Source organism: Eumetopias jubatus, unplaced genomic scaffold (genome assembly GCF_037043125.1).
Source record: "Eumetopias jubatus isolate StellerSeaLion01/CBP00866 unplaced genomic scaffold, mEumJub1_p1.0 scaffold_5, whole genome shotgun sequence".
Classification (NCBI taxonomy): Eukaryota; Metazoa; Chordata; class Mammalia; order Carnivora; family Otariidae; genus Eumetopias; species Eumetopias jubatus.
Genome location: NW_028274811.1, coordinates 111,499,946 through 111,627,335, shown reverse-complemented (window position 1 = coordinate 111,627,335; position 127,390 = coordinate 111,499,946). Strand labels below are relative to the sequence as shown.

Below are 127,390 nucleotides of genomic sequence, written 5' to 3'. Positions count from 1 at the left end.
CTCGTGGCACTGCCCGCGCCGGAAGCCCCAGAGTCCGGGATGAGGCCGGAATTTCAGAGCGGAGACGAGCCGCAGGACACCGCATCCCTTACTTGCTGCTAGGGGCTCGTGGACCAGAGCGGGGAGGGGACTTGCCAAAAGGCACGTAAGCATCTGGAGCTGAGCCAGAGCTAGAGCTCAGGGCCCCAGAGTTGGGTATAGGGCGATCCCGAACAACTTCGCAGAGTTCCCAGAAATTCAAGCTGAAAGGACCCCCTAAAGAACTTTTCTTTCTGTTCTTTTCTTTCTTTCTTTCTTTTCTTTCTTTTTTTTTTTTTTTTGGCATACTTACTGCCCCAGACATTGTAAGCATTTTACATGCATTACTTTATTTTTTCCCCAGGGCCACCCTTGTTTACGGTAAATAAATTAACATAACAGGCACCGAGAGGTTAGTTGACAATAAGTGGCTGAACCAAGATTCAAACCCCAGTGGGCAAATCTAGAGTCCGCCTCCCACCTTGTCTGCGTATTTGTGGGACAGATCGTCCAAACAGCTGTGGGATTTCCCAGACCCTTAAGGAGCAGCTTGTTTTAACGGTGGGAACACTTTCTTTGGTTTCTCTTTAAGCCCATCATTTTATTTAAGAGAGTTTTAATTTCAGAAAAGGACCTAAACTGGGAATAAAGGACGGCTCTTTAAATGGGGGTAAATATAGCTTTATGAAAAACCTATTGCAAAAGACTCATTTCCCCGGAACTGATGAAAACTTAGTCATTGACAGGCCCTGGTCCTCAGAAAGGACTTGGCAAGCTATTTCATACAGGCCCTCGTTTTACAGAAGGAGAGATCTGTCAATCAATTGCGACTGTGAACAGACACACACACGCACCCCTATCCAAGTAGAAACCTAATTGGAGGATTCTCCTCTCAGGCCTTGTGACTTCAATTAATTCAAAGGTGTCTTCAAATTCTGGGATGCCTGAATTACTTCAAAAGTGTTATCACATTTTCAAAACAGTATTAAATTTTGTTCATTTTAACTAGACTCTGATTTTAAAGAGGGTGGGGAGAGGGGGATGCAAAGGCCAAGCAAAGCACCTTTGAGTGTCACCAACAGGGGAGGGTACAGAAGGATTAGAATCTGGGGCTGGTTCACAGGAATCACCCCTACCCATTAGGCTTCCCCAAACCGGCTTTCTTCCTGCTCTTTGTCTGCAGTTCCCAATTTGCCTCCTTCTGGAATGCTTTCTTCCTAATCTCAACCCAAGTCTTCTCATGAACACTGAAATTTACTTTAAAAAATGAAGAGTCTCCACCTATTTGCATTTTGCTTCCAAACTATTTCAGCTGTTTTTGTAAAATGTCTGACCTTCGAGAGTTAGGCAAATAGCTTCATCCCTTAAAGTGCCTGATGACCCCTAAGTGGACTTGCTGGACAGTACTCTGGTATGACATAAAAAGGTCACGTGGTCTTTTTTTTTTTTTTTTTGGACTGATTCCCTATTTTGGCATAATTTTTCTTAACACAATGTTTGAGAAAATCCTCTTCAAAGTCATGACCACACCCACCCCTTCCCTCCTTTTAAGTCTTAAATTGAATTTAGAATTTAAATTCAGAACTTCCCACCATGTTAGAAGCCATGGAGACCATTGTTCACTATCCCCTATTTGACAGATAGGAAAACTGAGGCCTCAGTATAGTAAAAGACTTGTTCAGGGCCGCAGCCATTGAGTGATGCCTGTTGGAAGCCAGGACCTTGGTTTTCCAGTTACATGTGCTCTTTCCACAGCACCATGTTGTCTTTCCAGTGTCATGATATTTCCTACAGAAACTCAACACTCATTAGGAACACAGGCTATGAATTTAACTAACTGGGTTCTAACCCCTACTCAACCACTTGCTACCTGGGTGGTCTCCCTAAGCCTCAGTTCCTCTCTGAAAAATGGAGGAAATTGTATCTTACCCCTCAGGTGATCATGAGGATAAATGAGTTAATGCGAGGAAAGCTTGGCACAGAGTAGGCATTCGAGAAACGATAGTGATGTAGAGACACAGATTGCAGACATGACAGAACTTCACTGTTAAACCCAGGAATACACCCTCCCCAAGTTCCATGTCACCATCCACATCCTCAGTGGTCCCCGAGAACCCCTGGCAGGGTGGAAATAGGGCCCCTAGCCTGGCACCCCTCTGCCACCCCCAGATCTGGAAGGAGATGTCCGAGCCAAGAGCTGAGTGACTCAGGCAGCTGGAAACTTCTTGCTCTTCCAGAGTGACAACAAGCACCTGCACAAAGCCTCACCTGGGAAGAGAATCAAAGGCCTGTGTTTTGTTTTATTTTGTTTTTGTTTTAAAGCATGCAACTTCCCAGTCTCCTTTCCACCACTCCCTCCCTCTGCACCCCCTCCACGAAGGATGCTCCAAAGAAAGACCGAAGTCCACATTTGAGGGAATTAAAACACATACCAAGAAACTCACCCATAACTGACTTAGCTTTAAATCAAATGCCTAAAAAGGAGTGGCAGTGGCGTATTAAAAACATTAAGAGGTAACATTTACAGAGTATTTGCCGTGGGTCTGCAGTTTGACATAACAGGGTATCTCCCAGCCGCCCTGAGGTCATTACCCCTGCCATCCCCATTTCACAGATGAAACTGGGGCTTTGAGGTGTTAGATGACTTTCCCAAGGTCTTATACAGCAACAAGTCCTAAATTCTTTCCACTCTTAAGCATTAGGCGATGGAGTCTTGCCAGCCAGTAAGACAGAGCTCAAAATGCCAGTCCTTAAAGGCTCGTTTAGAAAGGATCAGACCCAGGCTTTCTCTCACAAGGATAAAGCCACCAAAGGGCCTGAGAAGGGTAGGGACTTGCTAGAGGTCTCACAGCAAGTTTGTGATTAGTACTGACGGCTAGAACCCAAGGCACCTTCTCCCAGAGCAGTGCTATTTCCCACACACCCCACAGCTGGGAAGATGAGCTTCTAAAGCCAAGCAGCTCAGCCTTACTCTAGTAGGTGAATTTGTGAGTTGGGGGTCTTGGCTACAGGGGAATGAAACTCAAGCTGAGCGGCTAATGAACTAGGAAGAGAGGGATCCTGGGTCTGGGTCCCTTCCTTCCACCCAGTCTCCCGGCTCTATAGCCGGAGGCAATCTGGGGAATATAAAACCCATGGTGGATTCTAGGTGCTTTTTGGTATTGGGTGTGGGCACATGAGAGAGAGATTTGAGTGATAGTTAAATGAGAAATGCATGTCAAGCCCATGATGTTGACTGAAATTGTAGTAGGTAATCATATTTTTTCGGTAAGAAATAAAGAAGTGAGCACAACCTATGGTCCCTGTTTCCCACCCTCGGCCTCAGAAGCATTTTTAATTCTATCTTCCTCCCAAATCACCGCATGAGGGGTGGACAGACGGCTCTGAGAGATCCCCAAGTTTTCACGTTCATTAGGCACCTGAAGGTGAATCAAACCCTAGCATACTCACTATTTGCCCCTCCTCCAAGAGCATGTGGGTCATGCAAGGGTTAGGGTATGAGCTCTGGAGTCAGACAGATCTGGGTTTAGGTCGCAGCCCTGCCCGCCCTTACACCTGTGGTTGCTCTCTGCCTCTTTCTTCACCAGGAACACAAAGGGCAGAGTCCAGTGCATAGGGTAGAGAAAGAATGAGGTGCCACAGGGCCTGGCATGAGTTAAAGGCAGCAAAGCCCAGGGCCCAGAGCTGCGGAGGAACTTGCCCTAGACCTCACAAAGTGCTCTCAGAAGCACCGGGCCTAGAAGGCGTGTCTCCCCAACTTTTTCTCCAAGGTCTTTCCTGTTTTCCTCCTTCTCCCTCCCAGCTGTTTCCACTGCGGCCCTGGGCCTGCCATTTACGCTCGGGTTTCTAGGATGCCACTGGTGGACGGAGAAGAAAGAGCCAAGTGACTTTGGGGGGAAATTCCCGGCCTCGGAGCATATGTGGCCAGGCCCCTCCCACAGTTCCCAGGAGCCCCAGGCTTCCCCTAGTCCACCTCCTCTCCCTCTGGCCCTCCCTGCCTTCAGGTCACGGTGTCAAGCCAGATTTGAGTTTGGATCCAAGCTTGCTTTTTGTCATCCTCCTGGAAGTGGGGAGAGGTCAGCCCAGCCCAGCCCAGCCCCTGAGGGAGGCAGCCCCGTGGGAACCAGACATTTCCTAACCCTGGGAAGCCCTGACAGGGCCCAGAGAGCGATCCTCCTACAGCCTCACCCCATGTCCTTTCTCATACTCCCCCTGCCAGTGTCCCCCCACCCCACTGCTCCCTCCATTCTTCTCTAGCCCAGAAGCCGCTGTGACAGTGACTTGGTCTCTACACCTTGCCCCTCCTAGCCAGGGACTTCCCTGGGCTGGGCCTCGGACCAGCTCTGGAAAATCTGGACTGTTCGTGATTAAAGAGGAGGCCACATCACCACTGTCTGCCAGCTATCACCCCCTCCCAGTGCCTCAGACCCTGTGTTGAAGGTTCAGCCACCGAAGGGCCCGGCCAGCCCTAGGAGGAAAGCAGGTGGGAGAGCCCTCCAGAGATCCATTTGCTCCAGCACTGAGGAGGGTCCCAGGCCTCCATCGTGTTCCCAAGGGAGGCAGGGCGACGCTCCCACCTGGTCTCTTCCTACCTAGCTATATAGGCCACTAAGGTGCCCAATATACAGGTGCACCCCCACCCTCCAAAACACATTCACACAGAGACACACACACATTCACGTAATGACCCAGACACTCCCAGACACACATGCAAAGATAGACATGCTTGTGAACCTGCGCTCACACGTGTACCTCAACAGATCTGACACGTACTCACAACAGAGACAGACACACATTCTCACACCAACACAAATCCACGTTCACACCTGTGAACCCCATGCCTTTCCTTCAGGGAAGGATAAGACAAAAATAGACTTTTCTCTTTTCCTTCCCTTGGGAAAAACTAGCAGCGATGAGAAAGAAACACAGTGGCTGAGGAGGGGGCAAGACGAGGAGGGTAGGAAGAGGGAATAAGAAATGGAGGTAGAGAGGCCCAGAGCCAAGCCCCGGCGCGGGGAAGAGGGAGCTGGCCGGGGGAGCAGCCGACCCCAGCTGGCAGGAAAGTAGGAGGTCCGGTGGCTCTTGGCGCAGAGCTGGGGGCTGGTCTGGCAGCCCCGGCACCCTCCCTCGTGCAGTGAGCCCTAGCCCTGTCCTGGCCCGCTGCCCCTGGGCTGGGTCAACTTACCTGGGGCAGGAGAAGACGAGGGCGGGTGCAGTGGGGGCTGCCACCCTGTGAAGGCTCCTCGGCTCACTGTGCTTCTGCAGGAAGGAGGGCTGGGCTGGGCTGACTTTTAGGCAGGAGGGGAATTCCCCGAGATGGAGGAGCCAGCCGCCAGGCAGCCCCACAAGGCCCAGCTGAGGCCCCATCCTGCCCCCCTGGCAGAGCACAGGGCCCTTCTTTGTCAGTGCCCCACCTGTCACTTCCCAGACTGGCTATCACTTGCCAAGCATTCCGGGAGGGGAGGGAGTTCTGGGGAGTCGCTGGAAGCCCGACGGTTCTGCGGCTGGACCAGGAACTGGCGCAGGGGCAGCCTTGGTCTGCCCACCCAACCCCACCCCCCACCCCCCCACCCCCGCTTCTCCCGAAGACTGCTAATTCCTCCTTTGCCTGAGGTGGGGGATTCCAGCACCCAGGGCCTTCAGGAAATGGCCCGATGCCTGGCCCACATCCTCCCCCCCCATCCCTATTCCATCTGTTTCCATTTAGGGTCTGTGGATTCTCCACAGGGAAGGAAAAGCCCACTCCTTCCCTCTGTGCTGGGTCTCATTCCCACGTCCGGTGGGCCTTAGCGACCTACCTACCAAGGAGCAACCCAGCTCTACACTAACCGGGTGATTCTCCTGCACCTCACTTCCCCATCCCGAGGGAGCCTCAGTGATCCCCTGCTGTAAAATGGAGATAATGATTCCTTCTGGGCCTGCCTCCTGTGAGGGTGATTAAAATAGAATGATTCGCAGACATCCTTTCTAAAGGATTGAGTACTTTACAAACATAAGATCTTAGCTCATTATCCACCGAAAAGATGCTTGGGGAGGCCATGGGTTGGCTGTGGATGAGTTGGCCTTTCTTGATCATTTCAGGTTCCGGAATTGGTTTGTTCTTTTTTTTTTTTTTTTTTTAAGATTTTATTTATTTGACAGAGAGAGAAACAGTGAGAGAGGGAACACAAGCAGCGGGGGAGTGGGAGAGGGAGAAGCAGACTTCCCAAGGAGCAGGGAGCCCGATGCGGGGCTCAATCCCAGGACCCTGCGGCCATGACCAGAGCCAAAGGCAGACGCTTAAGGACTGAGCCACCCAGGCGCCCCCGGAATTTCTTTGTTCTTAACAGCAACATTACAGACCACTGAGGATACAGGAATGGACAAATCAGACCCACTTCCTGCCCACTCAGAGGTCACAGACTCTGGGGCTGCCCTGCCCAGTACGGTAGCCACAAGCCACCCGTGGCTATTTAAATAGAAATTAGTGAAAATTAAATGAGTTAATAACTTAGTTCCTCAGTAGAGCTCGCCATAATTCAAATGCTCAGTAGCCACATGTGGCTATCCCATAGGCTGCACATGTATAGAACATTTGCATCATCACAGCGAGCTCTATTGGATAGCATTGCTCTGGGGGCTGTAGACTAATAGGTAATTATAATAAAGGGTGGTAGAGATATGTTATGACAGGAGAAATACAGGGAGCTACAGGAGCCTCTAGTCAGGATTTTGGGATCTGGGAAGTCTTCCTGGAGGAAGTGACACATCAGCTGAGACCCGAAAGCTGCCAAGCAAGAGCACAAGGAAGAGTGTTCTTAGCAAAGGGAATAGAATATGCAAAGAGAGAATACATTCAGGGAACTGAAAATTGTTCACTCTTGAGTGGAACATGGAGTGTGAAGCAAGGAGGAAGTTAAGAGGTGAGCCTGGAGAGATAAGCAAGGCCAAGTCACAGGGGCCACGCTCAGCCTGAGCAGGGGGTTGGGAGGTGGAGGATAGGAGGTGAGTGCACTGAATCCAATCCTCTGCTGCTTCTGTGTTCTCCAGACTGGGATTCCATGGGGAATGCTGCAAAGAACTCCTGGCCCAACAGATGAGGAAGTGAGGGCCAGACAGGGGAAGTGACTTCCCAGGTGAGTAAATGAAGGGACTTCCTGACTCCTAGTCCAGTGCTCTTTCCCACACTGCACTCAGTCCCTTGGTCGCACTGGCCACTTTTTCAATGTTCAATAGCCCCATGGGCAAGTGCCTGCCACACCGGACTGTGCAGGTATTTCCATCAACACAGAAAGTTCTACAGGACTAGCAGCACCAATCCTTGTGCTAGATCAGGTGCAAAGGATGATACCCTGCCCTGCACATAGACCCTTTTCTCTGCAGGGAGTAAATTACACTGCACACTGACAGTATCAGATGCTCCCCTCTCTGTCCTGATACCAGCTTGCAGGGCCTTCCTCACCCATATCCCCAACTGGGCAGGAATAGGATGGTGACATGACCCGGCATCAGGGAGAGTGCTCTTGTCCCTGGCTCCCTCTGGGAAGCCTCCCGGTGGCCTGTGACCAGCCATCTGGGTCAGCCAGGGCCTTCTGTGAAATTGAGAAATGTCCCTTCCTTGAGGAAAATGGGTTTCAGATTCCTCATCAGTATAGTGTGTAATTCAGCCCTGACGTTCCTGAATTGCAATGTTTCCTCTAAACATGACATTTTCTCTCCACAGGCCACGGTAATCATAGATCCTCGGTGAATTCACAAGGCCTTGCTTGGACTGGTTCCTGCTCACGGCATCTTAGATGGTGGAATGACCTTGAAGGGCTAAGGAGGCTCAAGGAGCTGGCCCCACACGAACTAGAATCCCTAGGCAGGAACACTTGGCTTGCACGTCCTGGGGGATGATTGTGTCTGGGCTCTCCGTGCTGAAATGCTGAGCACAATTAGCTTCTCCCACCTTCTCTCACACCTCTTCTTCTTTCAGCCATCGATTCCCTGAAGTTGCCTTCCTTGTTCAGGCCGTGGGATGGACATCAAGGAGGAAGGGGCCCTTGGACTGCACATCAGAGGAGCTGAGTTTGAGTCCTGGCTCTGCTGTATGGCCTGGGCAAGTCCCTTCCCCTCTCTGGTCCTCAGCTTCCCCTTCTATAATGTGAAGGTATCAGACTAGATAATCACTAAGGGACCTTCCATTTTGACACTGTAAGGAAGTCCAAAAGTTGAAAAAAAAGGAGAAATCAGGGCAGGTCGAGATGGTTAGGAAATAATAACGCTAATAGCTAATTTTTTAAAAAAAGATTTATTTGAGAGAGAAAGAGAGGGAGAGGGAGAGCAGGGGGAGGGGCAGAGGAAGCGGGGAAGCAGACTCCTCGCTGAGAAGCGAGCCATGCTGGACTCGATCCCAGCATCCTGGGATCATGACCTGAGCCGAAGGCAGACACTTAACCAATTGAGCCACCCAGGTGCCCACTAATAGCTAATATTTAAGATTAACGTGTACTAGGCATGATACTAAGGGCTCTTAAACTGTTTCATGCTTTTCTCATCAGAACTCTATGACATAGGTACCCCTGCTTTATGGATGATGTGGCTTAAGTCACATCTAGTACATAGCACAGCTGGAGTTCAAACTCAGGTCATGTCTGCAGAACTCACCTGGTGGGAGACATGATCCATGCTGGACCTCAAAAGATGGCTGAAATTTGGATACACACAGGGAACCTCTCATAGGCTCACTCCTTTGATACCTAATTGCCCAGCCCCCCCCTCCCATCCTGACATCTCTGATCCTGCTGATGTTGTGAGAACAGAACTGGGCCAGTCTCATCATAGTCAATCAATATTTATTTATCAAATGAATGGATTTGATTCTGTGGGTGTTCTGATTCCCCATCTGCTGAATGCTTCCCAAGGATGGGAATTCCTTATGCCACAGGGACCTAGTCCAGGACTCTGGGCAGATTTCTGGATCTCACCATAGACCTAAGAAATCATACTATCTGGGGAGTAGGGCCCCAGAGGCAGCATTTTTAGCAAGCTCCCAGGGGTTATCTTAGTACTTAGTAGTTGGAGAGGCCCAAGCTCCCTTACTGGGTCTTCCAGCTCCAAAGTCAGCATTATCTGCTCATATAAAGGCAGCCAAGAACTCACTGTCATGGACCAGTGGGAGATACTTAGCGTGCTGGTACTTCTCTGGGTCACCCACGCATCAAATCCATGACTTTTGCAAAAATGCTTAGAGTCTACAAGTTTCCACTAGGGGCCAGGCCCACTACTGTTACTAACCCTCTGTGTGACATGAGCAGCAATTCCTCTCTCCGTCCCTCACCTTCCTCATCTGTGAAAGGGGGTCGCGATTCTCTTTGCCCATCTGTAATCCTGGGAATACCTGTGTGCCTAGAAGTGCCCGTTGAGATCATTTCATAAAGAATATCATAGGTCAGGTGGTCATCAATGTGAGCGTCTGCCAGAATAATCTGACCCATTTAGTCTGGGGTGGGGCCTGAGATCAGAGGTTCTCAATCCTGACTGCATGTTAGAATCACCCGAGGAGCTTTGTAAAAATACAGATGCTCAGGCCCCACCCCAAATGAATTATATCAGGATCGGGGGGGGGGGGTATGTGGCCTGGGATTGACATTTAAAACCTCCCCAGGTGATTCAAAGTTGTGACTCCTGCTCTCAAAGCTGCCTTTCTAACAGTTGTTTTTGATACAGGTGGTCCCAGGACCTCACTGTTCCCCTTTTTGTTCCAGGGAAAGTGCCTTCTCAGTACCAGCATCAGAGACTAAGAGGACAACAGATCTTAGAATCTGGAGAGAAGAGAGCTCTATTCCATGTTTTGTGGGCCACAGGACAGTATACATAGTGGATTTGAAAGGAAATATTCAACCTCAAACCAAGTCACTATGAGGAGAGGAGGTACATGTAATTCTGGCAGCATCTGAAAAAAATGGGATTCAGGAATGCATTTTGCAAAATTGTGCTTTCCAAGGAGAGGAAAGGAAATGGATTCAAGGCAGTATGTTGCAAGGTTCTTGTCAAAGGAAGAAGATCCAAGGACAAATGTTGCAATATTGTGCTGCTAAAGGAAGTGGCTTTTTAGCTCATTCGATCTAGAACAAAACGTAGAGATTATCTTGACCACTCCCTTAGCTGGACAGAAAGGGAAACTAAGGCCTGGGGAGGGGAAGGCATGTGCCTAAGGTCAGGCAGGGCGCTGCTGAAAGAGCTAGTATTACTAGGCTTCTCAACGGCCTCCTGCCTACAGTCTTTCCTCTAGTCCTCCAGCATCTATCATTTCTGACTTTGCTCTGGCCCCCAGCCCAGCCTCTACACTCACATTCTCTCGGACAGCACCCCCAGGTCACATGGCGGGACTAAATCTGTGAACCTGGATCTCCACCTGCCAGATAATAGGGGCCAAAGGCAGCGGGAGGCTGGGGCAAGCTGGAAAGGAAGGCGCTGCGTCTGATGATGTGGCCTGACCTCAGAAAGGAAGCCTGGTCACCAAGGGGAATTTCCCCGGGGGTGAGGTCTCATGTCTATGCAAATAATGCACTCCAATTAACCTGGACCCCAGGATGGGAGAGGGGCCTGGGGAGAGAGGCCCGGGAGACAGGGAAATGGGGAAGGCAAGTGATAGAGCCTGACGGCAGAGCCCTATGCCAGGCTCCTCGTATGCTGCATCTCATTTTGTTCCCGCAACAGCCTCCCAGCCCAGGAGAGCTGGGAGCCTGAGGCCAGGTGAGGGGAAGGTACATTTGCCTAAGAGAACACAGTACCACCCCGAAGGGAGAGCTGGCCTGGGAGAGCCGTGAGGAGGGTGGATTTGGAGCTGCCGCTGCTGCTGCTGACCAGAGTGACAGTGACAAGGCCAGAGTCAGAGAACTGCAGCAAAGTTTCATTTTGGGTTTCCATCTCACTCACCTGGGGAGTTTTATCCTGCGGACAGCTTAAAGGCAGATGGGGAGATAGTGACCCTGACCTCCCTTGGGCAAATCCCTGCACTCAGGTTTTCCAAAGCCCACGGGTAGGGTGTGTGGCCTGGGCACTGTTAACCCTTTCACTGCCAGCTTCTAGAACATTCCTAGAAAAGGGAACAGAATGGGATGGGGGCTTTTGAGGGAAAAACCTCTCCCTCCTGTCTCTTGCCATCTCACTCATGTTGAGCCTCACTACTCCGGGAAGACCTCCCCAGGGATTTTGTTCCTTCCGAAGGCTGACCCCACTTGCAGCCTGGTTCTCCGAGGAGCTGCTCCTGCCTCCTCTGAGCAGGGCTGCAAGTAGGAGCAGGGCTCAAGTCAGAGCAGTTGGGTGCAAAGTCTGCCCTCCATAGATTCCGGTGGTTGGCTCTCCTGTGGAAGAACGTACATGAGAGCAGGCAGGTCACTGATTTCTGGAGTCGTGTACTACACACTAAGGCTGTGTGCCAAGCAAAGTATGAGTGCATACACGCCCTAAGTGAGTGCGTGTGAAAGGCAAGTCTAGGTAGCTGTGTGAAGAGAGTCCCGTGTGGCCCGTGGTACATGTATGGACGACAATATCTGTGCTTCTGAGCAGTGTGTTTGTGGGCGCAATCATTGTATTTTTCCCCACGTGGTCTGCAATGTGTTTCTGTGTGTTAGCAGCAGTGTGCTCCTTTCTGATTCTGGATACACACGGTGTGTCCCTGTGGGTATGACTGGCAGTGATTTGGAATTCTGCGTGTGTGATAGATAGTATTTATGGGCTTTGAGTGGATACCAGCTGTGTGGGAGAACGGAAAATACTGGCCCGGCACAGGCGTGGGACCTCTAGGTCCATTCCCCACCCTCCCGGCTCTGCCTGTCAGGCCATCCTGTCCACACCCATGGCTATCTCCAGGTCAAGGTCCACGGTGATGGTAATGGGGTGGCTGCTAGGTGGTTCTGACTGCAGCTGGCAGCACAATAGGCAGATGGTGGTAGCTGGGAAGGGTGAGACCATCCCACAGAAGGAAATGAATGTTCTGGAAACTGCTACAACAGCTGGGCTCAGGGGGAAGGGCTCATTCCCAGATGGCTCTGGTGTAGGACTTCTTCAGTCCTTACCTGAGAAGCAGGCACTGGCGGCCTCTGGCATCACATCCTGCTTTTAAAAGCACTTCCTGCCTCTGGGTTCCCAGGTGATGACATCTGGCTTTGTGTATCTGCTTCCCTCTCTAATTCCCCACAGCAGATAGGGCAGCTTCCTTGGTTTCTCACAACGCCACGTCTTCTCTTTTCTCCATATCTGCTTCTTCCATCCTGGCTCATGTCCCCATCTCTCCATTTCTGAGACACACTGCAAGCCTGTCCACTGGTCTCCTGGCTGGTTTCCTTCTCCAGGCTGGCCCCGGAGACCTCTTTCTAAAGGACAGCTCTACTCACGCTACCCCTGTCCCTGGCACCTTCGGGGCTGGCCGGGGCCTGGAGGGTAAGGTCCACACTCTAGCCTGGACTCTCTGTGACCCTCCCAGACCGTGTCCTCACGCCCTGGATGTGGGGTCCAAGGCCCCCAGGGGCACTTCCCATGGCCTCCACTTCCCACCTCTGGGCCTTTGCTCCCACTGTGGCCTCTGCCTGGAACTCCCTTTCTCCTTCGATATCCTTTCCTGTTGAAGGCATCTCTTCGCACCTTTTGAGGTGCCTCTCACATGCCCCTTTTCCAAGGATCCTGTGTCAGTCCTTCTGTGGTTATCTGTGGCCTCTGCACGAGGTACCCCTTGCCGTGTGTCTTGGTTGTATTTTTCTCTTCTTTCCCCACTTAGCTCTCGAGGGGTTAAGGGGCACAGTGTAGGGACTCAGTGGTCATCAGAGGTTGTTGCTAGAGACTCCCCCTCCGAGTCCTTCTCCAGGACATGGAATCCAGCCTATGTATTAATACCAAAGACCCAATATGGGTGCCGCCTTATTATGTCCCAGAGAGTGTGCTCAGAGGTATCCATGCGTCACGAGATCTTGTGAAATAGAAACTTTTGTGATTCCCATTCTACAGACGAGAAAATCAAGGCATATAGAGGCCAAGTGACTTAGCTACTTCTAAATGGTTGGCTGGGTTTCCAATCCAGCCGGCCTGCCTGCCTCCATAGATTAACTGCTGAGTAGAGGGCTCAGTTAGGAACTAGAATTTCCTGCTTGCCTAACTCAGCTGTAAAGTGGGGAAGTCGGCCTGGGGAAATCTGAGGTCTCAGAGGCCTGCTAGAAACACCGATCTGCTGCTTTGGGGTTCTGAAATTCGGGTTGGGCAACTTGACACTTCTCCCTCCCATCCTCAGCGCGGTCTGGCTTCCGTTAACCAAGAGGAGGAGGAGGGGGACATATCAGTAGTGAGCCCAGCAGGAAATCAGGAGACCCGGGTGCTGACCCCAGATCCAGGCTTTAGCAATACCATGGTCACGGGGCCTTGATTTTCAAACTCGTGAAACAAGAGCGTTGGTTTGGATGAGCTCTCGGCCCATTTCCGGCTCCATCCATGATGTGTTTGCCTGTACCTTCTGGCAGTTTGCTTCACTGCTTGGTCCCTTGGATTCCTCATTAGGAGAATAAGGGGATCACCCTGGCACTACCGCAACTGAAGTCTCGGCTGTGGAGGAGAAGGTCCTCCCGCGGGATTACGGGATTACTGGTCACTCAGCAAAACCGGAGCACCGGACAGTCAGAGGGTTTCGGACAGCCAGCTGTTCCCACGCTGCTCTCCGACGGCTGGAAATGTGGCCACGGCGGTTCCCGGCAACCCCCTCCCAGCTGGTCACTTGGGACATTTCCTTGTGGCCCCAAAGACCGAAGTCGGAGCACCCCGGTCTAGAGCTTCTGAGAATTGCTCCCTCGTTAGGGAAAATGCAGGAGTGGAGGCAGGAGTGGAGGCAGCGGGTGGAGAGAGGAGCTAGAGGCGGGGCGGGGTGCCACTGCGGGAGGGAGAAGCCGGGGTCCAGGGCAAGAGGGAAGGCAGTGGGAGGTCGGGCCGGGCAAGACTGCAGGGCTCCAGCTCATTCTTCCGCTGAAACGCCAAGTGCCCCAGGGCCAGTCGCTTCCTCTGTGGAAGTGACAGTTGTCTGTAGGTGCGAGAGGGAGGTGAGACTTTCCGAGGGCCCCTTCCACACTGAGATCACCACCACCATCCTCCTTTTCTCCCTCTTTGAGACAGCAGCGGTCTGGGCTTCTGCTTTCTCTTTCCTTTTAGTTTTAATTTAGTCCCTGCCACTTGTCTCCGTTGAACTTTGGCCACAGAAACCATCTCTGGTGTCACTCAACACCGCGTTCTGGAGAAGGCTGGGTGGGAGGGACGCTCGTGTGTCAGCTCTTGGGGATCAGGACACAACAGTCTCTGGTGTTACAGCTTTAGCAACAGGCGGGGCATTCGGTCAGTATAAGCTGTCTGCATGAATGACCAAAGGAGGTGCCCGGGATTCAGAATAGCGGCCGCTCCGCCCTCTGCCACAACTCCAAGGGGGAAAATGTGGCTTGTTCTGCAGGCACCTGGGTCTTACCCCAAGTGGGATTGTTAACAACAGCCTCCCAACTGGCCAGCCCTCCTTCACACGTTTTTCTCAAGTGGGTGGCTAGCCACATACTTTTCCTCTCAAGAACCTCCGAAGGCCCCCTCTGCGTTCTAAGAGAAAATCCTGACGGCCTCTGTAATTGGAGGGAGCAAACTCCCATTTCCAATCTCATCTGCCTCGCCCCACAAACCCCGAGGGTCTCCCTCCTACCAGAGACCGATCCCAGACTACAGCCCACCTTAACTGAAAAGTAAGTGAAAACTGCACAGTGAGGAATTAGAGCGGTCTTGTACATTGCAAGCGCTCAGTGTGAGCTCTCATTCCTGGTTTCTGGGCATTCTACAAACTCCTGCTCTGCTTGTGTTCCCCTTGGCCTCAGGGGGCCTCCGCTTCTATTCCCTCAGATTCCATTGCTCTTTCCTTTCGACTCTAGAGCTATTTTCTCCTTGGCACAAAATTTTAAGGCACTTTCGTGTTTGTCTTTGGAAGTCTCTGTGATGTGCAGCTGACTTCTGGACAAGAGAGCTCAGAAATCATCTCGGGATCCACTTACCAGCTCCTACAATGGGGCCTGCCCCCGGGCTGGTGGTGCTGACAGCCGAGTCCAGGCAGGGTAGTCCCCCGCTGAGTGCTTGCAGGCGTCACCTCATTCCCTCCTCAAAGGCTAGGGGACGGGTGGAACTGGAGACTCAGAAATGCCATGCTCACGGCCAGTTGGCTGTGGCAAAGGTCTGACTCCGCAGCTCTTAACCGCTTTGTTAATTTATCTTTTGGTAACAGCTGCGTGAAGTCGGGCAAATCCCCCCAAAAAGCTTTCAGCGGACCCTCCTGGTGTTCGGGCTCACAGCCTGGTGGAGGGAAGAACAAGGTAACCTTCTTGCTTTCAGCCTCATTATGGCAGAGATGAAGATGGGGCTCTTTAAAACTGGTGGGCCCAACCCCCGCTGTCCAGATGCCCAGGGAGGTCAGCGGCTGGCCCAAACCCCGTGTTCCCCGGGCAGCTACTACCGTAGACACGCTCTGAGTTGCCAGCAGAGGTGAGGCCAGTCAGGCCAGGGAGAAGGGCCCTCCAGCCAGCCCGCACCCTCACGGCACTCGGGGGACAGCTTCACACCCAAGTGTCAGAGCAGAAACACAGCTCACGGAAGGGACACCGAGAAGCTGCAGTTGAGCCTGCTGTTTATCAGTGATCTTCACAAAGGGGAAACTTTCCACAGGCCTCCCCAGATCACGATCGCATCTGATGCCCCTGAAGAGCTCAAAAGAGGAAGTTTGGGTTGGGTTGTAATGGATGAAGAATGCAGAGAAACATCCCGGCAGCAGAGGGATGCCAGGGAAGCGGAGCCCTGGAGGGGGCTGGGCCAGCCTTCGCTCGGGCTCTCTCTTGGGATTCTCAGGTGACAGGAGGGGGCGAGGACTTACTCCTGGGTGGGTGAATACCTCGGGCTGCAGGTCTAAGTCAAAAACACAGATCCCCCCTGGAAATGTGTTCGTGTGTCTGTAGGTCTGTTTTTATTTCAAGAGGGAGGTGGAAAGGGGATGATTTGGGGGCACATCCTACAATGTCAATGTTAGAAGAGAAAGTCAACATCCTTTTGTCCAACTCTCTCATTCTGTAGATAAGAAAAATATAGACTCAGGGAGGGAAGGAGATTGGCCAGAAGCTGGAAAGCACGTGCGTGCGGATGCAAATCTGAACCTAGGTATCCAGACTCCTGGTTCCATCTCTCGCGCAAAAACCTGGATGGGGGTGGGCAGTAAAACGGTGGGAGGCCTGGCAATTGGCAGGAAGACACTGACCGTCCCTCCCCTCCCCTCGAACACTCAGCTGGTACCGGCCACCACACACCACCCATTCAAAGCACACACTCCACTCGTTTCACAGACAGAGGCTCAGTATTTCTGGATTTGACAAAGCCCAAACCAGGGCAGTGGCTGCAGCGAGGGACGGAAGCCGAGAAGGGCTGAGGAGGAAGCCGGGGAGTGGAGATGGACGGCATTTGTGGCTACGGTTCTTCAGCTGCTCACACGGGAGCAGGGGTGACCGTGCTGGGCCTTCGGTGGCCTGTGGGAGTGGAAGCCTTCCCTAAACCCCAAATGAAGACAAGAGCCCACCCCCTCCCCCCTCCCCCCTCCCTTCCTTAGTCTCTAGAGCTGGAGCAGTCAGGCTTGGTCATGGCGGCTGGTGCTGATGACCATTTCTCGGCAGAGGTGCTGGCCAACGCCGGTGGCCCTAGTCCTCGCCTCCACAGACAGCCAGCAGGGCCTTGAGGAAGTCTCCAGAGGTGTCACCCTGGCAGGAGCAGAGGGAGAGCAGTGAGTGAAAACAATCCTGATGGCCTCGATGCCCCTTCCTCCCACCGCTGTCAGTGTAATGTCTCCCAAACCCATAAATGTGACTGCGTCCTTCTGTGGCTCCCCACTACCCTCAGGAAAATGGCCAAGCTCTCAGCTTGGCTTCAAGGCCTTTTGGGGTCTGGCTTCACCTCCCCCCTCCCTTCTGGGAGCATCCTGCTTCATCTTCCTATTTTAATACCTACCACGCCTCTGACCAGCACGCCCTCTGCACCACCCCCAAATCCTGCCTGCCCTCTGATGCCCCCTCCACTGCGAAGTGTTCCTGCCTTCGATTCTTGTCTTCCTCCTCCCACGGCCATTAACACATGCGTGAACCAGACTCATCTGAACAAGCACTACGGGACGCTTACCGAGTACCGGGCCCTTGCAGGATTTTATGGGAACCTCACTGTCTTTATGGCACATCATAACGTCTGGCCTACAGTAGAGCGATGGGAGGCCAGACTCTCCCTCCTCTACAGTGGCTCCTGTCATTTTTATGATATATGCTGTTTTTCTTTTATAATTTTTGTTATTTGATTTAAAAAATCATTATTATGAACAATGTAAGTCAAAGGAAAGATTATACAATAAAAATCTCCCATCCCTGACCCCCTTTCCCCCAAATCAAGAGAGAGGCACGGCGACCATTTTCTTGTCTGGGTTTCCAACAACAGTCTGTGCATATACTAACAAGTACAGGTGTAGAATGTCCCTTTTCTACACACATGGACACATAGCATTCATACTATTCTGGGACATACATTTTTGACTTAGAGAAGATCCCAACTCAGCAGATAGAGCCTCCGCATGCTTTTTCGTGGTAGTATTGTATCCTAGCCTATGGATGTACCACACTTTCTCTAACCAGTTCTGTATGGAGGCTTCTAGTCTTTTGCTCCTGTAAACAATGCTGGCATAAATATTCTCCTCCACATCTTTGGGAACATGTGTAGCTATGTCTGTAGGATCAATTCCCACATGCAGAATCACCAAGTTCAAAGTGTATGCGTTTAAATTTCTGAAAACTGCCAAACTACCCTTCAAAGATGTGCTACCACTGTACATCCCCACCAAGTCTGGGTGAAGCCGCTGTGAGATTTCCCACAGGGTGTCAACCAAGCACAGTATCAAACCTCAAGAACTTGGCCAACCTCTAAGACAAAAAAAAAAAATGGGCTCTGTAAGTGAGAGAACTCAGACACAAAAGATCACAGATCACTTGACTCTATTTCTATGAAATACCCAGAAAAGGCAAACCTATAGAGATAGAAAGTCACCTAATGGATGCCTACCAGCAGGGGTGGAAGTAAGTAAGCAGGTACAAGGGATCTTAGTGCAGCGATGGAAATGTTTTAAAACTGCATTGTGGCGATGATGCATGACTCCTTAAACTTACTAAAAAATATTAAATGCACCTTAAAATAAGTGCACTTTATGGTATATAAATTGTGCTTCAATAAAGTTGTCTTTAAAAAGCCCCCCAAAACGGGCTATTTTATTTAGAAGTCCTTCATTATAAACCTTTGAGCCATCTGGAATTTATTTTACACAGTGAAGTAGGTCTTTCATTTATCAGCATCTCTGTTGTCAGAGAGAACTCGAAGAGAAAAAGACTGGAAATAGAAAGGACTTGTAATCCCATGGTCAGGGATGTGACACTCACACCCTTCCCCACTGATCTCTAGCCCTTCCCCCTTACTTCAATGGCTTGGTGGAGAGACTTGTCGTATTTCTCAATGAACTCCCGCCGGATGTTGAGCAGGTCGATCTCACTCCGGGAGACCATGATCCTGGTGAGGGTCTTCTCGTCTGTGCCAGCACCCTGGTGGAGCCAGGGGAGAGGGAGACACAGGGCAGGAGGGGAAATAGGGTCAGGTCAGGCAAGAACTCGTGGGTGTCCATCTGTTTGTCTTCCTTTTCCCTCCCAAACCAGGAGAGATATTCTGCCTCAACTAGTCTTCCACAAATAGTCATCCAGATTCCCCTGTGCCTAGGACTGGCCAGACACAAGAGTTGTAAGCGTTGAATGGTGTGCCCCCAAAATTCTGTCTACCTGGAACCTTACAACGTGACCTCATTTGCAAATAGGCTCTTTGCATATGTAACGAATTGAGGGCACACTTGATTAGGGTGGGCCCCAAATCCAACAACTGGTGTCCTTATAAGAGGACACATGGTTATACACACAGAGAAGGCCATGTGAAAATAAAGGCAGAGCCTGAGGCACACATCCACAAGCCAGGAAACACCAGGATTCCCGGCAACCACCAGGAGCTAGGAGAGACGCACGGGAGAGTGCTCCCCTCAGAGCCTCCAGAAGGAACCTAACACCTTCATTTTGGACGTCTGGCCTCTTGAACCACGAGAAAGTAAAATTTCCATCATCACTCAGTCTGTGGTAATTTGTTAAAGCAGCCCTGGGAGACAAATAGGGGGCCCAAGGAGCAGGCACAGGACATGGAATGTGTGGGCCCTTCTGCTCCAAGGGAGCTCAACAACACCAGCTTAGGAGTCAAAGCTGGCAAAGGCGAGTGCTCAATAAATGGCCGTTATGTCTGGGGACTGTAGGCGGAGAGGGGTCTCAGGCTCGCTCCCACCAAACAGCCTGCCCAGGCTCTGTCAGCAGCTGAGTCTCCACTCGCTGGGCTGAGAGGGTGGCCAGAGCGACCTGGGTTTTCAGGAAGCCAGGGCTAGTCCCACTGTCCAGCACTGGCTATCTTTGTGATCATTTGTCACAGGAGACACTGTGTCACCTGCTCAACTGTGAGCTCCAAGAGGGCAGAGACTGAGTCCTACTCAGCCCTGTGTCCCCGGAGCAAGTTTCTCAACCTTGGCCTCCGGGGCCATGTCATTCTTTGTTTTGGGGATCCGTCCTGTGCACTGTAGGATTTAACAGCACCCCTGCCCTCGTCCTATCGGAAGCCAGCAGCAACACTCCCCAAGTAGCGGAGACCGAAATGCGTCTGAACATGGCCAAATGTTCGCCAGGGGACAAAATCACTATCCTAGAGCCAGACACGGGGCAGACGCTGATAAACATCAAGGGGGTAGAAACAGTGGCCACCAGTCCTGACCGAGGGGACTGCACACATCTGTGTTTGTGGGTGGGCAGAAGGGCTGGAAGGGAAAAGAACAGTTTGTTTACCTTCATGGACTTGTAAAGTTTGTCGGCAAAAAAGAGAGGCTTGTTCTTGACACTTTGAACTGGGAGGAAGAGAGAGATGCAGGAAACGTGGTCAGAGGCGGTGTGCCCAGACGATGGGCTGGGCTGTCTTCTCCCAACCTCCTCTCCCTCCAGCCTGGGCTGTAGGTCATGGCCAATCCCAGGGTCATACTCAGCGCCTGAGACCTTCACTCCTCCTTCCCGATGCCACCTCCTCTGGCTCGTCCCTCGACTTGGCTCTCACTGGGTTGCAACTCACTTCCTGCCCAGGGGCTCGCAGCTAACCAAGGTCAGTTGAGGACTCAAAGGGAAGAAACTCCTCATTAACCCCAGGCACAGGGCCTCAAACTTCGAAGGGCCTCAGAATCACCGGGAGAAATTGATTAAAACTTGGGTTTCAGGTGCCACCCCACAGACTCAGATCCAAGAAATATTTTGCGAAGTGGTTCGCAAAGCATGGTTCCTGGACGGCTCTAGCAGCAGCACCTGGGAACTTGGAGAAATGCAAATTCTCATGGCCCATCCCAGATGTGCTCAGACTGCAACTCTGAAAGGAGGTGACCAACTTGTCCCACTCCGCCAGGGACATTCCTGGTTCTAGTACAAACCAGAATTGTTGGTCTCCCTACTCTGGTGCAGCCTCATGGTGGAGAGTGACTGATGTAGCGCAAGAGTAAGCCGGAGAATGACTGTCTGTAGGTGTGATTTAAGGCACTGTGCCCATGCCTGGGGCTGAGTGTTGCCCCGGAGCCTGCCCACTCTAGCTGCATTGCCAGCCCCGGCTCCCCACGTACCCCCACCACACATAATGCTGCCTGGCTCTACCAGTCCCAGCCCCTTCTCAAGGCCTGGGGGGCTCCTTTGGCAGCTGCTGGATTTCAAGGCTCCAGGGCCCATACAGGGGGATGTCTCAGGCAGCTTAAGGATCAGGAATCACAGACACCTGTATCAGAAATCCAGAATGACTCTGGATATAAAAGTACCTCTGTGAGGAGAGCAGGGGCAAGAGGCTGGGGTTGCACACTCCAAAGGCACAGTCACTCGGGCTATGCGTCATGCACCGGCTCAGGAACCCACAGGAAAGCTCACATCGAAAACCAACCTTTCCAGCTCCTCATGTATAGTATGCGTGTGTGTGTGTGTGTGTGTGTGTGTGTGTGTGTGTTCGCACGCGCATGCACACCCTAGTCCTGCAGAACACTGGGCCCCTCCCTGCCTTGCCACTGCCTTCCCTGTGACCTCTCCTGGGGAGAGCTGTTCCCTCATCCTGCCCCGCAGCCCGGAACAAGTCTTTATGCTAACCCCTCGCCCCCAACCACACGCTGGCAGGACCCCCCCCCCCCAGTGCTGGGGTTTATTCTCTAATACTAGGAGCTCAGGAAGCTGCCAAGGCCACACTTGTCCAGTGAATCTGGCCACGTTCCCAGTGCCCCCAGCCCTTTCCCAGGACATCCATTCTCTCCTTCCCTTGGTCCCATCAGTTACCAATGGCCACAAACACGTCCCTGACGTCCCCGGACATCTCCTTCTTGATGGTGTGCTCCACGTCATAGTTGGTCATCTTGACAAACTCCTGGAAGACTGGCCCCGAGAGAAGCCCCACAGGTGGGGGGTGAACTTCAATTCAGAGGGAGGGGAGAGATCACCCTTTCCCTGCCCACCCAGCTCCCCTCCCAGGCTGTGCCCCAGGGAAGGGGAAAAGGTCAGCAGGTATGCTCACAGCCCAGGCCTGAGGCAGGATCGTGGTGGGAGGGAAATTCTGACCTCAAGGCTGCCTGGGTCTCAGAGCCAAATCTGTGTCAAGTCAGATGCTGCCCCAGAGCCTTAGACGCATTCTAGGAACCTCAGCTGGGGTAGCAAAAGGAGCTTGGGTCCCGGTAAAGGCTCTGCCCTGAGCTCACTGAATGACCTTGAGAGAACCCCTTCTCCCTTCTGGGCCTCCCCTTCCTCCTGTGTCAAGTTGGGATAGAGATTAATGTAAGTAATCATGACGAGGACACTGAGGAAGTTACCATGTGCCAGGCATTATGCTAAGTGCTTTTCATGCATTATATTTTTCGTATCTTTAGAACAATCACTTGAGGTGGAACTAAAATCCCAATTCACTGACTTGCCCAAGGTCACACAGCTGATAAGTGGGAGATTCAAATCAAGGCAATCTGGCTCCTAAGTCCATTCTTCCGGCCACTATGCTAGCACCTTAAGTATTTTACTGAACAATGCCAGGCAAATCCGTGTCAAAATATCAACGTCCTAGTGGCCAGGCCACTTCATGAGCACCTAATGTCAGGTGCGCCCTGTTCATGTGGCTGCCTGGGGCTGCGAGACGTGTAGGTGGTCCTGGTGCCCTCAGCACGCCTCATTGCCTTGTTCCTGGCAGACATAACCACCAAAGGGCCATGACACTGAACCTTTGAATCCTCAGTGCAGCATTGGAGGCAGCCACCACCAATCTACTGGAGTGGCCTTGGAGGTGACACCCACCGGCCATTCTGTACCCCAGGCATCCCACCTGCTTCCCTAAGGAGGTGAAGGGAGCTGGCCCCAGGCTGAGTGTTAGAGCCAGGACCAGACTCCCCACCGGCCACAATCTTCCGTTGCTGGGGTAAGGAATGGGTGGGTGGACACCTGGTTTCTCTTGTCATAGAGAGCTGAGAGGCTCCCATGAGATTTGGGGACCTTCCTGCCGCATCGGAAAAGGGAGGGATTGAGACCTCACCTCTCCGGAGGTGCGGGTAGCTACGTGTGCACAGGATCGTCGTGAAACGGGTCTCCAGGGAAGTTTTGTCTCCACTGGGTGTGTCTGCTATTTCCTGCGGATCCCAGGTGAGGGCAAGGATTTGGGAGGGAAAACACCAGGAAGCCTTGGTTATTATGCACTTTCATGTCTTTGACTAGGCTGAGGGTGGTCAGAAGCTGGGTCAGCCCACCTAAGGAGGCTGACATTGGCCCCTTCCTTCCTCAGCCTCCGCATCCCCTCCTCCAGTTTCCAGGAACCCTCTGGACTGACACAGCGGGTGCTCAGCACAGGGCACTTCCACTCTGGCCTCAGGACCTCAAGACTGGGGCCCAAGGGAGGGCAAGCAGGCACTGGGCACGGGGACTCGGAATTCTCCTGTTCCCACGCCCTTCTGAAAGGCCCTCTGGGGACGCGGGTCTGTCGTTGCAAGGAAAACGGCTGAGCCAAGTGTTTCCCCCAGTGTGACAGACGGGCAAACATACTGTTAACACACCACAAATATGTCTCCACAAGCATCTTCCAGCCAGCTACTAGCTCCATTTATATCGACACTAAATTTCCCTTCAGAAGAATTCATTTTGGATTAAAAAGGATCCATTTAAAGAAAAATACCCACAGCTGGCGGTATGTAGCACAAATCATGGGGGAGGTTAAGTGGCTGAAATTTGGGAAACACTTGCCTGGCCCATTTTTTACCCAGTGGGATCCTAAAAAGTCATGAAAGGGAGAGAGAGAACCTATGGGCAAGCCCCCCAACCACTGCCTGCCTGGCCGCTAGTCCCGCCCAGAGGCACAGCCACTCAGCCCTCACTCAGAGATGCCATGGAAATCCCCCTGAAGAACAGGACACTCACCAAGATCTCAGCAGCCACCTGAGAGCAGGGAGGAGAGAGAGGAGGGAGAGAGGGAAGGCTTGAGTCAGAGGAGGCCGAGGAGGCAGGGACAAGGGGCAGGGACAGGGGCAGGGACAGGGGCCTGGCTTCGGGGCGGGGCGGGGGGCGGCGGTGGGCAGGAAGGAGGGAAAACACCTTTCCCTGATCTTTGGGCTGGAACCCCAAATGGGGATAGGCCTGGGAATTAATTTTAAAGTGTTCGCCTGAGGGGTCGGGGAGGACACAGAACGGGGCACTCTACCTGTCACTCCCGGCCACCTAGGGCGACTCCACCCTCAGCCTGCTGGTCTCCACAGAGCCACCCAGAAGTGAGAACAAGAGAAGTGCTGAATCCCCCCACACCCTTTACCGCAAGGGGTCTGAGACCTGCCATTTTACCCCTTTATGTTATGGGCAGGAGAGACAGGGAAGCTGAGGCTGGAAGGGGAGGGGACTTGTGGGGGGGCACACAGCCAAAATCAGGTGGGAAAATGCCAGCTCTCCAGTCATTTTACAAGGGGGACTTGATCACTGCATTATGCTGAGTCCTTAGGACGTGATTCTGTTAGGCAAGCAGCAGTGCCTTGGAGTGCCTGGGAACAAAATCTAGGCAGTCCCGTGTGCTCCCGACTGGGTTTTGCCCTTGCCTGTCTCCCTAAAACTCTTACCGACCGCTTGATTCTATTGGGCAGACCCAACCCATCCTCCTTATAAACTTCACAATAGCCTTATGCTTTAGAAAGCTCTTTTCATTATATACATTGGCAATGTCTTTCAAAATTTTAAATGCACGTGACATTTGATCAAGCAATTACATTGCTAGGAATGTGCCTTTACTGATACACTGGCCAAAGCCTTTCAAGATACCATGCAAGGGTGCTCACTGCAGCATTCTTCGTAATAGAGAAAAACCAGAAACTACCAATAGATGATCTGTTAAACAGACTATGGTTATTCAATAACGGAAATCCACGCAGCTATTAAAAAGAATGAGTCTACAGTGCCGATAAGGAGTGTTTCCCTTAAATTAAGCAAAAAAGTAAAGCATAGCATACTGTTTACAACAGTGTTCCTTTTATCTAGATAAGAAAAGATAAATGCACACTCACTCTTACATATTTGATGGGAAGTCATGCTAAAGGCATGGTCAAGATACCACGGGCATCTGTGGTGTTACCTTTGAGGAGAAGGACTGGGAGAGCTTTTGCATTTGATTTTTCCTGAAATGTTTACATTTTCTCAACATGCAAGTATGTTCTTTTGATGTTTTATTTTAATGTCAAATAGGAGTTATCAGGGCCACTGGGATCATGGGATACCTCTGGTTTTTATTCATCCCTTTCTGTATTAAAAACCTAGTTGAAATTTGAGGACATTATGGTAAGTGAAAATAAGCCAGTTATAAACGCGTAGATACTGTAGGACTGTAATTACACACAGTCCCTAGGGTAGTCAGATTCGGAGACAGAAGGTAGAATTGGTGGTTGCCAGGGGCTGGGGGAGGGGGAGGGGCAGTTACTGTTTAATGAGAACAACACAGTTTCAGTTTTACAAGATAAAGAGAGTTCTGGAGATGAATAATGGTGATGGTTGCACAACAATGTGGATGTACTTGATTGATGTCACTAAACTTTACACTCAAAAATGGTTGAGATAGCAAATTTTACTGTGTGTCATGCTTTATTCTCTGTTATGTGCATTTTACCACAATTTTTAAAAAATGATGCTAAAAAATACCTGTGTGTTTTTTTGTTTTTTTTTTTTTAGAGAGGGAGCAATTTTAAAAATCAAACAAAAGGGGCACCTGGGTGGCTGATTCCGTTGTGTCTGACTCTTGATTTCGGCTCACGTCGTGAGATCGAGTCCTACGTAGGGCTCCACACTGGGCGTGGAGCCTGCTTAAGAGTCTCTCTCTCCCTCTGCCTCTGCCCCTCCCCTCCCTTTTCTCCTCTCTCTTTCCCCCTCTCTAAAAAAAAAAAAAAAAAAAATCAAACAAAAAAGAACCTAACGTGCCATTCTTCATTTATTTGGGTCAGAGAACCCAGACATGTTTGTTTTGTCAGAGCATCTTTAAGACAATAATACGTGTAATATGATAAATGCAGTAGGCTACTAAAACAAATATCCAAATACTCAACATAAAGGCTTTTCCTTATTAGCCTAGCTACTTCACGCAGAAATTAGCCTGGGAAGTTCCTCCAAAACCTAAACATAAGAGTTATCCTATGATGTGGCAATTCCACTCCGATCTACCTGAGAGACATGAAAATATACGTACACACAAAACATGTATGCACATTTATAGCAAGCCGCATTATTCTTGAGAAGTACCCCAAATGTCAAGTAGCTGCTGAATGCGTAACAAAAGGTGATACGGCCATGCAATGAAATATTATTTGGCAGCGGAAAGGAATGAAGTGGCGATACAGCCTAAATACAAATGTTGGAAATAATTAAGTGAAAGAGACCAGTTACAAAGGGCCACATACTGTATGACACCATTTATATGAAATAGGTGAGCCTATAGAGACAGAAAGTAGATTAGCGGTTTCGCAGGGCTGGAGGGCAGGAAGGAAATGAGGAACGTGTGCAGGATTTCTTTGGGGGTGATGAGACGTTCTAAAATTGACTGTGGTGATGGTTGCACATGTCTGTGAGGACGCTACAAGCCACTAAAGTGTTTGCTTTCAATGGGCTGATAGCATGGTGTCTGGGATTAATTTCAACAAAACTGTTCTATTAAAAAACAGCCTGGGGATTGAATCATCCTGAACTGGCCACAGGTCTTCACTTCCCTCTGGATTAGACAGCCTATGGTATTTGTTGCTCAAACTGGAACACGGAGAAAGGGAAGTGGTCAGTGATCCCTGTGGGACAACGGGTGAACATTGCACACTCGTATGCACTGTGGTCGCAGACCTGGACCTCCAAGAGCTCGGAGGGTAGGGTGTGGGAAGGCAGAGGCGTGACACAGACTGTGCCAAGTCCCCCTGCACATCATTGTCCTAAGAGGAACCTGGCCCTGCAGATCGAATGCCTTCTGTTTCTGTGCACATCCTCCTTTGGCGTTCACATTTCGCCTCCAGAAAACCTATCTAAGGAAAACACTCCTGCATATGAGGGAAGAGTTGGTGACCAGGAAGAGGGCTGTTCAAATAAGGCTTGGTAGTAGCTTCTTAAGTGGAATAGGACATGGCCATTAAGTGACGTCAGTTTTTTAAAAATGATATGAACCGCGTTCACGGCATACTACTTTCTAACTGTTCTAAATCAGGGATCCACTTATATATACGCATAAAAAGACAACTAGAATGATATATTCCAAAATGTTAACAATGGCTGTCACTAGTAGGTTATGGATTGATTGATTGATTGGTCTGTTTATTTATTTAGGCTTATCTCTATTTTCTAGAGTTTCTACAGAAGGATAGGTCTTACTTTAGAAACCGAATATTCTGGCTCTAAGAAAATGAGTCCCCACTAAGACTAATCAGGTTCTAGCGTCTGTGAATCTGGACAGGCAGCTGAGTCGGGCAGGGCTCCCTTGTTTCTGCGCCCCCAGGTTCTCTCTCACCCCTTCCCGCCTGCAAAGTGTTTGCCAATGCAGCCCACCACTGCCCCCTGCTGGCAACAACTGGAAGCACACACCCCCAGCACAGCACCCAGGTGGAAGCATTCCCTAGAGGGTGAGTTTCAGGGTAGAGGATGGATTTGGGGTGAGCTCTAGGGAGGAAGCCAGGATCAAAGACCCTCAAGGGCGCAATGAGACTACTACAAAGTGTATTTTTAGTAGTACTTAATACATATATGTTGAATAAGTGAATGAAATGTGGCCTCAACAGACCACCCTAGGAGCTGGGTTCCCAAGCGAGCCCTCATAAACACACCCACATGCAGCTGGAAAACCACATTTAAATGCAGCCCTGCAGCTTCAGACAGCTGCATTCCAAACCGGGGGCTGCATAACTGGAAAGTAGCAGCTACCTGGTTCGGAGGCTGTAGGGAAATTGCTGTACTGGGTCCTGGAGGATATCAAATAGTAGTAACATAGGCTTTGGAGTCAGGTGGGCCTGGGTTCAAATCATACCACAGCCACTTAGAAACCATACCCTTGGAGAGGAGTTTCATTTTCCTCCAGTAAAAAAGGGGGCATAATAAAGTATAAAATAGTCTTAGCATCATGCTCAGTACTTAATACACATTTTATAGTTTTGTAACTGTTGGATTTATAGCTAAAGATTCTTCCAGCTCAGATGCTGCCATAACACTCCACACTTTTCTATGTAAGTGGAGCAGGGCACAGAGCTGGTGCCTCCACTCCCAATCCAACAGGGCTCTTTCCAACCCAGCAACTGTAAAGGGAGGGGGCCAGATCTGCAGTCGGTGGTGTCTGTGCCCAACACCTGGACCTGGGCCAGGCTAGAGGGTGCAGGGAGCAAGGCACAGGCGAGTGGGGACAGTGCACGTGGCCTTAAGAGGGACTGCCCAACCATAAGGACCCTTAGGGGACTTGGGGTTGTCCAGCCTCCATAAGAAACCATCTCCAGACCTCAAGCTCCTCAGCCTAGGGGGCATGGAAGAAACAGACCAGCCAAGTGACCCAAAAGAACCCCTGACTCCCCATAACAAATATTTACTGAGTTCTGACCATGTGACCACCTGGGATGCATCAGTGGGCAAAACAAAGATCCCAGCCTTTGATGAACTCACTTTTAGGCTCTCTCAGAACACTTCCTTCAACCTTGGTCCCATTTCATAGATAATAAACTGAGACCCTTAGCACCTAGGCCCCCTTCCTAGCAGGCTCCTAGACCTGCTCTCTCTGGCTCAATTCTACCTGGGCCACTGATTTGCTGTGTGACTTTCAGAAGTTATTCCTCCCTCTCTGGGCCTCCATTTTCCCACTGAAACATAAGGAGTTTGACCTGGCTGGTCTGTAAGTCCCTTCCAGCTCTGAAGGTCTGGGGGCTCTCAGCCTACTTTCCACATAGGAAATGCCGGTAAGACCAGCACTGTACTCATGAGAATCTTTCTGAAAGTTGTGAAAATACTCAAAGTCTCGCTTCTAAGGGTAGAGAGGTGCAGGGGGTCCACGAGTCTAAGGATTCACCAATGAAATCAGCCATGTCCCTGCCAGGAACCTTCCCCACTCCTGGACAGCCAGGGCCTGGCATGGACAGACATGAGCTGGAGCCACTTGGAGGGGGCGGTTCTCACCTGGGCATCTTCCCGGGCCTGGTCCCGGTCCTCTCCTGCCTCCTCACGGTTCCCCTGTAACAGGACCAGCGAGAAAGGTCAGTCCCCAAACATCCACCCTCTTTGTCCCTCAGCAGCCACAGGACCTTGGCTCAGCCACTCTGCCTCTACGAACCCTCTTCCTGAGCTATAACATGGGGACAATGATCCTGCCCTCATAGGGGAGCTTCTGGTGAACATTACATTGGAAGGCACTTAGCCCAAGGAGACTCAGACACAAGGAGCTTCAATACTGTGCGTCAGGGCCTAGTGTCTGGGCTGCAGGAATATAAGTGATGGCGAAGGAAACCTGCAGGTAACATGCGGGTCACCCACATGGCCTTGTTCTGTCAGCTGGGGGCCCAAAAACCCAGGCTGAGGGCCATCAGGGAGGGCTGCCCGGAGAAGTGGCCAGCTTTGAAAAGCATACAGAGGAAGAAGGCCTTACACGAGCCAGTCACGGTCTCAGCGGTGGGACCGAGAAGGCAAGTGGGGAGGACACCCTTTCTTCATTAGGACTGGGCTCCCAGCTCCCTGCCCCTCTCCCAGCCAGGCAGGTGTTGGGGCCACGAACTCACCGTGGCCAGAGAGATAAGGATCCTCTTGAAGTGGCCGGAAGTGTCTGAGCTCAGAGCATCCTCTAGGGACTTGTGATAATCTGAAACAGAGAAAGGGGTTTTGGGTAGCTGCTGGCTAAGGATGGGGGGCGCTTCTAGAAGCTGGTTCTTGGCAGCAACCTGCCATGCCACTGTGGATCTTGACACACTGACGCCCCAGTCCATCGCCTCCCTCCCCGTCCCAGCTGAGCGCTCCTGGAATCCTGCCTCTCCTGCTTCACAGCCACTCTGTCTTCCCTCGCCTACCTTCCCTCCCATCGGACAGGTGCCAGACCCACAAGCTCTGGCCACAGTTCTGGCCATGTCACTCCCCCACTCAAAATTTCTACCATTTTAAAGCTGCTTACCAGGGGAAAAGTTTAAACATTTTTGACTGGTACTTAAGATTCTTCAAAATAATATTCTGACCGAGCACAGGCCTTCTGAACGAGGGCCTGGAGTGACTGCACAGGCTGCCCACCCAGGAGGCCGCCCTCCGGCTCCCCAGCAGCCTGGACACACTGTCCCTTCATTCCTCCCCTCCAGCCGGACACTCTGCATGGGGTGCCCCTTCCTCAGGCACAGGGCTGGGCATCCCCAGGGGCTTATCAAAGCCTCATGCCTGAGAGAAGGGAGGTGGGCAGAGCTGTGTGGTCGGCTGGCTCTTCTGCCACCACCTCCCAGTGGTGCTGGGCCCAAGGCCTCCCACACTCACCTTCCTTATAGGCCTTACAGATGGCCCGGATTTCTGCATTGGTCCGCGTAGCGAGGATTTCGATGAGAGCCTTCTCATCAGTGCCAGCCCCCTAGAATGTTAAGACCAAGAAGACTTGAACCACAGCCCTGACCCCCATGCAGAGACCCGAGGAGCCCTGGCCAAGACTTAGGCCCCTGTTAAAGAAACCACCCAGGAGGCAAACGCTCAGACCACCAAGCCTTCCTGGGTTTTCTCCTTACCCCTAGACCAGAGACAGCATAATCAGGGCAGAACATGCCAGCTTGTCAAGATTTCCAGAACCTCCCATGAGAATTGCTTTGGACCAAAAATTAAAAAGGAAAGAGGGCGCCTGGGTGGCTCAGATGGTTGGGCATCTGCCTTCAGCTCAGGTCATGATCCCAGAGTCCTGGGATCGAGTCCCGCATCGGGCTCCCTGCTCCTTGGGAGCCTGCTTCTCCCTCTGCCTCTCTCTCTCTGTCTCTCATGAATAAATAAATAAAATCTTTAAAAAATAAATAAAATTAAAAAAATAAAAAGGAAAGAATATATGGTCTATAGGCATGTGTATATTAAAAGGCATACACACATATGTATCTGAATAGAAATATTTATGTTTAAGTATATAACAAGAACAGAGCTCATGCATTACAGTGTAACAATGATTGTGGTCTCTGGGTGGGCGAAGGATCACAGGCGATTTCTCCTTTCTTCTTTTTTGCTCTGTGTAGATTTTCTCACGTTATTTTGTCAGGAAAAAAAAGGTTTTGTGTTTTAAGGGAAAAACATGCTATCTCTGTTGATATTTGCATTTGAGGAGTGATCTAGGGACCGACACATCAGGTCCTCTAGACTGAGACAGCTCAGGGAAAAAGCTGCTCAAAGGTCCTCACTTTGGGGGAGGGGAGGGAGGCGAACGAGACGGACGCATCGATAGATTCAAGTATCTGTTAAACACCTGCAATGTGCCGGTCGCTGCACAAGCTGCTGCAGCCACAACTATAAAAAAAAGGTAAGGCACGTTCACTGCCCTTAGAGATCACTGCCTGTGGGGCAGCCAGTCCCATCTGTGGGAACGGAAAGCGTTGGGTCAGTTTAGCTCACTGGTCCCTTCAATGGCTAAACTCCATGTTTTCAAATTCTTTGTTTTTTTGTCTAGGCATTTTAAAAGGACGAGAACCTCAATTTGCTTTGCCCAGGGAAACGTCTGTTCTTCCCTGAATCCTCCAGGGGCCCAAAGCCCTAGTGGTCTCATGTGGTTGTCAAGTCAGGCTCCAGAGTCTGACAGATTTGGTCTGAACCCCGGCTGTTAAACCTCGTAATGCTATGACTTTGATCAAGTGATTTAGGCTGAGCCTAACTTTCCTCATCTGTAAAATGGGGACAAAACGACAGCATTGCCTTGTGGGTTGATGAGACAAGGAGCTGGGCCCAGGATGGGTCACTGTATGCTCTAACGACAGAGAGGAGCCCCAGACAGCTGGTGCCTTGGGAAGCAAAGCAGCTCCAGCAAGAGCTGGGCTGGGACACCACGTCCTTTCTTGCTAATCAGTTGCAAGGGCAGGTCTTCAGAGCCAACAGTGCCCTTCACACCCATGGCCTTGTTTGACCCACTCCAATGCTTGAAGGGCAGGGATGACTGCTCCCATTTCACAGCCGAAGTTTGGAAAGTTTAGAAAGCATGGAAGTTTAGAAAGTGTAAGGGGCTAGGGCGCCTGGGTGGCTCAGTTGGTTAAGCAACTGCCTTTGGCTCAGGTCATGATCCTGGAGTCCTGGGATCGAGTCCCACATCGGGCTCCCTGCTCAGCAGGGAGTCTGCTTCTCCCTCTGACCCTCTTCCCTCTCATGCTCCCTCTCTCTAATAAATAAAAAAAATTAAAAAAAAAAAGAAAGTGTAAGGGGCCCAACATCACAGAGTAAGTTAGTGGCAGGCCTGGGCTAGAATACAGACTCCGACTGCTGGTGTTTCCCTTCCACACCCATCCTGCTTCCTCCAGCTGCTCCTTGAGATCCCTCTGACACCACTGATTACTGGGCATGTGACCTCACTTGAATCAACCAGAGTAGAAGCCAGGACTTTGGTGGAACTCCCGGGAAGAAGGAACAGAGGTGCTCGCTGGTAGGACATACAACCCCGAGGAGAAAGGCTCTCTGAGAGTGAGGCCACCACAGAGGAGAGCCAAGCAAGGTAGGGGAGAAACAAGAGTCCATATAACATTATTTGAGTCCCTGGATTCAGCCACATCTAAAACCAGATGGAGTCCTGTATCTTTCAGTTATAGGAACCAATGTCCCCTTTGGTATTCATGCCACTTTGAATTGGGCGTGGGAAGGGCTCTGCCAAGGAGCTACAGCCAACCCACACCTGGGCTTGCGGGGAGCCCCTGTGTCGCCCCAACACCTGCAGACGGGACCCCATCCCTTTGGTGCCCCCACCATACCTCCATGGCTTTCTTCAACTGCTTGGCATCGTAATGGGCCGGTGGCATCATGAGCCCTAGAATCAGCCTTGCCAGGTCTCCAGAAATCTCAGACTTCAGGTCAGCCATCAAGTCCTACAAAGGGCAGGGCTGAGGTCATGCCGACATCAGCACGTGCTCCCGTGTGACCCAGGACAGGGAGATGCGGAATGAGAAAACAAGGGCTACGTGTGAATGCAGGGGATGGCGGGAGCCCGTGTCTGTCTCTGCTGATGTTTACTCCTTAGAGGACAGCAAAGAGGGCAGGGGAAAAAACCCAAGCAGCGGGAAGATCCACTCTCCTTGGTGGCAAGGAGACAGGACAGGAAAGGGGGCAGGGCCGGAGGCCATCATTCCCACCCTGGGGCAACTCGCCAGCTCCCCACGAAGGCACGTAATCACTGACGCTCAGCCTTGAAGCCTCTGGAACTTCGAGAGCCAGAAAACGCTGCGTGAAAGCAACTCGTGTCCCTTATCTCAGCCCTGCGCTGAACCATTCCCACAGGCACTGATCCCAAGGAACTGGGGGATGGAGAGAATGTGTTGCAGGCAGCCCAAAACCAATGAGGGTGGTACTGTGAGAACAGGTGACCGTGAAGACCCGGGCGCCCAGGTGCGCAGAGCTGGCTGTCACAGGCCAAGCCCCGGGGGGGAGGGGGGGGGTGCAGGGCCCTGGCTGAGGCCTCACCCGGCCGAAGTGGGACTTGAAGATCTGGCGGATCTGCTGCCGCTGGGCATTGCTGCGGTGCGTGATGATGTCGATGATGGTGTCCTCATCAGTTCCTGAATCACCCAAGCCATGTGGCTGAGAGGGAGGCCATGGCCCAGCTTCCCCACATCCTCCTGCCCATGGGCTGCACTAATCTTTGTCAGGGCAGAAGGCTGGCTAGAGCTCTAAGCGCCTGCAGGAGCCCTGCCTCTGGCCCACACCGCTGACTTTGCCCAGGCTCCTCCCTGCACTGCCTTCTGTGGGGTCACTGCTGAGAAGACCCCCGGTGGAGCAGAGAGCCCTGCCTGCGGTGAGAGTCAGGGCCTCTGATCCAGCCCTGCTTCTGGCCATGGCAGAGCAAGGCCTGGCCCCCGTCTGGGGCTCAATTTCCACACCTATGCCACGAAGTGGCCGAGTGGCACTAAGGGATCCTTCCAACCTGGCATTCTAAATCCCATGGGGACCCCGGGTCCTTTCTCTCCAACTCCCCGGGAGCTGGAGCCCAGGTCCTTCTACCTGGTGCAGGTCGACTCTGGAAGACATCAGGACACTACCACCCGCCTCTTGGATTAATGCCTTCGACCTCAGACCCGGCACAGGACTCTACCTTTCCAAAGGACTCTTACGCCTGTATTCTCACAGTCCTACATATGCTCGGTGGATGCTATCATTCCCAAGCGACAAAGGAAGATGAGGCCTAGAGGGGGAGGATTTAAGCCAAGGCCTCTGGGAAGTGCCGTTAGACGGGCAGGGCGAGGGAGGGGGAGTGACGGAGGCCAAACCTGGACGCTCCATCCCCACTGGCCTTTCTGAGAACAGGGCATCCACCCATCAGTAGTTCTTCCCACTAGTTCCAAATGGAGGCCCTGAAAGGGGAGGCAGCAGGGGGCGCTCCCGTCCCAGAATTGGGTCCGTATCTCTTCTACACTTGGGGAAATGGACGCTTGGAGGCATTGAAGGACCTGCCCAAAGCCACACGGTGAGTCTCAGGCAAAGCCAGGGGGAAAACCTAGGCCTTAAGCCCTAGTACTTTCTTCTAGACCAGGACACTGGTCCTGACAGGCTGGGGACATCGTGGTCTCAGGGAAGGGCTTGTGCCCAGTTCCTTACAAACTCCCTCACTCCCCTCCTCCCTAGACTCAGAGAGCCAGGACCGTCCTCGTTCTGCGGACCCTAGTTTGAGGCCTCAGCTCCCACACCCGCTGCCCCAGAGGCCAACCCGCCCCTTTCCTGTCCCCTTACCAAGTCCTTTCATGGCCTTCCGCAGTGCTTTGGCGTCAGCGTCAGGGTTGAAGTTGTCGACTGGACGCACAGTTCCCCTCAGCTGGGAGAAGCAGAAAGAGACTCAGCAGGTATCTGGAGGCCCCCCCCGGGGGCCAGGCCAAGAGGGGAGCATGCAAGGGAGGGGAAGCTTTCCCCACGAGCTCCAAACCAAGCAGCTTGAGGGGAAAGAGGCGGGGGTGAGGGCACAGCAGACAGACCCCTGCCCTAGAGCTGAGAAAGGAGAGGGGGAGAGACAGACGCAGGCCTGGGAGCACGGCAAGTGCTGGTCAAGCCAGCTTCCTGCCGCAGGAGTCGGCTCTGGCCTAGCTGCACTGGGGCCTCCCCAGTCCCTCAGAATCCTGCCCTGTCCCCAAGGCCCTCCTGCCTCTTCAAGAGCCCCTCCCCTTGAAAAGGCAACCAAAATGTCTGAAATACCAGAGCAGAATCTCCCAAATTTCAGTCACTCCTTAAGTGGGGTTCTCAGTGTTTCCCTATTTGTATACACCCTGTGCTATTTCTTAATATTTTTACTTAATTCAACTTCTGTTGTTTTACTTAAATGCATTCATTTTTAAGTGTATTTAAATACTCCTAAAGGGCAAGCGGTTTTGTTCATTTTGTTCTTGGACAGATCCCAAGTGCCTACAACAGAAGTAAGCACTCAATAAATATTTGTTAAATGGATTAATGAATGAAAATAATTTTATATCACTATCATAAAGAGAAAACTGGTATTATGTGTCATCAACAGATGATAACCCATGACAAATAAATGTAATAAAGACAAAAAACCGTGTTGTCAAATATCACCAAATTTAACAAGACATTGTTGCTTGTCAAAAGTTCTGAACTTAAAGCTAGCTCTCTCAGCTCTGTTTGTGAAAAAGGAAAGCTAGCAAGTGTGGCACCAAACCAGACTCCATTTGACAGAATGAGGAAGGTGGATGCAATCGAAAAGGAGTCGCTCTTTCACTATGTGAGGTTCCGTGTTACTGAATACCACGAAGACTCCCCTCACCCAAAAGGATTCATTTCTTATATAATTTAAGGTCATCTGCAATGACAGTTCTTGCCTTGTCATTTGGGAAATGCTGTTCTAGAACATCAGAGCTCAAGAGCCCTCGGAAGGCACTGAGCTTGCCGTGTCTAACACCTCATTCTAAAGATGGAGACAGAGGCCCAGAAAGGGGTAGGGACCTGCCAAAAACGTCTCCGTGAGTCACAGAGAGAATGCAAGGTTCCAAATATTTTCATGTGGACCAAGTGCTACTAGTCCCTGGAATGGTTTGCCCCAAGTACGTCTGTGGACCCTGGGTCTCAGGATGGTCAGAACAACCTTGAATCATCCAGTGCACTGAGCGGTGCCCCTCTGCTCATTGTCATGCCGCCAAAGGCCAACTGTCCGACCCAGGATGACACAGGCCCCTCCACAGAACCAGACATGTCTCCATTCAGCAAGCCCTGTTAGTAGTCAGTGGGCCAGAATGCTTCCCAGCGTGTTAGAAGTTGAAGCAGGAATCAGACGCCCACATCCGAGGGCCCGCCCAACCAGCTCAACACTCCTAGAAGACAAGGAAGCTTTAGATGTGAGAACCAATGTCTCAGGTTGGCCGCCAGGGGGCAGCTGGGTGCCAACCAGAGCAGCAGGAAAGTGCGAGCAGAAGACTGGAAGCTTGTGGTCAAGAGGTCAAGCAGGAGGAGGGGAGGGTCTGACCTCTACTCGGGCCACTGCACTAAGCTCCCACATCTGATAGGCCACCTGCGCTGCCTCCGGGAAGAACTGGCCAGCAGCACTGGAAGGGAGGGGGTGGGGAAAGGATAGGAGGGCCCGTCATCGTGGGCAACACTCCACACATACAATACAGCCACGTGTGCACACGCGCACGGACACACACACACACAGCCACGTGTGCACACGCACGGACACACACACACAGCCATGTGTGCACACGCAGACACACAGCCATGTGTGCACGCGCGCACGGACACACACAGCCACGTGTGCACACGCGCACGGGCACACGCACACACACTTTAAGTGAATCCGTCTGGCTTCACCTCTCAAGCCTCATCCATTAAGAGCCCTTCCCTCCATTTCTGAGAACCTTCTATCTTCTCAAGACCCTCTGCAATGCCGGCTCTCCCCAGCAGCCTTCTTGGCTCCTAGTTCCAAGCAGGACAGGAGTTCTTGAATTCTCTGACTTCCTCTTTCTTCCTCATGATTTGAGTGATTTCTATCCACGTCTCCCCTCTCAAACAAGTCAGTGACCACCTTATGGCCACGTCACCTCGGTATCTCCTCCTGCAAAGCATCTGGGTGTACCACATGCTGAGTAACCGTCCGAGGAACTGAAATCAGCCCCCAAGGCACTTGTCAAAGGTTAACAGGAGGTTATCATAACCCTTACTTAACTGGATCCTTATAAGCTCTGGGAGGGAAAATCAGAGGACCCAGCGCTCCCCTCCTAGTGCACAAATCTGGTCAAGTTGTGTCCAGTGTAATCTCTTCCACGGCTCCCCACTACCCCTAGGAGAGGTTCTTCTGCCCGGAGGCCCCCAGGCTCTGGCCACCTCTCAGCCTCCTCTCTTCCCTGGCCCGCTGCAAAAGTGCAGCATCAGTTTACAGAAATGAACCAGGCTGTACCTGCACATCTCTAGGCCTTTCCTGCACCCACTCTCCTTCAGACCCTGTCTTCACCTCCTCCTCCTCAGGCCTCTGCTTCTTTACCCCCAGGAGCCTCCCCCAGTCTGGGACGATGCCCTGATCTGTGCGTTCCCAGGCATAATACTCTCCCCATCCTAGGATGGCCCCACGTGCAAGTCCTGGTCCATTTGCCTCACTGGGCTGGGGGCTTCACCAGCCTGCTCACAGAACGTACTCGGTACAAACATGCTCAATGAGTAGGCAGAGCAGGCACCTGTATTTCTTCCATCCAATAGATGATGAAACAGAGAAGTAGCTATGAGGTAGCAGGGTCTGGACCCCCCTAATTCCCAGTCCACACCCCCAGACTGCCTTTCCAAGTGCACGGGAGCAGACACCTCCCTGTCTGGGAGAACACATTCCCGTCTCTCTCTCTTTCACACACACACACACACACACACACACACACACAGACTTTCACCTGCATGCCGCTCCTGGCACCGAGGAATCCCCAACTTCATCCAATCCATCCATCCACCAGGATGAGGGCCAGGAGAGCCCAGGCCTACCACCCCCAGAGGCCACTCCCTCCAGCCTGGGGCCCTGGGGGCCACTTACTCATCATCACCCCCACAGAGTTTCAGCAGAGCCTTCTTGTAATCGCCAGACGTGTCATTCTGGGGAGAAAGAGAGAGAGAGAGAAAGGTGACCTCACTCACCCCTGGGCTCCCCTCAGACAAGAAGGGGAGGTTCTGCAGAGCCCAAGATGGGGAAGGCTTTTGTAGCGGCCCTGACTCTCCTCTGGTCTGGGGGTGGCTGCGACCACCAAACAACAGTGTGCTGGCAAGTATTTAACAACCAGCTCTTGGGGGAAAAAAGTAAAAAAACCCTGATTTGTAACATTTGGCAATCTCTGTGGTGTGAATACATCCAACCAGGGATACTTTCAAGCTACCAAAATGATTTCACTGAATGTGGAGCCAGTGCAAGCCGGCCCCAGCACACCACTATCCCCAGATGATCCCCAGCCCGGCCCTCCCAAGTGAAATAGTCCATGAAAATAGGGCTCCATGAATTGTCTCACATTCCCGGAAACGTGCCCATGAGGCAGGGGCTCCTGGAATTCCCAAGAGACTCCCAGCTTTCTGGGACAGTTCTTTTCCCCTGGAAGTGGTTCCCAAGCCCTCTGCTCCTCTCTGTACCCTGTTAACTCCGCTCACCTTGATCATGCTATACAGGGACTTCTCATACTTGGTCCGGAATATCTCCCGAATGTCAAGCATGTCCAGCTCACTACGGGAGACCATGATGCGGATCAGGGTGTTATCCCGAGTCCCCAGGCCCTGGAAGACAAGTGGGTTAGGGGGACAGGAACTTGAGAGGAGGCCAGAGTGCTAACAGCTAACAGCTGAGTTGAAAATACAATTTTTGTGATAAAACATTAAATTTAAGAACAAAAGATACACAATACTGTCATTCCCCCAGAAGCTCCCTATGTGTCCCTCTTGCTTTGATTTGCTTCCTCCCCTCATACATCAGCCCGTCCCTGGTTTCCCTTATAATTTTATTGTAACTTTTAACTCTTCAGCATAGATTGTTTACATCTGTGTATCTTGGAATGCTGTAAATACACCACTTCGCATTTATTTCTCCAGCTACTCCGGATGGACATTGGGTTGTTTCTGAATTTTTCCTAACACAGGTAACACTGCCACATTCTTAGGAACGCATGCACACAGGAACCTTCTCTCCCGGGCTGAGCTGCCTGACCTCACTCTGAAAGACAGTGAATGGGCCACAGTTCCCTTGCCCTTGTGGGATGGCCAACCAGGGCCAGGAAGGCCTAAGCTCCTGGGCCTGGGGTCTGTAGCCTCTGCACTCATGTACCCTGTTGTGCTATGGAACTATCATCAGTTTCCATGTGTCCTGTGTGCAAAAGAGTGGGAATCACTGTTCTCAAGTACACATCCAGAGTAGAATCGCTGGGTCACAGGGATAGACATCACGAGCCTTAGACAATGACAAGTATCTTCCAAAGTGGTCTAATCTACATACACTGTACAGAAACATTCTGGTCAATTAATATTTTTGAAATGTGTGGGTTTCCAGCCCATCTGGCTGGATGAATCAAGCGCAGGCTGTCCTAACACTAGGTGATCAATCCTGAGGTTGGAGCAGGTATTTGGGGGGCAGGTGTGCGACCAGATAGCATCCCAGGCTCGGGAGCTCACCTGGGAAAAGGGCCATCACTCTCTCCTGCAGCCAATCCCCTGAGGGCTCTCTTTGGCCAGTGAGTGGGCCCTATAGACTTGTCAGAGCATCTCTACAGTCCCGTGGGGATGGGCAGAGGTCCCCTCCCACAAGTTCATTCCCACCGACCCTACCACACACCTTCATGGCTTTGAAGAGCCTTTCCGCAAAATACTCTGGGGTGCTCCGGATACACTTTACTGAGAAGAGGGAAGAAGAGGTAGAGTTATTCTGGCTGCCTCAGAATGGGCTGGGGTGGCCTGACCCCTTCTTTACCTCTTGGGGACCACCAAGTGCAAACCAAGGACGAACCCAGGCTCCTGATAACCCGAGGCCCCACCCCCTTTTAACACAAACCCAGAGCATAAAGAAATCAGGAACCGGGATGCTGAAATGTGGGTTGTGCAAAGACCCACTTCATCTTTCTAGTCCTCTGGGGGGTTTGCAGGGAACCGGGCCGGGTTGGGGGTAGCATCTGGGGTGGAGCTGGGAGAGGTGTTTCTTTAGATCCTGCTGCAGCAGAAAGGTATTGGCAGCTACAGCACTTTGGATCCTGCTGGCAGAGCAGGCCAGAACCTGACTGCTTGAAACAGAGTTGGGAAGGGACAGCTCCGGGCAGCAGGATGAGGCTGGGGATATAGCTCCCCACCCAGAGAACATACATACAACCCAGCCCAGACTCGGACATACTGATTCTTGCAATGTCTAGCTTCTAAGGGCCTCTGGGTCAGGCAGTCCGTCACCCCTGCCCCCATTTATCAGATGAAGGCGCTGAAGCCCAGCGAGGACAGGGGACTTGCTCCAAGTCAACAGAGGAGTTGGGAGAACCCTGGGTTTGAATCTTGACTCTACAACTGGCTAGTCAGCTCCTGGCAAGCCCTGTGCCTGGGACCCCCCAGGTCATGACAGAACTACCCCTTGGCAAGTGACATAGCCTCTGTGAGATGTGGTTTCCTCATCTGTGAAATGGAGATCATGCCCCCCCACCCCCACCCAGGTCTTTTTTAAAGATTAAACACCCCGCGCAGCACCCAGCACACGGTAGGTGTTCTACACAAGCCTGCTCTCCTTCTGGTTCTTTCCCCGAGCTCAGGCTCTCGGCTCTACCTCGCCCCACCACCCACACCCAGGGGGGGAGTGGCGGGAAGTCAGTACCCGAGCCTCCACTCTGCCCCCGACTTAATGCTGCCCTGGCCAACCTGCAGAATTCACTGCCTCCTGCCGCCAGATCATACAGTCCCCCCTTCCCATTCTTGGCCTCTTGTTCCTGGGCCAGAATCCCAGAATCCCTTGAATGCCCCTGGGAATGCAAAGTCAGGACATACCCACAGCCAGCATCAGCTTCTCAAAGTCCCCGGACAGCTCCCCTCGGATGCTGGCTTCGATCGGCTTTCCCGTGGTCTTCAGATACTCATCAAACACTGAGTCAGAAAGGCAGGGATGTTGAGGATGTCCCAGAACGCAGGAGAAACCAGGACCTCAGAAGGGGAGGCCAGGACCAGAGCGCCCACCATGAAGGTAGGGCCGGTCTTTGGGAAGCTAGCTGGCAGGGAGGTCATGCACACTACCAGCCACCATGCAGTCAGGCTGGGTATGACGTGACGGACTCTGTGTACCTCACACTCCAACAGGAAGACAGGACTGGTACTCAGATGGGAAGGGGGAGCATCCCGTCAATGACTTTGCTGAGGGACTACACAAACCACCATCTAATAAAATCAGGACTAGTACTTGCATTGTAGATGAAGTAACTACCCTGCTCTATTAGTAGAAAAGGAAGAAAGAATGGAATTCTTGGCACAACCCCAAGGGAGCAGCTGTAGGTCTTTCTTCTCTGGAACTTACCCAACCGAAGATGCTGTTTGCTGCGACTGCCCAAAATGTAAATGAACTGAGCTTCATCTGTTCCCCATTTCAGTTCCCCTGCCTCGTACAGGTCCTAAAGGGGAAGAGGAAGGACTTCATTGAAAGGAGACAGAACTTGCTGGCCAAGCTAATCAACTGCTGCTGGATCCCTGAACACACGAGTAACTGATAGCCTCAGGACCTTTGCATACACCTATATACCTTCCTTTCTTTCTGGGGAAACTCCTACTCAACCTTCAAGGCCCAGATTAAATGTCCCATTTGTTCTCGAAGTACTTCTTGATATCCCCAAAGCAGAGTTCTCTTTCTTCACCTCCTTCCCTCTTCTGGGCTCCTATAGTTTTCTGCTTCTTTATTGCTTGCTCCACTGTATGATATAATGACTTTATGTGCCTGGCTCCCCACTATGGCGTGGGCTCCTCAAAGACAGGAACTATGTCTTAGCATTCTCTGTATCTACCCCTGCACTGTCATGGGCACAAAGTGGGGCTCAAAACACCTGGAATGTAATGATATATCCCAGAGAAGGTGTTTGTACGATTAACCTATGCCTATCTCTCCCAGTACTGTCTGATTTTGTTCATTAGTGATTTCCCAGTGCTTGGCAGAGTGCCCAGCACATAGTAAGCATTCAGTACATATTAATTATCTGAATGAATAAAGGAACGAATGACAAAAGCTCCAAAACATAGCTCACCAACTTTATATATGTTGTGCACCTTTGAGAAACAATTTAAGTCCTTTCTTCAACAAAGCACTGGCCAGGAGTCAGTTATTTCTGGTATTTGATGCAAATTACTCAGTACCCAGCCCTTCCCCGGCACCCAGCCCTTCTCCGGATCCCCAAGCTCCCCGCTCTCGGGGCTCCCTTGCTGTGCCCCAAGAGCCCTCGGTCAGTGCTGGTTTACCTGGACGTCCTGTTGTACCAAGTCCTCGCTCACCACATCGTCCTCCTCCCTGGTTCCCTGGGCAGAGACAAAGGGACACGGGGTTCAAGTACCAGAGCTGGGGCGGGGGCGGGGAGGGAAGAGGCCTGGATACCAGGGGTGGAGACCGGGATGGTAGAGAAAGCGTGGTGGCCCAGACGTGTCCTGGAGCAGTGACTTCAGCTGCCACTGCATCAAGACCGAAGCATCTATTTTGCGGGGAATCACAGGGTCCCTCTCATTGGCTTTTCCCTTCATCCTCGGAGTTGGGACCAAAGAGGGGAGTCCTGGGAATGACCAAGGTCCCTCCAGGTGCCCCATCCCAGAGCAAGCCAGAGCCTGTACTGAGAACAGGACCCCGCACAAGTCCCCTGTATGGCTCATGATGCCCGCCAACAATGATACCGCAGGGCTAAAAAGTCTGCACATTTGTGTTCTACTGGGGGTTCCCAGACCTTAACCTGGAGAACTCACCAGGGAGGATCTGAGACTTGGGCCCTGAGATCTGAGCTCACAAGCACTGAAAGCACCAAATCCTACTGGTATTTCTGCTGCCCCACCCAGGCCCTGTGCCCCATCTGACAAAGAACAGAACTTGTCGGGGACGGGGCCAGCCCTAGCGGGCATCATGCTTCCATGGGCATGGGCATGGGCATGCTTCTCTCCTCCTGCCCCTGGACTGGGCATCTCAGAATCTCAAAGCCCCTGGTTCTCCTGAGGACTGAGCTTCAAAGACAGAGCCCGCACATTTATAATGCATGCTGCGGCAGTGCCCATCTGGTGTTAAGATGTTGAGAAGGAGCTGGAACTCTCCAGAACAAATGGCTTTGCACTTGGGGGCAAAGGTCACACTTTCCCATTCCTGATGTTTCTGGTAATTCCCCAGCTGCTTAATATGGGATATGGACTGCTATGGCAATGGAGAAAAAGACGTGAGAGCAGCTGGGGTACACTGTGTATGGGAGGGGAGCAAATGAAAGAAACAAAGACGTGCCTTAATTTCTATATAAAGCTTCCGACAAGTGTTGGGTTGAAACTGCTCGATGCCTGAGGTCAATACCGGAGATGTCCGGGGAGCCAGGCAGGTGAAGGGGAAGCTGCAGGGGTGTGGGGAAATGACATGTTTTCCAGCCCCCTGCAGCCATTCAAAATGCAGGCCTGTCAGTGTCAGAACTTTCCATGATTCTAAGGCACCCAGAAATCTGGCTTTCGAGCAAAAACTCCCCATTTTTGTATGTTAGCAACTAACTCAAGAGTGTTTTTCAAAAAAACACATTGTGTAGAAAACCAAGGGGGAAAAACCAGCTTGGCAGATGGAAGCCAGTCTGCAGCCTCTTCACGATCCTTTTTCATGCCTCTGGGGGTGGGAGGGAGGAGCGGCGGGGCTTGGCTGTGGGAGACGCAGCGCAGGAAGCCCCAGAAATGCCACGTCCCTGCTGGTGACTCGAGGCTGTGCTGGCTGGGGAAGCAAAGGCAGGAGGGAGGCCTGGAGAGCAGGGGGAGGGGTGGGGTGAAGAGAGGACGGAGGTCACGGCGGGGGGGCGGATTTTCCCGGGCACAAAAGTGGAGGGATGTGTGCAAAGGGAAATGCGGGTCACCTGCCGGTGCAAACCAGGGGCGACCCAGCAGACCCCTGGGTGCTCGGATTCTACACCCAGGTGAGAGAGAAACCACCTCAGGTTCGAGGATAAATGGGCAGTTGGGGAGTGGCCCCGGCTTATGGGGACTTTATACCTGAGGAGCCACCAGGGAACCCCTCACAGGCTACGCTGTCTGGGGCAAGAGGAAGAAGGTGCCGCCAGCCCTCTGCCCGCGCTCTGGTAGAGAGCTTCCGGGAGGGCCCCAACGTTGACCAACCTGGAGCAGGACCACGAGCATCTTCTGGAAGTGGCCAGAGGTGTCGCCAATGACGTCAGCCTCCAGGTCTCGCTCATAGGCTGCAGGGAAGGAACAGAAGCTCTAGTCCCATCCCCACGAGACCTCGGGGATCCAGGATAAAGGTCCCTGCTGCCCCCAGTATGATCCCCGCACCCAGTCTATGGGCCGGTCATGGAAAGACCCAAGGGGTACCTCCACAGGTTTCTGCACTGACCCCTGACACACTGAGATGGAATCTGTCCACTTCCTCTGTCCCCACCTGTGCCACCCTACTCCGGGTACCGGGGTCAACCACCTGGACGGTGGCTACAGCCTTCCAACTGTGTCCCCTGCTTCTGCTCCCCTCCCCCTCCAATCCACAGCAACAAGGGTGACTCTTAATGCCCTCCCTGATCATGGGCTCCCCGGCTTCCCGCTGGACTTGGAATCAAACATCACCTCTTTCTCTTGGCCTGCAAGGCCCTGTGTGACCCTGCCCTGCCCTCTACCACTCTGGCCTCACACTAGCTACCAGGCTCATTTCTGCCCCAGGGCATTTGGGCTTGCCATTCGCGCTGTGTGCCAGGATCTTCTCGCCACTCCTCACCCAACTGGCGCCTTCTCATTCCCTCCCAAGACATGCTTTCTCTGACCACTTGTCTGGAGCAGGTCCACCCGAATTAAAGTCCGATTCCTGTTACTTCATTGTATAGCAGTGTGTCATCATCGTGTTTACCTGTCCTCATTAATCTGTAAGTTCTAGGAGGCAGGGACTACATGGATTCTGCCCACCAACATATCCTGAGAACCTAGCACATTGCTGCACAGAGCTGCTATTCCTGACATGGAGAAACGATGGACAGATCAGGGGACAAGAGGAAAGAAGGTGGATGGATAGTCTTAGGGTCCCCACCCTTGCAATTACCCTCATTTCATATCTAAGTCCTGAGTGGCCCCCCTGCCCATCTCACCATCTTTGTATGCTGCCACGAGCTGGTGGATCTGCTCATTGGTCCGAGAAGCCAAGATCTCAATGAGACACTTCTCATCAGTGCCGATGCCCTGGGAAGAACAGAAGAGATGTCAGAGTCAGGCTGGGCTGGGAGGCCACCACCAGCCATGGGCTGGATTCCTGGAGTGGCCAGAGCCATGACACCCCCAACACTCAGGGTGCTCCTACCACAGCTTGCAGGCACCAGACTGGAGCCGCTGCCCTGAGAATCAAAAGACACAGGTTCTAGTCCTGCTTCTGCCTGCAGTTTGCTTTGTGACCTCTCATTAAGAAACGTTGTCTTTCTGGGCCCCCGTTTTCTCATCTGTAAAATGGAAAGGATGCCGGTGGCTCTGCCCGACTCACAAGGACAGTGAGAAGGCAATCTTTCACATCGTGAAACTTGCCAATATGTCAAGTAAATCCATTCTGAATAGCTCACCTGAGGCAAAGCTCACAGCACTTTACAGGCTATAAAGTGCAGGTACACTTGAGGGCTTTAATCCCTCCCTGCTTGCTAGGGAGCCACCCCTCCTTCAACCAGACCGAGCCGCACTTCTGTCCCGGACACACCTCCACCACCACCACCTCTCCTGACCTCTTACCCAGCCTGCAATGACCTTCCCACTCTGATCAACCAAATCCTCCCCGGGGCTTCTGGGCCCAACTTGATCTCTCATCTTCTGTGACGCCCTCTCAAGCCACCCTGGGTCTGCCCTCCTGCCCTCCTTTAGTATGCCCTTGGCCTTGGGGTGGCAGGCACAATTTGTCTTTATGGCCCTGTATCCTGCTTCCTCAGGGCTGTAGGCTGCCGTGGTGGAGTCTAAGCCAAGGGCCCCCTTTATGAGGTCTGTCTCACACCAACATCTGTCCCACATCTGGCCATGTGGAGGAGACTGTGGCACCCCTCTGGGACAGGGTTTGAGCAAGCTGCCTCTTACAGCAGGGCACCTGGCTGGCAGGCGCAGGGCTCAGTGAGTACTTGCTGCAGAGACCAGAATCTTCCCATTCATCACACCCCCGTTCGCAACACACACACAGATCACGCTTCTTACCGAGATGGCGTCTTTAATTTCTTTGGCATCGCAGTAGGGAAGTGGCCTCATGAGACCCACAATCAGTCGTTCAAACTTTCCTGTCAGCTCATACTTCAAGTCAGCAATGAGGTCCTAGGTCAGGGGTCGGGGGTGGGGAGGGAGGAGGAGATGGAGGAGGGAGGGGAGGAGTGCTTATAAGAACTGCATTTAATGAGCACCTACTCTGTAAGGCACCAGGCTAAGCAAGCCCCTAGAACTGTCACTCTGGGAGGTATGGGCTCTCATCAACCCTAAGAAACGGGTGTAGAGATGTCAGGTAACTTGCCCAAAGTCACGCAGCGAGCAAATGGCAGTGCAGGATTCAAGCCCATGGCACAGTGCCTCTCCCCCAGCACTGTTTGTTCACTTGTTTACTGGGTGTCTCTCCCACTATCGTGAGTCCACAGCGCTGACACCTCACAGGTCTCATTCACCTGCGTGCGCCAACACCTAGTCCAGTGCCCAAGCATATAGCAAGTGCTGTAGAAGTACCTGTGGCTGAATGGGGCCTGACTAAAGAGAAGAGAAAAAGGAGGGCAGAATTGTCAGCACGGAGGCTGAGCTGGAATACAATAGGAGAGACCCTGAATGAACACACAGGTGAAGGAGATCAGCTCCCCAGCACCACCCCACCTGCCCTGTGGTTGCCACGGTTACCTTGCCGTAGAGGGACTTGTAGCTCTGACAGATCTCCTGCCTCTGCCTGTTGCTCCGAGAAGTGATGAGCTCCAGTATGGCCTCCTTGTCACTGCCTGGAAGACAGGAGGGCACCAGTGACCCTCCCCCAACATGCCTCTAGGAAGCCCACCAGGGCTGCTCCCCGCAGACCTCAGCACCAGCCTTCTGTTCATCAGGCGGTGGTGGTGTCGGTGGTGTAGGATCTATGGGGATCTGTCAAGCCCCTACTGAGAAGGATCATAGCATCCACAGTATTTGAGCTCAGAGGGCCTGTAACCCAGCCCCTCATCAGACACATAAGGAAACTGAGGTCCAGAGAGGAACAAGGACTCATCCAAGCTTTCACAATGAGACCTGGCTTAGAAAAACCCAGGTATCCTAACACCCAAGACAGGGTTCTTTCAACAGGAAAAATAAAACAGAATAATCAGCACCAAGTTCGGGGTAGTGCTTACTCCCAAGAGGAAAGCCAGGCCTGATGCTTCAGGAGGGGACACACCAAGGAGTCCCTTCCTCTATGAGGAAGCAAGTGCTATTTCTCAAGTTGGGCGGCAGGTCTGTGGGGGAAGCTTCTATTATTCCCTAGACCTTTGGGTTGGTCTGGAATATTTCATTATAAAATGATGAAAAATAATAAAAAGAGGAGACAAAAGAATGAGTGAGCACATCTCAACACCTCACCCCCACCCTCACCCCCTGAAGGACTCTGGGCTGAGCCCACATGTGGGAACACCCCCCAGCTCCAGTGAGTCCTGCTCCCTTTCCTAGGGCCTCACTGCTGGTGGCCAAGCACCCACCAAAGCCCTTCATGGCTGTATACAGGGCCTCGGCATCCTGGCTGGGGTCAAAGCCTGGGAAGTCATGAATGGAGCCACGGTACTTGGCACCCTGTGGAGAGACAAAGCAGAAGGTAAGCTGCTGACCTTAGCCTTAAAGGGGGCTCCCAGCCCCAACCCCAGATCACACTCTCAACCCTGGCCATAGGCAGAGTCTAGGCTGCGTTCCCTTCCCCGAAAATTAAGCCCTGAATACAGAAAGCCCAGGCAAGGGTAGGGACGACTCTCCCTGTACCTCCTGCCACAGCCTACCCCAAGGACTGTGCCCTTTCCCCGCAGGACGGTGGCTCTGTCCAGCCCACAGCACTGCACAGCCTTCCCAGGACCCGGGAGAGAGGAAAAAAGCCAGGCTGAGTGCAAGGGGTAGAAATGATCCCTGTAAGAGTAACAAGAGCTCCTCATACCTTTATGGCACTTTACAGTTTACAAAGCCCTTTTGCCTCCATTAATGTGATTCCAACTTACAGAAGCACTTAAGATGATCTGTATCACAGAAACAAAGAAACTGAGCCCAAAGAAGAAAAGCCTCTTGCCAAGGGTCCAAAAGAACCCAGATCTCTGGCCTGTTCCCCTTTGCTCTCCAGCTCCAGAAACCTTGCAGCTGCCAGCTTCTGAGGGTGAGGTCGTGGCCCAAGGGATGCCCGGAGCCACCCTCAGACTCAGTGCCAAGACAAGATGGGCCCAGTAAACTGAGCTAGCAGCTGGCATCTGAGGACAAGCTGGCTGGGTCCTTAGGCTGAAAGGGAAGAGAGGCAGAGCCAGAGGATCCCAGACACTGAATCTGAATGCACAATGGGCTGGTTCACAGAGAAGTCAGATGTGGGTCAGCTACGTGGCCCCAGAGAAGTATGGGCCCAGGAGAGTGGCTGAGAGCTGGGAGGGCTGGGGATGCGGGAGCCCAAGCACTGAGCCCACAGCACGGTGAGAGGGCACTTAGCCTAGGCCGGGCCCAATGCTAAGGGCTGAAGATTCAGGGAGAAAGAAGACCTGGTCCTGTCTTTCCTGAGCTTCGGACCCAGAGGAGAGAGACAAGCACGCAAATTAGCATAGAACTCACCATAAATACCCTAAGACAGAGGCAGGGTAATTTGGGAAAACAGGGGAGGCCGATTCCAGCGAGGGGAGGGAACCAGGAAAGGCTCTGTGCACGGATTGGGGGTGGCCCACATACACGGTGCCTTAAAGGAGTAAGAAGCAAACGCAAGGGACGCCTGGGTGGCTCAGTCATTAAGTACCTGCCTCTGGCTCAGGTCATGATCCCAGGGTCCTGGGATCAAGTCCCGCATCGGGCTCCTTGCTCAGCAGGGAGCCTGCTTCTCCCTCGGCTCCCTCCCCTTGCCTGTGCGTTCTCTCTCTCTCTCTCTCTCTCTCTCTCTCTCTCTCTCTCTCTCGTTGATAAATAAATAAATAAACAAATAGAGTATTAAAAAAAAAAAAGCAAACACAAAAATGAGCCTCCAACCATCTCCTGCATCTAGCGGTGCCCATACTGAAGGACCTGGCCAGACGTTTGGCTGCTCCTTGGTTTATGTTTGCAGCTGCTGTTCCTCTGAGGTATGCATGCGTGGGTGCAGGGCTGCTATTTAAAGTTCTCACAGGACGGGTGACCAGAAAGGGACACGGCCCTCTTCCCGCCATCCATGAGTCCCCTGCAACCTGATCACACCCCTGGGCAGAGCAGGAGAAACACATGCCAAACACCCAGACCAGAAAAGAGACAGTCCCTTTAGAAAGCCCTAGGAGTGTTGGTCTTTCTCACTGATGCACCCCAGCACCCAGCACAAAGCCTGGCACAACCAAGCACCCACTGAGTATCTGTTTGCTGGATGGATAGGCACATGGATAGATGAATGACTGAATATATTCTAAGCAGAACAAAGACGACTTCCTCCCTCGAGGGGAATTCTACACTGAGTGCTAAAGGATGAGGGGCCCCCAAGGGCTGAGCGCGGGGACAGAAAAGCAGAGACGGGGAAGGCTTCACACAGGAAACAAACGGTCAAGTCCTGGAGGCAAGAGCAAGCAAGAACATTCGGGGAGGCAGCCCAGATTCTTCAGCGCTCAGTGCAGATGCCCCAAGTCGGCAAGACCACGGGACTCCAAGTTGCCAGGAAGGAAGGAGAAGAGGAGAAGGTGCAAGAGCAGAGGCCTCTGCAGCAAGCTGAGGACCCTCCCCCTTGCTGCCACTCCTCCACCTCAGCCTACCCCTCCCTCCTCCCACAGCGGGGGGCTCAGCACAGCGCTGCAACCGTCCTCCAGGGGGAAGGGCAGTCTAATGACTGACAGGGCGCTGGATCCGCCTGTTCCCTCTACCACTGGTTTAGTGAGGAGCGGGGCCAGCTTCCCAGATGTATCTTTTTTTTTTTTTTTAAAGATTTTATTTATTTATGTGACAGATAGAGACACACTGAGAGAGGGAACACAAGCAGGGGGAGTGGGAGAGGGAGAAGCAGGCTCCCTGCCGAGCAGGGAGCCCGTTGTGGGACTCGATCCCAGGACCCTGGGACCATGACCTGAGCCGAAGGCAGACGCTTAACGACTGAGCCACCCAGGTGCCCCCAGATGTATCTTTGCATAAGGATAATCAACTCTCCCAGGGGCCCTCGGGATCACGGCCACTAGAAGAGGCGGACATGGGGGGTCGCAGCACTGGTCACATTTAGAGGCACAGAGACAGTCCTTCAAATCACCCAGGGCCTGGTTTCCCACCGTCGGTCATCCTCACGCCAACCTGATGAAGTCTGCGTCCCCTCCTCACCTAGCCGGCCTGTCGCTCCTCTGGCAGACAGGCTCCTGGCCTCAAGTACCCAGGGCCCAGGGGAGGGGCGATCACAGAAGGGACTTTCCACCCTGAAATATTCAGCAGGTCTTACTGCCAGCTGGTGAGCGGCCTGGCCCCTGGGGCTCTGAGGACTCGGGACCCACCCCAGCTGCTGCTAGAGTTAGGAGCCTGCGGCCTCTCCAGAGAGATGGCTGCCGGGCCAGGACCCCACTGCAGAGCTGCCCTGACCACACCTGACCGGGGCCTCATCTCTGCAGCTGCTGGGGTGCCGGGCGCCAGCCCCCGCACCTCTCGCCCGGTCCTCAGTGTTCTCATGCCCAGCAGCAAGTTCCAATCCAGAAAATCCCTGTGAACTGAACGCCACAGGCCATGCGTCCGGGACCTTTCTGACACCACACTATTTCTTCACATCTCTGGGCCCCAAGTTCCCCTCTTTTAGAAGGAAAGCCAGGGAGAATAGCACAATTAACACAGCAGAAATAACCAGGGGTGATCTGCACTGGAGAAAAGAGTGAGTGGCGCGTTCTGTGCATGTGTGCGTGGGGGTATGTGTGGGTTGGGAAGGGGGCGCGCAAGATGCCGAATTGGGGTGTTAATAATTGGAAGCAACAGATACAAACTTCAGCTCAAGAATGGAAGGAAGATCTTGCTCAAATTCCCTGGTTCTGTCTTCTGCAACCTCCTCCCTTGCCCAAACCCTTGCAGGCTAAGCATGCCAAATTTACCTTTGCTGCCCCTCACACACCGCGCCATTTCCTCTCTGGCCTTCTGTTCCAGCATCTCCTCCCCCTGGGGCACATCAGGCCCCTTCCTCTCCCCCGGTATCTCTCCAGGCACCTTTCCCAGCTTCCTCAACCTGTGTGCCCACAAAACTCCTTTATTGCCTCCACCAGAGCATGAGTGCCGTGTGTGTGTAGGGGGGGGGTTCCAGCTCATCTCATGGGATGAGGGACCCCTAAGGCTCTGCCACTCTGGGACTCTTGCTTTCAGACTGTCTCCTGGCCCCTGGTCCATCCATGGCAACAAGAAACCATGGGTCAACCAGGCAGAAGCACGGTTGGGAGCGCTGGAGCAGAACTCCAAAGATCTGTGCCCTGGGTCCTGGCCCCTCTGACCTCCCAGGATCTGCTCTGCCCACTCAGGTCATGTAGAATCCTGCAATTTGAATGCCTCCCAGGAAGTAGCTGTGGTATGACTACATATAAAAAATGGCGAACAGCAAGTTCTGCCTTGGACCTTTGCCCATAACTACTAGCACTTTCTCCTCCTGGTCAGAGAGGCCACTTGTGCAAAGTACGATCCTCAGAGGCTGACAGGGAGGCCACAGCTGGGACTCTTTTGAGGGCTGATCCTGTATCACGTGAGACACTGTGCTCTTCAAAAATTGTGACTAGATATCCTTAAGGCCCTTGTTCACTGGCAAGTCCTAAAACCTGAGGCCGAGAGGGTAAAGAACTCTCCCAAGATCACACAGTATTTGTATTATGCCTGTGGCCAGTAGCTCTGTGACTGAAGTGAGGAGCAAAAGGGGCCTAGTCAGACATCCCTTGGTTTCATTCTCCCTTCCCCATCCTATCACTGCAGTGGCCACGTCTCTTTTTCTAATGCTAGCCAACAGGGGTCAGTCTCGGGTGAAGCCTGGCATAGAAGGACACCTAGCTCTGCCCAAGGACAGAACCCAATCCTGAGCACACCCAGGAGTAAAAAAGCTCCACCACACCTCAATTTCTACTGCCCAGCAAAATGGTCCTGTAGCATGAAAGACGGAAGTCTCCTAAGCAGGGAAACTTAATCCCAGATGCATGTGACAAGAGACACTTCCATGTCCAGAGGAGAGAGAATCCTCTCATGCTTTTGCCTGTCCAGCAGGCTTCTCCTTGGGGAACCACTTCTGGGCCATGCAGTTCAGGTTAGGACCAACTCTACCGCCTGAATCCAATTCACCAATGGCCCAGCCAATGAGAACCAAACCTAGGACTTGCCCTGGAATCACTGGGAATAAAGTATATTGTTTCCTCCAGGCCCCCCAGGAAGCAGAATGGAAGCCTGGGGCAGCTGGTGGCTAGAGTACCCAATCAGGGAAGAACCGCCCACGAAGGAAGCCACCCAGAGGAAGTTCAACTCACAGAGGCAGAATCCTGACAATATCATCTGGGTCCCTGGAACGAGCTAAACCTTAAGCTCTGGGCTGTTCAGTCACGTAAGCCAGTACACATCTTTTCTGCTTAGAATGTTGTGTGTTGTCATTGGACACTTGCAACAGAAAAGGTCGTGACTTGTAATGGGAGCGAGCAAAGCCTGAGAACCTCTCCTGCTCCCTTCTAGATGAAGAGCAGAGTGGGCCTAGTGACTCTAGGAGCACAGCCTTCAGAAGGGGAGAGGCTCCTTACCTGTGCTGGTTTGGCCATGGTCTCAGGTTCTGCAGCAGGTAACACTGTGGAGAAGAAAGAGACTTACTTATGAAATCTGGACCCCTCCATGCTTTCCCCCAATTTCCTCACCCTCCTTGCCTCCCAAGGGAAGGCATGCTCCCCCTGCTGCTTTCCAGCTGCCCCCAGCCCTTTAGGTTAAATTACACCCAGACCTGCCTCAGGGCCAGACGCACTTTTCAGAAGATAATGGATAGACTGGCCTGGGCCCACTCCCACCAGGATGGGAGAGGGACCTGGAACTGAGAGGGAGACAGGGCATGACCGCTGAACACACGACTCCCCTGGCCATCCAGGGCACTCTCCCACAAGTCCCACTGAATCCTCACAGCAATCCTTCCCGGGATCAGATTCTCCCTTTCCCCAGGGGAGGAAATGGGAGGATGGGGAGTCAGGGAGGTTGCATCATCTACCCAAAGTCACACCGCTTAAAACGGAATTCAACAAAGTCCAGATTCCAGAGTCCAATCTATCTGCACCAAGCATGCTCTATGTCTAAGTCACCGAGAATGGTTCCAGAAGCCAGGGCTTAACGCTCTGCAGATGAGAATGCTCAAAGGGCTCTGGGCCACCTGCTGCAAGTATCTGAAGGGCTAGCGTTCCCGTGTAAGTCAATGAGCATTTCTTGAGCATCTGCTCTGATTAGGCACTGCTCTAGGCACTGAGGGTATAGCGATCAATAAAAGATTTTTAAAAACTCTGCTTTTCTGCAGCTTACTCTATAATGGGGAAGAATAACAAATGCCTATGGCAAAAAAGTAAGAAAAGACAACACTTGGGTCAGGGGAGAGTGACAAGCAGTAGAAGCCCAGGCCAGGTGGTCAGAGGATCATGAACCATGTGGCTACCTGGGGGTGTGCGGTCAAGGAACTCGGGGCAGCTAACGCAGCAGCAGGGCATGGGGGCCGGGGGCCAGTGCCTGAGGCCACAGTAAAGGCTCTGGATTCTTCCCCATTAGGACAAACAGGAGAGAGGATCTTATCAAAGGGGGGTGTAGGAGACAGGGATTAGAGGGAAGAAATCAACAAAAATGTCTTACACCTAAAAAGAAATGGAGAAAGGGCTGTCACCGGCTTGGGAAGTTGGAAGAGAAGGGGGCACGGGACGGTGAGCACTCTCAGCAGGAAGAGCAGGAAGGCAAAGGTGGAAATGAAGCAATTTTCCCAGGAAAAGAGGAGAAAGAAGGGCCGGTGCTTTCCATTTCAGTCAGGGCTGTACCATTTGATCTTTTTAAGCCATGTCTATGTATTGCTTTTTTTTTTTTTAAGATTTTATTTATTTATTTGAGAGAGAGAGAATGAGAAACAGAGAGCATGAGAGGGAAGAGGGTCAGAGGGAGAAGCAGACCCCCCGCTGAGCAGGGAGCCGGATGCGGGACTCGATCCCGGGACTCGATCCCCTCGATCCCGGGACTCCAGGATCATGACCTGAGATGAAGGCAGTCACTTAACCAACTGAGCCACCCAGGCGCCCCTATGTATTGCTTTTTAAAAGGAAGAATAATAAACTCTATCGGCTTATTCAGTAAGACCTACAAGGAGCTGAACTAGGAGAAACCAGGGCGGCAGTAGAATGCAAAGCTCAGTGCTTTCCAGTTCTCCACATACCCCACCACCAAAAAATAAAAAACAAAACCAACACCTTAGGGGAAATCGGCCCTTCTTGACCTCAGCCCATAACCCTGCTGGAGACGGTGCGACACAGCAGGAAGAACAGGTTTTGGAGTCAGATGGACAGAACTGGATTCAAACACGTTTTGTCACTTATTAGCTCCATGACCTTGGACACATTGCTCATCTCTGAGTTCAAGGTCACCTCAAGTACAAAACTGGGGCTTTCCCGTTCCTGCCTTGTAGGGCTGCTGGAAGATGAGACATTAACATGTCAAGGACAGAGCCCAGGATGCCAGGCATTCACTGTACTGGTGGCAAGTTCTGACCGGGCTTTGTAGTGTTTGCCCATAGCTCCAGCGCCTGATCATGAGTCCCCCAAACTGCAGTCAGCGGACAGACAGGAGGTGGGGCTGGGGGTGAAGGGCAGAGGACAGAGATCTGCCTGCAACCCCAGCAGAGCTGGAGGAAACCCTGCTGTTTCCCTGACAACCGGGGGCCCCTCCTTACAAATGTGCAACTCTCTCCAGAAAGTGGAAATTCCCCCCGCAGGGGGCGGGGAACCACATCTACCCCAGGGTCTGGCCAGGCTCTGGCTTCTCCGGCCTGGGGTACGGTGTGGGCTGGGGATGAGGGACCCCCCGCAAGGCCAGCACAGCAACAGGGACCAAAGGAGGCCCGGGAAGTCCCCTGGGCAGGGAGGGCTGAGGCCTGTCACCTGCACCTCCAGTCTGGAAGCATTTTCCTTTGGCCTTGTTGCTGGAAACTTCAGCTGCTGGCTGCAGCCCAGGCCCATCTGGACAAGAGCCTCTTTCCAAGGAGAGAGGGCTTAGAGGAAGGGCCTGAGTCTTCGGGAAAATATTCTCAGTTCAGAGAACAGTTTATATGTGCTTCATGCGAGTGCAGGTCTTGTGTACACACAAGCTTCTTCCAGAACTAGATCTGGAGACTGCAGTTCCAACAGCCCCTCCTCTGTGGGCTCAGGGAAGCTCTGGAGGTAATCACAGCGGTGCTGTTTACCTGGCTTTGCAAGGGTCTCTGCTCCCTCCCAGAGCAACCCAGACCCTACCTCTCAAATTGGCTGAATAAATGTTTTATATACAGTGTTTCAGAATCCCAGAGGGCTTTTAACCATCCACTACATCAGGCCCCTCATTTTCTGCGTGAGGTAAATACATCTCAGGGAGGATAAGTGACTTGCCAAGGCCCAGACCATGGACGGTATCTGTGCCTCCAAGCCCCAGGTCAAAAGGCCCCACACAACCGTGGACTCTGGCTGCAACAGGAGATTAGGAAGAGGCCAAAGAAAAAGACCTAGGTCTGGTTCCCAATCTGTCTGTAACCTCAGACAAGTCAGGTTCCCTCTCTGGACCTCAGTTTCTTCATCTATAAAATGGGGATAATATCACTTTCTCTTTGGGAAAACCCAGAGTGGATGAGAAAGGTTTTTATAGATTCCAACCATTGATTTTCACAGCAGACTCTCAGAATATCAGTCCCAGGAGGGTTCTCCCCCAAACCTCCCCCTTACCCAATATGCAAGTTCTATCATCCTGGCTGAAACAGCTCCTCAAGACTGGCAGGCGTGGCCGCTCTAAACCTGTGCCTCTCTCCTCCGAGGAACCCTGAACCTCTTCTGACCTGTATATCCATGAGGGTTCACTGTGGCTGATCATTCCAGAAATCCATTCTAGGGTAGAGTCTCCTAGTGGCTTTGGGCTACTGTGGCCAGCCCCTGCCTTAGTTCTTTAGCCCACAAGCAATCATGTTTCCTTCCTTCCCCAAGGGAGCTCCAGACTGATCCCAGGAGGAACGCTCTGGGCGAGAGAACCACAACTTGTGGCTTGCTGCTGACCAAGTACAAGAGTTGGGGAAACCGAGAACTGGACAGGGGAAGGGTCTTGTCCAACTCATGCAAGAGGCATGGGCTTTGAGGTCGGACCTAGCTGTGAGTCACAGCTCTGCCCCCCACCCCCTCCTGTTTGTGATTTAGGTAAATTACCTTCATTGAATCTCAATTTCCACATCTGCAAAATGCACATAAAAATTATCTCCAAGTACTGAGAAACAAATGAAACAGCAGATGAAGAGCGCTAAGCCCAGTGCCTATTACAGAGTAAAGGCTCAAGAAATGATCGCTTTTATTATGATAAACCCAAATGGTTACAAGGGAGGCAGTCTGGCATCATAATGAAGAATGCAGGCTTTGCAGTCCTGGCCTGAGTTCAAATTCAGACATTCCTGAAAATTCCTAGTTCGTGACCTAGGGCAAGTTCTGTCATTTCTCTCTGACTCAGTTTTTTCATCTAGGAATTGCTAATCCTAAGGTTTTCTGTGAAAATTCAACGGGCTAATGCAGGTAAAATACTCAGCATGGCCAGAACACATTAAATGTCTAATAAGTGGTGGCTTCTTGTCATCCCAGTCACCGTTAGTGGGGTGCTGGGCACAATGAGTCATCGGGGTGCAGAACAAAAGTATTACAACTTTCTAAATTTTTTTTTTTAAACTTGTCCTTTTCTGTTGCATGTGTGATGCGTATCAAGTTACTGACACATGTTAGGGGTTCAGGCTGACAGGGGGCAGAATCAGGAGTCCAGCATCACAGGATGAAGCAGACGGAGGAGAGAGGGGTTATCAGACACAACAGAAACACCAGCCTAAGAAAAAGCATTTCTGTCTTCAGAAATGCTTCAGCTCAGGTCATGATCCTGCCTTCAGCTCAGGTCATGATCCTAGGGTCCTGGGATCGAGCCCCACATCGGGTTCCTGGCTCAGCGGGGAACCTGCTTCTCCCTCTCCCTCTCTCTCTCCCCCTGCTCATTCTCTCTCTCTGTCTCAAATGAATAAATAAAATCTTAAAAAAAAAATAAAGGTATCTTGCATACTTTGGAGCAATAGAGCATGCTTTTAGGGTGGGAGGAGATGCTGAGTGTAAGGGGGTGAAACCAGATATGTGTCGGGAAGGCAATTGGAGAAAAATAAAAAAATAACGTGGCAGGTCACGCAAAAACTCACCCAGACCTCTGTGCTCTGGGAGAACCCAGGGGACTCTAACTTGAGCTGAGTCACTGCTTGTCCACATGATCCCAATGACCCCCTTCAATGTAGGCACTTGCAGCTCAGCTTTCAAGGCCCACAACATCCTTCCTGATTTATTTGCCTTCCCCTCTTTCCTCTTCACCCACCACCACCACCCCCCTCTAAGCCAAGAACCTCTTCCACCACCATTTTCTATCCAGCCTTTAAGCATCAAAACCAGTGCTTTTCGATTCTGGCTTCATTAATCCCACCTGGGGAGTTTTTCCAATTTACCGAAGCACAAGATCAACCCTCCGAGATTCTGATTCATCAGTTCTGGGGTGAGGCCTGAGCTTTGGTAATTTTTAAAAATTTTTCTAGGTGATCCTTCCAACTCTTCCAGGAAGCCAAAAGGGATTTCTCTCTTTTGAACCCCCACAGTACTCAGAAACCACCTACATTTGACTGGTTTGGATTCAACCATTGTGGATTTACCATTCCTCGAGTAGATGGAGGCTGCCTGCCTCCAGGCATTCTAGGGAAAAAAAAAATCTCTACTTCCAACTCTCCAGGTTATGATTCCAGTCTGTCTGAGCAATTTTACAGCTCAGTAATTTGTAGGTAAATGGTGGTAATGTAAAATAATTCTTAGACATGCTCATACTGTTCTATTTGGTGACGGTCCAATTAATCTCCCTCCCCTTTGACCAGAAAAACCAGTTTGCCTCCATTTGTACATTCCTTTTAATAAAAGTGTCTACTTATTCTCTTTCAAGCTGGCCATAACATCTGCCTGTCCAGTCATTAGTAGGTGAGTAGAATAAAACCTTTGGCACATGATCATTTTTCTATCTTTTGAATCATGACTTTACTGTTTTTCTTAAAAATTACTGTCTGCTTCTTTGCTGCCCCCAGGACCACAGGATGTGGCTTATAAGGATTGTTGCGTGAAACGCACTGAGTTGTCTTAATGCCTCTTTAGTGACCCCCTTGGAGGCGGGGAATCACATAATAAAAGAACATCCACCCTAGGGGTCTTCAAAGTGTGCTTTATTCCTCATTATATAGCCAGGAGAGGAAATAACTTGAGCGGTTAAGTATAATTTGTCCAATGTGATAAAGAAAATTAGTGATTAAACAGCTCATTTTTCAAAAAAATATTTACTGAGCATGTCCATTGGTAGGAGATGGGGGAGGAATAAAAAATGAGACAGATGAGTCTCCCACCCACACAAAGCTGGCAATCTACTGCCGTAATCTGTCATTGCTTTGATCCTATGTACCACCAGTAACCAAGGGAAAAAAATTGAGTATTCATCATGATAAAAATATATTTTATAAGCATGAGATTAAAAGCATATGTAATAAGAGGCCTAATAGTTTCTTCCAGAAAATCATCTTAGTGCCTCCCAGGATGTGTGCACCGGACTTCAGAGGCCCCTGGTCTATAAGATCATGATCCTTCCCCTCCCCCAGCCCACAGGAAGACACCAGGACCAGCCCCACCGTCCTCCAGGAGCTAGCCTCTGATGAAGCCCAGGTAAATGCCATTCCTGGCCCTGTGCCTGGGCACACCCCCCTCCAGCTCCAGACACTCGGGTTTCTTAGAGAGCAGTGTCTTTCCCTCTCCCGACCCAGAACCATTGATCTCTGGGCTGGGCAAGGCCCCAGGAGATCATCAGGCTGCCCCAGGCTTGGAACTGGATGGGCCCGGGTTTGAATACTAGCTCAGGTCACTTTGTGAGAGACAGAGAAGTGTAGTGTCTAACAGGACAGAGGCTGGAGCCACCCTGCCTGGGACTGAAGCCTGACCTGCTCTTTAGGAGCTGTGTGGCCTTGGGCAAGTTCTTAGCCTCATATGTAAAACAGGATAAAAATAGCACCTATCTCAAGAGGAGTCGTGGTGAGGCTGAAAAGAAGACACACACCTAGAGCTTAGAAGTGGCCTTGACACACAGGAAACACATGTGCATTTAGTAGTATTTCTCCCCTTAACTTTTGAGGGCTGACTTTCCACATCTGCAAAACGGGCATGGTAGCAGCATCCAATCTATCAAGGGTTCAGCCAGGGCCTGGCAAGTTGGAAGGTTCAGTAAGTAACAGAGGTTATGATTTAATTCTGATTTAAAAGGTACCAGGACACCCATTTTACAGATGAGGAACCTGAGGCTCAGGGCGCCACACCCTTTCCACGATTACAGCAGCAGCACTGGCTTCTTCATGCTCAAGTACCAGCCTCCTCCTCCTCTGACAGGCGGGGAGTCTGAGGCTCAAAGAACCCAAAGACAGTCATTCCTCCTTAGCCAGTCTCTGTGGGAGCGTCTCAATTCCAGGAAGAAAGGAAATGCAGTGTGGTCAGGATTCCAAGCCAACAAGTTTATAAGCATTAAGGATCCCCCCCCCCCAAGACTTCCTCTCCTCCGTTGTGGGGGTAGCAGGGGTGCAGATAAGACCCAGACTTGCATGCTCAGAAATCAGGGTACAGACCACATCCTGCACTTTGTCCCCACCCAGGAAGTGTCTTGGAGAAGCTGGGTGGGGTGAGGCTAAGTGATACCCCTGGGCCTCCCCAGAAAATCCTAGAATAATGCAACATGAACAGTCATGGAGCCCCAACCCATTTTACCAGCTGGGTTCCCTGGGCACATCTCTTGCCCCTCTAGGGAGGAAGGAACTAAGGCCTAGAGGGGTAGGTGTGCCCAGGGCCCCTGGCTGCTCAGAGGCAGGGCAGAGCCTGGGGCCAGGGCTGGAGCCTGGTGGCCCAAGGCTCCTGCTGGGTGCTGCAGTGCAGATGCTCCAGACGCTGGCAGCTCCCCAACACTGCAGAGCGTCCCCCACCCCTTCCCGGGGTCAGCTCTGATAGGCAAGGTCCCGCACTTCCCAAGGACAGCCCCCCACTCTGCACACTGGTATCCACATTCTGCCCCAGCAAGAGCTATGGCCCTAACCCAGAAACCGCAAATATTTTCTGAATCCAAGCAGCCAGTGCCTTGGGAACAAAGGGTGGAAGGCAAAGGAAGATGGATGAGTGACTGTCACCGCTGCAGAGGGGGATGCAGGCCTGGGCCTCCCTCTCCAGCCCCACCCAACTCTCAGAATCCTAAGCCTTTCGAACAGTTGAATCCTAGAACACCAGCGCTGGAAGTGGCAACCGGTTTAGTGGTCTTTACTACAGACGGTTAATGAAGGTCCAGGCAGGGAAGGATCTTGCCCCAGGACCCCTCCAGCACCCAGAACAGTAATCCTGCTTTCCACAGACTCCCAGGCCAGTGCCCTCTGCCTGGCACAAGGCCTGCCAGCCAGGAGGGCAGGGTTTTTATGGAAGCTGCAGCGGGACGGTCATTCACCTGGAAGGGCAAAGCAGGATAAGATATCCCTTCAGGGTCCGTGGGGCCAGCAATTTCAGGTGTGCTTTGGGTGGGGCAGGAGGGGGAAGTGAGTGAAAAGGGCAGACTGAAGAAACCAGAATCCTTTCACCAACCCCGGAGCCATAGGTCCAAAGTCGGAATTGTCAGAAAGACCCGCGGGGGATTTAGAGAAAGAGAGGGGTAGTAAGGAAGCAAAGGCAGGATTCTCTTCCCAAAGGACCCCTCCCCTCCCCTTACAGGGCCTACAAGGGTATCCCAGGCTTCCCAAGCCTGTAATCAAGACTTCCCAAACTTGAAATGATTCCTTGCAGCTGACAAATAAATCAAGTTTAAGGGCAGCCATCATTTCCACGGAGCTCTAGACTTGGGAGGAGTAAGCTGAGACTCGGAGAGGGAAAGCTACTGATTCAAGGTCACACTGCAAGTCAATGGTGGAGCTGGGACTGGATTCAGGGTATTTCAGTCCCATGCTGGTATTCTGGGAGTTATCTGAAGACCTAAGTTTTGGGAAGGCCCAAACGGGGCTTCCGGAGAGCAGGAAGAAGGGTGGGGCGTCTGCCCTTAGGGCCCAGTTGCTTTCAAGTCCCCTTCAGGCCAGCGGTGGTCCAAAGGGGACGGGAGGGTCCCTCGGGTGTGAACTAGCCAGTCCCCCACGGATCTGCACACCGAGAGCCCTCCCCCCCAACAACACACACAAACCACTGCACAGGCGGCTGGAGGGTCTGCCTCTTCCTGCAGCCTCAGTCTTTGGCCTCAGCCACACCCTTCCCTGCGGGTCCTTAGACCCCCGCCCTGCTGCCCCCAACCCCAGGACTTCTAAGTCTCTCCAGGCCCGACCCCCGCCAAAGCACGGCCAGCATCCTGCGCTGCCTCCGCCCGAGAGCCCCCGGCCCCTAGACCACACCCGCGGCAGAGTCCGCCCCCCCCCCGCCTCCCCTGTTCCCCTCCCCTCCCCTATTCCCCTCCCATCCCCCAGCCTTCGCTTCTGCGCCCACACCCTAGATTTGTTCCACTGCGCTCCCCTAGACACATTCAGCCCGCGACCCTCTCGGGTGCCCGCGACCCTCTCGGGTTCCCGGCCCCGCGGCCCCCCACCTGCCCGCGCCCGCCACCTGCCCGCGCCCCGCCCCGGAGCCCCGCGGGAGGCACGGTCAGCGATGACTGGGCGTTTATCGCTCGTCCCCGCGTCCCTGCAGCCCCCCGGGGGGGGGTCCCCTGACGCGATCTCCTCTCCGGCCGCAACGCACTCACCGTGCGGCGGAGGCTTCCTGTCGCGACCGGGCAGACGCACGCGCGGACGTAGCTCGCGGGGTGGGAGCCCGTTAGCCGAGCAGAAGCAGCCGCCGCAGCGCGGGGCGGGCCTGGAGGACAGCCGGCGGCTCCGGGGCTGGACACGTGGCGCGCAGAGGCCAATCGGGCTCGCCCCGCCTTCCCCCCTCCATCCCCACCCCCCAAGTTCATTCGCTCCTGGAATCTTAGAATGTCACCGGCCGAGAGGGGGCCCAGCCAGGAGAACCTACGTCAGTGCTCAGACCCTGGCCGGGACCTAGAGAAGGTAGGGGGATTTGGCCAAGGTCACATGGCCACTCAGGGCCAGAAGTCAGGGCTTCTGAGTCCCTGATCTGGACATTTCCCCCCAAATTCCTACCGCTCGCCAAAGCTTTGTTGAGAAACAGAACATTGAGGTTTGACAAAATTGAGGCGAACTTCAATTGAGGATTACATTCCTCAATAACCCCACCAGGCTGGTGACATTACTCAGCCACTTTGCGGGGCAGGAGAGTCCAGAGACGTCCAGTTATTTCACCAATGTGGCACAGCTACTAAGTTGTGGAGCTGGGATTCGAACCTGGGCCTAGTGACTCCAAAGGGACGCTTATTCGAGCTTGGCTCTGGGGAGTGCATAGTTCAGAGGAAAGGCAAAGAGACCAGCAGTTAAAATCTAGAGCTGTGTGGAAAATGCTGGAACACAGAAAATGATAAACTATTTGGGAATCCAGAAGAAACAGAATGATTGTCCCCCAGGGTATTTGTTAAGACTTTCCTGGAGGAGGTAGTCCTGCAGCAAAGGTCGGTAGTAATTCCCATCCCCTACACTGCCTTAGAAGTTCTGCTTTGGTGAAAAGATAGCCCCTTGGCAACCCTGGGCTGCCATTCACCTGCTTAGTTTGCATGGGCAAGACACTTAACTGCTTTGATTATCAACTTGCTCATTCAAAAGATAGTGATAATCAAAGCTTTTTCCAAGGGTTTTCCTCAATCTGTCACTAGTTCAGAGTCCTCTAAGCCTCCCACAAGGAGACCTGGTTGGAAAGTATGTCCTTTCATCTATTTGTAGGGGCCAAGGCAGGCTGCTCCAAGATGGACCACTTTGGCGTGAAGATTATTTTGAGTTAAAACCAGATTCAGGAAGAGCTCTTTACCTCCCCCTCAACTGCCTAAATTTACATTGGAAAGAGCCTGTACCAAGAAGAGAACTCTTTTTTTAAAAAAGATTTATTTGTTTATTTGAGAGAGAGTGTGTGTGCTTGCACAAGTGGGAGGAAGAGTAGAGGGAGAGAATCCTCAAGCAGACCCCCCCCCACTGAGTGTGGAAACCGACAGGGGGCCAATCCCAGGACCCCCGAGATCATGATCTGAGCCAAAATCAAGAGTTGGATCCTCAGAGGCACCTGGGTGGCTCAGTCAGTTAAGTGTCTGCCTTCAGCTCAGGTCGTGTTCCCAGAGTCCTGGGATCAAGCCCCTCATTGGGCTCCCTCCTCAGGGGGGAGCCTGCTTCTTCCTCTCCCTCTGCCACTCCCCCTGCTTGTGCTCTCTCTCTCTTGTCAAATAAATTAAAAAAAAATTTTTTTTAAAGAGTTGGATGCTCAACCAACTGAGCCACCCAGGCGCCAAGAAGAGAACTTTTAACAAGACATTCCAGTTTACCTAAGAAACTTATCTTCATAACAGGGCAAACTTTATTTTCCAAACATCTCTTACCTTCCTGCTAATGGTTTTCCTCAGCTCCCTAGCTCATATAAGTGTCATGTTGCCTCAATGTCTAGAATTTCCATGTCTGTATGGATTCCCCTTACTTATGAAACTAAATTTGATTTTCTCCTGTTAATCTGTCTCATATCAATTTGATTCTTAATCCAGATAGAAGGATCTTAAAGGGCTGAGGAGTTTTTCCCTCCCCAACATAGTCATTCCCCCAACAAAATGTATTGAGTCCCTGCTGCATGCCAAGCACTGAGCCGGGGAGACTGAAGTGAACACATAGGAAGTGGGGCCCTGACCTACCTACATGGAGCATTCACTCGCACAGAAGACAGATGGTTAGGTCATTGTTACAGTCAAGTTTGGAGAGTTATAATCTATAAACTATAAAGTGCAATGCTAGCCCACAGCAGATGAACCCAGCCCAACCTGGGCATCTAAATGGGAGTGATGTTAAGTTGTGACCAGAAGGATGAATGGAATCTAGCAGGAGGCTAAGAAGAAATTAGCACAATTACCTTATGATGAGATCTGTTAAAAATAAAACCGCTGGCCCAAAACAGTATCATTGAGACTGAATTCACAAACCGTGGCCTGGGGATTCATACCTAACCTGTTTCAACCTCCCCCAGAAATGTAGTCTTTTTTTTTTTTTAAAAGATTTTATTTATTTATTTGAGAGAGAGAGAATGAGAGATAGAGAGCACGAGAGGGAAGAGGGTCAGAGGGAGAAGCAGACTCCCCGCTGAGCAGGGAGCCCGATGTGGGACTCGATCCCGGGACTCCAGGATCATGACCAACTGAGCCATCTAGGCACCCCAGAAATGTAGTCTTAACCGGTCAATCAGGAATTTTTCAATCAGTGCCAGTGAATCTGCCATTGGGGCCCTCCAGAGAAAGATGAGATCATTTGCAGGGTAAGACCCCTTGCTCAATGAGAGGGGGAGATTTGAACAACAATGTAGAAGAGGTAAGGAAGGTAGCCAAGCTGTAGGAAGAGTGTCTCAGCCAGAGGAAACAGCTGGAGCAAATGCTTGGAGGCAGGAGTAGGCCTGGAATGTTCCAGGAACAGCAAGAGGCCAGTGTGGCTGGAATGGAGTGAGGGGGAGGGAGAGTACAGGGAGAACAGAGATAGGGAGGGACCAAATCAAATGGGGGTGGGGGAGGGGGCTTGTGGTCCTTGTAAGGACTTAAGTCTTTTACTCTGAGGCATCTGGGGAGCTGTTGCAGAGTGCTGAGTGGAGGGGGGACATGACATTTATTTTCTTCTTTCTTTGGGAGTAAAATTCATGCAACATAAAATTAACCATTTTAAAGTGAATAATTTCATGACATTTAGTACATTCACATTCTTATCTAACCACCACCTCTGCGTAGTTCCGAACCGGTTTCATTCCCCTAAAAGAAAACCTGAACCCGTTAAGCAATTACTCTCCATTCTCCCCTCCCCCAGCCCCTGGAAACCACCAATTTGCTTTCTGCCTTCATGGATTTGTCTATTTTGAACGTGTCATACAAATGAAATGGTACTATGTGTGGCCTTTCATGTCTGGCTCCTTTCACTTCACATAGTTGTATTAGGGTGCTCCAGAGAAACAGAACCAACAGGGTATATAGAAATAGATATAAGAGGAGATTTATTATAGGAATTGGCTCAGGCAGTTTATAGAGGCTGACAAGTCCCATAATCTGCTGTCTGCAAATTGGAGAACGAGGAGGGCCAGGGATGTGATTCTGCTGGAATCTGCAGGCCTGAGAATAGGGGAGGTGGGGGCAGGAAGATAGACATCCCAGCTCAAGAAGAGAAGGAGTTGAATTCACCCTTTCTTTGCCGTTTGTTCCATTTGGCCCTCGATGGATTGCATGATGCCTGACTGCATTGATGAAGGCAGTTCCTTAATCTACTGTACCCCAGTGCTAATCTCTCAGTGAATCAAATGCCCACCATCACAGACACACCCAGAAAGGATGTTTTATCAGCTCTCTGGGCATCCCTTAGCCCAGTCAAGATGACATTTAAGATTAACCATCATGACAATGGTCTTGAAGTTCCTCTGTGTTGCCACATATGTCTGTACTTTATTCTTTTTATGGCTGAATAATATTTTATTGTACGTATATATTACCTTTTGCTTATCTATTCATCAGCTAGGTTGTTTTCTCTTTTTGGCTATTGTGAACAGTGCTGCTATCAACATTTGTGTACAGATACTGGTGTGAGGGCTTATTTCCAATTCTCTTCCATATTTACTAAGAGTGGAATTGCTAGTCCGTACGGTAATTCTATATTTAACTGTTTGAGGAACTGCTGAGCTGTTTCCACCAGGAATGCACAGGGTTCTCCATGTCCTTGCCAACACTTGTTATTTTCCGTTTTTTATTTTTTGTTTTTAATGCCATCCTAGTCAGTGTGAAATGTTATCTTGTGATTTTGTGTTGTTTTTATAATTGAAGTGTAGCTGAATCTTTTCTTTTCTTTTGGTAGCTCCTGATTTTGATTTGCATTCCTCTAATGACTAATGTTGTTCAACACCTTTCCATGTGCTTATTGGCCATTTGTACATACATCCTCTCTGAAGAAATGTCCTTCATCCATTCAAGTTATTCAAGTCCTTTACCCATTGTAGTTTTTTTTTCCTGTGCTCATCTTTAAATTGGGTTGTCTTTTTGTTGTTGAGTTGTAAGAGCTCTTTATATATTGTGGAGGTGATATATTTCTGTGTAAAGAATACTGAATACTAATGGGGGGCAAGCATAGGAGCTGGAGATCTGGTAGGAGGCTTTTGGAGTAATCTGGGTGAGAGATGCTGGTGGCTCAGCCAGAGTGGCATAAACGGAGTCAGTGAGAAGTGGTTAGAGACTGGATATACTTCAAGGTAAAATTAACATGATTTCTGGAAGGATTGGATATAAGATGAGAGACAGAGAGAGGAGCCAAGAATGACTTCAAGGATCTTGGCCTGACCCACTGGAAGGATGAAGTTACTGTGAACTGCAATGAACAAAATTGCAGGAGGACAAATTTGGGGAGTGAAACTGGGAAAAAATTGACTTCTGTTTTTGATCAGTTTAAGATTTCTATTAGATATCCAAGAGGAGAGGTCAAAGAGGCAGTTGTATAGACAAATCTGGCATTCAAGAAAGCGATCAGGGCTAGGGACACAGATTTGAAAGTCACACTCATAGAACTACTGTTCAAGGCCAGAGAAAGCTATGAGCTCATCAAAGGAGAAGAGAACCAAGGGTCACTCCTACATTAAGAATCAGAAAGGGGGCACCTGTGTGGCTCAGTCAGTTAGGCATCTGACTCTTGGTCTCAGCTCAGGTCTTGATCTTAGGGTCATGAGTTCAAGCCCCACGTTGGGTTCTGTGCTGGGCAAGGAGCCTACTTTAAAAAAAAAAAAAAAGAATCAGAAAAGGGGTGCCCGGCTGGGATTCAGTTGGAAGAGCATGCGACTCTTCACCTTGGGGTGGTGAGTTTGAGCCCCATGTTGGGTGTAAAAATTACTTAAATAAATAAAAAACTTTAAAAAAGGGAAAAGAATCAGAAAGAGGAGAACCCAGCACAGGTGACTGGGAAAGAACTTGCAGTGAGGTGCAAGGAAACCCAAGAGAGTGTGGTATTTTGGAAACCAAGTGGAAAAAAGTGTTTGCAGGAGGAAGGAGTGGTCAGTTGTGCCAATGCTGCTCTTAGGTCCCGTAGGACAAGACCCAAGAATCCATCATTGTGTTTAGCATTATGAAGTCAACATTTCCCATGAAGAGCAGTCTCGGTGGACTGTTGGGGGCAAGGGCCTCATAGGAATGGGCTTAGGATAACAAGTACCAACTACTTATTTCAAGAGTTTTGCTGCAAAGGCCAGCAAAGAAAATGGGGCATCCCTGGCAGGGGGTGGGGATCGAGAGGAGGATTTTGGTTGGTTTATTAGTTTAGGATTGGTGACATCACAGCATATTTGTGAGCTGATGGGAATGATCAGATAGAGTGAAGAAATGAAGAGAGAGGGAAGCGATATTTGGAGAGAGAACGGGATCTAATGTACAAGTGTAGGGGCTGCTAGTATCCTTCATTTGCAGTAAAGATGACTGAAGTTCCGAGAAAATATGGCATTTGCCCACAATCAGCCCTGACGACTGAGGCAGGATTAAAAGCCTGGTCCCCTTGACTTGCTGAGCCCAGACCCTTATTCCCTGAGCTACAGAAGAAAGGCTAATAGACTGCTCGTTTTCTTTGACTGATATCTCATTTCTGGGAATCAGTCCCAAGAAAATAATTTGAAATACAGAGAAAGCTCTTTAGGTCCCACACTGTATTTTTAACCACAGAAGGGAACAACGTAAACATCCAGGGGCCGTAGAATAACGAGTGAGCCTAGGTCACATAACCTTACTGGCTGTGGACACAAAGCCTGAAGGAGGCAAATGTGGGACGGAAACACGCTAAGATGACTTCATCTTTTTGGTGCTCTTCCAAGCCCCTTCCTACATAGAGTGGCCCTTCTAAAGTCTTTGTAAGAGAGACAATATGGTGTGGAGATGTGGGCAGAACAATGGACTGGGATTCCAGACTCTCTCCCCTCCTTTGCGCTGTAGTTTCTCTGATTTCAGAGGAGAAATGTTCCAGATCTCGGGGAAAGCTGCAAGTGGTCAGATACTGCCACCTGCTGGCAGATTCCAGTTCCGCCGGCCTCCATCAGGAGAGTGTGCCCGGTGTGGCGCGTTCCCATTCTCACTTTCACCACAGGGGTTACTGTTCACAGGGCTACCAGGAAGACCCTCTTCTTCCACAAGAAAGTCCTGTCTCAGTGCCTGGTATTCCTCTGAAAGGCTTGGGGATTGCTCCTCTCTGTGGGGAAGAACATAAGGAGTTTCTAACCACTTGGCATGAAGCAGATTTTCAGCTATAGGGTCTCAGTGATGTGAGGACACTTAGTTTTGAGCAGGCAGGTCACTTGGAGGGTGGAGAGATGGAGAAACAGCAGGCAAACAAAAAATAGGCTTAAAAATCACAGAATCACTTTTCTAATGATTTTTGTTTCTCTTGTTTCTCTTATTGTAAAAATATTGGGTGTCGATAATCAAAAGATGAAAATAATTTAAAGCCATAATCCTACAGTCCAAAGGTAACTTACAGCAACATTACGATTAACATCATTCTTTTATTATATAACAACAATAACAGCAATAATTATAATTGCCGCACTGCTGGAGCATTTACGTGCCACACACGTATACTTTCATTCACAGAAACCTGGAACTTATTGTAAATATTTTTTTATCTTTGATACACCTTAATTTGTTGTGGACACTGTTTTGTGTAATTAAATATTCTCCAAAACATTGAAAATAACTATATCAAATTCCATTCCATGGTAATAGTATAATTTATTCATCTCATCACCAATTATTGGACATTTAGGTTGATTCTGAATTTTTCAGCCCAGCTTCGATATTGTTTCCTAAAACTTGAATTCCAGATAAAAAAGTAATCAATATTTTTTGAGGCTCCTGATATTTCCAAATTACCCCCCGTATAGAGGAGATCCATCCACACTGTTATGCACAAGGTAGAAGAGAAACCACCGAACCTTAGAATGCTTACTTATATTTCATAAATCGCAGAGCATGTTTGCATGCATTATCGCTCCACACTGAGGTGGACAGAGCAGGCGCTATCATCTCCCGTAAAAGACGTGGTACCTGGGATCCAGGAAGGCTCCATCACTGAGCCGGCATGACATAGCTATTTAGTGCCTACCTTAAGATGGGAACTAGGTTTCCTGATACCATGCTGTTTCTTGGATCCCATAAACAGACTCACTTCTTTTAGTTTTAACAGCACATTTCAGTTTCAGAAGGCTCCTTTGACATGAGAGTGTACTACAGACCCTCCAGGATGCTTATCACCCCACAGCAGAGTCTGGCCAAGAGATTACCTTGACCCCTAGGGGGAAGTTACAGGAAGGCTGGGTCCCTGTGCAAGAGCCTGAAAGCAGCTGTAATAAGAAAAAGCTGCGTAGCACCATGCTTTAAAGCAGTGTTTAAATTAAAAAGCAAATAAGCAAAAAAAGCCCTAAGGTTCTGGTTCCACCCTCATTTTAGCTGAGTGACCATTAACCATCCTTATTCCCCCGAGATTCTGTTTTCTTAGTTATAATACATGGGTATTATACAACATCTATCTCATGAGTTTGGTGTTGGAATTCACTGATATAATTATATAAATCACTTAGCAGCAATTAGCATCTAGTAATGAGACAAAAAATATAAGCATTGTTGCTATTATTATTATTTATTAAATGGTTAGAGTCATAATCTATTAATAATAAGAGGTGAGGGTTCTGGCTGGGTTCTAGGACTGTGCACCTTTGTTTTGTTCTGTTACTATCTGTACAATAGTAGAGAAGGGGATGGGATAAATTTTCTCTTAAGATTCCCTTTGCTCATATATGGTGATTAACATAACAATAAAAAATTAAAAAAAAGATTCCCTTTGCTCTTATATCTGAAGACTGAATCTCTAACATTCAATTCTAAGGTTCCATTTGCTGTTGAAGAGTCTGTAAGTGTTTGTTTCAGGATTCTGCGGGATTAAGATTCTGTAACTCTGAGATTCACTGTCTGGAATTCTAAGATCCCATGACTCACTCAAAATTCTATTGAAACATTCCATTTCCATGGAATGAAAGCTCTTCTTGTAAGCCTGGTAGAAGCTTAACTATTCTTGTGGGTTTCTCCCTAAATAGCACTTCTTCAGAAATTCCTTCCTAATCCTTTCTCCAGTGCACTTTATATACCCCTCCCCATCATCTCTCCTAGGATCCTGTTCTTTCCCATCATAACACTATCCTCACTGGTGATTAGATATTTATTTGTGTGATTTTGGCAAGTACCTGTCTTCATGTCTCCATTGCTTGGTAGAATCCCAGTAAATATTTGGCAAATGAAATAAATGAATGAATTGATGAATGAATGCATACTACAATTCAAAGCTTCAGTGAGTATTTCCACCACCACCCCCCCCCCCCCCCGAGGTCTACTATTCCAGACCACTCCCCACCCGAGGGCTGACACCCAGGAAGGGAGTGACCTTTCTAATTCTGACATGTTGCCTAGACTGTTTGTACCCTGCCCCTTCTGCTCCCCACTCCTCCTTATTTGCCTCTTTGGGAGCCCCTGGGTTAGAGAGAAGGCTATGTCTCTGTTGTTGAGACCAGGCTGGAGCAGCTCATTTATTCATTCAGCAGAGGTTTGTCTAGTGCCCACAAAGTGTTAGGCACTGTGCTAGTGGACTGGGATAAAGGGTGAGCAATATAGACCTGGCCCCAGCTTTCACAGAGCTCATGCCCTAGAGGGTGGGAGATGGACATTTATGACACAATCACACAAATTCCCATGAACAACAAACCGTGGTAAGTGCCGTAGGATGGAGGCGAACAGGGTGTTCCAGGAGTATATAACAGCCCACAGTCCAGATCCAGGACCCTGGGCTCAAGGCCATAATGGCCTTGGGCTCAGCTGGGCTGCATGGATGCTCTCTTCATGCAATCTCTCCCCTGGGGAATGATCAGTGACAGCGTGGGTTCAACATGGTGCCCTGCCTAGCTCCCAGCACCTCCCTTGACAGCACTGTGCCCGCGCGGCTGGCGCCTACACCATCACCGCTCAGAACTCTTCTGCTCCTTTAGGGACTCGGTCACTGAAAAGAGGCTGGTAGGGCTCTGAAAGTCCAGGGAGCTCTAAGAGTCTCATAGCCTCCTTAAACAGCTGGGGAAACTGAAGCCCAAAGAGGCTGCTCAAGGTCACACGGAAAGTGGGAAGGTGAGAATGGGGCCCCCAAGCTCCCAGGCTCCCCATTCTCTGCTACTTCCCACCCCCGCACACTACCTTCAAAGAATAACCATTGAGTTTGTACAGAAGGAATCCTGTTTCAACCGGAAGCCAGGAAGCTTTCTACCTGCTTACACCAATAGTTGGCGGGGACACAACACTCTGCAGGAGAGCAGGAGGCTTCCGGCTACATTGGCAGGGACTTGCCTGGTGGTGTGTCCTGAGTCACAAACACAGATGAGTGAGAATACATCCGCTCACATGTCTGTATGGAATACCATCCGTTCATTTAACAAGCGTTCCATCTTTAAGGGCATGTAGCTAGTTGAGCCTTGGAATGCTCCTTGCTCTTTGCAGCTTTGTTTCCAATAGCAAAAAGGAAACAGGCTTTGTGTCCTTTGGTAAGGGAATAATGAACCGCAGAGCCAAGTCATAGGATATTATGTAGCATTTAAAAAAGTATCAAGGTAGGTCTCCACAGGGGGCCAAGTTCACACACACAAAAAGCAAGTTTAAAAAAACTGCACAGGCACCGTCTAAAACCATCTACAGAAAGAAAATTCACCAAACAATCCTTTATTTTGCTATGGATATGCACAGATGCTGATGTAAATGTAGGAGGAAGTCTAGAAGAAGGCGCACCCAGTCCGTGATTTCTGAGGAAAGTGCGGGGTGGGGGTGGGGCGGTCAAAGGGAACTTAAACTTCATCTATCATCTTTTTTGAGCATGAATTTTATTTACATATTATTTACTTCAGTAAAATTATTTTTTAGAAATACCAAGCTTTCGAGCAAGAGTTGACATTTTCTACAGAAGGCCGGACAGTAATATTTTGGGCGCTGTGGGCCCCGCGTCTCTGTGGCCCCTACTCCAACCGCGGCTGTGGTGTAAAAGCCGCCCTAGACAGGACGTACTCCAGTGAGTGTGGCCGGTTTCCAGGACTGCTTTATTTAAGGACACTGAAATTTGAATTTTATATCATTTTCATGTGTCACCAAATATAGATTTTTAACCATTTAAAAATGGTAAGTGCTCCCTTTGGCAGCATATCCCTTAAAATTGGAACCGTACAGAGAAGACTAGTGCAGCACAAGGATGACAGGGAATTCATGAAGTGTTCCATATATTAAAAAAAAATGTTAAGCTATTCTTAGCTTGGCTGTGCAGAAGGGGGCTGCTGCCTGCAGATTTGCACCCCCCCCCCATTAAGGCCACTTCAAGCCCCACCCCCTGCCAGTCACACTCCCCCCCTTTTTTTTTAAAGATTTTATTTATTTATTTGCGAGAGAGAGAATGAGAGATAGCACGAGAGAGAAGAGCGTCAGAGGGAGAAGCAGACTCCCTGCTGAGCAGGGAACCCGATGTGGGACTCGATGTGGGACTTGATCCCAGGACTCCAGGATCATGACCTGAGCCAAAGGCAGTCACTTAACCAACTGAGCCACCCAGGCGCCCCTCACACTCACCTTCTTGGTCCTCAAGTAGTCCTGTCTTTCGGGCCCCCTCATGACCCTCTTGCGACCTTCTGAGGCCCACCAGCTGCGTCCCAGCTCTGCCTGTCTGCCCTGGGGGACACGCCTCTCCTCGCTGCAGGACTTTTTTCCTGAGCAGGGAGGGCTCGGAATAGCTCTGCTCACCTTGGCAGGGGGAATCCTGAGAAAGGAATTTTGTTTGGAGTCCTAGAGAAACCAGGACTCAGGACTTGGATTTGCCTTTGAAATCGGGCCCCTCCTCTCCCATTCCCAGGGGTCCCTCGCCACTTCCCTGCTCCCACCCTTTGGCCCCATCAGTGTCTCCCCTGCAGCCCCTGGGCCACATCGCCTGAGGTCTGAGCTGCGGGTCCTTCACAATAGACCCCCGAGCCCTCTGCTGGCTGTCCTGTTGCCTGCTCATCTGTGTCATTTCAGGTATGGACATCTATCTTGAATCTTTTTACTCCCCTGGGGCATCCTGAGACCCCTTGTTTCTGCCTTTCCCAGGAGTACCCTGTGGACAGCATGGTGGGGGTGCAGGGGAGAGTGAGCACTCGAACCCCTAAGCTCAGCTCTCCCACGGAATGTCTGCGCTTGCCTTGGCAGAGTCCCCTCTCTGAGCTCTGCTTCCTCATCTGCACAACAACAGGACTGGACTGCGTGATCTTCCAAACCCTTTCCAGACCCCTTTGTAAGCATTAAATAACATAATGCACGCAAAGCACTTTGCACAGCACCTGGGTGCCCACTAGTTTTTAGTTAAGGTCATTATCATCATCCTCAGATCCTGAGAGCAGACTTGATATCTTCCCTAAGTTTTCCTACATGACTTGTTGGCTCTGCAAACCCAGAGGCTCCAAAGCGAGGACGCCTTGATGGCTCTCAGAGAGTCACCTCCCCCATAGCCCAGCGGCCTGGCCCTGGCCCTCGTGCTGGGAGGTGGAGCCCCTGCTCAGAAAGATGTGTTTGCTGCATGCTCCCCCCAAACAGAGGTCCTTGTGGGCCCTGTCAGAATCCAGCCAGTGCAGCCCCAGCTCTGGGGGACACTCAAGCCCAACCCTTGGTTGAATTTCAAACTCCAGATCAAATAGGATTCCAGACCCAGGACCCAGAGATACCTCCAGCTAGCTACAGCAGCTTCCCAGTCAGGGCAATCAAAGAACCAGCAGGTACCCCGAAACCTCTCTTATCCTATCCTGTGATTGACTTGCTTCTGCTTCACGGAAAGCCTCTATCTATGCAAGTTTTGGCTATGAAAGCATTAGCTTTATATTTGCATTTAAAAAAAATATACTATTTGTGGCAGAATAATAGCCTCCCAAAGATATCTATGTCCTAATCCCCAGAACCTTCCATGGCAAAGAGGCATTAAGGATGAAGATGGAATCAAGGTTGCCAATCAATTGACCTTAAAGTAGGGAAGAGGTCTTGATTATTCATTCATTCAGATGGGCCCAATGTAATCATAAGCGTCTTTGAAAGCAGAAGAGGGGTCAGATGGCAGATCCAGGGAGGTGGTGGCATGAGGAAGATTCCATCCAACAGCTCTGGCTTTGAAGATGGATAAATGGGACCATAAGTCAAGGTATCTGGGCAGCCTCCAGATGCTGGAAGAGACAAGGAAACATTTTCTAAGAGCCTCCAGAAGGATTGCAACCCTGCTGACACCTTGATTTTAGCCCAATGATGCCCAATTTAGACTTCTGAACTCCAGAACCATACAATAATAAATTTATGTTGTTTTAAGCCACCAAGTCTCTGGCAATTTGTTACAGTGACAATTGGAAATGAATACACTGTTCTTGATGACAGGGCTTTATTGAGCTTTTGTTATAAGCTAATCACTGCACTCAGTGCTTCATGTATTTTATCTCATTTAATAAACAGAACAGTCCTGCAAGGCAGGTGTTTTCTAAATGAAGAAAATGGGCCTCAGAGAAATGAAATGACTTGGCCAAGGTCACACAGCTAGCTTGTAGTGGAGCAAAGGTTCAAAATCTAGCACCATTGGCTCTAAAGTCCATATTCCATCAGCTCACCCGGGCTCCCCACCCCTTCTCTGGAGCGGCCTAGATAACTCCTTAGAGAATCTTTGTTTTCAGACGCTAGACTGCAGTGTTCTATGTCACCTCATTAATATGCTGAGCCCAGCTGTTCTCTCTGATGCTTAGTTTCTCAACCTGTAAAAAGGGAATAATAATGCTTGCTGGGTGCTCTTTCCAGGCTATGGCAAGGATTAAACCAGACTGTGCGTTGGAAAAATTCTCTGGGAACTAAGTGCTCTTCCCATGTAAGAAGTTCACAATAAACCTGCTCCCAAACTACTAAAACTTCCCCAAACTATTTGGGGAGTGCCCTATCCCTCCAAGGCCAGGCAAGGCCCCCATGATAGATGTTCCCACTAGGGAGACTTTTTACATTGTTGTGAAATAATAGAAGATAAATATATTGGTCTCTGCCCCCAGTTCCTGGCACAGGGTTCCTAAAACCTTTGCAATTTCCTGTTAAGAGCACTAAGAGAATCTTTTGTTCTAATATTTGTCTTTGACCCGGGTTCCTGACTCAGAGTTCCTAAATCTCCTGGAATTTCCTGGGTGATAGGAGTGTCTTTTGTTCTACTGAGGTGACTCTGGGTGGGCTCCTGGAGAGCTTCAGGATGGGGGCTGATCACCAAGAAGACTAAGCCATGATTGGAAGCTTGGAACTTTCAGCCCCACCTCCCATCCACCAGGAGGAGGAGAGACAGGGGCTGGGGACTGAGGTAATGGTGGATCATGCCTATGTGATGAAGCTTCCATAACAGTCCCCAAAGAATGGGGTCTGGAGAGCTTCCGGGTTGCTGAATCCATCGAGGTTCTGGGAGAGTGGTGCGTTGGGAGAGGGCACGGAAGCTCCGAGCCTCTTCCCATACACCTTGTCCTACAAATCTCCTCCAGCTGGATGTTCCTCTCTATCCTTTATCCTAAGTAAATGTAAGTGTTTCCCCGAGTTCTGTGAGCTATTCTAGCAAATATCGAACCCAGCCTGGGGGTCATGGGAACCCCAATTTATAGCCAGTCGGCCAGAAGCACAGGTGACAACCTGGGACTTGGGATTGGCATCTGAAGTGGGGGAGGGGCATCTGAAGAGGGGGAGGGGCAGCCTTGGGAGCCTGAGCCCTTAACCTGTGGGGTCTGACGCTCTTTCCAGGTAAATAGTGTCAGAACTAAATGGTAGGGGACCCCGCTGGTGTCTCAGAGAATTCCTTGGTGTGGAAATCCCCCTCCCTCGATCTGGTGTCAGAAGTGTTGTGAGTGGTAGTTGTGTGCGAGGAAATGACACGCACACAGAAGGTGTGTAGTTTTTTCTTAACAACTGTGAAAACCAGAGGTCTCCGGCTTGAAAGTGGCAGTTTGGGTCCTTTCTTTGTTTTGTTGTTTTGTTGGTTGTTTTGCCCATTGGTCCCTGTGTGTGTTGGTGATGGTGGTTTGGGGCCATAAAAAAAAGACAGTTGCTAAACTCCATTGGGATCTTTTCTGTTGCTGTTGCCCAAACACTATACCTGCCCCTTGCCCCTGCCCCCCCACACCCCACCTGCTCCCCATGATGGATGGGGTGGCCCAAGGCTTTTGTAACTGGTCTTAACATGATGGTTTCCAAAGAGGTGTGTGATGCGTGTCAGACTGGAAGCAAGAAGACCAGCTGGGAGCTACTGCAGTAGACTAGATGTGATCTGACCAGGGTTTGGACTGAATGGTGGTAGCAGTGGGGACGAAGAGGGAAGGATGTATCTGGGAGCTATCAGGACAGAAAAGAGCGAGCCTCGGAACTTGGTACAAACTGCACAACCTTCTCAGTCTGAAGAGAAAATTAGGGGCTGGGTGGCAGGCAGGCATGTGGAATGGCTGTGTCGTCTTCCACAGGAAAGAAAAATCAGATCAGCAGTAAAAGTTGAAGACAGGGGGTCTGCATCTGAAAGGTCTTTCTAGCAGTCAGAGCCATTCAGCCTGAAGATACGCTTTTGGCAGAGCAGTCATGGGCTCTGGAGCCAGGCTGACCTGGGTCTAAGTTCAGGGTCTCCTGCCCCTTGGCACAGCACTTGGGGAAAATGAGCCTCTGGGAGCCTCAAGTTCCTCATCCATAAAATAAGAATAACACTTACTTTGCAGTCATTAGGAGGATGAGATAAGAAAATGTATACAAAGGGGCCAGTAGTCTTCCAGAAACACTGTAGGCACCATCAATGGTAGCTACTAGTACTGTTAAATACTGAGCTCCCCATCGCTGGACATATCTAAGTGCAGGTTAAGTGAACTCTTCTGGAGAAGAAGGTTTTGGAATATTGGTGGCCACTCGGATAAGAAAGTGTGTAAGTTGGGCGCCTGGGTGGCTCAGATGGTTAAGCGTCTGCCTTCAGCTCAGGTCATGATCCCAGGGTCCTGGGATCGAGTCCCACATCAGGCTCCCTGCTCCTTGGGAGCCTGCTTCTCCCTCTGCTTCTCTCTCTCTCTCTCTCTCTCTCTGTCTCTCATGAATAAATGAATAAAATCTTAAAAAAAAAAAAAAAGAAAGTGTGTAAGTTCTCTTCCATAGCCCACCAGCTGTTCCATTTCTAAGGAATTCATTCTAAGGAAGCAATCTGATCAAAGGTGCATGCGAGAAATGATTATTGCAGAGCTGATTATTTTGGCTAAGAATGTGGAAAAACCCAAACACCCAACAACGAAGAAATAAATCCTGTTACATCCCGACCATGAAATACTGTGCAAATCGTTCAGAACATTTTGGTACACGTGCATTTATTGACATGGAATGGTAATCACAACATATTACTAAGTGAAAAAACAGATTATTAAAAATATGTGTTCTATGGTTCCATTTTATTTTTTTAACAATGTCTTTAAAATATTTGCATTAAAAAGCCTTGGAAAAATATGCTTCAAATAATCATGGTGGTTATTTCTGGATGGTAAGTTTGGGGGCACATTTAATCCCTTTTTCTTGGTTTGTCTGTATTTTATAATTTTTCTCAAAAGAGTGAGGATTCCTTACAGAGCTCTGAGGTTCTGCCAGCTGCTGGCGGGAGGAGAGGACCTCATGTGAGATGAATGGTGAAGGCTGGTGGCCCCACACTCACCCCATTTCCCTGCAGCTGAAGTCCAGGAGCCGGACAGAACTCCAAAGGCTCCGAAAAAGAGAGGCCTCAAAGCCACCAGCCCTGGAGAGGTAGGTGAAGGCCTCAGGAGCCACAGGCAGGAGGAAACCCAAATCAGACCTGAGCCAGAAGTCCCTGTAGATGAAGACTCCCGCGGAAGCGGAGGCGGCAGCCCCACGCTGCGCAGCCGCCCCCAGCATCATGACCCAGGTGCTGGGGAGGGGCTGCTTCCAGAAGGCGGGGGACTCTCTGAGCCTGTGGGCTGGTGATCCCCTGGAGCTGCGCTGGAGGGGCAGGTAGTCACTGGAGGGTACCTGCGAACCTGGAAGAGGAAGGCGAGGAACGCCTGAGGTACAAGGTGGAGGAACTCCTGTGACAGCATGAATGGGTCCAGGAGGGGGCAGCAGTTCACAGACAACTTGAGGACAGTTTTTATGGTGATTAGAGTGGTCCAGAACCCACAATGGGCTTCCATTAGGTACAACTGCAGGCATCTAAAAGAAACAGGGATGCCTGGGTGGCTCAGTCGGTTAGGCGTCGGACTTCGGCTCAGGTCATGATCCCAGAGTCCTGGGATGGAGCCCTGTGTATGGCTCAGCAGAATCTGCTTGTCCCTCTCCCCCAGCACACCCCCCTCCCTGCTCGTTCTCTCTCTCAAATAAAATCTTTTAAAAAATGTTTAAAAAAAAAAGAAACAGTAAGATGGGCTCACAAGACCCATCAGATCCATAGTGGTTCAACAGAAGGGGAGACATGGCTTCCCACAGTACTGGATGTCAATTCTGGGGACAGCACATAGTGCCTGTAGGGAGAAAGGTGGCCATGGGAAGGGAAGGAGGCTAACTGTCCCGCCTGTGTTTTGAATGTCAGGCTGAGACACCCTTATGTCGGGGACACCAAAATAGGGAAGGCAGAAATAAAAGCAAAGTTGATCGCACCAGCATTGCTCACCCCAGTCCAGAAGAAAATCGGGCAGAGGCTGGGATAGAAATCCGGGTCAGGAGATTTGTCTACCCTCTCTCAGTTCAGCCTCTTAAAGTGAGATTTGCTGGGACCCTGCCTCTGTTAGGGGGTGGAGTTGCTTAGAGGGCATTTGCCGGCCAAAACAGAGGGACACATGGGAGGAGCCAAGGAGGGAGCACAGAGCAGATTGGGGCATGCCATTTGCAAAGGAAGGACAAGCTCTGTGACGAGTAGATGGACCCATTAGGAGATGTGCATGAGGCTGGTGAGAGGCGAGCAATCAGAAACCAGGTGGGGCCACTACAAATCCTCATGGTGTCAGTGGGGCAGGGCGAAGACTGGGTGGGCGGCATGCTGAGCACGGTGGAGGAGGGGCTGTCAGCCGGCTAAACACTGCTCACTAGGTGTCCCCGGCCACCCGCATCTGCTGCCCGCCGCACCCTGGGCCAGCCCCATGACTATCTTTTGGAATCAAGCCCTTCGGCCGGCGCAGCCAGCAGCAGCTGGTGAACTCCACGGGTGCGGACACCAGGACTACAGCTGCTGGGCTTGGCTCAGCCAGGACAGCGCGCGTGGAGGGCAAGGCCCTCCAGGGAAAGACCTTCATCTTCTCTGCAGGTGCCCTGAGGTCGGGGTCTCCAAGAACGCCAATCAAAATGACGAAGCTGGAACTAGCAGGCTGGGCTTCAGCTCTCAGTTTAGGACTGAGAATGGCCAGGGAAAGTGAGATTTTTAGGTCCCCATGAGGGACCTCTTGCTCTTGGGTGCTGGAGCATCAGGAAACAGCTAATCTAGGCCATGCTCCTTCTTCTCTATCCCACCTTCCTTCCCAGACCCAGAGGAGCTCTTCGTCCCCACTCAGGATTATTATGAAGTGGTACAGTTGCACAGCCATCAGCAGTTCCTGCTTCCCTGCCAAGTGACCAACCCTCTGGCCCAGGTGACACTGCGTTGGGAATTCCCCCTGGAGGAAGTCCCAGTGGATGGGATCGACATCTCTTTTGATGTGAATAAGGGCTTCACCATCCACTGGCCCCGAGATTCCTTGGCTGGCCCTCTTCCGCTTGGCCAGCCTGGGTGGCTTGAGACAAATCGCTACCAAGTACATGCTGATCTACATCAACTGCGTGTGGGCCTGGGGCCTGGGTGGGCAGAGCAAGGGAGGATATGGGGAGAGATGCCCCCTTTAGAGACCTCAGATATGGGTTCTGTGGATCATGGAACTCTAAACAACCAACCAGCTTTCAACAACACTCCATGTAGTCAACTATCTTGTCCAGCCAGCCAGCCAATCAGCTATTGAGCGACCACCAGCCTTTCTGTCCATCCATACTCATTCTCAGTCATGCCACACCATTCTAGTCATCTGTCTTCCCTCAAATCATCCACTCCATTCACCCATCCTCCATCTGTTCCATCAGCTACCCATCCTCTATCCATTCAACCAACCCAATCATTCATCCTCTATGAATGTAACCATTCCGTCATTCATTTCATTCAGTTGTTCTAACAATCAGTTCAATATGTTTGTCCCCATTTCTCTCCCATCTTCTCCATGGCAGACCCATCTTCCTCCCCCACACCCACCGTCCAAGCTTCAGCAACATCAGTCCAACTGGGAGAAACTCTGGTGTGACTTGTACAGCTCTGGGTGAGCTGGAGATTGCTGTGGATTTTATCCAGGGCAGAAGGTAAGCAGAGGGGAAGACAAGACTGCATATGTGTGTCTGTGGCGATGGTGTGTTGGCCAAGAGCATGGGAGTGAGGAGTTAGGATGAGGGTCGGGTGCGATCGTGGCCGAGTGGAACCACTGCTGGACCGCTACTCTGAGTGCCTTGGGCAAGTCATTTCCCTTTTCCGGGCCTCAGTCTCCTTGTTTAGGTTACTGTATAAAAAGTATAATGTGTTCCTTCGTTAATTTATCCAACGATAATTACTGAGCACCCACTACATGCCAGACATTGTGCTTAGCGCAGAGACCACAAGGATGAGGCAAAAAGACCTCTGACTTGTGCTGTCTTCCAGCTTACAATCTACCCAGGGAGGAAGAAGTGGGAAGTGAACATGATCATGGAGAAAATACCAAGCGCTACATCGAAGATACAATAGGGCAATGCGATAGGGTCTTCTTAAGATAGAGCGGTCGGGGAGTCTTCTCTGAGGTGACATTCAAGCTGAGGTTGGACTGGCCCAAATCTCACGAGCACGGGGCTGGGGCAAGTGCTCAGGCCCTATGGCCGGTGTGTGTGTAGTAAGAGATGGACGAAATCATGTAACAACTGTTTCCTGGGCACCTGCCGTGGGCCAGACCTTCCTAAAGGTGTTACTCGACAGGTGGTAGTGATGGTCCTTCCTCTCAAAGAACTTACCCCCATAACCCTCAAACATCTGGAGAGCAGCTGGGTCACACAGTAGATGCACCAGCACTGACAACTTCAGGAATTCCTAAAAGGGCTTCTTGGAAGAGCTGGAATTTGATCTGAGCTTTGGAGGGAGGGCTGGACCAGCAAAGACATGGTGAAGGTGAGCTCCCCAGAGGCCTTAGGAGGGAAAGAATGGGGGATCATTCTCCCACTTGTCCACATTGGAAACTGAGACCCAATAAGGGGAAGAGAACACACAGATGGTTGGGAAGACATGGCTTCACTGTGCTATAGCCTTGCCCCAGACACGTTCCTCGGAATGGCAGGATGACAAAAAATCCAGCCCCAAACCCCAAAGAAAAGTGTTTTTAGGAAAACACTGCCTCTTATAACCATCACCTGCCTTGGAGATTCACAACTCACATGCACACGTGACAGACTCGGTGGTCTGAGTCTCTCCAATTTAATTTTGCTTGACTCAGTGTTTTCCAAACAATTTTCATAATAGAACCCCACCTCCTGCCCCGCCTTGGGGAGGTAGCACCCATTAACAACCACACAAAACCAGAGTGCCATACTGGTAGGGGGTACTGCTCCCAGCCAAGTTACTTCCTGCATTTCCTTGAGTCGGAGAGGAGACCCCAGCTTCTCCCCAGGGACTTGGGAAGCTCATATTTGCCACAAAGAACCTGGCCTTTCAGGTGCTCTGATCAGCATGTATGACCTTGGACGAGTCCCCGTCCCTGAAGGAATACACAGTGCCTCTCATTTGCCTGAGTCAGAGAGGACACCTGGGCTGGCTGATGGACAGTTATTTTTTTGTCCCTGCAGTTGGGCCGACCCCCCTATGTCAGCGAGTGGGCCAGTGTTGTTCGCTGAGAGGGCCAGGTGCTGCAGGAGGCAGGGAGCACCCTGTACGTGGAAGAGGCCCGGGCTGGGGACTCTGGCATCTACACCTGCCAGGCCACCAACTTGCAGGGCACGGGGATTGCCACCACCTGTGTCCATGTGACCAGAAGCTCTCATGTTTCCCTTGCCCCTTCCTAGCTCCCTCGCTGGCTACAGGCATGCTGGTGTGAAGCAATGGGCAGAAACAGGGGTAGGTAACTGTGTGAACCTTTGGTGTTTTTGATGCCAAGGAGCTGTCACTCCCAAAAGAGTGTAAAAAGAACCTTTGCACTCGCCCCTTATACTCTGCCCGCCTATCACTGCTTCGATGCCTTGCATCAACCTCACAGCCTCCCTCCAAGCCCTGACCCGTTTTGATGGCCAGCCTTCACTCCAACATCAGGCCCCACTCCAGGGCTGGGCAAAGCTGGCCCAGTGGGGCACCAGTACCCCAGGAGGGAGCCCAGAGCCACTGGCAAGTCACTCAGGCCCAGGACATACTCCTCAATGGTCCCTGCCACTAGCAGGGGTCCTCAGCAAGGAGCCTCCTCCTCCCTCTCCGAGGAAAACACCGGGGCCAAATAAATACAATACCATAATTTCCATGGCTTGTCTGCCCCAGGGTGAGGGCGTGACCACAGTTTATCTCCCTGCCTCCACCATAGGCTACATGAGGGAAACCCTGCTCCCCACAACTTGCCCCTTCTGCAGCCTAGCCCTTCTCATCTTTCTAAAGTGCATTCTGCAGCCTGAAGTGCTTAGGTTGGGGTAGGAAGTTGGTCAAGGGCCTTTAGAAAATGCTGGATACTCTGCTTCCTTCTTGGAAATTTGCAGTTCACATTAGCATATTAAAGGTTCTGAGAAGTCCTGCACTTTGCAGGATCTGTTTAACTTGACTGAATCTAGAGTTTCTCAAATTACTAGGCTATCAATTTTTTTCTTGGTCATGCCTATTAATGTGCAATGAACTAGTGTATCCCAGATAGACTTTGGGAAAAGTGACATGAAGAAGTACATGTGTACTTCACTCCAGAGCTGTCCCCAAGGCTCCCAGATAGGTAACCTGTTTGCCCATGGCCGGAGAAGCAGCTCAGCACTCCCCTAGCCCTCCTAGGGGAGAAATGGAGAAACAGAGTCACATCTGAACTCCGCGAACGAGAAATGACTGAAGACCAGATCCAGGGAATGAAGAAGGCAGTCTGGGATGATGGAGCAAACCTTAGTTCTACTGGATTGACCTTTCTTACTTGCTAGTCTGGGACCTGGAGCTGGAGCTGGGGAATCGCAGGCAAGGCCCTCCGACTCCCGTGATCTCAGTTTGCTCTGCTGCTGAAGAGGGGTAAGAACTGGCTTCAAGAATCTTAGGTAGCTGATGGGAGGGAGGTGTCTGTGAGAGCATTGAATTAAAATGCTCTGGGCAGGGGAGGGGTTCTCATTATAGTGTCCAGCTGACCCGAAGCTTCCTGAGAAGAATATTAAATCCACAGACAGCCAGGGCTGGACAGGCCTGCTGAGGTTGCTCACGCTGGCCACCCCTCTGCACGGATGGGGAAGCTGAGGGCCAGGCTCTGGGGTCCTGGCGCCTGGCATCAGCGGTGGTAGAAGGAGTAAAGGTAGGGAGCAGGAGGAAGAGAGAGCCTGGAAGTGGGTGGGGGCAGGTAGAGGAAGGAGGAGAAAGACTAAGTCATACATCTGATCTTTCCAGAGCCTGCGGAGAAAAACAAGCACAGCAAGCTGTGAGCTGGATGACAGATGAAGACTAGGACCTCATCTTTGTGGGTCCCACTCCTCACCTTGGTTTCCTCATCTGTACAGGGACGAGGTTCCCCACTCTGGCAGTTAGGTGTACCCAGACCCCCGAGGTGGCCCTGTGCCCAGGCGGCACCGAGACTGAGAGACCCAGAGGGCTGAGGAGTGAGCCTTGCCTGGTCAGGGAGGAGGAGCTCTGGCTTAACCCCTGGGCCGACCAGACTCTGGGACCAGGAGCAGTGGCATGCCCCGGGTCATGCCCAGCCCTTGCCTTGGCTGGGTCGGGCCCTGGCACCGCCAGCCCCAAGGGCCTCCAGTGACCCCCTTTCCAGCTGCCCGCCTTTCCCTGTTGGTTCTCAGGGTTTGGCCCACTTCCTCTCCTGTCCCCCAGCCCCTCGTCTGACCTTTAAACAATCCTAGAATGGGACACTGTAGTGACTGAAGGATCATTCGTTCAGTTCCCCTGGCTGTTTTAGAGGAGAGGTAAACTGAGGCTAAGGGAGGGCCTGAGCAGAGGCGAGAACATCTGGGGGATGCTGACGAGTCAGGAGCAGAGGGTTGTCTCTTTGTCAGGTGGCCTCGGCGGCACTGGCTGCCCCTGGAAAAAGCTCAGGACTTCCCTGATTTGAACAGAGAGAACAGGGAGGGACGGAAGGACTCCTCTCGCTGGTTCCCTGGGCCAACTCAAGGGAAGGTGCATCTGGGGCCTCGAAGCCCCATGGGTGATCCTGCACAGCCCACGCCCCCAGGGCTCCCTGGGCACACACCCTGGCTCCCACCTCACCCCTGCCCTCCGCCCTTCCTGGGAAAAGAATGAGAGGCTCCTGCTGTCTTCTCTGGTAAATCCTCAAGAGGGAGCTGTGACCACAGGCGTCACGGTGGCCCAGGACCTGGGCCCTAGCTGGCGAGGAAGGAGACCTCGGTGGGGGTGACAGAGGCCAAGGGGAAGGCAGGGGAGGCGTCAGTCCCCAGGACCCGGTACAGCAGCTCCTCCTTCTCCTGCTGGAGCTGTCGCCGCAACTGGGACTCCTTCTCCAGGGCCTCGCGGGCGAGAAGCAGGTCGTCCGAGAGCTGCCTGTGGATGCAGACAGGGGCCCCGGGTTGCCAGTGAGCAGCTGCCCTGAGCAACTCGGTCCTCTAGGAGGCCTTCCTCAGACGGGCCGCCAGCCTGCATCAGGGCCCCCACAGCTGGGTTGTCTGCCTGGATGCGAGAGGTCACTGGAGCCCTCGACGGAGGAGCGTGGCCCTCACAGGCAGACATCTCTGGGTTCAGATCTGCCCCACCACTTAGCTGGGTAACCTCGAACAAGTTCTTTACTCCTGCCAAATTTCAGGTTCCTTCCTCATTTGTAAAATGGGACTGATAACTAGGTGGACCGTCTCTTTGAGTAATTATGAGGATTAGGTGAGATAATATGTAAAGAATTCAATGAGTTGTGTCTGACACATGATCCTGGCTCTCATTTACCAAGCCTGTAGAACAGGTTCGTTCATTCATATACATTCATTCGTTCATTCATTCATTAGGTCACCCCAGCTAGAAATTTCCTGTCCCCTCTTCCTGTATTGGGCTTTGCCATGGAGCCGACTCAGCCAGGCTGGGGACAGATACCAGCCAGGGCACTGAGACCTAGGTTTCTGGGCAGAGCTGGTCCGTTGGGATTCCTGACTCTCAAGGAAAGAGGGAACCACATTCCCCAGACAGGCCTGGGCCCACCTGTCAATCCATTCCCTGGGTTCTCGGAGACCCTTCCAACTGGAGGTGTGGACCATGGTGGTGATGGGAGGAAAGGAGGCTGGGAGACAGCTACCTTGACATAACCATCTGGTTGCGGGCCCGGACATGGAGGTCCTCGTTCTCCTGCTGCAGGGTGGTGATTTTTTCCTCCAACAGCAGATTTTTTTCTTTCTGTAACAAATCAGAAGGAGCTCAGAAAGCCACCGACCGCACATGGCACAACGTAGGGCATCGCCTCCCTCTTATCTGTGGTCGTGAAAACACTGACTCATTCTGGACTCGATGTTACATTTCGTGAAGCAGTAAGATTACTTTAAAAAACATAACTGAGGAGTGAACACAGGGCTGCCAATTTTTAATTTTGCCACATGAGACGCAGCAAAAGAATACAGCCACTCCCATCTAACGTCTCCATTGGTGCATAAGGGAAAGGATATTTTTGGTTCTCCAAAGTCAGAAGGATATAATCTATATAAATGAAATTACATGTGTCTGTTATGCTATTCCACAAAAATGGCTGAACAGAATTCACAGGGACCATCAGAGATGGTCGGATTAGAATAGAGGATGTGTGGCACACACAAGCAGGGAGACTTCTTCTGGAGTAACACAATCTCTGTTTGGATTCCACCCGAGGTTCCCAAGGCCTCCCTTTTCCTGTAAACAAAGCCATCGGTGTGTTCCATGCCCACGGCTCCCCAGGCCTGTCCTTGGTGATTCTGGCCTCCTTTCTGTCTGATTTTTTGGCCTTGCCTTCCTCCCCAGCCCCTGCCTGACATCGGCCAGCCCCTCCTGATTAGCCAGGGTATCTGCCCTGGTGTCCCCCAAGTTAGAGCAACAGGAGTAGCCAAGAAAGCACAGGGCCCCTATGAGAAGGGGCCACTGCTTGACCCAGACTGGCCACAGACCAGCCTCAGCTGTCTCAAGGGCCAGCATGGGCGGCAGGTCAAAGCAGGTGTGGCCCAGGCTGGAACCTCCTCAAAGTGCCTTCCCTCCACACACTTTACAGAGAAAATGCCCAGGAAGGAGAAGCCTGAGGCCACATCCTCCCAGCTGCTTCTAAGCACAGACCACTGTTTCCATGAGGATCAGCCGCTTGTCCAGCTCGTGAATGCGCTCGTTCTTCATCTCGATGACAAAGTGTAGGCTCTCCAGTTCCTGCTCCCAGAACTGGCTGGGGCTCCCGTAATCCTAGACAGGGACCCAGAATGATCGCATCAGACCAGCAGGCAGGGGAGAAGAGCACGGGCTACCTGCCGCTTTCCCATTCTGCCTCCAAATCACTGTCTGCCTCTCACAAGTCACTTCCCTCCCTTGGCTCACCGTAAGTGAGCTTGATATGCTTGATCTCCTTCTGGCCTAATAATAACCTCTGTGGGAAGCCCTATTCCCACCATAGATGAGGAACTGTAGCTCAGAGAGGTTAAGTTGTTTATGCTAACTGGTAGGTTAGCTCTTTGTACCTAGTTCCTTCCGAATCCAGAGCCCAAGCACTTTACTATCCCCTATGCTTCTCTCTCACCCTTACTTTACCCCTCAGTGACATGGGGACCCTGTTTCTTCCAGGCCCTTGTGAAAGTAAGAGTGTCAGGTCTAGCCCTGGCCTTGAAGAGGGCCTGGCCTTTCCTGTTGCCTGGGGCCTGACCTCCCTGGAGATTTGAGAAGGAAAAGCTCCCAGGTGTACTGCCACCTGCCTGGATGTGCTTCTTATAGTCTCGGCTCAGAATGGACTCTTCTACCCTCTTCATCTTGGCCTGGAAGACCTCCAGCTGTGAGGACAGTCCATCTATGGTCTCCTGGAGAAGGGGACGGGAGGGAGATGGTCAAAGCGTGGTTCATAAAGGCTGGAGGTGGACTTCCACACATCCCACAGAGGGGGCAGTTTGGGTTCTTCCATCTTTACTCTGCCCTACCCACCAATGCAGGCTTGATTTGCTTTAACTGCTGCCTGAAACATATAAGCCCCATCTCTGGTCATAAAGCCTTTAATGACGCCCAGTGCGCTCGGAGACAACGTCCGGGTGTTCAAGGCTGGTGGTGTTAGCTTGGTATTCAAAGCCCACCCAAGCCGAGCTCTGCACTTTTCCAGTCTTCCCTCTTAGGCCTCCCACTGCCAGGTGCGTTTTTGCCTCCTACGTTCCCCTCCCAAGAGCTTCCCGCACCCAAACCTTGCCCAATACCTTCAGGATAGAGCACACCTTTCATACGGCTCATGGGTCCTACCACTGGGCTCTTGCCTCCTCTCCAGCCTCAGTTCCCTCCCACCCATACTCTGCATCCCAGGACATCTTGGACTTCTTTCAGTTCCACAGGTAATCATATTTCCCTCTCTTCTCTATGTCGTTAAGCACACTGTTTTTTTTTTTTTTTTTCCTACCTGGGGCACCCCTCCTACTCTTCTTCATAGGAAGAATTCCAACCCATCCTTCAGGTTCCAGCTGAGGTTTCATCCCTGCGGGAAGTCCCTGACCTGATAAATTGGCTCAGATGCCTTCCTTCTTGCTTCCACAGCTCCCCGTGCATCCACCTGCCAGTCTGGTCGCACCGTGGTACCCGGCCCATGGGGTCTCCAAGATCCTCCAACCACAGTCCTCAGAAAAACAGGCCAACCCTGATCTCACACCAAGTCCTCTTGAGCTAACAGCTCAGTCACCACCTCGAGGGGCTGGATACACAGAAGACACTCACCTCCGTCCCTCACACCTGAGTAGAGGCCAGGCGGCTTTCCCGCAGGTCCTCCCCTCCCCCGCAGAGACGGCCATGAGACTCCTCTCACCTGCAGGGTCACCTTGGCCTCCTGGAAGGAGTGGGCAAGGGCTTCCTTCTCTTGCTCATGTGAGGCCTGGAGGACTGTAGGGAAAGGAGATCTCCATGAGCTGTGACACCCAGGCACTTTACCCTAAAGCCTCCCGACAGGCCCCGTGAGGCCCAGAGAAGCTGGGCGATCGGCTGGGGCCCATGGGGGCCAAGGGGCTGGGGATGGTCTTATTCATCCTTCGTATACTGGGCTTGCAGCTGTGTCAGAAATATAGTAGATATTTAATAAAAGCTCATGGAAATGGAAACAAATTATATCTTGGGAGGAACTGTGAACGCTTCCAGATTACGGGAGCCACCCACGCCTCACTGAGGCTAAGACCCAAAGATCCTGCAGCAAGCTTGTTCACCATGCCATGAAAATGCATAGGGCCAATGTTTTGCAAGCTGGGGTCCCCAAACTTTGAAACCATTAAATTGTTATTTCTCAAACCACGGCACAAAACTGCGGTAGGAACATTCGATCCGGGGCCAGGAAATCCACCTTGTCCTTATTCTGCTTCTTTCACAACAGAGGAACCTTGAGGAGATCACTTCAAATATTGAAACGTTCTACTGCCTCAACTGTGAAATGAGTTGTTCTAAGGGACGGCCAGCGATGATGTGAGAAAGGGGTGCACGAGTGTTTTCCAGACTGGGCAGTGCTGCGCAGATTTGCTATTATTCCCCCAAATCAATATAGTTAGGTTTCTTATCCCACCTCCCCTATAGAGTTCCTTGTGGAAAATTCCAACCTTGCCCCAGCTGAAAGAAGACAACTAGAAAGTGACCAACCAATGGGTGGGATGGAAACAGGACAGAGAGGACAGGGAAAAAAAAAAAAAGCTTCCTACGGCCAAAGGCCCGGGTATACAGTGGGCCCGTGTCATTGTAGGCAATGACACAGAGAAAACCACGTTCAGTCATAGTATAAATGTGACAGACAGTCAAAAGTTCAAGAGATCAGCTGTATAAAAATGGCAGGCTGAATTTTTTCCAATTATGGGCTGAATTTAATCTGCCTATCAAGACAGTTTCTGATTCCAGGTAAGCTAGAGGATGTATACTCCATACAGTTCGTCCTACTGAATGTAGCTATAAAACCTAGACAGAATGAGTGGAATAGCTATTTGCAGACTCTGAAAAGTAAATGGCAGCAGGCAGGCTGGGCAAGAAGACCAGAATTTGAAGTACCATGAAACCGAGAGTTTTAAACAAGACTCAAGAATCTCATGTTTTCAAATATTTCAGGATATAATACAAAATTGCTCAGCATATGAATCCAAATGGCCCAGCATACAAATCCAAAATGGCTCAGCATACAAAGAAGCAGGAAAATCTTAACTTGGCTGAGAAAGACATTCGGCAGATGCCAACACTGAGATGCTACAGATGCTGGAATTATTAACAGAGACTTTAAGACAGCTGATATAAAAATGCCTCATGAAGTAAGGGTCAGTACTCTGGAAAAGAATGGAAAAACAGAAAGCCCTAGCAAATATATAGTAGCTATTAAAAAGAACCAAAAGGAAATTTTAGAACTAAAAAATGTAATAAATGAAATTTAAAAAAAACCTCACTGGGTGGGCTCAGTACCAGAATAGCGATGACACAGATAAAGAGCCAGTGAACTTGAATATGGATCAATAGAGATTATCCAGCCTGAACAACTGAGAGAAAAATGATTGGGAAAAAATGAAGAAAGCCTCAGGGACCTATAAAACAATCCAAAAATGTCTAACATTTGTGCATCAGAGTCTCAGAAAGAGAAGAGAAACAGTGTGGTACAGAAACTGTATTTGAAGAGAGAATGGTTGAATGCTTCCCAAATCTGGCAAAATATAAACCTACAGACTGAAGACACTCACTGAACCCCAAACAGCAGAAACCCAAAGAAATCCACACCCAGGCACATCATTTTTGAAAACTAATGACAAAGAAAAAATCTGGAACTGACCCAGAGAAAGATGGTGCATTACTTAGAGGAGACAGCAGTTTGAATGACTGTGGATTTCTTATTAGAAACCTTGGAGACTAGACAGAGTATGAACATAAATAAGGAATAAAAACTGCCAAAATAAAAGAACTGTAAATCTAGAATCCTATAGCCAGTGAAAATATCCTCAGGAAAGAAAGTGAAACTAAGACATTCTCAGATGAAGAAACGCTAAGATAATTCCTCATCTGCAGACTTTCTAAAAGAACTGCTTAAGGGGGGGGCGCGCCTGGGTGGTTCATTCGTTAAGCGTCTGCCTTCGGCTCAGGTCGTGATCCCGGGGTCCTGGGATCGAGCCCCGCATCAGGCTCCCTGCTCAGCAGGAAGCCTGTTTCTCCCTCTCCCACTCCCCCTGCTTGTGTTCCTTCTCTTGCTGTGTCTCTCTCTGTCAAATAAATAAAAATCTTAAAAAAACAAAAACAAAAACAAAAAACGAACTGCTTAAGGAAATTCTTCAGACAGAAAGCAATTGATACCAGAGGGAAGCTCGGAACTTCAGGAGTATAGGAAGAGCAACAGAACTGGTGAATGCCTGGGTAATATAATAGACTAGTTGTTGTCTTCTTCTCCCCTGGTGCTCTTTAAAATATGATTGATGGTAAATCAATGTTATAAATGGTATAACATAGTCTGATGGGGCATTCAATGTATGTGGATGTAATACCTAAGACCAGTACAACAAAAAGGAGAGAGGATAGGGATCTACAGGATGGTAGGCTTAAAAAGATTTTTATTTATTTATTTGAGAGAGAGAGCACAAGCAGGGCGGAGGGCTGAGGGAGAAGCAGGCTCCCCACTGAGCAAGGAGCCCAATGGGGGGCTGGATCCCAGGACCCCAGGATCATGACCTGAGGTGAAGGCAGGTGCCCAACCAACTGAGCCACCCAGGCGTCCCAATGGTAGGCTTTCTACATCCCCCTGGAAATGGCAAAATGTGAATTCTAAGTAGACTCTTAAGTATTTTTTAATTCTTAGAGCAATCACAAAAAAAGAAGAACTATACAAAGAGATATAATAAAAAAGACCAGAGACAAGCTAAAATGGAATACTAAAAAATGTTCAAATACTCCAAAAGAAAGCAGGGAAAGGAAAGTAGGGCATAAAAAACAGAACAACCAGAAAACCGATACAAAAATGACAGACCTACATCCAACCGTATCAATATGGACACTAAACTAAGTGGTCTAACCATCCTAAAGAAAAGACAGAGATTGTCAGACTGGGTCTTCAAAAAAATACCCAACTCTGTGCTATTTACAAGAAACCCACTTTAACTATATGTCACAGGTAGATTAAAAATAAAAAGGTAGAGAAAGCAACATGAATCAAAGGAAAGTGGTGGTGGCTATATTCATTTCAGATGAAGTACACTTAAGAATAAGGAACGGTATCGGGGATAAAGACATTGACATTACATAATGATGAAGAGGTCAGTTCGCTAAGAAAACATAACAATCCTAAATGTTTATATATCTAACAAAGGAGCTTTGAAACACATGAAGCAAAAACTAACAGAACTGAAAGGAGAAATAGACAAATATACACAATTATAGTAGGGGATTTCAACACTCTTCAGCGTTCAGTAGAAAAAGGAGGCATAAAATCAGTAAGAATTTGGAGAACTGAACACTGTCAATACCCTGATTTAACTAATTTATAAACTACAACTTACAGTAGCAGAATACACATTTTTTCAAGTGCCCATGAAACACTCACAAGATAGACTATATCCTGCGTCATAAAACAAGCCTTAACAATTTATAAAAGGAGCAAAATACAAACTATGTTCTCTGACTATAATGAAATCAAAGTGGAAATCAGTCACAGAAGGAGAACTATAAATCTTCAAACACTTACAAGTGTTCAATGAGCCAAAGAGGAAGTCTCAAGGGAAACTAGAAAATATTTTGCACTGAACGAAAATGAAAATACAAAATATCAATCTGTGGGATGCAGATAATGCAGTGCTTAGGGAGAAATTTATAGCACTAAATGCTTCCGTTAGAAAAGGAGAAAAGTCAAAAAAAAAATAAAAGAAAAGGAGAAAAGTCTCAAACCAGTAATCTAAGCTCCTAGTGTAAGAAATCATAAAAAGAAGAGCTAACTAAATATAAAGCAAGCAAGCAGAAGGAAATAAAGATAACAGAAATCAATGAGATTGAAAATGGAAAAAGCGGGAAAAACATCAATGAAACCCAAAGCCAGTTTTTGGAAAGGATTAATAAAGTTGATAAACCTTAAGCAAGACTGACAAAGAAAAAAGAGAATACACAAACTACCAATATCAAGAAATTAAGAAGGAATATCACCACAGACATAGAAGATATTTAAAACAACAGTAAGAGATTATTACGAGCAATTCTGTGCATATACACTTGACAACTTAGATGAAATGTACCAATTCTTGAAAAACCACAAACTACCAAAACTCACCCAAGGTAAAACACATAAGTAGGGCATTTCTATAACTACAAAAGAATTCAAATTTGTACTTAACTACTTTCTGGAAAAGAAATGTTTGAGAACAGATGGTTTCATTCACAAATTCTACTGAACATTTAAAAATGATACAATACCAGTTCCATACAATCTCTTCCAGAAATGAAAGAGGAAGGGACAGTTTTCAACTCATTCCATGAGGCAAGCAAACCTTGAAACTAAAACCAGATGGTACAGAACAACAGCCCTCATGAACACAGACACAAACATCTTCAGTAAAATATTAGCAAATCAAGTTCAGGAATATATAAAAAAGAATAATATAATGTGACCAAGTAGGGCTTATGCCAGGAATACAAGGCTAGTTCAAAATTTGAAACTCAAATCAATGTAATCCACAATATTAACAGTCTAAAGAAGAAAAATCACACAATAATATGGGTCATGGATCTAAATATAAAACTTAAAATCATACAAATTTTGGAAGACAAAATAGAAGATCTTTGTTACCTGGAGTTCAGCATAGAATTTTTTTTTAAGATTTATTTATTTATTTATTTAAGAGAATGAGAGAGAGAGAGAGAGAGAGAGAGTACATGAAAGGGTGGAGGGTCATAGGGAGAAGCAGACTCCCCGCTGAGCAGGGAGCCTGATGCGGGACTCGATCCCGGGACTCCAGGATCATGACCTGAGCCGAAGGCAGTCGCTTAACCAACTGAGCCACCCAGGCACCCTCAGCATAGAATTTTTAAGATATGACACCAAAAGTATATTGAATAGAAGAAAAAATAATAAACTGAAATTTATCAAAATTAAAAGCTTTGCTTTATGACATACATTATTAGGAGAATGAGAAAAAAAAAACCAACCCTACAGCCTGGGAGAAAATATCTGCAAATACAAAGGACTTGCATCCAAAATATATAAAGATCTCTCAAAACTCAACAGTAAGAACAAGCAATCTAGTTAATGGGTAAGAGATTTGAATGGACATTTGACCAGATGATATACAGACAGCAAGTAAGCACAAGAAAAAATGGTCAACATCATTAGTCATTACTGAAATGCAAATCAAACCCATGATGAGATATCACCACACACCAATTAGAACAGCTAAAATTTAAAAGAAAAATTGGCAAGTGTTTAGTGAGAAGGAACAGTGGAACTCCTATATTGCTTATGGGAATACAAAACCATGGCCACTTAGGAAACCAGTTTCCTGTTTCTCATAAAGCTGAACATATATTTATTATATGGCCTATCCATCCTGGTCCTGCATTATTTACCCAAGAGAAATGGAAATTTATGAACACACAGGAATATGTACGTGAAGATTCAGAAGAGGCTTTCTTCACACCCAAATGTCCTACAAGTGGGTGGATGAGTAAACAATGGAATACAACTCGGCAGTGAAGAAAAAAACCCCGAACTATTAATACACACAACTTGGATGACTCTCAAAGACATCATGATGAGGGGGCGCCTGGGTGGCTCAGTCGGCTGAGCATCTGACTTCAGTTCAGGTCATGATCCCAGAGTCCTGGAATGGAACCCCACATCTGGCTTCCTGCTCAGTGGGGAGCCTGCTTCTCCCTCTCCTTCTGCCCCTCCCCTTCCCCCCCACAAATAAATAAATAAATAAAATCTTTAAAAAAAAAACATGCCATGATGAGTGAGAGAGGATACGATCAAAAATTAGGTATTTCTTTGTTTATAGAACAGCCTTGAAAAGACAAAACTACAGTGATGGGGAACGAATCAGCAGGTGCCAGGAATTGGAGTAGGGTGGAGTTGAGTACAGGACAGCCTGAGGGGCACCCGGGTGGCTCAGTCAGTTAAGCGTCTGACTCTTGGTTTCTGCTCGGGTTATGATCTCGGGCTTGTGGGATGGAGCCCCCTGTCAGGCTCCTCGCTCAGTGCAGAGTCGGCTTGGCAGTCTCTCTCTTCCTCTCCTTCTGCCCCTTCCCCTGCTCGTGAGCTTTCTCTCTCTTTCTTTCTAATAAAAATAAAATCTTACCAAAAAAAGGATAGCCTGAGAGAATTTGGGGGGGAGTTGGAACTGTTTTGTACCAGATTAGAGTGATGATTACATGAATGTATACCTGTGCTAGAATTTATGGAACTGTATGCCAAAAAAGTCAATTTTACTGTATGATAATTTAAAAAAGAAAAACAAAAAGAAAATAAAAGACAACAAGGGGTCATCAAAGCTGAAGAACCACCACCAGCTTCTCCCAGTCATCTATGTACTGTCCCCCAAACACATAAAATCCTATTTCTTCCCTCCCACTATGCTTTTATTCATTCATTTAACACACACTTATGTACCACCTAATATAAGCCAAGTGATTTAGAAATAACTATGAAGGAATTCTGACCGATGGGAAGAACTCAGGACTGGCAGTGTCTTCTCCTCTGGGGTTTTTACATGAGGGAAAATTTTCTTATCAATTTATTTATAATACTAAAAGTAGTATCAAAGCAATGCATGGAGAACAGACCTGTTTTCCTACAATAGCCTCATAACAAGGGGAAGATAGATTTTAGAGATATGGAAGGTGACCTGAGATTCAAGGTAGTTTCCATAGATGTAGAAACTTAGCAGAGGTTGAGTGACAGGCCCAACACTGCACAGCACAGTAGAATTAAAACAGCTCTTCAGGCTTCAAATCCATTCCAAAACATTTTGTGCTAGTGTTGCAATATGTTTCAAGAATCTTAAAATTGTTCAGGCCTCTGTTCTAGTTATTCCATTTCTGGGAATCTAAGGACATATCGTGAAATGTGGGCACATCTTTATGCAAAAGACGTTTAGTGCGGTGTTATTTACAGCAGTTAAAATCTGGAAGTCTAGACTCACAGGATATAAGGAAAACCATGTATGCAATGGTCTAACTTTATCAACATTTACAAGCAGCATAATTATTTGGAAACATGTTGGAAACAATGTTAAATGAAAAGAACAGTATCTAAAATTTCTAACTGGGGGCATCTGGGTGGCTCAGTGAATTGATCATCTGACTCTTGGTTTCAGCTCAGGGCATGATCTCAGGGTCTTGAGATCAAGCCCTGTGTCAGGCTCCGCATGGAGTCTCCTTGAGATTCTTTCCCCCTCCTACTCCCTCCCTCCTGCTCCTCTCCCTGCTCGTGCTCTCTCTCTCTCTCAAATCTATCTATCTTAAAAAAAAATCCTACCTGTATTTTTAAAAGATAGTTCTCGGGAAAGATCATGCAAATACCAATGATTAACGGAAACACTGGTATAACATTTTCTAGGTCTGTTTCAATAACATTAAAAACGTACATAACCTTCTCCAAAGAAGATATACAAATGGCCAAAAAGCACATGAAAAGATGCTCAGCACAATTAGGTATTAGGGAAATGCAAAGAAAAAACCCATGAGCTACCACTCCACACTTCACTAGGATGGCAACAATAACAACAGTAACAACAACAATGGAAAATGACAAGTGTTGGCGCGGATGTGGTGCAATTGGAGCCCTTGGGCGTCGCCTCTTGGGATGCAGAATGGTGCAGCTGCGGTGGCAGACCGTTTGGCCATCTCTCATAAAGTTGAGCACAGATTTGCTGTATGACCCCGCAATTCTGCTGCTGGGTGTACACCCAGGGGAACCGAAAGTGCTCGTACTAGTGGCACTATTCACGGTTGCCAAAGGGGGGAGGCAGCCCAGGTGTTCATCAACTAATGAATGGATAACAAAGTGTGGTGCGTCCATGCCAACGATAATGGAATATGACTCTGCCATTAAAAGGGATGGAGTAGCTTTTAAAATGGGAGAGAGAAAAAGAAAGAGTGCAAATGTACGGTGCAGCATAGATGCGCCCTGCAAACATTATGCTGGGTGAAGAAGCCGGACGTGGGGGTCACAGATGGCATGATTCTATTTAGTGAGTGTCTAGGATGGACAAAACCATGGCCAGCGAGTGGACTGGTGGCTGCCAGGGGCTAGGAGGTTGGGGAGGGGCAGGGAGTGACTGTTTGGTGGGGATGGGGCTTACTCTCAGGGTGATGAGTGCGTGCTAGAATGGGATGGGGTGATGGATGCAGGGCACTCTGAATGTATGAAATGTCACTAATGGTAACAGTCTTATGTGTATTTTATCAAAATAAAAAAATATATATAAACTTGGTCACACCAACTCTACTAGTTTCTAAAGATAAAATCATGAATGTGGCCAAGATTTTACAAAACAGGGTTCACTGTGTAAGTATCATTGCTATTATAAACAATAGCAAAAGTTTGAAATTACCTAAATGCCTAACCAACTGGGGCTCGGTTAAATGAACAAGGGCTGACAGTGGATTGCTGAGTAATTACTAAAACTTATGTTACAGAAGTTTAATGACAAGATGTTAAAAGAATTCAAAGTGAGAACAATTTATCTCCTCCCCTCAAAGTCTGTGTGTGTATGTGTATAGATGAATATCCCAGGTAGACACACACACACACACACACACACACACACACACACACACAGAATGAAAGGGATCTACAGGGGTGCCTGGGTGGCTCGGTTGGTTAAGCGTCTGCCTTCGGCTCAGGTCATGATCTCAGGGTCCTGGGATTGAGCCCCGCATCGGACTCTCTGTTCAGCAGGGAGCCTGCTTCTCCCTCTCCCACTCCCTCTGCTTGTGTTCCCTCTCTGGCTATTTCTCTCTCTCTCTGTCAAATGAATAAAGTCTTAAAAAAAAAAAGGGATCTATGTCAAAGGGGTAACAGTGACTAGTTCTGGGTGGAATTACACACAATTTTAATTTCCTCAATAAGAAAATAATAAGTACTAATAATTGTTTGCTAAGTATCTTGTGAAATATTAGGCGCTGTTCTAAATTTTATCTACCTATCCATCTATCTGTACATTAAATCATTTAATTCTCACAAAGACCCTATGAACGAAGTTAACCCAATTCTTCAAGGTTACACAGCCACTAAGAGGAAGAGGTGAAGCTGGGATCCAAACCCCGGGACTGTGACTGCAGAGCCTGAGGTCCTAACCACGATGCTCTAAGATCGTTTTGTTTAACCCATAGATTCTAAATTTTTATGATGGTCTTATCACATATAAAAAGAAAAAAGTTATTTGAAAAAAATAACCCAACTATAAATTTTAAGAGCTGTCATTGTTGTAGGGAAGGAATATGGATATTTAAAAATTATCCTATTTGTCTAGAGTTTTCAAATTTCCTTTAAGGCATGTGACTTGCTTTTAAAATGGAAAGGGAAAAAAAAATCTCTCAACTAAGGTTAGACAAAGCATGGTGTCAGTTTTAAAGTCATGTCCAAAAGGACAAGTCCCAAGGACCCTGAAGACTCCAGCCCTGAAGCAGCCAACTATTTGAGGACCAGAGGCAGGGGGAGGGGCCAGTGATAGGAAGGAGGGGCCAGTGATAGGAGAGAGGGGCAGAGGCAGAAGGGAGGGGCCAGAGGCAGGAGGTGGGGGCCAGTGGGAGACCCCTGTGAACTCAGGAGGTGGGGACAAAAGAAGGAGCCTTCCCCACCCTTGCTAGTGAAGCATCTCCATCCTTACCTTGCAGGGTCTCCTCATGCTCTCCCTCCAGGACCCTTCGCTGTTCATCCAGTTTCTCTTGAAGCTCTAGCTCCTTCTCCTTCTCCACCTGGGGGCGGGAGGTGGCCAGTAGCATGAGACTGAGCAGGTTCAGCGCAGCCTCGCTTATTCACACACCAACCCCTGGAGCTTTGTAGAGGTTGGTGATCAGAGTTCCACCCCATTGTCTGTGTGACGGGAACGACCTGAGCTCAGCGGGAACAAGACCTCCAAGACACAGCAAGTGTGGCTGACTCTGCCTTCTTTAGATCTTAGAAGGGGGTTCCCAGAGAATTGTCTAGGAGAAGGGGATGTAGGAGTCTTCTAATCCTGATGCCCGCTCCAGGCAGGAAGTCTTTCTACTGTGTTAGTGTTTCCTGATCTTTCACCGCATACAATGAATATAATGAATTATATGCAAGCACTTACAACTATTTATTCAAAAGATAAAGGACTTCCTTCTTGGTGAAGGAGTAAGAGATACTTAGAACACCTAAATCCAAAGGTGATCCTCATTCTGGCATTGAGCAAGGTTAGCTAAGCAGGAGGAAGAGAGAAGGGCCGGGTGTTACCTGGACTTACCTGTTGTGCCCATTTCTTCCTCTCCTCTTCGTGTTGCTGGAGAATTCTGGTTATCTCCTTCTGGCACTCCTCAGCCTCCTCAGATGCACAGAGCTGGACAGCTGTGGCTACACGCAAGGAAGCAAAAAATTCACACAGAGCAGAGGTGAGGCCAGGGCCTGGTGGAGAGGATGTCGGAGGCCAGGGCTAAGGGCTGAGATCTCCAGTCTCCACCGCAAGAATGGTTTCAGTTGGAAGATCAACCTCCAGTGGCAGTCGCTCACATCTCTCCGGCTTTGGAGACCCTCCTTAGTGCGGGAGCCAGGGGTCTCATTCTGCCCCCTATGATCTACAGCAGAGCTGGTAACTCACAGGATGGACTCAGCCCATAATGGTGTTATTTGCTCTAACTGATATCTAAAGTAAAAAAAAGGGGGGGAGGGGAGGGCACCTGAGTGGCTCAGATGGTTAAGCATCTGCCTTCGGCTCAGGTCATGATCCCAGGGTCCTGGGATCGAGCCCCATGTTGGGCTCCCTGCTCAGTGGGAAGCCTGCTTCTCCCTCTCCCGCTCCCCCTGCTTGTGTTCCCTCTCTCACTGTGTCTCTCTCTGTCAAATAAATAAATAAAATCTTAAAAAAAAATAAGGTAAAAAGAATTTGCTGAGATTTAATCGTTGCTGGGCAACTTTTACTTCATATACAGATTTCCAACTTTTCTTCAAGAAGCCAAAGAACTGGTAGCGTGTACCTCTGTGCCAGCCAGGAGCTGAAGCTGAGGCACAGCTGTCTCCCGCTTCGTCCAGGACATGGTTCTGCCGTTGGCCAGAGTCACCTGCTCTACCTGCTGGGGCCTGTGAGGGTCTGGGTGTGTGAGCCCTGACCTTTAGCATCGCCCCCCCTCTCCAGCTGGAGGCAGAGGGGCTGCTGTGAGTGGGAAGGAGACGCAAACAGGAAGTCTAGCCCTTGCTTAGGGAGACTCCAGAACAGGCCCTGCCATTGCCCCTGTGAGTCCAATAGGCTCTGGATGTGCCCTAAGGCACGACCCGCCCTCTCTGTGCCTCACTTACCCACTGTGGGAATCGGGATAATAATATCTAGCTCACAGGGCTGTGGAGATGATCAAATCAGGAAATGATGGCAACAGAAATAATACCAGCAAGGTAAGGAGTACTGAGAGCTTACCATGTGCCCAAGAGCATGCCAGCCCTGTCCCAGGTGCCTCACGGGGAATATGCAGTCCTCACAACAACCCACTGTGGTGGGTACTATGTTTATCCCCATTTCACAGATGAGGAAACTGAGGGACAGAGAAGTTACACAACTGGCCCAGGATCACGCAGTTCACGGTCGGGGGAGGGCCTGTGAACCCTGCACAGTCTGATCCCACGGCAAGCTCTCCTGTCACCTTACTCTGCCTGCTGACGCACACAAAGCAGGAAGCGTTGTGCCAGGCATTTAGAGATAGCTCAATAAATGTGCCTTCTTGTTTACTGAATGCTCTCTAGAGAGTCATCGTTGCTCCTGACAAACATTAGAGGGGTTGGCATTACTGGTCCAGTTGGCATCATTACTGATGTTAGTATTATTATGACAGAGTGCCATAGGGTTGGCAAAGGGCATGAGGAGAAAGGTGAGGAGTGGGCCTGCTAGCCAGGAAGCTGGCCTGGGCTGCCTGTCAGGATGGGGGTTGGGGGGAGCGAGTCAGTGCTCTGGGTCCTGGGGAACCACTGGGGTCAAGTTCAGAGAACCCCAGACTCTCACAAACCATTTGGCTCAGCGTCCCAAACATTGGTCCACAAGACCAGTAGCTGGACTGGCACCTGCCAGGGAGAAGTTTATAACAAAGATAGATCATCACTACCAGGACAGTCTTCAGCCCCACTCCCAGAAACTCTTGTCGAGTCGGTCTGCAGTGGGGCCCAGAATGTGTATCTTTGAAGTTCCCCCAGGTAATTCTTGTGCACAGGCAGATTACAGAGCCTCTGAATTCTGATCCAATTGCTTATCTGGTACTTAAACTTCGTCTACAATGGCCCTGCCAGTCTCCAGTCTGTAACTGAACACTTTCCGAGATGGAGTGCTCATTTCATTACTAGGTAGCTCTGGTGGTTTTAAACCAACAATCACACAAAAAATCCTTTGAGACCGAACTGAATTCTGCCTGCCTGTTTCTGCCACCCTGAGGCCCTTGAATGGACCTCTGGGTCACACTGAACAAGGCTTATCTTTCTTCTGAGGGTACTTCAGACACTTGGAGAGAACTGTTGTGTTTTATTGCAACATCTTCTTTCCAGTAGAACAACCTCTGCTCCTTTAACTGCTCCTTACAGGACTGGGTTTCCAGATTTCTTATCAGCCTGATCTGTCTCTACTGTACTCCCTCCCAATTTTTCTGGATTCTCCTGAAAATGTACTTTCCAGAAATAAACTCAACCCTCCATGTGTGGAGGCATCAGTTCCTGGCATCAGTAGCCAGGAACAGGCAAGTACAGGTCAGGAGTATCACCTCCCTGATTTTAGACATGACACTGCTATTAGTGTAACCTACCTAAGGTCTCATGAGATAATTAAATATCAGCTTTGTTGATAAAGTAGGAAACCTCATGGATGGTGGGGAGGGCATTTATAGGGCTGGCTACTCACCTGTGTCCCCGTTGAGGGGACCTAGTTCCTGTGGCTCTGGTCTGGGGGGCTGATCTGGTTTTTGGCGCCTCTGGAAGAAATGAGACAACAATGAAGTGAAGGTAGAGGGTAGGAGGTCAATGTGAGGATGGATGCTGTCGTAGGATCCTTCCAAAGGCAAGACAGGACTGATGTCCAGCTATACCAGACCTTGCCTTGGATCCAGTTACTTAGCCTGCCTCCCTCACTAGCCGAAGGCAGCCCTCCCTCTGTAGGGAAGGGGTTCCCAGAGCAGGATTTCTCATCATTGCCACGGAAACCCTCAGTGGGGAGTCTGATACTGGTTGACCTCTCCTTAGATTTTTGTGGTTTGTGCCACCAACCATGAGGCCCTCCCTGCCCACCTCTTCCTTCTTCCAGCTCTTGGCCAGACCTTTTGCTATTACCCTCACCCCAGTTATAGCTGAAACTTCCCAACCTCTAGTTCAGAGACAATTACCCTTTCCTCTCAGGACCTATGGTTACCACAACTTCCTTCCAAGGAAGTTGATCCTTCCCTGTATTAGGGGCAAAGCATCAGAAGTCCAAGCCAGGGCACCTGGGTGGCTCAGCGGGTTAAGTGACTGCCTTCGGCTCAGGTCATGATCCGGGAGTCCCAGGATCGAGTCTCACATTGGGCTCCCTGCTCAGCAGGGAGTCGGCTTCTCCCTCTGACCCTCTTCCCTCTCGTGCTCTCTATCTCTCATTCTCTCTCTCTCAAATAAATAAATAAAATCTTTAAAAAAAAAAAAAAGTCCAAGCCATGGGGGCGCCTGGGTGGCTCAGTCGGTTAGGTGTCTGCCTTCAGCTCAAGTTATGATCCCAGGGTTCTGGGATCGAGCCCCGCATCGGGCTCCCTGCTCAGCGGGGAGCCTGCTTCTCCCTCTCCCTCTGCTCCCCTGCCCCGGCTCTCTTGCTCACTCTCTATCTCAAGTAAATAAATACAATTTTAAAAGAAAAGAAGTCCAAGCCATGGGGGGCAGTGCCCGGGTGGTTCAGTCGGTTAAGCGTCTGACTCTTGGTTTAGGCTCAGGTCAGGATCTCAGGGTCCTGGAATTGAGCCCCATGTCGGGCTCCATGCTCAGTGCAGAGTCTGCTTATCCCTCTCCCTCCTCTCTGCTTTTCTCCCTCCCTCTCTCTCTCTCTCAAATAAATTCTTTAAAAGAAGAAGGAGAAGAAGGAGAAGAAGAAGAAGAAGAAGAAGTCGTTGTCATCCAAGCCATGGTTTTACCATGCTTATTCTTTGTTAGAGGGGGTGTTTCGCCAACTATAAGGAGGCAGTGGTAATTACCTTGACAGATGGGGGTAAGACACCATACTCAGGATGTACTAGGCACTATGATGTCTACACTACCTTAGCTAATTTTCAGAATGATCCTGGGAAATATTAATATCCCCAAGTTACAGAACAGGAGGCTGAGGCTGAGTGAGGTAGATTATTCACTAATCAAGTTAGATTAGTGCATACCTGGCAGAGTCAAGGACTTGAGCCATATTTGGCCAGTATTGGTTGAATCTGATCAAAGGAGGCAAGAGATGCCAAAGGGCTGAATCCTGAAGCAGTGTCAGTGGCTCCCAGATTTTCAAGTTTCGTAAATAATATTTTTTAATAGGACAGTTGATATGGGTTGAAAAGCAAGGATGCTGAAAAACATTATCTGCAGACTAACACTATCATTTCATAAAATAGAGGATATTATAATCTTCCAAAATATAGTAAGGAAAGCTCAAGACACTTCTTCCAGGAAGTGGGGAACTGACATCCTTACTCAATGTTATACACACACTTACACCTTTAATTTTCTCATTTCACCCCAGATAGGTGGAAAGTCAGCCAAGGCCTGGCACTAGCCACTGGACCAGAATCTGGGGTAGAAAAAATAAATTAAGCCATCCTGTAACTTTTTAAGATGTTCTTGGATGTCTTTTTTTTTAAAAATAACATCACTTTTTTTTTTCTTTTTAAAGATTTTATTCATTTATTTGAGCAGAGGGAAGAGGCAGGGGGAGAAGTGACTCCCCGCCAAGCAGGGAGCCCCATGTGGGACTTGATCCTAGGACCCCAGGACCATGAGTGAGCCGAAGGCAGACACTCAACCAACTGAGCCACCCAGGCACCCCAAGATGTTCTTGGATGTTAACTAGACGTATTGTGGTGATCATTTCACAATACACGCAAATATCTAATCATTGTTGTAGACCTGAAACTAATATAATGTTTATATGTCAACTATCCCTTTAAAAAAAAAAGATGCTCTTAAAAAAATGAAAAAAAAATTGTAGATTGCATTTTAAGAAACCTTAAAAGGGGCGTCTGGGTGGCTCAGTCAGTTAAGCACCGACTCTTGATTTCAGCTCAGGTCACGATCTCAGGGTTATGAGATAGAGTCCCATGTTGGGCTCTCTGCTCTCAGGGGTCCACGCTGGGTGTGGAGCCTGCTTAAGATTCTCTCTCTCTCCTTCTGCCCTTCCTCCCTCTCTCCCTCTCTAAAAAAAAAAAAAGAAAAAAGAGAGAGACACTTAAGAAAATAAATCAGCCTGTGGAAAGGCTATGAAAATGTTCAATTAACTGAACTTTTTATTATGGTCACAGATTTTTAAAGGTACATTATTGCATAAAATTATTAACAATTTCCTGAACTCAAGAATGACTGAAATGCTGCTGGAAAGCATACTTCTGGTTGGGGAAGGAAGGTAAGTCAAGGGAAGGCTTCTACAACCTTCTGCTCCTGCCCCCCAGTGCCTGGCACAGAGCCCGGCACAGAGCCTGGTGCAGTGTGAGCCTCTGGCAAATGGAACAAGACATGGCACCTCCCCCCAGCCCTCAGTGGCTGGGCATACCTGACAACTGAGTTCTCCTTCCACCCTGGGAAGACTCGGCTCTCCCCGCCCAGGGCAGAGGGGATGCCCGACCCAGGCACATATCTGCGAAGCTGTCCAAGCAAGAATCTGGGGAAGTCACAGGAGCCAGCCTCTCTACCCTGGGCTGTCAGAAGGAGGGAGATCAATGGTTGTCTCATCCCCGTTGCCACCACTGGTTATGCTAATCTGGGGATGCTTTCATGGGACTGAGAATTCCTGGATTCCAGTCCCAGCTCTCCTACAAAGCTGGACAAACGTCTCCCCTCCTCCCTTCTCCACTGATCACTCCTCTGGGCTCCTGTTCCCTCCTTTGCCAAGTAGAGTCAAGAAGGGCTTAGTGGACCCCCGTGGTCTTCCAGCTCTGAGCCTCTGACCTCAGCTCCTCTCAGTAGCACTGACAGGCAGGGTTATTACAGTGAGGAAACCCAGGGAGGTAAGACACGGTGACTCTGTGCCTTGATGGCAGACTCAACGTCAGAACCAGGTCTCAGCACATTAGAGACTGGAGCAGTGGGGTTAAGAACGCCAGGATTCTAGCGGTGCCCGGGTGGCTCAGTCGGTTAAGCGTCCAGCTCTTGGTTTCGGCTCAGGTCATGATCTCGGGGTTGTGGGATTGAGCCCCACATCAGGCTCTGGGCTCAGCACGGAGTCTGCTTCTCTCCCTCTGCCCCTCCCCCACATCTTTAGCTCTAAAATAAATAAATAAAAACTTAAAAAAAAAGACATCAAAAACTAAAGATGTAATGTATGGTGATTAACATAACAATAAAAAATTAAAAAAAAAGAAGAACTCTGGGATTCTAGAATTACCCATACCGGGATTCAAATCCTAAATCTAACACTGTGTGACTGCATGGCCTCTCCAAGCCTTGGTTTCCTCATGAGATTGTTTTAAGGATTAGATGGGATAATGCACCCATAATGTCTGGCATATTCTGAGAGCTTAAACATTGCCTGAGTTTATTACTTTCTGTTTGAAAAGCAGGGCAAAAACAAAGGCCCTGCAGTGCTTTGGTAGATCTCCCTCAGACTGGCCTGAAGTAAGATCATAACGCTCATGAAAAACTGTCTTCTGCTAAACCACCACCACAGAAAGGTGAAAAACTCTCCTGCACTAACAGCTTCCAGACCACAGGCAGGATGGGACCCTGCGCTTGAGTCCCCAGATCCTGACAAAACCACTCCCAGGTCTACGGCTTCCCGTGACATTCAAGACTTAGCATGGGGCACCCGGGTGGCTCAGTTGGTTAAGCGTCTGCCTTCGGCTCAGTCATGATCCCAGGGACCTGGGATCGAGCCCCCATTGGGCTCCCTGCTCGGCAGGGAGTCTGCTTCGCCCTCTCCCTGCCACTCCCCCTGCTCGTGCTCTCTCTCTCTCTGTCAAATAAATAAATAAATAAACTTAGGAAAAAAAAGACTTATCACAGTCTGTCCTCAGGCGAGGATCCTCCTGTTCCTCCGTTTCCTTGATAAATATTTGTAAACTTCTTTCTCCAATTACAGTAGTAGTAATAATCGATCTATTTATTCATAATTGGAACATTATATATACTTCCTTATGTTTTATTTTTTCAAATACATTTTGAGCTCTTACTACATGGCATTAAATATTCTGTAGATATGTTAATTTTAATGACTCAAATATTACATCCTTGTGAATGAATTCAATCATTAAATAATCTGCACGAATACTTCGATTATTTCCATTTCTTAACTTCCAAATTATGCTTTCAGTGATCGCTTACTGACTTATATGTATTTTTACACATCTGAAACTACTGACTCTACCCTCCAGAAAGGTTCTACCAATGAACACACCCCCTGTTGGCGCACGAGAAGGCCAGTTTCACGGCAACCTTGCCAACACGGAATAGTATCACTTTTAAAAAAGCAATTGGCAAATTTGCTGGGCCCAAACCAAACAAGCCTATGGTACTCCTGGCCCCAGTAGGTGCATCCCTGTGTTCGAGACCATCCCAAGGCACTCATCCCAGCATGACACACCCTCCACAGTTCCTCAGGCTTCCAGGCTGAGCTCACGTGCCGTTTCGTTTCTCCTCTGTCCCTCTCCAGTGCTGAGTTAGTCCCTGGCAGCTCTGTGCCTGGGTGCCTGTTTTGGACACCCATGTGAGGACCTACCTGGTTACCTGTGCTTCTCCAGCTAGGCCAAGGGGCTCCTTGGCAACAGGGACCATGTTTGAAACCCGCTTTGGATTTGTCCCAGCATCTGTTATGATGCCCAGAACACTATTTCTTTGAGTGTGGTCTCTGGGTCTCCTGTATTATTAGAAGCACCTGGAATGCTTGCTTAACACAGCCCCCAGGCCCAGGTCTAGACCCACAGAATCCAAGGGTGGTAGATGTGCCGGGAAGCCCCAATCTGCCAATCTATGCAGGCAGCTCTGTTGCTCACAAAAGCCTGAGGACACATAGCCCAGAGCTGAGTAGGAATTGATAAGCAACTACGACATGGAAAATCCCCAGGTTGGGGCTCAGGCAGCTCCGTCCTCGGAGGCTACGGAGCAGAGTTCACCCCGCAGTGGGAGAGGACAGGAGCTGGGAGGGGGACATAAGAATTTCCCCTTCCAAAAGCAGAGTGGGGAGGCCCAGGGCTGGGGTGGGGCATCCGGATTGAGCTCTGGAAGAGGGGGAGCTGGGTCAGTGGGGTTTCCTGAGTCAACAGAAACTGGGAGAAGAGAGCGAGGTGGGTATCTGACAGCACAGGACGTAGGGAGAACCCAGGACTGGGGGAGACACCCGGAGACCCGGATTCCAGCTTTCCTATGAGACTTTAGGCGAGTCCCTTGCCCGTGCTGGACCTGTTTCTTTATCTGCCACGCGTCAGGGTTGGAACAGGTGTTCCGTTCAGTTCCTCCGACTCCAGGACAGCCCTTCCACTATGGAGGCTGGAAACAGGGCCCTTGTATCTTGGTAACACACACAGTTCTGGGGCCCAGCTCCTTGTTGTCAAGCAGACCAGAGCCCCGCTTTGGGTTCAACCTGAAGCAAACCTGGTCTGCAGCAGGATGCAGCTGCCAAATACAGGCGCGGAGTCCGGTAACATGGGAGGACAGTGGCCAGGGCTGTGGAGGAGCCAGATGAGCTCACGTCGGGTCGAGTGAGACCCCCAGAATATGCTTGCATTTTGAAGGGTAAATTGACAAACTGGAAGGCATCCAAAGGGAGCTGACAGCATGTGGAAGGAGGCCCAAAACCAAATTATAGGAGGTACTGGTAACAACAGTTGGTCAGCCTCAAGAACAGGCAAGAAAACCTGGCCACTGCCTTCAGATCTCTGCGGGACTGTCATGAGGCAGAAGCTGTGTGGTCCACAGACTTGGAGGGCAGGCTTGTGGCTAAGGGCTAGAAGTTTCAAGAAGTTTCAGTTCAACATGAAGAAGAATTTCAGAACTGTCCCAGACAGAGATAAGCTGCCTGACTAGAGGTGGGGGTTTGGTGGTGGTAGTGAGATCTCCATCACTGGTAGCAGGCAAGAAGAGGCAAACTTCATTCTGCAGGTTGGATGGAGTGATCACAGAGGCCCTTCAACTCCAACAGTCTATAATTCTATAAAGTATCCTTGATGTTCAGCAAGTAAAGCCCTCTGGTAAGCCTAAAGTGCAGGTGGAGAGTGAAAGCCACCAGCATGAACACGGCCTCGGAGGGCTCTGCTGAGTATTTTCCAGGTTGTAGTACTTTGGGGTGAATTTCCATAGTCCTGTACTGAAGCCTTTGGGGCAGAATCCTCAATTTCCCTCAAACTGTGAGCTGCACCAGGCAAGGGTGAGTAAGGCAGAAGCAGCTCAGATGGAAGCTGCTCGGTTATTCCTTACGTTGGGGCCCTTGTTAGGATGGAAGCCAAGAGCAGCCCTGAGGATGGCTCAGCCTTTCCTGACCACACTTGGTCTCACCTCGCAGGAGGAACCATCATCACTCCATGCTTTCCATGGGCCTTTGGGCTTTGTGTATTGCTGATTGAGTGGTATCATTTATATCATTATTCCTGCTTTGCTTAGAGAATTCAGTAATCAAAGGACCCTCAGGAGTTCCCTAGCTCCTTTCCTGTTCCCTGGCTTCCCTTGGCCACGGAGCTCTGTCCTCCCATTCTGGCTGAGGGATGCTTGCTGGGACCCAGCAGGCAGGCCTGGAAGGGCCCCTGGAGACAGTTTATTCCAATCCCCACCTCCTATTTCTAGATGGAGAAACTGAGGCCCAGAGGTGGGATGGAAAATACTTGTCAGAGGCCACAAAGCAGGGGGACAAGTGCCCTCACGAGAATCCAGATTCAAGGTGGAGCCTGGAGGCCCTTCCATTTCCTTTCCTTTATGCATACACCAGATTGATGGCAGTAGCCGAAGTTTAGGGGACAGATGATTCTGGGCCTCACAGGACTCAGGTCACACCCCTCTGTAGTATCAGGGCTGCCTTTCCGCCATCTGGACTCAGCGTGGGTGGGGCCGCGCACCAGTAGTTTCAGAATCTTAACAACCACAGGCAGAGCCTATTGGCTGAGGGTAGAGGCAGGAAGGAGGTGGGGGTGGAGGCCCAAAGGGCCCCCTCCAGAAGGGGGAGGAAAGGCAGGGCCTAAATGTTCAGGGCTGTTGAGAAATATTAGCCTTCACACCCAAATCACAGAGGCTCTGATGGAAGATCCCTATAAACATAGGTCTCAGCTTCCCTATCTCTAAGATGGATGGACAGAAGTATTTTGGCAAAGTAATGCCTGAATCTGATTTCATTTTCACATGCCAAGGACACTGAAGATTTAGTTCATCTCATTCATACTCCAGAGTGTGGCGTAGGCATCGCCCACTGCCTGCCTGGGATGGATCAGCGTGGCTATGAGATCAGGGCGGCCTAACGGTGGGAGGGCCAGCCTGCACCACTGGGCTGCACTGGGGGGCACCGCCCATTCTCGGAACACCTGTGATGCCCCCAGCGCACCCCACTCAGGGGCGGATGTGGTCTCCAGCGCTTCTATCTGATCGACCGAGGAATGAGATCTTAGAGGAGGACAGAACCACTTCCCTCTTCAGCGCCTACTGAGCCGGGCCATGGCAGACTGTGGGGGAGCCCTGGAGCACCGGGCCCAGGCTTGTGCACAGATGGAGAGGCTGAGGCCTAGAGAAAGGCTTTCTGATACGCAGTATTCCTTGTCCTTCTCCCCAGAGCCCACGTTTTCCTGTTCCCCCACCAGCTTCCCAGGATGTCTGCCAGTTCTAGTCTCCTCCGAGGGCTTGGAGCTGGCAAAAGCACTCAGCACCACCTCTGGCATTTGGGTCAGACTGGGACTCTGAAGGAGTGGGGCAGGAAATGATGGCAGCAGCCGGGGCAGAGGAAGAAGCATGCTGAGGGCACAGAAGAGATGCCAGACATCCACCGGTCTCCCCAGCGCAATGACAAACTCCCACGTGGGGGTCTAGAGTCAAAATCCCGGCTTGCCACTTGCTGTGTGACCTTGGGAAAGCACCCAGCCCTCTCTGGGCTTCTGTTTTCTCTTCTCTAGGGCATGGAGTTGGGCAATGGGATACATCAGAGTCTTTCCTGTGTTGACATGCTTCGGATGAAGAAGAAGGGGCAGGGTGAGGTCATCCTGCCCCCCCATCCTGTATCAATCCTGTCATGCTCGTGTGCTCGGGGCAGAGCAGGACAGGCGATCTACACATGGCTGTCAATGCCTGCATGAAGAGAGCTTCTCCAGAGGACAAGAAAAGAGGCGCCCTTGCTCAGGAGGGCCTGGGTAGTGTCCTGAGCCCTTCATACCACCCTCTGTTCTCGAGCAGCCCCTATGGGGAGGACAGTAACTGCCCAGAGCAGAGGGTGACAGGGAGTCAGTGGCTACCTGCCCCCCCCCCCCAGGTTATAGGCAGCGTGCCCCACCAGCCTGCAATTGCCCTGCTAGCAGAGAGACACCCACTCGTGAGGACAGCAGCGCCTCCCCAGGGTGCTCAGGGCAGAGTTGTTTGTAAGAGGGAAACACTGGAAACCAGCCTCATGTCTGTGGTGGGGACTGGCTCAATACACTAAGGTACATAACACCACGCAAGGTCACTCATAAGTCTAAATAATGAAGTACATTTTACATACAGAGTTGGGAAGGCATTTGGTAGAATACCAGTACGCAAAATAAACTATTTTCCTTGGTACATCAATGCACACAAAAGAACAGAGAAAAGTACCTAGAATAGCACCGACTGATGGCACTTGTCATTTCTAGAGAAAAGACTAAGATTCTTGTAGCCAAGGAGGGGGAGCTTTAGTGTTACCTGAATTCTTAGAATTTTTTAAACAGCGATGTAGTCAAGTTTTCCTTGTGTGCAAAGACATTCACAAGAAGAAGAAATACCTCTCTTGAAATCTACAAGCAGCCAAGGCAGTCATTTTACAGATGGGGATGTCCAGGCCCAGGGAGAGAACCTCTTGGCTCAGACCCCCAGCAAGTTAGGGGAAGAGGCAGGAGTTAGACCACCGTTGACTCCCAGGGCGGCGCTTTCTTCCACGGATGCTGCAGCTGGTGGCCGAAAGCCTCTGGGCCTTGTCCAAGCACCTCATTGCTTGCCACTCTCCCTATTCTTCTGGGGAGCCATGGGTCCAAATGGGAGGCTTTGGGTTTTGGCTGCCCACCTTGACCGATGGTGGAGGGTGAGAGCGGGGGTCATTAACCTGAAGATATAGAAGTTTCCCAGGGCTGCTCTAACAAATTACCACAGAGTTGGAACCCTAAAACAGAAATTTATTCTCTCACAGTTCTGGAGGCTAGAAGTCCAAAATCAAGGTGTTGGGAGAGTTGGTTCCTTCTGGAGGTTCTGGGAGAATCTGTTCGATCCCTCTCTCCTAGCTTCTGGCGGGTGCCACAATCCTTGGTGTTTCTTGGCTTGTGTTTCTGCAGCCCTCCGATCTCTGCTTCTGCTATCCCATGGCCTTCTCTCTGTCCAAATTTTCCTGTTCTTATGAGGACAACAGTCATTGGAATAAGGCCCACCCTAATCCAGTAGGACCTCATCTTAAATGGATCCCATCTCCAAAAAACCTATTTCAAATAAGGTCACATTCATAGGTTCTGGGTGTACCTGAGTTTTGGTGGGGGTGCGCACTGTTCACCCTGGTACAGATAACTTTCCTAATCTAATGTCAGGGCTACATCCTTAAGGAGTGGGCAGTGGGTAGGGCTGTGTGGAGCTGTGGAGAAATGGCAAGGAGGTCTATGAGGTTCCTCGTATACTTGGTGAAAGAACGCCACCACTGGGGGAGAGGGAGAAGCGGAATTAGGTCAGGTTGTACATCACTTACCTGGGGGAAAGCATGGATGTGGGACGGATGTTTTATGTCTTGTAAGGTGTTTGGCCTAGATGTTCTGGAAGATTCAGGTTTGAAAATAAAGTGACAAGATAAATGATTTTTAGGGATGAAAATTCACCTGGCAAGAGAAACAGGATGACTTCTCTTCAGGTAATGGACAGATTTAGATCTACACATGCTAAAGATGGATGGGTGTTTTTCTCTCTTGCTCCTACTCTCTGCCCACGGCGGGCTCACAGGAGTTCCTCCAGCCCTGCCTATGGGTCCTGCTCTCCCTGGTCATCCAGCAGGGCTCACAGGACTCTGAGAGTGGAGGACACTGAGGAGACAAAGACGGGAACCCAAGTGCCCCCAAGATGTCAGAGCCAGAACTTGGGCCAACCATCAGCCTCTCCCTTTTACTGGGGGGGGGGGGGTTGTCCTTACATTTTCCAAGTTTCTTTTTTTGAACATGAATGTTCATGAATGTTATACTGAGACCCTTTAGAACCCCCTTTCCAGGCAGATTTCAGGCTGTTGTTTACTAGCTGATCTGTGACCACTGAGAGGTCAGGTGGCAGTGTCCCAACCCCCCCCCCCCCAGGACCATCACCATCTTGACTTACATAGCAGCCTGCTTCTGGGCAACTAATTTGAAGTTTTATCTTTTCTGCCCTCTTTACAATAAAAAAGACATGAAGCATGGGCTCCAAACTCAATACCCAATTGAGGCAAAGATGGAAGTCTTTAGGTGGCTGGGGACATATCCTGCCCCTGGGGACCTACATTAGCCACCTGGGAATTCGACTACAAAGGAAAAGAACAGAATTAAAACCACATACATGTGCAGAAAACGTGTTGCCAAAGATTGCGTCTCTAAGGCAAGGATTATCAGAAAGTTTTCTAACGTCTTAGGTCACTAGGTACAGATGTCCTGCTATAAAATAGAAATCTGGCTTTTGACCTCCCAAGATTTTCAGAGTGCATACATATGGAAGCCTATGTTGGCTTTAGCTGTGGTGACTTTATGGGTTGGGCAAAAACCACCAGCTCAGAGGCTACATACACACCAAAGTCTCCATTATGCTTGGGGCAGAGGGATCAGGGCCCAGGAAAGTCCTCTCAGGTTCCTTTTTTTTTTTTTAAAGATTTTATTTATTTATTTATTTGAGAGAGAGAGAGAGAGATAATGAGAGATAGAGAGCACGAGAAGGAAGAGGGTCAGAGGGAGAAGCAGACTCCCCACTGAGCGGGGAGCCCGATGCGGGACTCGATCCCGGGCCTCCAGGATCATGACCTGAGCCGAAGGCAGTCGCTTAACCAACTGAGCCACCCAGGCGCCCAGTCCTCTCAGGTTCCTTAACCATCCCACCCTCGGCAAACCAAGCTAAAAGGTCAGATTTGCCTTGTTCCTATTGACCAGGTGTCAGGAGCCCGGACTTTCCTATATACCACTCACCCCAACACAGCTGTCTAGTCCCACCCCACCAACCTTCAAAACCCAGCGAAGAGGCCAGCTCTCTCAGGAGGCCTTCGCTCAGCCCCTCCTCTCCCCTCTGAGCTCAGAGCCACCTCTCCCCCCCCCAATCAGGATGAACATGCCAGGATGCTCATGAAGAATGAGGGTAGGAGTGGGGAATGCAAACAACCAAGTGTCCAAACCGGTTACATAAGCCACAGAATATTAGTTGGCCATTAAAAATCATGTTTCCATGGACTATGTAACAGGAATGCCTCCAGCGAAATATTAACTAGAATATAACCACTTTAAAATATAGTCCCAGTCGTGTAAAAATAGTCACCCTCATGTGTATTATATATATAGGAAAAACAGAAGGGCAGTGAAATGTGCACAGAGGCTATGTCTTAATGGTGATTTTTAAACTTCTTTATATTTTTCCAAGTTCTGAAATTTTGCCTCAAACATTACAATAATCAAAATTAGATTTCTTAAGCAGAATCCTAAATATTTACTAGTCCTAGGCTTACATGCCCTCTTCTAGTCTTGCCAAAATGTCACCTGACCTGTTTGAACTCCTCCGGAGATGGAGAACTTGCTACCTTTCTTCCTCACGAGAAGTAGAATCTGGCTTCCTTTAGCTTCCCCTCAGCGGCCACAATTCTGCCTTCTGGAACAACAGAGAACAAGGCTGCTCCCCACGTCCCCTTGGCAACACTTCAGAGATTCGAAGGCAACGGCCAGGCTCCAGGCTTCATGTCCCCAACCCCAACAGCCTTCCAAGGACATTAATGTCCCCCTGTCTCCCACACCCCTGGTACAATCCAGGCAGTGATGTCCGTGAGGTATAATTATATCTCCCTGGCATTACCCACATCACCTCTTATCAAAGGCATGCCACTTGCCAGTCAGTGTCTCAGAGGTTCTGTTGCATGCCTTCTTTCAACTAATCTTTAGAACAACCTTATGACCCAGGAGTGAATCTCACACCTATCTCACAGATGAGGAAACCAAAGCATGGAGAAGCCAAGCCCTTTCCACAGCCACTTAACAGAGTGCGACTGAGCCAGGACTGAAGCAGCACCTAGCACCCAGCCCACTGTGCCCAGTGAGGAAATGAACACATGAGCCCAGCTCTAAAGCCCACATCCTTGGTGTCCATGGTTTGTTTCCGGATTCTGTAGGCCTATGCTGGGCCTATACCCTGCACCCCAGGGTAGCCAGGTCATTCACTTCTGCATCCATCCCCCTCTCTCACCGGGCCTGCTACGTGGAAGTGCTCCTGAAGGGCTCCTGAAAGCCGGAACCATTGAGAACCCGTTGCCCGAGGCCCAGCTGTGGGAGCAGTGCTGAGTGGGTTCTCTGACTCTCTGCTCGGTGGCCAGAGCCAAAGTCCTGGGGGCTGGGGAGTTCGGACATCATACCAGGCACACAAACACAGAGGGTTGGCCATGAGGCAGTAGGTGTCCCTCCCCACCCCTGCCCAGGGGGGCCTCTGGACTCCCCTGTCACTCCTACAGGCAAGTCCCTGGCAAATTTGTTTCCTTGGCCCCTCCCCTCTCTTCCATTCTCCTCCCAAGTCCTCCTGGGGACATGACCACAGCACCCATGGTCTCAGTCAAGACGGGTTTAGGAAGGACCAGACAGTTCAGATGGCTCCTGAGCACCTACCTGCCAGGGATCCCCACTCAAGCATCCATCAGGATTTCAATTCATCCCAATAAGGCAGTGACTTAGCCTCAGGTTGGGTCTCCTGGCTAAGGCCACCAGGCACAGGAGACTACAGAACTCAGCAAACCCTCTAATTCTTGAACTTGGAAGGACTGAGAGGTCCTAGCGGTCAAGCCTCTGTCCCTAGCCAGGGTAGTCCCCGCTGAAAGTTCTGAGCTCATTCCTTGCTGCCTGCCACCTCCACTTTTAACAATGAGCCCCGTCATCCTGCACTTTCTCTGGCTCAGCCTCAGCTCAGGCTCTTCGCTCTGCCTCGACTGTAACTCCTACCAAACCCTTCAACGTTCAGTCAAGGCATCCCCACACCCCATCTTCCCCCATCCAAGGAGTCTTCCTGTATCTCTTGAGGCTGGGTGAGGTACTGCTGCTGCACCCCGGGCTAAGCCCTAGCCTGGCTGTTTGGCCCTCATTTGTTCACTCAGCTAGTTCTGCAGCACTTGCTCTGTAGGAGGCAATGAGCACCAGATGGGGGGTGCAGAAAACCAGGCTCAGGTGAACAACTTTGTCATCAACTGGCTCTATGACTTTGGACACATCACTCCTCCCTGAACTTCCGTGTCCTCACCTGTGGAGTGGCAAAGATTTGGCAGCTCAGCCTAGCTTCCAGGGCTTTTGTAAGGCCCGCGGGATGTGAAAGCTCTCTGTAAACTGCCATTCAGGGTGAGTCATTGTTGCCATGACCTAACCCTTCTGTGGTGTGAGCTCATTTTTGTACATCCCATCCTTAGAGCCCTGTGCCCCCCAGGGGACTGACAGCTGGTGGGGATGGCCTTGGGAGCTCAGGCTTTCCGGGGTTTGGCACCTGGATGAGAAACTGGGCAGGAGCACAGCCTGGAGAGATGGAAACAGGAGCGAACTTTAAATGAACTGGCTTATAGATCCTGCCACACAGGGGCAGGGGCCTGGCATTTCTGGGGCAGGAAGACATGCCGGACTGCCCTGAGGCAACGGAATGAAGGCTTTAATGCCAAAGGGCTTTGGAATCAATAAGAAGCCACTGGAAGCCAGAGACAAAGAGCACCGGACTAGGGGGCCGGATACTGGGGTTCCATTCTAAGTTACTCTGTGACCTCAGTCAAGACCCTTCCCTTCTTCAGGCCTTACCCTCTGCTCTGCACATCAGCCCAGGTGGCACCCAGGGCCCTTTCCCACTGGGATCGTCTGTGCGGGCTTTACTTGCCCTTCACAGCTTGTGGGCGGGGGTGTCGTCCAGTTCAGGCTGTGCCAAGGACAGACAGGGACAGCTGGTAAGGCTCTTGGAAGGGCAAGGAGGCAGGGGAACCCATGCTCACTGTGGAAGGGTCAGGTCTGGAACAGGGCCCCTCTTTAGGTCTCCTTCTGCCCCTGCCTAGATGGAATTCCCTCTTGGCCCACTTTGCAGATGGAGACGTTGACACAGGTACAGAGAACACAGACTCTCAGACCCTTAGAAATCATCCTGCTCATCTCCCTCCCTTCTCCATGTAGAGGGAGAAACTGAGGCCCTGAGAGTGGTACGGGCTTGCTTGAGGTCATGTATCATGTTTATTATGGCAGAGCCAGGACTGATGTCCATCTATCACTGGCTCCATTCTGGGTCTCAAGCCAGGCTCAGCTTTCTCTGCCCACCATCCCCATCAGCCAGCCCTCGGCTTCCACGGTGGCAAGCCAGCCTCAGTTTCCCTGTTGGAGTAAGGGAAGACAGGAGGGTTTCTCGGTCAGAGCTTGGTGGGGTTTCTTGAACTAGGAATAAAGGAGGAGTAAGAAGCATTGTACTTAGGGTGAAAACTCCTCTCCCTGAACTAGCACAGGGCAGGGAAAGCTTGCCTTGGCCCCAGTAAAGCAAGGGGGGGGGGAGGGGGGAGGGGGGGGAGAGGGGGAGAGAGAGAGAGAGAGAGATTTATTTGAGTTTTATGAAAAATAACATTTGGTTGCAGTGTGGGGCCTCTCAGGGTCTCCGGAGGACTGCTCATCAAGTTTATGGGACCACCTCCTCCCACCTGGCTGAAAAGCAGGGAGTAGTAGGAAGAAGGGTTAGAACTTGAGGGTCCTTCTTTCCCCCTCTGCGCCTCGGTTGTTCCCCCGAGGAAGTTGTCCTCTGGCTCCAGGCTCTGACCTTCTGTGCTGGTCAGAACCCAAGGGGCACCTGGTCCCACTGTCAGAAACCCGAGTAGAGTCTCCTGGGCCCTAACCCAGCTCCGAGGCCCCTGGGGGAGGGACAGGAAGGAAAGGAAGGGCAGCAGCAGGCGGTAGATGTCCTCCCTCTTTGGCCCCTCCCAGCTACCCCCAGGACAGCCCACACGCACCGGCTTTGGGGCCTGAAGAGCCTCGAGACCGGCGCTTCTCAAACTTTAAAGCCTGTTGTAATCACCTGGACAGCTCGCTAAAAGGCAGGTTCTATTTTGGCAGGTCCGGGGCACTGCCTGAGATTCTGCATTTCAAACAGGTCCCGGGTGGTGCCGCTGCTGTAAATCCGTGGACCACTCTGAGAGTAGCGGCCTCAGAGATTGTGTGCCTCAGAACGGTGGGAAAAGCGGAAGGCCCAGAGAGGTCAAGTCACTGGTCCGTGGCCACACAGCGAGCAGCCCCGGACGGAAGGAAAAGGGCACCTGCCATAGCACTGGACGTTTCCCCGCTCGGGCCGCCGGAATTAGCCGCGCTTCCCGGGCCCAGGGGCCGTGTCGGTAAACTCGGCTGCCCCGAGCGGCTCAGCCCGCGGCCGGGGCTAAGAGCGCCGCCCGGCCGAGCTTTCCCCGCCTCCCTCCGCGCCGGCCTCTCTCCGTCCTCCGCCCGGCTCCCTGGGACGACCGGAGGGGGCCGGCGGCTCCGAGAGTCCCTGCGGCGGAGCGGTTCCGCACCCTCCTCCCCTCCCGAGGCAAACTTCGCCGCCGGAGCCCTTTACCTTTTTGGGGGCTTTGCAGCAGCTCAGCCTGCTGTGTCCGCAGCCCATCCTCCTCCGGGGACTCCCGGACGCCGCCTCCCAACTCCGGGGCACTCCCCGGAGGACCCAGCCGTCGCGGCCCCGCTGAACGCCGCGCGCCCGCCGGCCGGGGCTGCCGGCGAGACCCTGAAACTGAACCTGGAAGCGCAGACTTGAGCCGGAGCTGGGGCGGCCGCGCGCCGTAAATACCCGAAGAGCAGGGCCTCCGCGAAGCCCGCGGGGTTCGCGGTGCCGCCGCCCGAGGCAGGTGACCAGGATCTCGGTAAATGATAACAACCTTGGGCCAGGGCAGAAGAGATCCCTAGGAGCAACGGATGCTTTTCCGGGCCCTTGGCGGAGAAAAGGCCAGGAAAAAAATTAAAACAATTACTTAGAAAACACAACAGCTACCATTTCTTGAGAGCTGTTTCTGTGCCGGCTACATTGTACATATTACTTTATTTTTTCCCATCTCCTTGCAACAAAGGTATTATTCCTTCCACATTACAGGGTAGGAAAATGAGGCTCAGAGACGTGATTTGCCTAAGCTCACGTTGCTAGTGAGTACCAGAGCCCAAATAAATTCCAGTTCTAATTCCTGAACCTAAGCTTTGAACCACTTCCCTACAAATATATAATGATACTTAGTTTAATTTTAATGCCTCTTCACTTCTCGGTCAATAGTTCTTCCCAGCTCACAAGCATCTGTAACACTGTCCAACCTGGATAGATGTTACCCATTACAACACTTTGTGAAGCAGACAAGCAGATGCAGTGGGAATAAGGGACAGAACAGGTCACTACCTGGGGAAGAGAACTTTTATTTACCCTCACTCTGTTACTACCTGAGCTTTCTGAGAGTGGCAATGCAACAAAACTACACCTAACTTTGAAAATCAGTGTGCATGTGTATCTGCGTGTCTATTAGCAAATGATACCAGGCCAGAGAAACTTGGGAAGGTATGCAAATGTGAAAGGGACTTACAGTCATGAATGAGGAAAGAGTATGAGACTACAAAGGAACTTCCCCCTCCACCGAGTATAAAACCAATTGTAACAGGTTCTAAGGAAGGAAACTAAGGACACAGATGATATGAGGTTCTTGGAAGGAAGAATAATATAGGACAGTGGTTCACAAAGTGTTGTCCCCAAATCAGCAGGATCCACACTACCAGACAGCTTTGTTAGAAATACAAATTCTCAGGCCCCACCCCGACCTACAGATCCTAGACTCTGGGGATGTGGCTCAAGAATCCAGTTTCACAAGGCTGGCAGGTGATTCTGACCCCTGCTAAAGTTTGAGAACCATTGCCGTAGGATGTGCTGAACAGATAATGAGGAAAAGTGTCTCCTTAAATTTACAGTGTTTATTGAAACAGTGTTCAGGATTTAAAAACAAATTAATAAACCAACAAACAGGCAAAACCCAAAACAACCTACATATCCAAGAAAAAGGAGGTTAGTTAAATAAATTAGGATATATCTATAAAAACAGAAAGTCATGTAAGCAGTAAAAATACTCATGAGGATGAGTTTTTTTAATTAAAAGAAGTAACAAATCCATTATTATTTTTAAAAAGTATTAATAGAGATTACCTTTCTATAGGTGAGATTTTAGATATTTTAAACAATGCGTATATGCTTATGACTATTGTTATAAGAAAATCATTATTGTGAGAGGCAAGTTTTTAAAAAAATATGTTTCTAAATCCATTCGTGAGACTGAGACTAGTTTTTCACCATCAAGTGAATACATGGATTAAAATATATGAAATCCCAAAGAAAGGGACAATGTGAATTAACTAGGTAGAAAAGAAAAAAAAAAAAGACAAAATGGCCAAAAATGTGTGGGGAGATCATAACCAGGAGTGCTCTGTTTGATCCTCAACCAGTTGCTTCCCCTTTTGGAGAGTTTCCCATCTGAACACTGAAGAGTTGCACTTTCCAAAATTGATCTGAAATTTTAATGCCAACAATTGAAGTCAATGGCTTGGGCTGGTAGGTAGGAACTAGGAAGGCAAATTCTATTCCTGGAGCCTCTGTTCTCAAGAGCTCTTGCCTCCAGCTTCTTTGAGCTTCCTGGGAGACCCAGGCTCAGATTTCCCACTTTCATACAACTGGCTTTTTGGTGATACGCTTTAAAGCTCTGGCCTAAGAAAAAACTCTAAAGAGTTATTTTGATTTAGTAACTTGAGTTTGAATATCGAAATTTTCGGTGGTTAATGTGCCAGTCAGGTTAGGTTAGGTTTTGCCAAGGTAGTGAAACACATAAAAATACATTGACTTATCATGAATGAAGCTAAGTTTTGCTCCCACTGCATGTCCAGCATGGGGAGGCAGGGGACTCTGCCGCACACAGACATTCTACACCATCCTGTGATGCAGGCATCTCAACACTAGGCCTTCAAGTTTTGCCAGCACATGAGAAGAGCATATACAGAGAATGATGCATAGGGTCTTAAATGCGTCCACTCATAAGTGACACACATTAAGTCTGCTCACATTTTATTGGCCAAAGCAAGTCACATGGTCATGCTCAACTTCAGGGGGATGGGATAGGACAATGTGTACCCAAAGGAGAGGAGAACCAGAAATACTGGTGAACAGCAGAAATGTCAGCCATCAATGCGCCCATTTCTTGGGCAAGTAGGGTGACTGACTCATCCTGGTTTGCTCAGGATTTCTGCACTTTTAGCTCTGAAAGTCCCATGTCTCCTCAGTCCTAGGTCCGCTGGGATGATTGGTCACCCTTTGGGTAAGGCATGGTGAAAGTACAAGGGAAGGAGACTCAGTTTTTGTCCTTGGATTAGTTATAATCTGCTTTTGTTTTTCTTACATTAGAATTATATATAGAACAAGAGGGGGAACAATATAAAACAGGTTATAAAGCTAATGTTAAGTTGTGGAAAGTATTAGTATTAAAGGAAGATAAGAGACCATAGTGGATAGGGGTTAGGGAAGGAGGACTTCCTGGAGGAATACCAATACCAAAGGATGTTCATGCTGAAAGGAATCCTACCATCTCAGGTTGGTGTCTGTTGCTTGCAACTAAGACAAATTTGTTTAATAATTTCCCTTCTAGGTGTTTGTGCAGTCTCTGTTTTTGTACTTCTAGCGTTGGGGAGATCACTACCCATCTTCTCATATCTAGGGAAAGAGGAGAAGCAGAGAAGAGCCATTACAAGAGGGAGGAAGAGCATGAGTCCAGTCAGGGTAGAGGGTGAAGGTTGGGGAGCTGGGGGATGAGGAATTAGAGTTGGTGGCTAGGTAGTGTGTAGGGGGACAAAAGTCAGGGACAGGGTGGGCTCTTTTGGGAAAGATTGGAAAGAACACTATGGGGATTATCCTGAACTTCTTTCATAAGAGAAGTACAATATACCTATATATAAAAACTTTTGTATAAAATTTCAGGCAATTCAGAGACCCTCGAAGCCCCTGCAGTAAGGCTGTATGTGCATCTCTGGTTAAGAACTTTTGAACTCGGGGCGCCTGGGTGGCTCAGTTGGTTAAGCGTCTGCCTTGGCTCAAGTCATGATCCCAGGATCCCCGGGATCGAGTCTCGCATTGGGCTCCCTGCTCAAACGTGGAGTCTGCTTGTCCGGCCCGCCGCTCCGTCTGCTTGTGCGCGTGCGCGCGCTGTCTCTCCAACAAAAAATAAATAAAATCTTTAAAAAAAAAAAAGAACCTTTGACCTCAGTGAAGCTAAATGTCTTTCTAGCCCTGAAAGCTTTTTCTGTTCGGGCTCTTCCGACTGAGCTCAGTTGTTCCCCAAGCGTGTGGTGTGCCCGGAGTGACTTTCTGTGCCACCCTTCTGTGTGGGTTGTGGTCCCACCGAACACCCAGCCGCAGACCGAACGCCCTCCCCTCCCAAGAGCCTGCGGCACCCGTTCTGCAGCTCTCTCGGCGCACGTGCGGCTTTCCTCTGACTTGTACTAGTTTGTGGGCTCTGTGGGTCCCCACTCCTAGGCTAAGGGTTACACAGCTCCGTCTCCTCCCTCCTTACCCCACCCGGTACTTAGTAGATTGTGGCAGAGACTTCCAGTCACCTTACTCTGCTTCCATTCTTCCCTCTTCCTTAGTTAATAGAATCATCCTATTCTCTGGGGCAGCAATGTGTGGACTAGCGGGCTACTTGCCCAGCTTCCCTTGCATCTAGGGTCTAGGGGTGGCTGGTGATATGTAAGGAGAAATTCCTGGTTGGGGCTTCCAGGAAAACTTATTTATTTTTTTTAAGTGAGAGAGAGAGAGGAGAGACAGAGGGAGAGAGAGAGAGAATCCCAAGCAGGCTCCATGCTCAGCACAGAGCCCGGCATGGGGTGGATGCCACGATCCCGAGATCACGACCAGAGCTGAAATCAAGAGTTAGAGGCTCAACCACTGAGCCACCCAGGCACCCCTCCAGGAAAATTTCTAATAAGGAAATGACTCAGCTGGGAAGAGGACTCCCCCTTTTCCTTGACCCCACCCCCTTTTCCTGCCTGGAATACAGACATGATGGCTGACTTCCAGCAGCCATGTTATTCCCCTGAGCAAAAAGATAGGAGCCTGGATCTCTGATGGATTTATCAAGCCCCCACACCAGCCTTGTTCAATTGCTTCCTAATTTTTTCACACAATAGAATAAAAAACAAATTTGTTTAAGCCACTGCCATTGAGATTCTGTCACTAGCAGCAGAAAGCAATTTCTAACCAATGCATAGGTCAGTAATTAAGGTTTATTATATTGGACTTAATTGGAATGTTTTCCTTTTGGAGACCCCCAGCTTCAGTTCTGGAGGTAGGAAGTGAGGCTCTGTTGAGAAAGGTTTGCCAGACCTTTGATGGAAATGTTGGTTTTGATAGCTTCCTCTTGAAATTATATATAAGAGGAAAAAATGAAAGAAAAAGTTTTTGAGTCTTTAGGCTTTTTGTTGTTGTTAAGTAAGGTCTACCCCAAGGTGGGTCTTGAACTCATGACTCTGAGATCATGAGTAGCATATTCTACTGACTGAGCCAACCAGGCACCCGAGTCTTTAGACCTCTATTGGAGTATTTCTCAAGGAATGGGCAGGCTCATGTGCTTTGGAATCCTCTGGAGCCCTCCCTCTTTTCCTATCTATCAGGAACTGGAGAATCCGGTCTAAGGAATATTCATACTGACGTTCAAGCCTTATGGCTCCAATGGTTGTGGTGGATCATCAGCTCAGCAGGGAATCGAGTTGCTACATTAATTATATTGAATTGTGTGGAACTGAATCAATGGGGAAGTTTTGGGAAAGGAGAAGGGAGCCTGAGTAATGCTAATGAGCGAGAAGCCACCCTTGCCTATTTTCCTATTTTTGGTGCCCAAAACCAACATTTCCCGGGGTTTGGGATTTGGGACTGCCTTGGGAGAGCAGGCAGGTAAGATTCACTTTACCATTTTCTTTACCAAAAGTTGATTTGTGTCAATAATCATTGGTTCATGTTATCTCTGTTGGATAAAGTTCAGATGGAAGTTCTCAAGAATCTTATATGTAATGCAGAGTAGGAGAGGATCAGCATCATGCAGGGATTTTCTCTAAGGAAAACTGCCCAGCACCGTAAGTGGGCTCTGGAAACTACAAGTAATGAATGGGAATGGACATTTGTTCACATCAATGGTTCTCAAATGTGGTTCAGGGATCGGCAGTGGCATCCCCATCTCTAGGGAAATTGTTAGAAATTCTTGCTCCCTTCCCCACCCCCCCAAGACCAGCTGAATCAGAAATGCCGGGTGTGGGGCTTAGGCATCTGTGTTGTACAAGTCCTCTGGGTCATTCGGATGTATGCTTATGTTTGAGTAGCTTCGACCTTTATTCCTCCTCCTGTCTGACGGCGATTTTTTTTTTAAATGGGCATAGAGATGAGGTAGAGAGTGAGGTCCAGGGCTCAGTGAGTCTATGTGCGAGCCCCATTTTCCATGTTTGAGACATCCTTGGCTGAGCTAGTGTCTAGGTCACCCCCACCTGTACCCTCCATGTGAAACACAGGGGACTGTGCTGTGGGTTCTGAGCCAGGCCCTGAGTCATCTCACCTCTAGAACTAAGAGTGAGTCCTTCTGGACAGAGTCCTCTGGTGAACAGTTTGTTGATTTAAATGTAATTGAACGAGCAGGAGTGCAACAGCAGCTGGGGGCTTTCCGGGTCAGAGATGGATATTCACTTGTCTGGCTGCACCTAAGTCTGTAATGGACCTGTCCCTCCTATGTGTCTCTTTCATCCGCTTTATCAGAGGATGGCTTGTACCTTCTGCATGTTTCTACCTGATACCATGTTCTTGATTCCATTCCGTTTCAAACATACTTACTTGTACATCCTTGTTCAGTGGGATCCCAGTTTCTCCGGGCCCACCTCATTCTTCAGTTTGAAAAATGAATACTTGTCCATCTATGTCAACTGCTATGTACTCACAATTTAAGCCACCCTTTCCCAACAGATAGCTGCCCCATCCCCCGCGTCTCAGTCCTCCTGGCCCTGATGACACCCTCCTTGCTCCGTTCCAACGAGAGCATCTTACCTGTAGGAAAGTAACTGGAATGAGAGTCAGAGGATGGTGAGGACAGACACTCTGCTTCCCAAGTCCAAAATTGGAGCACATGATTTGACAAAGGAAAGTGTGACATTTATATTTTTTATTGACCTGATTCTATTCATTCATTTACTCTTTGCCAACAGACCAGAATTTCTGGAATACCTAAATAGATTATAGGGACAAGGAAGTCCAATATTGGTGCTCAGACTCCGAGGTGGCGTTCTGTTTCCCACAACTGGTAGATGGGAGTGGCCCAGAACATATGTGAGAAATAATGTAGGTCCAAGGCTTAAAACCCAAATGTCTACGGGGCTGGGCTGGTACATTAATTAGGAGGGGTCCACTGGGGACCCCCATTGCCATCTAAAAGGAGCACCAGTGGGCATGCTGCAGTGGATGGGCATCAATAGGACATGAAGGCCCAGGCTGGCCTGACTTTCCAATTGTTCAAGAGAAACTAGAAAGCTGTCTTTGTTTTATTTTGTTTTTTTTAATGTAAAATCTGCCTCCTCAAACCATCATGTAAGCTAAACAAAATATTTGCAGCAGGTTACATTGCAGGGGCGCCTGGGTGGTTCAGTCGGTTCAGCATCTGCCTTCGGCTCAGGTCATGATCCCGGAGTCCTGGGATCGAGCCCCGCACCCGGCTCCCTGCCCAGCAGAGAGCCTGCTTCTCCCTCTGCCCCCTCCCCACTTGTGCTCTCTCTCTCTCTCTCTCTCTCTCGCTCGCTCTGAAATAAATAGATAAAATCTTAAAAAAAAAAAAAAAGGTTACCTTGTCTCTGCTCCAGGAGACATGTAATGTAACAAGGGGTGTGGAAAAATACCATGAAGCAGGAGGAATAACGAATTCCATCTGGGAGAGAGCAGGGCAGGGCAGGCTTCACCAAGGATGTGATGTTTGAGGGGGCTGGGCAGATTTAATAGGGGTTCTTCTTGTCAAGAAAGTGATGGATGTAGCTAACATTACATGTTAATGTGGTGGTGATAATTTTGCAACATATACGTGTATAAAATTAAAATTAAAAAAAAAAGGAGAGAAGGGAAGATCTTTCAGGCCTGGTGCTGTGTGGGTTTTTAGGGGGGCTCAGTGGCTCAGTGTGGCCGGAGGGCTGGTGAATGCAGGGAGCGAGGGAGGTGCAGATAGACAGGCAGGAGAGGCCTTGAAGGCCCAGCTTTTACTTTGTCCTGTGGGCAGTGGGAGCGGCACAATGAGACTGGTGTTGTAAATGGTCACTGGGGGCTCCGGTGGAGGGTGGACCTAGAGAGCTCTGGCCCAGAGCCGTCAAATATCTACTGGAATGGTTTGGGAGAGAACTGGAACAGACCCAAAAGGCACTTCAGTCTGGAAGGACCGCAGCCCCCAGGTCCAGCTCCGGCCCTGCCCTCACTGAACTCCCAGCCTGATATAATACGGGAACTACGGGAACTACGGTGGCGGCGGGCGCTGCAGTGTGTGGGGTGCCTCGGGTAGGCGGGTAGGCAGGCAGGCGGGCAGGCGGGCAGGCAGAGAGCAGTTTCCTCCCCTCTTAGCCTGGGAGGTGGTAGCCAGCAACGGCAGTGTTGTGGTTACCAGGGCCTTGGGTTACAACACATGTTTGTTTTTTAAAAAACGTTGTAATACCTTTTAAATCAGGGCCCTGGACAGGATCCAAGGACAGTAGAAAGGACCAGCCCCTTGGCACTTCTTAAAGAAGCAGCTGCAGAGGGTGGCAGCCTTGGGAACTTGGATTTCTGTGGGGCTTGGAAGCCGGGGCAAGGCAGAAGCAGATTGTATCTCCAGCTCACCCATTCCCGCTCTTCCTTCCTCAAGGCACTTTTGCGTCCAGAGGACTTGAAGATGGTCAGTCTCCCAAGCTGCCTTGAAAAGCCAGAGGCAGTGGGTGGAGGCATCCAGGAATGTCAAGTCCATCTCCTTGGGAGGAAAGATCTGACTGGTCCAAGATTCAGGGGTCTGGTTTGACAAGGAGTGAGTGCCCCTTGGTAGGGCATGTTGGAGAAAGCATGCAAGGATCTGCTGGGGTAGAGGTCCTGAAACAAGGAATGCTTGTTTTTATTGCCACGGGAAGAGATCTTTTTTGTGGTCCCTTTTCAGAGACAGAAGTTATTCCTCAAACGAGTCAAGATTGGGATTCAAGACACTTTCATTCTGGTGCACTGTTGGTGGGGATGTAAAATGGTGTAGTCAGTATGGAAAACGGCGTGGAGTTCCCTTTAAAAATTAAAAATATGGTCATATGATCCAGTAATCCCACTTCTGGATATTGTACCCAAAAGAACTGAAATCAGGATCCTCAAGTGATGTCTGCACATCCATGTTTATTGTAATATTATTCACAATAGCTAAGATATGGAAACAACCCAAATGTCCACCGACAGATGAAGAGGTAAAGAAAATGTGGTGTGTGCGTTCCGTGGAATATCGGCCTTGAAAAAGAAGGCCATTCTGTCACTTTTGACAACATGGATGGACCTGAAGGGCATCATGCTAAGTGAAAGAAGCCAGTCACAGAGGGACAGATACTGCACGATTCTACTTATATGTGGTATCTCAGATTGGCAAACTCACAG

General features: G+C 50.0%; 2 protein-coding genes and 1 pseudogene across 3 annotated transcripts; 1 reads left to right on the top strand and 2 right to left on the bottom strand.

Annotated features, from left to right (window-relative positions):
• Positions 1-16,368: 16,368 nt before the first annotated feature.
• On the bottom strand, positions 16,369-62,277 carry ANXA6 (annexin A6). Of its 2 annotated transcripts, XM_028106698.2 has the most exons (26): positions 62,169-62,277; positions 52,880-52,923; positions 47,669-47,759; positions 46,851-46,945; positions 46,173-46,286; positions 45,098-45,188; positions 44,127-44,206; positions 42,252-42,308; positions 41,323-41,416; positions 40,803-40,898; positions 39,619-39,677; positions 38,448-38,570; positions 37,846-37,904; positions 36,298-36,376; positions 34,563-34,644; positions 33,300-33,394; positions 32,594-32,707; positions 30,153-30,243; positions 29,420-29,499; positions 28,824-28,877; positions 23,589-23,606; positions 22,714-22,807; positions 21,480-21,575; positions 19,977-20,035; positions 18,531-18,653; positions 16,369-16,784 (listed from the first exon to the last, which is right to left on the bottom strand). In XM_028106698.2, exons 2-26 carry the CDS (start codon positions 52,895-52,897, stop codon positions 16,725-16,727), a joined length of 2,022 nt encoding a protein of 673 aa, XP_027962499.1. In that variant the 5' UTR covers positions 52,898-52,923; positions 62,169-62,277; the 3' UTR covers positions 16,369-16,724. The 2 variants fall into 2 exon arrangements, with proteins under 2 accessions (XP_027962499.1, XP_027962500.1); XM_028106699.2 differs by lacking the exon at positions 23,589-23,606.
• A 10,482-nt stretch (positions 62,278-72,759) lies between these two features.
• On the top strand, positions 72,760-72,859 carry LOC114212005 (U6 spliceosomal RNA; annotated as a pseudogene).
• Positions 72,860-82,101: 9,242 nt separating this feature from the next.
• CCDC69 (coiled-coil domain containing 69) lies at positions 82,102-118,458 on the bottom strand. The gene is made up of 9 exons (XM_028106552.2): positions 118,271-118,458; positions 102,042-102,111; positions 99,420-99,526; positions 98,820-98,907; positions 88,814-88,887; positions 87,732-87,833; positions 87,109-87,228; positions 86,111-86,208; positions 82,102-85,374 (listed from the first exon to the last, which is right to left on the bottom strand). Exons 1-9 carry the CDS (start codon positions 118,316-118,318, stop codon positions 85,197-85,199), a joined length of 885 nt encoding a protein of 294 aa, XP_027962353.2. The 5' UTR covers positions 118,319-118,458; the 3' UTR covers positions 82,102-85,196.
• Positions 118,459-127,390: the final 8,932 nt, after the last annotated feature.

Excerpts from the sequence above, each read along its gene's own strand:
- ANXA6 (XM_028106698.2), bottom strand. Across the intron at positions 32,708-33,299 it reads TCAAGTCCCACTTCGGCCGG|GACTTGATGGCTGACCTGAA; the intron begins GTGAGGCCTCAG and ends TGCCCTTTGTAG. Across the intron at positions 29,500-30,152 it reads CTGTAAGGCCTATAAGGAAG|ATTATCACAAGTCCCTAGAG; the intron begins GTGAGTGTGGGA and ends TCTCTGTTTCAG.
- CCDC69 (XM_028106552.2), bottom strand. The coding sequence starts at position 118,318 with ATGGGCTGCGGACACAGCAGGCTGAGCTGCTGCAAAGCCCCCAAAAAG. Across the intron at positions 102,112-118,270 it reads GCTGCAAAGCCCCCAAAAAG|AGGCGCCAAAAACCAGATCA; the intron begins GTAAAGGGCTCC and ends CATTTCTTCCAG. Across the intron at positions 87,229-87,731 it reads ACTATAAGAAGCACATCCAG|GATTACGGGAGCCCCAGCCA; the intron begins GCAGGTGGCAGT and ends GTCCCTGTCTAG.